We start from the raw sequence: 106736 nt of genomic DNA on the forward strand, positions 1-106736 counted from the left end.
ACCCACACTACAAAACTGAACAAACCAACTGCTCTTAATTTTTTTCAAATTTATGTTGATACCAATGTGTGTACAACGTGCAACTGTAAAGTTGCAGTTATATTGCTTACGAGTTATACCGCAGGCTATGACTCTGCCCTTTGGGGAGAGCTCCATGTATATGTGCTTACAGACATGCACATATCTCCTTCCCCTGGCAGCTTTTGTTTTTAATATTAGGAGAATGGATAAGGCAGTGTCTAGCTTCTCCCAACATCAAAAGACTCAATGCTGGTTGTAAAGTACCTAGGAAACCCAATGAGTTTACAAGCCTGAGAATTTCTAAAACTTGGTTTCACACCTGACTGGAATTAAACTGGTGCAAAGCAGCCTCCTTGGCTTTCATGGGTTCAGGAGTCAAATCAGGACCTGAATCCCATATTATATCTTCCACTTGAGTCAATACACACAAGAATCACTTTGCATTGATGCAAAAGTAGCATTACAACAGTAGCCTAAGAAAAAGTTACTCCAAAGAACAATTTAAATTTCCTCACCCTTTTATAAAAAATAGTACAGACAATGGGGGGAAAAAAGCACATTATTTGTAAGATGTACAAGAAAAATTTTTGCTGGCAAGCTATTTTCTTGTGGAGAATTTACTGTAGAAATCACCTGATATAGACAAATTGGATTCTCAAATTATCTTGTAAAATTTCTTGTTGCAATTTACAAATATAATCAAGACAATATTATGTTAATTAAAATGCAAACTATTTCTTTGCCTCTGCATTTTTGTCACTAGCCAAGACAGTTAACTGCAAATTGCATACTTTAAACCAAAACACTGAAACGGATTCATATGCATTTCTTTTAATCATTTTACCTAATTTTTTTAAATACAAGATTTCCCAATAAACCACAGATCAGTACTAATTTGCTTTCATTCACTGTGTAGTGTAACATAGGAACCTCTCCAGGCAAATAATATAAATAATTTGAATTAAATAGCACTCTATTTACGTTATATTTTATATCAGAAACCAGTGTGTGACACACACAAATATTTTTAACAGATCCAGATGTAAATTCAGGTTATACTGTCAACTTGTTATGTACAGCATTGTCAACATACGGAAATAACGGGCAGGAAAAGACCAGCTGAACATTCAAGCCCATCCCATACGGTCATGCTGCAATTAAGCATTATGACCATCAATACTCCCACCCAACAGCAGCCATGTAATCTCGAGAGGGACAAAAAAAAGGAATAAAACCACAGGTCAATTCTGAGAAAAATTCCTCTCCAACCCCAAAGATGATCAAAAAAATTCCAGGAGACTACAGTGACCATAAGGCACATCACCCAACATCCCACCTAACGTCTGTATGCAGTGATATCAGTTTCAGCTAGGAACTTGTCCAGCTTCCTTCTGTAGTGAATCCGCACTAACTACACAAGTCAGCAACTTGTTCCAGAGGTTGATAAACCTCTGGGAAAAGAAAAACCTCTTGATATCTAATCTAGTTCTATGATTAGGTATCTTATACGCATGTCACCTGGTTCTCCCTACCCTATCTAATTCAAATAGTCTATCCACAGAGTCTCATCCCTTCATTATTATAAAGACCTGAACCAAATCTCCCTGGAGTAAAAAGACCCAGCTCTCTAAGTCTATTGTGATAACTAAGGATTAGTAAACTAGCTAGTGGCACTCCTCTGAACTTTTTCCAAGGCCGCTATATCTCCCACCAAATGAAGGTGCAAAACTGGACACAGTATTCTAGATGAGGCCTAATCAAGGTCTTATACAAGGACATTATAGTGTTTTTCATTTTATATTGGATACAGCCCAATGCGCTATTTGCTTTCGCTATAGCCTCACGGCACTGGCCAATAACCTTTAGAAATTCATGTACTATAATACCGTGGTCTTTTCAACAGTCTTTATTTCGGAACCCTGCAAGGTATACACATGCTTGGTATTAGCCCCATCCACGTGCATGACATTATCTTTACCTATATTAAATGCTATCTGCGGGCCTATTTCCCCATTACATCTAGATCTGATTGTAGTCTTATCATCCGAGGTTCGCTCAGACTCCGAAGAGAAAGTGCTACAATTGAGCCATGGCTGACACCTATGTTCTAATTTGCTTGCAGTTAATTTTGTTTTGGTCAGCCAGGTGTCTGATATACACAGAACCTCATCACCATGCTTAAATGTCTCCAAACTCTGTTCAAGAAGGGTGAGAAGGATATACCAGGTAACTACAGGCCAGTTAGTTTAACATCCATTATGGGAAAACTTTTAGAATCCAGAATTTAAGATCAAATTAGAGATGCATAGGATAATTGAGCATGCATTGTTAAAGGTAATTCATGTATGACAAATTTTTTTTTTTGAAGACGTGACGATGTAGTGTACATGGATTTTCAGAAAGCATGTGATGAGTAGTAGCTGAGGCAACAATTACTGCATCTTTTAAGGGAAGAGTAGATAAACATTTGAACAGGATTGTGGGGAGAGAACAGAGTGATGGGATTAATTTTGAATTACTCTAGGAATTAATTGGTATAGACAAGACTGGTCAAATGGCCTTTTGTGTTACAAACTATGAGTCTGTGGTTCAAACTAAACTCCTAAGTAATCCACACTGTTTGCCTGGCACTTTCTCCCCATAGGAACATCAACTCTCTGGGATTAGGTAAGTTGAGTAAGTGTCAGTTGGCAATAGCCAAGGCTAAAGAAACCCCAAATGTACACAGGGGTATTGCTAAAATGTAACTAGCTAAAGCCACGTAGATTACCAACACAGAGCACTTGTAAGCTTATCGTTGTTAGTCCAGCCACTACCTTACCTGTTTGAGTATTGGCTTGTACAGTTACCTGGAGCTGATTACCACAAAACACAATCCCAGTAATGGGTCAGCTCTTCCAGCTTCGATTAATAAGCCAGGCTGATCAATCAGTAATAGTGACCTGGAGTATTGCAAATCTGCCTGGATCAGGTCTTGGATTTCCAAATCTGCCATGAAGAGTTGACTTAGATCCAACCTTCCATCAGCAGACCCATCATCAAGAGGGGCCAGAATTCCCACTCCTGATCATTATTCAGTGGTACTTCCTGGAAGTATACATGTGTGGGGATTTAATAGACATGGGCTTGGTATTGCTGCCACCATTATGGTCTCATTATCAATATTCACACATGGAGAATGACCATGTTAGCGATAGAGGTGGGTGACAAGCACCTTCCCACAGGTTTCTCTCTTCCCCTTTCAGGAGGGGTGGGGAGAAAATCTGCAGAAAAACAAAGGAGAAAAAATTTAAAGGGTCTGTATTACCTGTCTGTTTTTATAAATAAGTCCACATTAATTGAAATAGTTATGCTTATGACATTATCAGGACAAAGTGTTTGATCTATTTCATAATAATTCACCGCTGATTTCACTGATGTATTCCACAAATTTCTATAGCCCTGGTCATCATTCCCTCTCTTCAGGTGCAGAACTTAGCCACTGTGAACAAAGCAAAAATGATCACTGTTCACCAATCAGCTAAGCTCTGCACCTCGCCAGAAAGGTCACAGTCGATGGATGGATTAATCCGTAGGCAGACATTTTGATGAAGATACACTTCTTCCTTTGTTTGCAAACAACCACCTTTAGGACCCATCAGTTGTTAGCTCATGTTTCATACACTTACTGTGATTTCCACAACAGTAGTCAAGGCAGTGACTATGTGGTAATCCCTGGCAATGTGATTTTTATCTCATGTCACAAATCAGTATGCCAGGAACCCACTCAGCCACAACATGAAAGGAGATTTGCAGGTATTCTCAATCTTTCCCCCCGCCAAGTGTATTATGCATGAACAAAGGAAAACTATTGTTATAAAAAGTTTCATGCTTTTGGAAACCTTGTACTTTAAATCATATTGTATGTTTTTGGAAAAGGTCTACAAAACTACCTCACAATGCACTAATGTCTTCCTGCACATTAACAAGCATATACATGTATGTCAATTAAACCAACAGTATTTATTGCCTTGAACTTATTTTTAAACACAGAAATAAACTAATTATTACATTTACTGAAATATCAATATTTACACATGAAATATTATTCCAAATTATTTTAATGTACAAAAGATATATATATTCACATTGTTGCATCTTCATGGAAAATAAATTTTGGTTAGCCATCATTGGTTAGGAAATGATACAAAATGATACATAGGAAATGAACATGCAATTCAATCTGTAAAGTGTTTAATTCTGGGAAGAGACATTCACAAAACAAATGCTTACAGTTAATAATATTCTGCTAAAAATATTACTATAGGTAAGAATAATTGTACAAATAAGTAATTTATTATAATTGCAATTACATCTTGGACTCACATTTTAAACTAGAAAAGAAACCTGTTTTTTGAATTATTTCAAAGATTAAGATTTAAGGCATAAATTTGAAGTTCAGAAAACATTTCAAGCTTACAAAAAAAGTTGATTTAAAACTTATATTCTCTGTTTCAAAGGTTTACAAATCCAAAAAATTCATACTCCCATAAAAATATATTGTAGAAAACCTTCAAATAACTAATTTCCATTTACTGCTCTTTCAACTTACAGCAAAGCAATCTAAAGTCAGATTCAGCCAACCGCTTCAGACAATGAATCAATTGTACTAAACGGACATGACTTTCTGCAAATTTGAGCACAACGGATCCACGCCCTCTCACCATCTTAAAATGGCAGTTTTGGAACAGAAATAACAGTACATTTCAACTTTATTTTATTGCAATCCAAAAAGTAACGGTTTTCTAAAAAAAAATTCATGTTATTGAGTCCAAATAGTATCACTGATATTATGTCTACATCTATAATGAAACTTTTCTTTAATGCAGCATTATACCTTAATTACAATTGCTGAGCCACAAGAAATTTATTGGGCAGCTACACCCCAAATCTATTCCAGACTACATTGTCTTAGCTCCTAATCTGTCAATATATTTTTTAGGGTTGCTCTTTATTTTTTGAATTTCTTGGTAGGAATTTTATTTGTTGAGGCTCTCGCCCTTGTGGCAGCAAGTAAAGTTTTGGATTCTAGGCCTCCACTAGAATGAAGATCCTAATCTGGAAGTGAAACATTTTAATCAAATGATATTGAGTAGAAAGAAAAGCAAAGTAGGGTTACCATAGCATTAGGTAAAAAGGAAACTTCACAGGACAAAAGGTGGCAGGACAAGTTGAAAAAGCTGTTAAAAAAATACAGGATCCTTAGCTTTATAAATAGAGACATAGAGCACAAAAGTAAGGAAGTAATGCTAAACCTTCATAAATCACTTATTAGGCCTCAGGTGGAGTATTGTGTCCAATTCTGGGCACCACACTGTAGGAAGGGTGTCAAGGCCTTAGAGAGGGTGCAGAGATTTATCAGAAAGATACTAGGGATGAGGGACTTCAGTTTATGTGGAGAGACTAGAGAAGCTGGGATTGTTCTCCTTAGGGTAGAGACGATTAAAACAGATTTAAGATGGCGGGTCGGGTGGGAAAGTTGTTATTTTTGACCGCGGGTCAAGAACCCGCTGTCACCTCGCTCCCACGCACCTTTCCCCCAGGCCTGTGTCAGTGGCGGGGGACCCAATTGAGATGATTATCATGTAGTTTATAGGCACTTAAGAGCCTTTTTACATTTACTTTTTAAATTTCCCTGCATGGCCACGGGATTCACGCAGCTCGGGAACCACGTCTGTCAACCTGAGGTGGAGTTCCATGGCCATTGCTCCAGTTGATTACTTGACAGCATGAAATGCACAGTGAAAGCTCCCACCTGACAGATGATCACTTTCCTCAGGCAGAAGCTGTTGCTCAGTCCATGTCCAGCACAGATTCTGCAGGCTGCAAGTGTTTCCAGCAAAGTCTCCATCCAGTGTCACCTCACTGGAAGAACTCTCTCACCATTGACAGAATGCTTCTGTCATCTGTACTTCACCTGCCATCTATTCCATCAGCATGGGTGCCATTTATACTCTCTCACCTTGGTCCTCAGAATCAGACCACAATGAGCCCCAACACCAGCAGCACCAGGCACACCAGCATTCTCCACAATCACCTGATGCTGCACAGGACAGAGGGCACCTGACCACATTGCTGCCCGGGAGGCCAGGGATCGCCTCATCATGGCCAGATTTACTTAACTTTAGGCGGAGGTTGACACCACCCCACATCAACACCATAAAGCATCCCTGCAATGACCAAACCATTCCTTTCACACTCATCACCAGTGCGGGGGTACCGTTATGTCTCACCATTCACTGCAACTCACTAAGCCACTTCCAAAGGTGCACACAAATCTGTCCAAGACAGGAAAGTGTTCAAAATAAAGATTTTTATGTTTGACACCACGTTAACAGAAACATTGGATAAAACACCCAAATGGTTTGTGTGTTGTTAGTTGGTATGATTGCACTAGGATGAGGGTGAGTGTGAGGGATGGCTAGTGAGACAGTGATGTGATAATGTAGATAGAGAGGGATGGGTGGAGGTGCAAGGTATGTTGGTGTGAATAAAGATGTGCAGGGGTAGGGAAGGCAGAGTGATGGGGATGTGATGAGAGGCACAGCAGGATGAAGGTGAGTGTGGCTTTGTACTAACATTTCCTGATCTAATGAGATAATTGAAACGTTTGTGGCACTGCACCCAGGTCCTCCTGACCACATCCCTGCTTGTGACCTCCTCTGCAATCTGCAGCCAGGCTGTCTTGGTGTCTTGGGGAGGTCTCTTCCACCCATTGGAAGAGAAGAGGACCTCCTTGCGTGCTCTGACTCCCTCCATAAGCATATCGGTGGAGTCATCAGAGAACCTTGCAGCAGCCCTCTGCCTCTGTACAGTCATTGTTTGCAGCATTTCAATGCTGTAGTGCACTGACAGCACTATGTTAGATGAAACTTCAAATGTAATGTGGCCGTGGTCCCTTTAAAGATCCCGGCTGAAAACACGTCATGAATGTCGTCACCAGACCTGCTCCACCTCATCGGGCCGGGTAATGCGCTGGGCTGGCTTAATAAGCCCCATTAAGGTAAGTTAATTTTCAATAGCGGGATGGAGCCAACAGCGGGGTCGGGACTCGATATGTCCACTGCCCGCACCGGATCCGCCAAGGTAAAGAAAATTCCGGCCAGTTTCTCCCTATGTACTCTCTCAAAAGTCCTCATAATTCTGAACTCTATTAAACCTCCCCTTAACCTTCTCTGCTCTAAAGAGTACAATCTTAGCTTCTCTAATCTCTCCACATAATAAAATTATATATATATACTTGTATTTTTTTCTAAAAGCAATGTTGAGCGCGTGCAAAGACACTCAACCACAAGGGACTCAACTTTTATAAGGTAAATGCAAAAACTTTGGCAACTTCAGGCAAATATCAAATGTCACATGATCAAACATCCAGAAACACATTCAACCAGAGTTGACAACCCTAGCTGGAGGAGATTGCAGAGATAGAGTGGTACAAGGGCATGGAGGGATTTAAAGATGTGGATAAGGATTTTGAATTTAATTCTTGAGACAAGGAGCCATTGTAGGTCACCAATGATGGTGGGGGGGGGGGGGGGGGAGCTAATGGGCTAGCAGGAGAGGATATGTGCAGCAGAGTTTTGGGCAAGTTGGAATTCATGGAGGATGGGAAGCCAACAAAGAAACCATTGTAGTAGTTGAATCTGGAGATAATAAAACCATGTAAAAACGTTTCAGCAGCATAGGGGCTGAAGTAGATGTGGAGGCAGGTAATGTTGTGAAGGTGCAAGGAAACAATTTTAGCGATGGGTATGATATAGAGTTTAAAGCTCAGCTCAAGGTCAAAGAGAGTGCCAAGATTACAAATTGTTCTGTTCAGCCTGAGTATGTGGCTTTGGCCTTTCTGATGTTGAGCTTGAGGAAACTGTGATTCATCAAAGACTTTATGTTGGACAAGCAGATGTCAACCTTACAGATGCAAAACAATTTTAAAATGTTGGATGCTTCTGAACTGCTGTCTGAAACAGATGTGTACATTCTAACTGGAAAAGCTCCGGGCAAACATCGATTAAATTCCTAGTGACCTCAGGCCGCATTTATTTATAGCAATGAGTCTTTTTGGTCTTAAAGGGACAGGTATATTTAAATACAGCACTAATTTAGCTGCAGAATAATACCTTGTGCATTAAATGGCATGATGTGCCTGTCATTATAAAATAATGTATCATCTGACTTACTGTGAGCAACACCGTGAGAAATCTAATTGTAACTATAAAGCTTTTTAAAACATTACTTGTGTGCTAATATTTGAAACATTACTAGTGTGATAATATTCTAATCTGAATGATCATGAACATTTCCAAACAACCACCAACCTTCTATCAGATTATTGCTGGTATTTTTTTGTTAGTGTACAACCTCTTTATTAAAGTTTTATTTCTCTCTCCTTACAGGATCAGAATCCACACATCAACTGTGGAAGACAAGATGAGTTGGATCACCTACTTCCAAGGCTTCTGCAATTGTGTACTTTGGCCCACCGCTGTGCAGGAGCAGCCAAGCAGCAATTCACCAGATGACTTTCTCTGCCCATTGCACAGCTGAAATCAGAAACAGCATGGTGGAAATATCAAACCTGCATCTCCCTTTTATGTGACACTTTAGGCATTTTTACATTGTGTTCGTGCCACTGATATACAGCTTCCACTTAGGGATACTGAAGGAGGTAAAAAATACCTGGTTTGGTTAGTCTCACGGCAACAATGATGCCGTTTTTGCTCAATCTTCATATTTGTCACCGGTTCTCAGAGTTACTGATCCTGACAAATAAATGTGCTGAGTTGGATTCAGCACATTTAACATTAGACACTAAGGACATCACAGTGCCAATACTTCTCACACATGCAATTATCAAAATGAGACAACCTTGTCATGCATGTGCATGTGGTTTCCAATTCTAGGGCCACCAACCAGAGACTGAATAAACTGAAGCCATCTAACCATGAGAGAGCAGGGCATGTAGGTCACTCTCCCAAAACTTCAAGCCTAAGGAATGTACAAGCATTTTTTGAGATGGTGTTTCAATACATTGTCCTTTTTGTTGTTATGCTGCCCTATAATTTTATGTTAAAAAGTTACCCATTCACAGCAATTCAACATAGCATTCATTACAAATATAATGAAACTCTTAAGCAACATTTACACTCTAACTGTAGTGTTGCTTCAAAGATAAGAAACTGTAGTGTAAATCTGGAGTCAGGACCGATCCAGACATTGGAGAGAAGCAGAGCATCACTGTGCTTCGGAGGCAAGTCAGGCCCCAATCCTGATTTACACTACAGCTTTAGCATTAGTGTGAACTAAAACCACTTTACACCAACACTACAGATGTAGTACAAGTGTAGCACTGAGTATCAAGTCTTTGGAAATTCCAATCACTCACAACACTCGCAAAATCCGGCCCATTGTGTTTAAGAATGAGGGTGAGGCTAATAGCACTCACCATTATAACGGGGTAAATCGGACAGCAACTTCTGGCATCCACACATGCACAGTTAAACGCGCAAATCCATAAGTTGCTGTCAGAGATAACCTGCTGATGGCCATCAGGTTACCCGCTAATAACCTGATGGCCTACATTGCAGGGTTCTAAAAGAGGTGGCTGCAGAGATAGTGGTGGCATTGGTTGTGATCTTCCAAAATTCCCTAGATTCTAGAATGGTCCCAGTGGATTGGAAGGTAGCAAATGTAACACTGCTATTCAAGAAAGAAGGGAGAGAGAAAACAGGGAACTACAGGCCAGTTAGCCTGACATCAGTCATCGGGAAAAGTGCTGGAATCCATTATTAAGGAAGTGGTAACAGGGCATTTAGAGGCAGAGTCAACATGGTTTCATGAAAGGGAAATTATGTTTAACAAATTTATAAAAAAATTTTGAGGATGTAACTAGTCGGGTAGATAAAAGGGAACCAGTGGATGTAGTATATTTGGATTTCCAAAAGGCATTCGATAAGGTGCCACATAAAAGGTTGCTACGCAAGATAAGGGCTCATGGGATTGGGGGTAATATATTTGCATGGATAAAGGATTGGTTAACGAACAGAAAACAGAAAGTAGGGATAAACGGATCATTTTCAGGTTGGCAGGCTGTAACTAGTGGGGTGCAGTAAGGATCAGTGCTTGGGCCTCAGCTATTTACATGCTATATTAATGACTTAGATGAAAGGACCGAGTGCAATGTATCCAAATTTGCTGACAATACAAAGCTAGGTTGGAAAGTAAGCTGCGAGGAGGACACAAAGAACCTGCAAAGGGATATAGACAGGTTAAGTGAGTGGGCAATAAGGTGGCAAATGGAGTATAAAGTGGGGAAATGTGAGGTAGGAAGAATAGAAAAACAGATTTTTAAATGGTGAGAAATTATTCATTGTTAATGTTCAGAGAGATTTAGGTGTCCGCGTACAGGAAACACAGAAAGCTAGCGTGCAGGTACGGCAAGCAATTGGGAAGGCAAATGGCATGTTGGCCTTTACTGCAAGAGGGTTGGAGTACAGGATTAAGGAAGTCTTACTACAATTGTACAGGGCTTTGGTGAGACCACACCTGGAGTACTATGCACAGGTTTGGTCTCCTTATCTGAGAAATTATATACATGCCTTAGAGGCGGTGCAATGAAGGTTCACTAGATTGATCCCTGGGATGAGAGGGTTGTCCTATGAGGAGAGATTCAGTAGATTGGGCCTATACTCTCTGGAGTTCATTGAAACATACAAGATTCTGAGGGGGAGTGACAGGGTAGATGCTGAGAGGTTGTTTCCCCAGCTGGAGTCTAGAACTAGTATAAGGGGTCGGCCATTTAAGACTGAAATGAGGAGGAATTTCTTTAATCAGAGGGTTGTGAATCTTTGGAATTCTCTACCTGAAAGGGCTGTGGATGCTGAGTCATTGAGTATATTCAAGACTGAGATAGATTGATTTTTGGGATCTAGGGGAATCAAGGGATATGGGGATCAGGCGGCAAAGTGGAGTTGAGGTCGAAGATCAGCCATGATCTTAGTGAATGGTGGAGCAGGCTTGAAGGGCCTATGGCCTACTCCTGCTCCTAATTCTTATGCTCCTCCACAGGATGCGCTTTTGCAATCCTTATCGATAGATGCGGCACTGAAATGAATGTGATGGCGTGGACTTCGGGTATTTGCCCACTAGTTCCGCACTAAAGACAGCAGGAAAAGTTAGGGCTGGTGTATTCAGGAGTAAGTATGATTTTAATGCCGTGATAAGTGATAATTACTGCCAAACAACTTTAAAAGTGCGGAATCTCATTCCCTCCAAAGATAATTAGAGTTGGAGGTTTTTTGTTAATCAATTTTTTTTAAACCTTTTCTGTCTCTTTTATCTGTCTTTGTTAATCCCATCTGTATATCCCAATCTTTAGTTTGCTTTCTGTACATGATTTAAATCTGATTTATACTTCCTGCTTTATACTTCCTGGTTTAGACTCTGCAGGCTGGATTTTGATACTGGAGGCATGATGGAGGCGGGACTACAACTTTCGGGGTTGTAGTCCCGCCTCCATCGAGTTGTGGCCAACCCACGCGATTTTCACTTGATTGACTTGCTGAGCTCGTCCAGCGGGCTCAGCAGGCCAATTAAGGGCCACTCAGCAGCATGTGACATCAAAGAATGATATTTCATCTGTCAAGAGCTTTTGACAGATGAAATATCAGCGTTTGACAGCTCTTTGAATCTGTCAAACACTGACAATCTGTACTCCAAGTTAATTCCTTCCTCTCAGGCTGATTTAGAGATCTCTCCAGAACAGAAAGCTGCAACTTTTGACAGCTCACGGCCATTCTGCTTTCTGTGCTGGTCAGATGAGGGACTCCAGAGACCTGAAGGAAGGAAGGCTGTAAAGGTAAGTAAAACTTCTTTAAACACTTTACACACACCAAACACACTTACCTCTGCACTCATGCACCCATCACTCACCTGAACACCGGACATCTCGAACCCTCCAAGCCCTTCGGCCCGCCTCGCTAACTTGGCATGATTTGGAGCTGTCAGGAATCCCACACTTCAGGAATAAAAATAGGGATTAGGCTAAAAACTGCCTGTTAACTACCTGTTAACAGGCAGTTAATTGGCACTAATCACCTTCCCGCCTCGGGGAGACGGGTACCAGCACAGGTCGGGTATCCACCTCCTTGAACCTAGCATGGAGGCGGGTTGGGGGGCGGGATGGGATCGTGCCCCCCGATTTCGAGATTTTAACCCCCCACACGCTTCCAATCCCGCCTCCACGGCCCAATGAAAATCCTGCCCTGCTTGTCTGAGGATTCTTCAATCTGATTGGTTGAAGAGCCTCGCTGTTTCTTGTCCTGCTCACAGATGCCCTGTAGAGGGTGCCACGCTGGATCAGACACTGGATTAGAGCAAGTCTGCGCTCTAATGCCTGCAAAAAGTTTGTGGCCAGCTGTCAGCGAGGTGAACGGCAAGCGCCGTTCCTTCACCACTAACCACAAAATCCGGGCCACTGATGCTGAAACAAGCCATTCAACTTAGCTAAAGTTGAAGCTCATGGAATTGAAGACAAATTATTGACCTGGTTAGGAAATTGGCTGAGCAGCAGGAGACAGAGAGTAGGGATAATGGGCAAGTACACTAATTGTCAGGATGTGACTAGTGGTATCCCACAAGGATCTGTGTTGGGGCCTCAACTGTTCATCATATTTATCAATGACTTAGATGATGGTTTAGAGAGCCACATATCCAAGTTTGCCAATGACACAAAGATAGACGGCATAGTAAGCAGTGTAGCTGCAAGCATAAAATTACAAAGAAATATTAATAGATTAAGTGAATGGGCAAAACTGTGGCAAACGGATTTAAATGTAGGCAAGTGTGATGTCATCCACTTTGGACCTAAAAAGGATAGATCACAGTACTTTCTAAATGGTGAAAAGTTAAAAACACTGGAGGTCCTAACAGACTTAGGGATCCATGTACATAGATCATTAAAATGACATGGACAGGTACAGAAAATAATCAACAAGGCTAATGGAATGCTGGGCTTTATATCTAGAGGACTAAAACACAAGAGCGTAGAAGTTATGCTACAGCTATACAAAGCCCTGGTTAGACCACACCTGGAGTACTGTGAGCAGTTCTGGGCACTACACCTTAGGAAGGATATATTGGCCTTGGAGGGAGAGCAGCATAAACTTACCAGTATGATACCTGGACACCAAGTGTTAAATTACGAGGAGAGATTACATGACTGGGGTTGTAGTCCCTGGAATTTAAAAGGTTATGGGGTGATTTGATCGAAGTTTTGAAGATATTAAGGAGAACTGATAGGGTAGAGAGAGAGAAAGTATTTCCGCTGATTTGGGAATCTAGGACTAGGGCTAGAAAATTAGAGTCAGGTCATTCAGGAGTGAAGTTAGGAAACACTTACGTGGTGGTAAAAGTTTGAAACTCTCTTCCACAAACGGCAGTTGATGCTAGGTCAATTGTTAATTTTAAATCTGAGACTGATAGATTTTTGTTAACCAAAGGTATTGAGGGATATGGGACAAAGGCTACCCTCAGTAAAGCATTGGAATCTCTATGTATTGAACAATAAAGCTCAAACATCAGGAAGAAAAATGGAAAGGACACAGTATTGTGTGTCTGGAACTCCTTATATCTAAACAAAATCAGTGTTTCCTGCTACCTCTCTTTGTATTATATTGCAGTAATTCATAATCACTGGCCACCATTCTTTGCTAGGCTTAAGATCCAATTTTCCCTGCCTGCAGAAAAATAGCCCTACCAATTGCATAAGGTCATTCATTTAGCAACCCAGCATCACTTTCAACTTTCCAGCTACAGGACTTGCCAGAATCTACTGTCATGTTGTTATGATCTATATTTTAATTTATAAAACAAAAACTAGTCAACATATAGAGTGGATTCAAAAAGTTGTATAAGCAATCGGATAAAAAGAACAGCAACACATTTATCATATACCAAATTTAGGTCCAAAGTAAAACATTGTAAAATGTAAAATTTATTGGACGAAATACTTTAGCTACAGAGCACAAATTAGGTTATATTCAAACACTTCAACATTCAATAAGGTAAGTTTGTTTTGCGTACTACTGAACAATCCAGAACATTTGAGCTTTGCATTTTCACCAGTAGTCTGCCTTCTCTAAATTGGTACTGGGCTATAAACAAAACAGTGGCAATATGTGGATACTGTCCATCCTGCATAATGTATTACTAAAATTGATTTGTGTAGTCGGACATTTCAAAACTATGACTATAATGAATCTGTATTTATATATTAGTTTTAAATGTATACAAAGACAATGATGTACATCAGAATGCAGTCTAAAAGCAGAGTCTTCAAATAAAACTCACGAGGGGAAAATAAATGAAGACCTTCTCGCATTGACAGCTGTAAAGGCTTACAATAGAAGGGTGTTCTCGCAGTAGTAGTTGCCAGTAGATTGTTCTGACACCAATTTTCAGTTCTGCACAGACCTGCTTGAAAGCATGAAGAACAGAGCGATTAACTGGCTGTATTCACATCACAGGAAGTTAGACTAGCCTTTGAAGGTCAAAGGTAAAGGATCATTTTTGGCACTGAGTCACAAATAGATCACTCACTACATCTGGGTAATCAGTACCATTTCAATTAAGGGTTTTATGTCATATGGTAATTTATCCAAAGGCTACATTCAACTTCAGAGGTAAATTTTAATTTTTCTCCATTTCTTTCCATAAAGGGATCAAAAAAGTACGGCCGAACTTATCCTTTAAAAAAGTGCTAAGAGCTCAAGTTTTACATACCGAGTGCCTGCCTCAGCCTGCTTTACCTGCCCAAATTAGTAATTAGGAGACTACAGGACTGGGTCGCACAATGTGTTTGCACATGCTGCTTTCATCTCTGGAATTTGGATCTAGCCCAGACCCTTGTAATGAACCTCTTCTCTCAACTGGCTGTAAGGATGTTACATTAAATTAATTTGGGCAGTTTAATTGTGTGCACAGCACAAAACTAACATGGCATATTGTCACACTGGTGTTATAGGGTACAGGGTTAAGGCACATTGTTGGGGAAGAATAGTATATCTTTCAAACTATACGATGTGCTGTTAGGGAAATTAAGCTGGTGGCTTCAGGGAAATTTAATAAGACTGTGGAGGTTGGTGAATCACAGAGTTAAAAATACGATTGTGTAGCCCCCGTTGTTTGGGCACAACGGTTGCTGTTTTGGGTCAGAAATGGCAACCGAGCAGCGCGTGTATACTTCTGGTGCAGGCCGCGCTGGACACTATTTTAGTGACTGCGTTAGCTCAGCACTGGAAGCGAGCGCCGAGAGTATGCAGATCATGATGTCAATCAGCATCTAATACCGATTTGACGACAGCGTTGCCATTTTCAACCTCAATGCTGGAGCCAACGTCCTCTCTTAACCTCCCACAGCTGAACATACGTTCAGCAGCAGGAAGGACCCCTCCCACCAATGCTATTTAAAGGGATCATCATCTACTTAGAAGTTAGTTGCTGATTGATAGCTACTAGCTGTTGCTGAGTTTGTAGAAGTGTTTGGTGCTTTCTAGACAGTTTTTTTTTTTTTAAAGTTGCCTAAAGTCTACAAGGAGTAGTGTGGTACATGCTTAAGGACTTGGTACTGACTTGCAAGGGGTCTGCTCAGACCAGTTGCTCCCAGACATGGGTGCAGTAGCTTGTATCCCCTTGACCGCAACATGACAGGGAGAATGAGCAGAGGCAATACAGAGCAGGATAAATTGCTAGAAGAGGCAGGTAGAGGAGGGGGAAGAGGGCTCTCAGCAGGAAACAATATCCACACAGGGTCATCAGGGAGCAATTCTCCTTCCTCAACTTCAGCAGCAAACAGTGTGTGTGAATTCTCCATTTTATTAAGGAGGTGCACACAGAAATCTGCCATCTGCTGCAGGCAAACTTGCAGCCTCACTCCAGGACAAGGACGACATTGCCAGTGGCTATAAAGGTGAGCATGGTCTTGAACGTTTTTGCGTCGGGCTCCTTCCAAACTGGAGCAGGCGACAGCTGTAACATTTCCCAGTTTGCTGTCCACTCCTGTATAAGGGAGGTGAAAGAGGCTCTGTATGCAAAGAGAGCTGAATACATTTCATTCTCTCTTGCCAGAGAGAAGCAGGTGAAGCGATCACACGGCTTCGCCAAAGGGTGGCTATTGGGCGACAAGGTCTATCCGCTGACCACCTGGCTCATGACTCCGTTGTGCAACCCACGCTCATGTGGGCAGCATGCATACAATGAAAGCCATGCTGCCACACGGAATCTGATAGAGCAGACCATTGGGATCCTTAAACCATTAGGATCCTTAAACAACGCTTACGTTGCCTGAACTGCTCTGGAGGAGCCCTGCAGTACTCGCCAGAGCGCATCTCAAGATTCAGCATGGTCTGCTGTACACTCCACAACCTCGTCATCATGAAGGCACAGTCCTTGCCACCAGGCAGATGGTGACCAGCTGAGAAGGAGGAGGAAGAGGGAGGAGGAGGAAGCGGAAGAGGAGGAAGTAAAAGAGGCAACCCAGACAGCCCCTTTCTGCTCGGGCTGTCCGTGATCGACTCATCCGACTGCAATACCAGTGAACGCAACCCCAATTCCCCATACCAAATGAACCTACACCTTACCTTCCCCTCTGTTACTGACCATCACCGTGTCCTCTTGGCCACAATGCTACAATAAAAGCCACTACAAAACAAACATTCCAAATCAATTTTATGAATCAAACCATTACAACATTTCATTCAAAAGTCAAGTAATCACCCTTGTGCATTCCCTTAGTGCCTGTCTTCCATGTGCCTTTGCCTGTCCTAGTGCTCATACGCAGTGCTACCCCAGTGGCTGCAGTATGGTTGGTGGAAGGCAGCTGATTTTCAGTGGAGAAGACGGCAGATGGTCTTGCAGACGACCTCGAGCAGCTCTGGGCCTAGTAGGCCCGGTTTCAGGCTGCACCACCTCAGCATGGGTGGCAGCAGTCTGGGCTGGCTGACAGGCAACATCAATGGCACTGGCAAAGTGGTAGTGGTGGGAATATGATGCTATCATCCTGAGAGAGGACAGAAGATTCGTCCTTCACGGAGCCACTGCCATTCCCCCGGAGCGGCACCTAAGCAATTCTAGTAATTTGCTGGACGACAGATTGCTGGACTGCTGTGACACCCTGCAAGCCCCTTTCAACACTGCTAACCGCAGCCATGATGGCAACAGTCTATGCTTGTGTGGCAGCAAGCTGAGATTACATAACTTCAGTCTGAGCTTCCATTGTAGCATGCAGACATTGGGTGGCTTCTGCTTGTGCTGCAATGGAAGCTGAGACATCGGCCATCTTTCGCTGCATGATGGTTGAGTCCACAAGTGCGCTAATGGATCTGCCCACCACTTCCATGCTGGAAAGGATGGGCTCCAAGCTCTGCACAAAGCCCTGTGCAAGGTTGGTGCTGGACCCTTCCATGCTCCTTGACATTGCATTCAGGCTTTCTGGAAGGCCTGCCAATGCACCAAGCATTTTGTTCTGCATAACCATCAGCTTTGTTCTGTAGACCTCCCCATCGAAATCCTAATCGGAGTCCTCTGCAGCAGAACTCATGTGCGACCTCGCCACCAGGGAGCTGGCACCTGCACTACCTTTTCCCCCTGCTCTGACTGCAGTCCACTCGTGCCCGGTTACTCACCATGTGCTGATCCCGCCTCTAAGCTACCCTCTAAAATCCGCGCAGTGCCAGTATCTGAACTGGTGGCTGCGAGTGTCAGGTCGGGTGATGGTGTTTCTTCTAAATCATCACTCTCTTCTTCCACCACTGCCTGGCCAGGTTGGACTTTTTGGATCTCTGAAATGAGAAAGGCACAAGGGTAGGGTTGTGGTGAGGGAAGGGGGGAGGGAAAGCAAGAGGTGCATGCTTACACCAACTGCAGCTCGCAAGTCAGAAGAGATTGTGGGATGACCGGGAAGTGGGATGTGAGAAGGTGGATTAGGTATGAGGATAACATCATGTTCAATGGTTTTAGCGCCGTCGCTGGTCACAGCCACTCCAATTATGCCAAGCACCATCTCCTCGAGTGGAGTCAGGATATGAGGCGCACCTGTTCCCCGCTGGTTAGCTGCCGCTGCCTATGGTTGTGCAACACTTTGTCCTGCAAGAGAGAGGGAAGTGTGTCAGTGAGTGTGGTTCAATGTGTTTGGTTGATGTGGCTGTCATGCTTGAATAGTTGGCAGTGTGTAAAAACTGTGGGAGACTTGCAGCAGTGGTAAGTGTGTGAGGGTGAGATGGAGCATATGAATGTGATGTATGAGTCGTGATTGATGAGTAATGGGGGTGTGGTGAATCAAGCAGTGTGTGAGGCTAGTGGTGCAGTTTGTGGGATATGGCATTTGAAGATGCATTCACTGACCTTGACCACTCGTGTGAGGTCATTGAACTGCTTCCGGCATTGCATTTCGGTCCATGGGGCACTGTGGCTATCTGGTCCCACTGCCTTTGCAGTGTCTGTCTGGATGACTTCCTGGCCCCCTGTGGAAACAGGACCTCGCTCCTCCTCTCCACCTCCTGTGCTAAGGCCTCCAGTGCTGCGACTGAGAAACCTTGGAGCCCTCTCTCTGGCCTGTTGTGCCGTTGCTGCATGTTTCCCAGTTGAAACTGCCTTCTGAAATGACTTCGAGCACCTGGCCTCGTCAAACTGCACCTCTGCACAGCATTCTAGCTTTAACTGGTGCTAGCCTCACACAAACTGGGGCCCCCTGCTGAGCGTGCAGCCACTCAGCAGAGCGTTTAGCGCTGAGCTGCACGCCACTATCATTTAAATTAGCAGGCAACACCAAGTTTGCGTGCTGCCTGCATTACTTTGAATGGGTGCGGGTTAATCGTGCAGCGCGATCCCTGTGCCCGTTTTCGGGTCTGTCATATTTTTTAGCCCACAATGTTTTATTTAAACTGTTATCACATTTTCTGTTCCATGTTATAATATTTTTAAGACTGACAACTAGCCACTGTGATTAAATTTTAAGGACTTCTTTAACTATAATTAAATGAAAAAATTTAATAATAAGGTATTTTTGATGAGTAAAACAGGCAAAAAAATGATAGAAGTCTTCTCATTATTTGAGGATGAAGTCCTGATAATGGAGCGGACTTAGACCCAATCACCACGGCTGGAATTTTCCCTACCTGGACGGGTCTGGTCGGACGATGGCCATGGTGGATCGCGAATCCGTTGCTGGCTCCATCCCGCTACACAAAATGACTTTATGTCAATAGGGCCTATTAAGCCTGCCCTGTGCGTTGCCCTGCCCAATTAAATGGCATGTGTCTGCTGAGGTCATCCATGATGCATTTTCAGCCAGGATGTGGTCAGGAGGACCTGGATGCAGTGCTACAAACGTTTCAATGATCTCATTAGATCAGGAAACGTGAGTGCAAAGCCACACTCAACTTCATCCTGCTGTACCTCTCATCACATCCACATCATTCTGCTTTCCCAACCCTACTCCTGCACATTCTTATTCACACCAACATATCTTGCACATCCACCCATCCCTCTCTCTATCTACATTATCACATCTCTATCTGACTAACCACCCCTCACACTCACCCTTATCCTAGTGCAATCATACCAACTAACAACACACAAGGAGGCCACTTGCATTGGCACCCCACTCCATCATAGTTTCCCTCTAAAGATCTAACCCATCCATTCCTTACACTCATTCCATCACTCAACCTTCTTTCCCTCCTTGCAGGAAAAGAGAACCCAAACGAAGAGGGAGAGGACCGGCGGTGGCCCTCCATCATCTGCAAACTTTACAACAGCAGAGGTGGCTGCTTTAGAAATATCTGGAGTCGCCGAGCAACTAGAGGTAGGAGACGGAGAGAGGGGGGCATTTCAGCAACCTGGTGACAGAATTACATATCATACAGCTACATGGCATACATCAGTCACTCATATGAGGTCTGATGTCAGCAGCCACAGAATGGTCATCATGTGCATAATGGTATCTTTACCCATTCTTCATATGACATATCTAACTCATCTCTTTACTCTCCCACAGGTCCATCAAGAGCCCTCCCCTGCACCCTCCGCCCCCACCCGCCAACTGTCGAGGAGGAAGAGGACTCCTCAGGATGAGCCTCCAGTCTCTGAGGGCGCATCGTCACCAGACATAAGTGCACCCAGCAACAGCACAGATACGCACACCTGGGTGGGTCCCACGCGAAATAGAGTAGTGTTGTCACCTGGTGTTTCACAACTCACAAGCGAGCAAGAGCAGATGGTGGAGACAGGGACAGCAGGAGAGACCTCGCTGGAGGGCGCAGGACGATCCTAGCTATGCTCAGCTGCATGCAGACACTGAGCCTCAGGGGCTATCCAGAAAGAGCGTGGTCCTGGAGGTGCAGGAAGAAGTGCAGTGGGCTCTGACAGGTTTTGCAAGCGCAATGTCTGCAAATGTCCATCTCCAACATAAGCACCACCATGTTGCAGGCGATGGCGACTGTAGGCTCCTCCATGGAGCAGTTAATGTGCCATTCACAGGAGAACATGGTCTCTATGTAGAATAGATGGCTATCTGTGGAAGATAGATGGCAGAGGCGCATTGACCACCTCTCTAGATGGGATATCAACTAGACGTGGGTCCTCATGGTCCCACTGATGTGCAGCAAGGTGCTCGACAGCTCCTTGGCAGCAGGGAAGTGAGCAGGCTGCCTCTACCCTGCTGAAGCCACAGGGCTAGCACCTCGTAGAAGCACACAGAAGAGAAAGATGACACACAAGTAGATTCACAAGGGTAGCAACTTGGGTGTTTTATCCAATGTTGATGTAAAGTTTCCATTAATGGGCTGTCAAGCACAAAACCTCTATCCATGTTAATATATCACCCCCAACCCCATGAACCCTTATCTTGCGTAACAACCGTTAATGTGGCACCTTATCGAATGCCTTTTGGAAATCCAAATATACTACATCCACTGATTCCCCTTTATGTACCCTGCTAGTTACAGCCTCAAAAAACTCTAATAGATTTGCTCAACACGATTTCCCTTTCATAAAACCATGCTGACTCTGCCTAATCATTTCTAAATGCCTTGTTACCAATTCTTAAGAATGGATTCCAGCATTTTCCAGACAACTGATGTCATGCTAACTGGCCTGTAGTTCCATTTTCTCTCTCCCTCCTTTCTTAAATAGTGGGGTTACATTTGCTACCTTCCAATCCGCTGGGACCATTCTAGAATCTAAGGAATTTTGGAAGATCACAACCAATACATCCACTATCTCTGCCGCAACCTCTTTCAGAACCCTAGGGTGTAAGGCCATCAGGTCCAGGGGATTTGTCATTAGTTTCTCAAGAACATTTTCTCCACTGATATTAATTACTTAAAGTTCCTCATTCTCATTAGCTCCTTGGTTCCCCAGTATTTTGGTATGCTTTTTGTGTCTTCTACTTGAAGTCACATACAAAATATTTGTTTAAAGTCTCTGCCATTTTCTTATTCCCCATTCTGATTTCTCCTGCCTCAGCCTCTAACGGACCAGTGCTTATTTTTGCTACTCTCTTCCTTTTTACATACTTGCAGAAGCTCTCCTATTCTATTTTCTCCCTTTTTATCAATTTTTTGGTCATCCTTTGCTGGTTTCTAAAGCTCTCCCAAATCTCAGGCTTACTACATTTCTTTGCAACATTATAAGCCTCTTCTTTTATTCTAATATTATCCTTAACTTCTTTAGTTAGCCACAGATGGATCACTTTTCCCTGTGGAGTTTTTATTTCTCAATGGAATGTATATCCATTGAGAATTTTGTAATATTTCTTAAAATGTTTCCCACTGCTTATCTACTGTCATACCTTTTAATCTAATTTCCAAATCTACCTTAGCCAACTTGCCCCTCATACCTATGTAATTCAATTTATTTAAGTTAAAGACTCTCGTTTTGGACTTAAGTATTTCACTCTCAAACCCAATGTGAAATTCTATCATATTATGATCACTCTTCCCCAAAGGATCCGTTACCATGAGATTATTAATTAACCCTGTCTCATTACACAATACAAGATATAAAATAGCCTGTTTCCTGGTCTATTCCACAACATATTGTTCTAGGAAACTGTCTCGAATACATTCCATAAACTCGTCCTTCGGACTACCTTTGCCAATTTGATTTGCCCAGTGTATATGAAGATTAAAGTTCCCCACAATTATTGCATTACCTTTGTTATAAGCTCCTACTATTTGTTGATTAATACTCTGTCCAATGATATAGCTACTGTTAGGGGGCCTATAAACTACTCCCACAAGTGTTTTACATAGAAGATAGGAGCAGGAGTAGACCATTCGGCCCCTCGTGCCTGCTCCGCCATTCAATGAGATCATGGCTGATCATCCAAATTCAGTACCCTGTCCCTGCTTTCTCCCCATATCCCTTGATCCCCTTAGCCTTAAGAAATATATCTAACTCCTTCTTGAATATATTTAATGAATTGGCCTCAACTGTCTTCTGTGGTAGAGAATTCCACAGGTTCACCACTCTCTGGGTGAAGAAATTCCTCCTCATCTCTGTCCTAAATGGCTTACCCCTTATCCTTAGACTGTGACCCCTGGTTCTGGACTCCCCCGCCATTGGGAACATCCTTCCTGCATCTAGTCCTGTTAGAATTTTATACATTTCAATGAGATCCCCTCTCATTCTTCTAAACTCTAGCGACTATAAACCTAATCGACCCAATCTCTCTTCATACGTCATTCCTGCCATCCTGGGTATCAGTCTGGTGAATCTTCACTGCACTCCCTCCAAGGCAAGAACATCCTTCCTCAGATAAGGCAACCAAAACTTCACACAATACTCAAGGTGTGGTCTCACAAAGGTCCTGTACAACTGCAGCAAGACAACGTTGCTCCTGTACTCGAATCCTCTTGCTATGAAGGCCAACATACCATTTGCCTTCTTAACCGCCTGCTTCCCCTCATGCTTACCTTCAGCGACTGGTGCACAAGGACACCCAGGTCTCGTTGCACTTCCCCTTTTCCCAATCTATTACCGTTCAGATAATAATCTGCCTTCCTGTTTTTGCCACCAAAGTGGATAACCTCGCATTTATCCACATTATACTGCATCTGCCCAATCTGTCCAAATCGTACTGGAGTTTCTCTGCATCCTCCTCACAGCACACACGCCCACCCAGCTTTGTGTCGTCTGCAAACTTGGAGATATTACATCTAGTTCCCTCGTCTAGATCATTAATATATATTGTGAATAACTGGGGTGCTAGCACCGATCCCTGTAGTACCCCACTAGTCACTAGCTTCCACTCGGAAAAAGACCCGTTTATTCCAACTCTTTGCTTCCTGTCTGCCAACCAGTTTTCTATCCAAGTCAGTACCTTACCCACAATCCCATGTGCTTTAACTTTGCACGCTAGTCTCTTATGCGGGAACTTATCGAAAGCCTTCTGAAAGTCCAAATACACCACATCCACTGGTTCTCCCTCATCTATTCTACCAGTTACATGCTCAAAAAATTCCAGTAGATTAGTCAAGCATGATTTACCTTTTGTAAATCCATGTTGACTTTGTCCGATCCTGTCACTGATTTCCAAGTGCTCTGCTAGTACATCTTTTATAATGGACTCTAGCATTTTCCCCACTACCGATGTCAGGCTTAACGGTCTATAATTCCCTGTTTTTTCTCTACCACCTTTTTTAAATAGTGGGGTTACATTAGCCACCCTCCAATCCATGGGAACTGTTCCAGAGTCTATAGAATTTTGGAAGATGACCAGCAATGCATCGACTATTTCTAGGGCCACTTCCTTAAATATCCTAGGATGTAGATTATCAGGCCCTGGGGATTTATCGGCCTTCAATGCCATCAATTTCCCTAACACCATTTCCCTACAAATACTGATTTCATTCAGTTCCTCCCTCTCATTAGACCCCGACATCTCTGGGAGGTTATTTGTGTCCTCCTTTGTGAAGACAGAACCAAATTATGTATTTAATTGGTCAGCCATTTCTTTGTTCCCCATTATAAATTCCCCTGATTCTGACTGCAAGGGACCTATGCTTGACTTTACCAATCTTTTTCTCTTCACATATCTATAGAAGCTTTTACAGTCAGTCAGTTTTTATGTTCCCTGCAAGCTTACTCTCATACTCTTTTCTCCCTCTTAATTAATCCCTTTGTCCTCCTTTGCTGAATACTAAACTGCTCCCAATCCTCAGGTTTGCTGCTTTTTCTGGCCAATTTATATGTCCTCTCCTTGGATCTTATGCTATCCCTAATTTCCCTTGTTAGCCAATGTTGAGTCACCTTTTTTGTTTTATTTTTATGCCAAACAGGGATGAACAAATTCTGTAGTTCATCCATGCGATCTTTAAATGTTTGCCATTGCCTATTCACCGTCAACCGTTTAAGTAACATTCCCCAATCCATCCTAGCCAACTCGTGCCTCATACCATCGTAGTTTCCTTTATTTAATTTCAGTACCCAAGTTTCTGAATCAACTACTTCACTCTCCATCTTAATGAAGAATTCTATCATATTATGATCACTTCTCCCCAAGGGGCCTCGCACAACAAGATTGCTAATTAATCCTTTCTCATTACATAATACCCAGTCTAAGATGGCCTGATCTCTAGTTGGTTCCTCGACATATTGGTCCAGGAAACCATCCCATATACACTCTAGGAATTCCTCTTCCACAGTATTGTTACTAATTTGGTTAGATCAATCTATATGTAGATTAAAGTCACCCATGATAACTGCTGTGCCCTTATTGCACGCATCTCTAATTTCCCGTTTAATGCCATCCCCAACCTCAGCATTACTGTTTGGGGGTCTGTATACAACTCCCACTAATGTTTTCTGCCCCTTGATATTTCTCAGCTCTACCCATACAGATTCCACATCATCAGAGCTAATATCCTTCCTTACTATTGTGTTAATCTCCTCTTTAACCAACAATGCTACCCCACTGCCTTTACCTTTTTGCCTGTCCTTCCTGAATATTGAATACCCCTGGATGTTGAATTCCCAGCCTTGATCACCCTGGAACCATGTCTCCGTAATCCCAATTATATCATATCCGTTTACATCTATTTGCGCAGCTAATTCATCCACCTTATTACGAATGCTCATCGCATTAAGACACAAAGCCTTCAGGCTTGTTTTCTTAACACTCTTAGAATTATTGTTTACTGCGGCCATGTTTGAGTTACTCCCTTGATTTCTCTGACTTCCACTTTTGCTTTTCTCCTTCCTGTCTTTTGCTTCTATCCTTGCTTCCCTTTCCTCTGTCTCCCTGCACAGGTTCCCAACCCCCTGCCATTTTAATTTAAACCCTGCCCAACAGCACTAGCAAACACTCCCTCCTAGGACATCAGTCCCAGTCCTGCCCAGGTGCAAACCATCCAGTTTGTACTGGTCCCACCTCCCCCAGAACCGGTTCCAATGTCCCAGGAATTTGAATCCCTCCCCCTTGCACCATTTTTCTAGCCACGTATTCATCTGAAATATCCTTCTATTTCTACTCTGACTAGCACGTGGCACTGGTAGCAATCCTGAGATTACTACCTTTGAGGTCCTATTTTTTAAACTTACCTCCTAGCTCCCTATATTCAGCTTTTAAGACCTCATCCCATTTTTTACCTATATCGTTGGTACCTATATGCACCACGACAACTGGCTGTTCACCCTCCCCCTCCGGAATGCCTTGCAGCTGCCCCTTGTTATTTCTTATCTCCACCCATACTGATTCTACTTCTTGATCTTCTGAGCCAAGATCCTTTCTCACTACTGTCCTTATGTCATCCTTTATCATCAGGTTGTCCGGGATTGTGATGTTCTCCACAAACTCCCACATGCTGCATTTGTGGCACACTACCTGCACTGCCATTCCTATATAACCTTGTTTTATTTAATTAATTAAAGTTTATGTATTTAATTACTTAGCTTATAGTTTAGTTTTAAACTAATTACTAGATCTAATTAAGTTATAGGTAGATTAAATTAAATATTTACCTGTAACACAAAGCACTACAAGTATTGGAAACAAAAAGCAGCATCTGTTGCCCCCTCTGCTCCGAAATCCCACTCTCAGTTGGTAGCACTTGCCTCTGAGTCAGCAGGATTTAAGCACCTAATGTAGGCTGATACTTCAGTGCCGTACTGAGGAAGGTCTGCATTGTCATACAGTGCTAGCTTTCAAATGAAATCTTTAACCAAGGGCTCTTCTGCCTACTGAGGTAGACTTAGAAGATTTAGTGGCACTATTTGAAGCACACTGGGGGAGAAATTCGGTATCGCCCCTTTTGGGGCGTAATTATCGGCCGGGCGCAAAGTTTAGCGCCTGCCGCTAATTATCGCCTCCAACTGCAAACTTGGCCTCTATCACCCCTGGAGGTGATTTGAGCGCTAAATCAGGCGGTACACACACCTCTCTTAAGGCGCTAATGCCGAGGAGCGAGGCACTACCTCAGAGCGCTGGCGAAGCTCAAGTGATGTCAGTTAGCAATGGAACACAGACAAACTGGCGCCGGACAGTTCTTAAAGGAGGGTCGATCTTGCTCTCCAGCCACACCCTGCTCATTGCAGCCTTGAAACTCGGCCTGGAGAGACCTGTACATCAATTCTGCTGGAAAGAACAATGGAGGCGCCCAGGGAAAGAGCTGAGTACAGCCCCCATAGTCTCTTCTAAATCGATGCAAGGAAGGTCAAATCAAAATGAACCTGCCAAGTTCTGCTCAGTACCCAAAACTCCTTCACACAGCGTTGAATCGCTCCAGAAGTCAGTCTCTCTCTGATTGCGTGGTGCAAAAATATCGGCGACAAAAAAAGGCAGGAAGAGGCCGCCTTTAAATAGCGCTTCCCCAGTCCCTTCCCGACTGCAAAACGTTCCCCTCTACTTGTCGTTGCTAGCGGCAGGTGGAAAGGCAGGGGGCGCCACTCAATATCCGGTCCGGGGCGCTACACGCTCGACTGATGTCACGATCTACGGGCACAGGAGATCGTGGCGGTAGTGTTTAGCGCCGCCGCAAAATGTCTGGTCAATTTCACGAGCGGCGTAAACATCGCCGCGCCCGGACACTCGTAGCTTTGTGCCCCGTTAGCGCCCTCTTAGGGCGCTAACGGGAGGCGGTAATCAACCGAATTTTTCTGCCACTGTTTTCTCAAGGTGCCCTGCCAACATTTCTCTCTCCACCATTGCCACCAAACATATATTAAGTGATCATTAATCTTGTTGTTTGTAGGACCTTACCATGTGCAAAATAACTGCCACACTCTGCTACATAGAAACTGTAACTAAACTTTAAATTAATTGATTGTACATAAAGCGCTTTGAGATGACCTGAGAAACTTACCTTTCTTTTGTCTTTTCTTTCTCTCTCTACTGCCCACAACTTATTTTGCAAAAGGCAATTTTTTTTGCTTCTTAATCTTTCCAGCTAAAAAATAATGTACGTGTGTGTTCAACTTATTGAGTACAGGTCAGTTAGTACCATTGGAAAGATTCCCCAAGCATCACTTGGGGAATCTTTCTACTCTTGTGTAAGTAGTGACAGTGGGGAGATCTTTCAAAGACTAGTGACATTCTTTGGTATTTAGGGTTGGGTGTCAGGTTGATCAGTCTATAGTGTAGTTGACTGCTGAACTACAAAGCATGATGTTTCCCATCAATCAGTAACATCTGACAATGGGACATTCAGTATAAGCTTCATCCTACCATTCACAAAGTTACTGTGGAGTCGCTTGTTCCCAAGAACACATGATGAACAGATTATGCTTTCCGTATCAGTGGGTCACCTTGCTTGACTTAAATAATTAATTGCAAGTTATCACAGGCCATATAATGATTATTAAATATACAGGTCTTTAAAATGATAAAGGGATTCAATAGGTTAGATACAGAGAAACTATTTCCTCTCGTCGGGGAATTCTGAACAAGGGGGAATAATCTTAAAATTAGAGCTAGGCCATTGAGGAGTGAAATCAGGAAGCAGATTTTCACACACAGAGTAGTGGAAATCTAGAATTCTCTCTCTGAAAGGCTGTGGATGTTGGGACAATTGGAATTCTCAAGACTGAGATTGGTAGATTTTTTTTTAGGTAAGCGTATCAAGGGATATGGAGCAAAGATGGGTAAATGGAGTTGAGGAACTTATGGTCTAAATGAATGGCAGAGCAGGCGTGAGGGGCTGTTCTATGTTCCTATTAATATATATTATACCTCCTTCTGCAATCAGAAACTTCAGATCGGAATATAGCATCATTTTATTGAAGCCATTATGTTTGCCGCATATAAATTAGAGCACTCCATTTCAAAATATCTTTTTATTCCTATATTTTAAACTTAAGCATCTATTTTGTTATATTTGCTTTAAATTTACACTTCTCTAGCCAAGATTTGAAATCGTAAAGAAAAAGCAATCAATTTCCATCTTACAATTTGATAAAACGTATGTAAACAAAAGTGCTCCATTTGCCGTATGCAAAAATACAGTGCGAAGATAACATAAATTCAAGAAACAGGAGCTTACTGTATCGGTGCAAAAATACCCCCGGCCCCCTCCCAAATCAAAACAAAACAAAATGTGTGCAGTGTTTTATGTAGGGGTCTCTCTGTTCAGAAATAAATCCTGTTATAGGAGGAGATTCACAAGTCACAATACATCAACCACAGTAATGAAGCAGTAAGCTATTTAACATTTCTTAACCAAATATTTACATTGGGCCAGAAATTCGTGAACGGGGCTTGCCGCGCGTGCAAGCCCCGTATATGCACTTACCCGACGCTCCTGCCGATCACCTCCAGGGACGCCTGGAATTGGTGTTTCAAAAAGAAGAATCCCGGGCAGCGTATGGCGTCACGCCGCCCAGGAGTGCAGCCAGCGCGAAGCCTGGAGCGTGCAGTGCAAGTGAGACACGCCCCTTAAGGTCTCATTGTAGTAGGACACGCCCCCAATCTCTCCAAGCAGCTGCAGAGGACTTTGTAGTTACACAGCTGCAGGGAAAGTAAGTTATCTGCTATTTTATGAATGTTTTGTGAACTTTTATAAAATTTTTAAAACGTTGACATTATTTTGAAGAATCTGAAGTAGTTTTAAACAGAATTAAAGCAATTTAAAGACTTTTAAAAGCCCTAAAAGAATTTTTTTAATTCCATGTATTTATTTAGCAATATCGTCGTCATACGTGTCTTCACACTGTTCCCTTTGGGGAACTGTATGAAGTGGTGGAAGGATTTATGGCCATGATTAACGCTCATTCCGTGGCCGTAACCATCTTTGAACCAGCCATTAGGGCGGTTAGTCCTATGGCGGGAGGGTTTTACGGGCTCCCACAAGCTATACAAGGAGGGGGGGCCACCCACACCCACGGACGCAAATATCCCACTGGATGTCAACCCAGAATTTAGAGCCGGAGCTCCGGCTCCACTTGCCGGGACTGTCTGGAGCGGGGTTCGAAACCCTACCCTGATCTGGCCCAGCGGCGGGGATCCTACCGCTATGCCAAAGGCCCAATCCGATTAGCAACGTGAAATGGCTGGAATGAGCACAATTCACGGCATTAAAAGAACTCACAATTGAACTGATGATGACCTCAGTAATCTCCTCAAGGAGGTGGAGGCGCAGCGCCTGCTCATCATTGGTAATGAGAAGTCAAAGGCGCCGCAAAAAGGGCAGATGATAGCTTGGTCTTTCAAGTGGCAGCATAGGGTTCCAGTCACGGGGAGGGAAAAGGCGCAGGAAACGTATGGGTGTCACCTTTTGTGCGGAGTGGGCCTTTTGCGTAGCAGTAAGCATCCCCGCCGCTGGGCCAGAAGGAGTAGGGTTTCGAACCCCACTCCAGACAGTCCCGGCAAGTGGAGTCGGAGCTCAAACTATAAATTCTGGGTGGACATCCAGCGGGATACTTGCGTCCGTGGGTGTGGGTGGCCCCCACCCCCTCAGATGGGTTGTGGGAGCCCGTAAAACCCTCACGCCATAGGATTAACCACCCTAATGGCTGGTTCAAAGATGGTTACGGTCACGGAACGAGCGTTAATCACGGCCATAAATCCTTCCACCACTTCATACAGTTCCCGAAAGGGAACAGTGTGAGGATATGTACGATGATGACCTCTTGCGCAATGCACCTCCTTGGACCCTCAGTCGCAGATGCGAGGGGGCAAATCGTGCAATTGTTAAATTTTTCATTTTTTTTACATGTAAAATGTTGGCCCAGTAATTCCCTTCCAAATGTGCGAGTACGGTCGGGGTACTTACGCGTCTGGCCGGAGGAAATGCCGGTTTTCAGCATGCACAGCGCATGCGGGGAAAACCGGCATTTCCTGTCCTCTGAACGAAGGGGTTCAGAGGCAAAACGCGTGCGCAGTCAAATTCGCCGCTTTCATTCATGATTTCAGTGAGGTCAAGTCCTTACAACTTACACATGAAAAAAGCACGGGTACAGTTGCTCCAGAGGCTGCGGAGGAAGATATTTCTTATCGTGGAGCTTCTGAAAGTATGTATGTCTGTATATATTCCTTTGCGTGTTATGTATATATTCCTTTACTTATGTGTATGAATGTATTATTTAATTATGACTTTCAGAGAAAGTAACTTATTGGAAAATCATAATTAAAAACATACATTCATACACATTAGTAAAGGAATATAAAACATACATACATATACGTAAAGGAATATATGCGGACATACATACATACATAATTACTTATTACTGATGAAAAGTTTCTTTCTTAAAAGTGCTGGAAATGTTACATTACTCATTTTAGAACACTCATTTTCACATTCCATTCACACAGCCACAATTGCTCCTTCTACCTACCGTTCTGAAAACCCGTTTAAAAAAAAAATTTAAACTTTAAAACTTACTTAAAATTTCTTAAAATAACTTCCCTCCCTTTCCCAAACAAAAATATTGCCTTTCAGAAGCTCCACGATAAAATATATCTTCCTCCGCAGCCTTGGAACAACTTTACACCTGCTTTTTTCAAGTGTAACTTGTAAGGACTTACCCTCACTGAATCCATGAATGAAATCTACGAAGTTCACTGCGCAAGCGCTGCCTGTGCAGTCGCACGCGCTGTGCCTATGAACCCCTTCGTTCCGAGGTCTGGAAATGCCGGCGTTCCCCGCATGCACTGTTCATGCTGAACGCCGGCATTTCCAACGGCCAGATGCGTGAGTACCCCGACCGTACTCACGCCTTTGGTCACGAATTTCTGGCCCATTAAATCACAGTGAGTGGTTGCAAATCTCAATGAAACTCTTACAAAGGTACCTTTCAGACAGTAACCCACTGACCTTTCTAAAAAAAAATGCACAACACAACAAAATATTATTTCTTGTCTCTTAAACGACTGAAATTTAAAATCAGCTGAATTCAGCAGCTGATCAGCAAAGAGAGCACGGATAAATGCAGTCTAACTGAAAATTAGGTAAATGGCCCACACATTGGGAAGTGCAGTGTATTGGGGCATCAATGTGGAGCAGCATGGAATGATGGAATAAAGGTTAGATCTCTTTTCTGCTGAGCTCGGAATCTGAGCCACATCACTATTCAATTCAATTCAATTTTATTTGCCATATGTAAGTAGTACAATGGAATGCTTACTCCCCGTAAGGACACGTCAGCTATTCTTACAGCGCCGTGTTCAGAAAGTCAATTCTTTGGCATCCAGTGGCAGTGGGAGCACGATGTCCCTCAGCCGCTCCGTCCTCCTCGTCACCGCGGCCTCCTCCACGTGTGGTGGCCTGCTTCTCCCGCTCACCCTCTGGCCACCATTCCCGGCTCCCCTCCTCCCAGTCGGACTGCGAGTCGTCGTGGCTGCTGCTGCTGCTCGATGCGCTGCGCTGCCTCCGCCCGACTCGCCGAACACATCCTCCGGTCGCCGCAGCCTCCACCTCACTATGGGAGGCATCAAGAGAGGACCATGCAAGTGTGCACAAGAAGGAAGAAGTAATTCCCAATCACTACAGCCCATCACCTAGATAGTCAGAAGGGCATTAATGGAGGCCTGAGAGCAGTTTGTTCTTTTACCTTTTTGGCTATAGATGGTACAAGACAGATGGGAAATCAGTACTGAAAAATGAGAAAAGAATTATAGGGCAAACACCTTGAAAAAGTTCAAGAACTGGCACAATCTATGAATGGATTTAAAAAGTACTTCAGTAATGTATACTCTGGTGTGTTTTATACTAAGATAGAGATGATAAACATTAAGGGGGAAAAATTTGGTTGATTTGCGCCTCCAGGGCGCAAAGCAACTAGCGCTGAGCGCAGCGATGTTTGCGCCGCTCGCGAAATTGACCAGACATTTTGCGGCAGCATTAAACACTACCACCACAATCTCCTGCGCCCGCAGATCATTGTCAGTCGAGCGTGCAACGCCCCGGTAGCGCCCCGTACCGGATATTGAGTCGCGCCCCCTGCCTTAGCGCCTGCCGCTAGGAACGACAGGTAGAGGGGAACGTTTTCAAGTCGGGAAGGGGCTGGGGGAGCGCTATTTAAAGGCGGGCGCTTCCTGCCTTTTCCTGTCGTCAAACTTTTTGGTGTTAACACTGTCCTAAGGAGTATTGGCCCTCAGCAACACTTTTGAGGCTCCTAAGCGCCGAGGTCTTTCCCTGGGCCTATCCATTAGTGCTTCCACACAATTGCTTTTGAGGTCACTCCAGGCCGAGATTCATAGCTGCAATGAGCAGGGTGTGGCTGGCCAGCAAGATGGTCCCTCCCTTTTAAGAACTGGATGGCACCTGTGTGACTGGCTTCCATGGTAATTGGCATCGCCTGAACTTCGGTAGCGTTCTGAGGTAGTGCTTCACTCCCTGACGCTTGCGCCTTAAGAGAGGTGTGTAGCGCCTGATTTAGCACTCAAATCACCTCCAGGGGCGATAGAGGCGAATTTTGCAGTCGGAGGCGATAATTAGCACCAGGCGCTAAACTTTGCTCCCAGCCGATATTAGCGCCCCAAAATGGGCGATACCCAATTTCTCCCCCTAAAGCTCTGTTCCTATTCCAGTACAAAACATTCCATGATTTTCAAACAACAACATTAGAAAAACATCTGAAATATGCTGCACTAGAATGCCTCATACTAAGCCTAATTAATTATTTACAAAAAGCAAAATACTGGAGCTGCTGGAAATCTGAAATAAAAATAGAAAATGCTGTAAACACTCGACAAGTCAGCAGTATCTGTGGAGAGAACTAAACCTGCTTTTTTCTTCATTCAGGCTCTTGGACTGTTGGTGCTAGCTCTGCTTTGCCAGTTTTTCTTGCTTCCCTTTCTACCTGCTTTTCTTGCTTCCCTTTCTACCTGCTTCTGTCTTAAACCTCTACCACTAATATCTGCATATTCTCACCTCGCAAGCTCCCCTTCATCCTCTCTGGCATCTGGGCCCCCTTATATATTTGCTGCCTCAAGTCTCCACCAATGCTTTTCCAGCCTACCCTCAGGCTTCAACCACTGCACTTCCTATCTCCACTACAAAACTGGGAAACAGGTAGTTTAGCTTTAAGCTCTCGTTGCACTTACAATGTATCTGCTGCCTGCACAATTGTCAAATACATTGTAAGGGCACAACAAGCGCTTTAAAAACTAGACTGCCTGTTGTCAAGCTCACTACTGGAAAACCAGTGAAGAGGAAGTAGCAGGTCCAGGGATGGGGAAGACGAGAATAATGATGGCAGAAGACTTTGGGGTGAAAGTGAGGGTGATGGCAGAGGGGAAGAGGATGTAGAAATTGAAAAGGTGCAGAGAGAGGGAAGAGGGATAAGGAAAGAGAGGAGAAGGATAGGAAAGCGCCAGAAAAAAGACGAAGAGAAAGAACCAAAACAGCACACAGACAAATAGAAGAGAAAGAGACAGAGAACACCAAAAAGGAGGGGGAGAATAGACAGGGAGAAAAAAAAACCCAGAAACATACAGAACCAGAAAGACCACCTGGTCCATCTGGCTAGTCCCAGTGTCTAGGATACATCATATAATAGCAAAATACTGCGGATGCTGGAAATCTGAAATAACAACAGAAAGAGACTTTCCAGCTTTTTCCAGTTCTGATAAAGGGTCCCAGACCTGAACCGTTAACTCTGTTTCTCTCTCTCTCCACGGATGCTGCCTGGCCTGCTGAGTATTTCCAGCATTTTCTGTTGTTATTCTAGGATACATCATATCCCACGATACCTGTCAAAGCCTCTTGATCAGTAAACTCAAGAGAGTTGGATAAGTACCTGAAGAAAATATTGATGATCAATCCCCATTGCCTCCCTTGGCAGTCCATTCAAAATATTTACCACCCTCTGCGTAAATTTATCATGTTTATTATTAAGATCTTCAATAAATCACCCCTTGTGTAAACATTCCCAGCTTCGGCAACCTTTTCTCACACTTCAATTGCTGAACTTCTGCTATTAAACTAGGTACCCATCGCTGCACCCTCTTCAATATTTGGATGTCTTTCTCATATGTTGACCAGAAAGGTACACCTTAAAGCAAAATACTGTGGATGCTGGAAATCTGAAATAAAAACAGAAAATGCTAGAAATACTCAGCAGGTCAGGCAGCATCTGTGGAGAGAGAAGCAGAGTTAACATTTCAGGTCGATGACCCTTCGTCAGAACTGGAAAAAGCTGGAGGATGTAACAGATTTTAAGCAAGTGTAGGGGAAGGGGGAGGGGAGGAAAGAACAAAAGAGAAGGTCTGTGATAGGATGGAAGTCAGGAGAGATTAAGTGACATTAAGAGATGGTGCAAGGCAAAAGGAGATGGTAATGGGACAAGTTAAGAAACAAAAGATGGCTCTAGAGAAGTGTAAATGGCACTGGCAGAATGAAAGACAGCTGCCATGTGGAAGAGAGAAGAAAAAGGGGTAGGGGCAGAGGTTATCGTCTGAAATTGTTCAACTCTATGTTGAGTCCAGAAGGCTGTAAAGTGCCTAATCGAAAGATGAGGTGCTGTTCCTCGAGCTTACATTGAGTTTCATTGGAATGGTGTAAGAGGCCGAGGACAGTGAAGTCTGAGTAGGAGTGGAGCGGAGAATTAAAGTGACAGGCGACTGGAAGCTCGGGGTCACCCTTACTGACTGAACGGAGGTGTTCCGCAAGGCGGTCACCCAATCTGCGTTTGGTCTCCCCAATGTAGAGGAGACACATTGTGAGCAGCGAATACAGTATACTAGATTGCAAGAAGTACAAGTAAAACACTGTTTCACCTGGAAGGGGTGTTTGGGGCCCTGGACAGTGGGAAGGGTGGAGGTAAAAGGGCATGTGTTGCATCTCCTGTGCTTGCACGGGAAGGTGCCGGGCAAAGGGGAAGGGGTGTTGGGGGTGATAGAGAAGTGGGTCAGGGTGTTGCGGAGGGAGCGGTCCCTTCAGAATGCTGAAAGGGGAGGCGAGGGCAAGATGTGTTTGGTGGTGGGATCACGCTGGAGGTGGCGGAAGATGATCTGTTGAATGTGGAGGCTGGTGGGGTGAAAGGTGAGGACAAGGGGAACCCTATCGTGGTTCCGGGAGGGAGGGGAAGGGGTGACAGCAGAAGTGCGGGAAATAGAACTGACATGGTCAAGGGCCGTGTCAACCACGGTAGAGGGGAATCCTCGGTTGAGGAAAAAGGAAGACATGTTGGAAGCACTAGCATGGAAGGTGGCATCGTCAGAGCAGATGCAGCGGAGACGGAGAAACTGGGAGAATGGAATAGAGTCCTTACAGGAAGCGGGGTGGGAAGAAGTGTAGTCCAGGTAGCTGTGGGAGTCAGTGGGCTTGTAGTGAATGTTTGTCAATAGCCTATCCCCAGAGATGGAGACAGAGAAGGGAAGAGTTGGAGATGGACCATGTGAAGGTGAGGGAAGGGTGGAAATTTGAAGCAAAGTGAATGAAATTTTCTAGTTCAAGGAGAGAGCAGCAAACAGCACCGATACAGTCATCAATGTACCGGAATAAGAGGTAAGGGAGGGTGTTGTGTATGTGCCTTTAAGGGAATAACTGGTCTTGGACTGCAGTACTGGCAGTGACCGCCCCTGTATAAAAGGCCCTAGCAGGCTTCTGTAGATTCAGTTTCAAGCTGCCTCTTGTTCAGTAAAGTACCTGTTAAACTGTTCTCCCGAAGTCCGTGTATGATTGAGGCGCGGACTTTACAGTGGCGACGAGTAAGTTCGAACTCACCTGCAGTGTGGCATCATCTCACGGGGATCTCGCCTGAAAGGAAGGTCCTGGAAGGTCGTAGTCTGAGCAACGGGCGTCGACCGAGGGCTACCGCCCAAAGAATCCATCGGTGTTTGTAGAATTGCGGGAGAGACTGTGGTTCCAGCGAATCGTGCTGGTAGCAGGTAGCGCGCTGACCCTTCCGGACTGCAGCAGGCTCAAGCTCGATCGAGCGGCTCTACAAATCGGGCCGCGCAGCGTCGCCGGGAAAAGAGAACAAGAGAGAGAGGGTGGAGCGCACAGGGCGCGGTCGGTGCTCGAGAACAGGACAGCGGAGAGAAACTAAACGGGGGGGAAGGAAAGCGAGACGCGCCGAAGCTGCGGGTCGCCGCCATTACCCCGTGGAACGCTAGGAGCAGCGTGGCAGTAAGGGGAAGAAGCAAAAGCGCGGGAGGCGCCATTTTATCCCGTTGGGGAAGAAGCAAAAGCGCAGGAGGCGCCATTTTATTCCATTGGGGAAGAAGCAAAAGCGCGGGAGGCGCCATTTTAAATCGCCCAAGATGCCGAAAAGAGGCAGTATCACTGCTTTCGACAACGAGGTAGAAGACTGGACCACGTATGTGGAAAGAATTGAAGTGTACTGCAAGGCAAATGAGGTGGCTGATGGAAAGGGGGCGTCGGTCTTATTAAATCTGATGGGTGCAAGTACGTATGGCCTATTGCGGAATTTAATTACCCCAGCTAAACCAATGGAGAAAAGTTTTGAGGAGATTGTTCATATCTTACAGGAACATCTAAGCCCTACACCACTGCTGATAGCAGAAAGATTCAAGTTCCATAAAAGAAACCAGCACAAAGATGAGAGCAATGCTGACTATCTTACGGAACTATGCAAGTTATCGAAGCACTGCCAGTTCGGAGCAGGACTGGCAGACACCTTACGGGATAAGTTTGTCTGCGGGCTCCAGAGTGAAGGAACCCAGAAACGACTACTTTCAAAAAAGGACCTGACGCTAGAACAGACTTTCAGTGTGGCAGTATCCTACGAATCAGCAGCACGGGGAGCTGCGGAAATACAACAGAAACCACAAGAATACAGCGCTAACGAAATGGCGTATGGAGCCGAAAAGTGCTATCGCTGCGGCAGAACAACCCATGAACAGAAGGACTGCTGGTTTAAAGACAAAATATGCAGGCAATGCGGGAAAATGGGACATATAGCAAGAGCCTGCAGGTCGGGAAAGACGACCAACACGACAAGAACTACTAAGGAACAGTACAGGAAAGTAAAGAAACTGACAGATAGTAGTTCAGAAGATCAGGAGAGTGATAAGGACTCCGGGAGCAGGCGACTAAGTTGTTTAAAGTTACACAACGTGATCGCAAAAGAAGATCACCGAACCATTTGGGTCACCCTCATGGTAGCAGGGTCCCCAGTGAAGATGGAATTGGACACAGGATCAGCCCTAACTGTCATGAATCGACAAGACTATGATTAGCTATTCTCACACATACCCTTAAAGGACACGTCCATTGTATTGAAGACATACACGGGGCAAAAGGTGAATGAAGAGGAAAAATAAGGGTGCCAGTTGAATATAACGGAAAGGAAACACAGAAACTATACATGTATATACTACAAGATGGAGGATCACCATTATTGGGACGTGAATGGATCCGAAGACTACAATTGGATTGGCATTCCATTCTGGCACTAACTGTGACTGACAAAAAAGATGATGACGTCGCACCTGGACGTCTGTCACAAATTCTATCTGACGCGGAAGAGGTGTTCCAACAAGGACTTGGGACTCTAAAAGGAGTAAAGGCAACCATAAAGATTGAGGATAGCGCAACCCCAACATTTTTCAAGGCCAGACCGGTGCCATACGCGATACGCCCAGCTGTGGAAGCTGAACTGGAGAGTCTGGAGCGTTCGGGGGTGCTGTCTAAGGTGGACTGGAGCGAGTGGGCCACACCCATCGTTCCTGTAATGAAGAAAGCATTGAGCAGCACGCCTGGGGAGCCAAGGAAGGTTCGCATCTGTGGGGACTTCAAGGTGACTGTGAACCCAGTCCTGCACACAGTACAGTATCCGCTTCCGCGGATAGAAGATATTTTCGCCTCACTATCTGGAGGGAAACGTTTTACAAAGATTGACCTGGCTCAAGCGTATCTACAAATGGAGGTGGAAGAAGCATCTAGGAAATACCTCACGATAAACACTCACAAAGGCCTTTACCAGTACAATCGACTGGTATTTGGGGTAGCATCGGCCCCGGCTATGTGGCGGAGGGCAATGGAACAAGTCCTGCAAGGGATCCCGGGGACCCAGTGTTATTTGGACGACATCCTGGTTACGGGCGAAAATGACAATGAACACCTTGCCAACCTGGAACAGGTGCTCACGAGATTGCAGGAATATGGGCTACGAGCCAACCGTCCCAAATGCGAGTTCTTCAGGAGACAAATCTCGTATTGTGGCCACATGATTGATGAGGAAGGGTTCCATAAGTCGCCGGACAAGATTGAGGCTGCAGTCAAGGCTCCAGCACCACAAAATGTGTTGCAACTGAGGTCGTTCCTCGGGTTGGTGAACTACTACCATAAGTTCTTGCCGAATTTATCTACAATTCTGCACCCACTGAACGCCCTCCTTCAAACTGGTGTAACATGGAACTGGAGTGATGAGTGTAAGCGTGCCTTTCAGGAATGTAAATGCCAAATCACTTCAAAAGAAGTATTGGCCCACTACAACCCAACACTACCGATTCGGTTGGCATGTGATGCGTCACCTTACGACATTGGAGCGGTGCTGTCACACAAATTCCGTGACGGTTCAGAGAAGCCAATAGCCTTTGCATCGTGCTCGCTAACCTCAGCCGAGCGTAACTACGCCCAGATTGACAGGGAGGCCCTCAGCCTGGTGTGGGGGGTGAAGAAGTTCAATCTCTATCTGCACGGGCAGAAATTCACCCTACTGACTGATCATCAACCCCTGGTCTCAATTTTTGACCCAAAGAAGGGCGTTCCGGTGATGACGGCGCAACGGCTGCAAAGATGGTCACTTTTTCTAGGGGCACATCAGTATGACATAGAGTACAAAGGTATGAAACAACATGGAAACGCTGATGGGCTGTCGCGCCTACCGTTGCCTACGGCGGAAGAAGCACCTGCAGTGGACCCGGTGGAGATATTCCATGCGACCATAGTTGAATGTTTGCCTGTTACAAACGCAAGTATTGAGAAGGAAACCCGAAATGACCCGACACTCTCTCGGGTCTATGATTTGACGGTGAAGGGATGGCCAGCATATGGCGACTCACTGTTGCCAGCATTCTCGCCAAGGAGGGAACAGCTGTCAGTGTGCCGGGGAACCTTGATGTGTGGATCCCGAGTGGTAATTCCACCCAAGTTGAGAGATAGAGCACTCAATGAGCTTCATGAGGGTCATCTGGGAGGGGTAAAAATGAAGAGCCTAGCCAGGGCGTTTGTGTGGTGGCCGGGAATCGATCAAAAAATCAAGGATATGACCAAGAGATGCACAGGATGCCAGAAGGTCCAAAACGCTCCACCACAGGCCCCGCTACATCCATGGGAGTGGCCCTCATCTCCATGGCAACGGGTACACATTGATTTCGCTGGTCCATTTATGGACTCAATGTTTCTATTCGCTGTGGACGCCCATTCGAAATGGCCAGAGGTCATTAAAATGTCCTCCACCACCACAGAGAAAACAATTGCAGTCCTAAGGACCATCTTCGCCAGGAATGGGTTGCCAGAACAGATCTGTTCTGACAATGACCCACAGTTTGTGTCTGAGGATTTCCGGAGGTTCCTGAAGAATAATGGGGTGAAACATTACATATCTGCCCCATATCATCCAGCCACAAATGGATTGGCTGAGAGGTTTGTTCAGACCTTTAAAAAGGCCATAAAGGCAATGTATAATGACGACATACCACTGCAACACAAGGTGGATAACTTCCTGTTTGCTTACCGGAATGTGACACATGCAGTAACCAACCAAACTCCAGCCGTACTGTTTTTCAACCGGAGACTAAGATGTCGCTTGGATTTGCTCAAACCAAACATAAGACGAGATGTTGAGGATAAGCAGTTCCAGCACATAAATGAGAAGCCAACCAGGAACTTCAAGATAGGGCAACCAGTCTTGGCCTGCGACTACCGAACAGAAAAATGGCAGCCAGGCACGATATGCACACAGCAGGGACCACTAATGTACACAGTGGACGTTGGAGAGAGCATCGTGAGACGCCATGCTGACCAGATTCTAGAGTCACAGGAACAAGCCAAACCTGTACCGCAAGCATGTGCACCTGGTAATGAGCCCAAAGTACAGATTGCGTCTACCTCAGAAGCAGGGGTATTGGAAGCTGACGAACCAACCAATGACAATGAGCCAGAATTGACTCCACCGCCAGAACAGGATACTCGAGAAAGGCGCTATCCAGTCCGGATCAGGAAGCCTCCTCAAAGACTGAACTTATAAATGACTATTTCAGTTGATGTATATATTACTGAGAAAATTGTAATTGTAATTAGTTATTATTTAGTTGTTAAATGAATGTTATGTACTGTTTATCTAAAAGGGGAGGAATTGTTGTGTATGTACCTTTAAGGGAATAACTGGTCTTAGACTGCAGTACCGGCAGTGACCACCCCTGTATAAAAGGCCCTAGCAGGCTTCTGTAGTTTCAGTTTCAAGCTGCCTCTTGTTCAGTAAAGTACCTGTTAAACTGTTCTCCCGAAGTCCGTGTATGATTGAGGCGCGGACTTTACAGAGGGGACCCGAGTATGACTGGAACAAAGAATGTTCCACATATCCCACGAAAAGGCAGGCATAGCTGGGACCCATGCGGGTTCCCATAGCAACACTTGGATGAAGTGGGTGGAGTCAAAGGAGAAGTTGTTCAATATGAGAACAAGTTCAGCCAGGCAGCTGTCTTTCATTCTGCCAATGCCATTTACACTTCTCTAGAGCCATCTTTTGTTTCTTAACTTGTCCCATTACCATCTCCTTTCACCTTGCACCATCATCCCTTTGTCTCTTAATCTCTCCTGCCTTCCATCCTATCACAGACCTTCCCTTTTGTTCTTTCCTCCCCTCTTCCCTTGCCCCTACACTTGTAAACAACTCCAGCTTTTTCCAGTTCTGACAAAGGGTCATCGACCTGAAACGTTAACTCTGCAGATGCTGCCTGACTTGCTGAGTATTTCCAGCATTTTCTGTTTTTATTACACCGTAGACTAGTTTGGCAACATCTGTAATCTAGTAGAGTTTTGTTCCTGGTCCCACTCAAATTCGTTTATGTACATTGTAAACAGGAATGGCTCCAGCACTAATCCCTGAGGCACCTAACTAGTTAGCTCCTTCCATGCAGATCCAGCTCCATGCACATCCACCCTGTCCTTCCTCTACTTCAGACAATTTCCAGTCCATTTCAGAAGCACTCCACCTGTACCATGCCTTTAAATTTGTGGACCATTTTCTCTGTGGCACTGCATCAAAAGCTTTGCTAAAACCTACATAAGCAACTTTCACGGAGTTCCCCTTATCCATAAGGTTTCTTAGTTCTTCAAAGAACTCCAAGAAGTTTATCAGTCATGATCTCCTTCCATAAAGCCACACTACTTCCCTCTTCCATATTTCTCCAGGTGTTTCATTAATCATTCCTCTAGGAGTACTTTCCTCACAGTGGATGTCAGGCTGACCAGCCTGCAGCACCCCGGTTTAGTTCTTTGCCCATTTTTGGATCAGTGACAAAACATCATTTGAGACAGTGTGTCCTGACACCACACCACCGGAAACCCAGTAGGAAATTATTTAAAAGTCTTGCACCTAATGTCACACATTTCCATGCAAAACTCTTCTTAATTACAGGCAAATTTATTCTACCACATCTGATAAGGTCATTGATCCCATATTATGGACATCCCCAGCATCGAAGCTTTGACCACACTCGATCAGCTCCGATGGACGGGTCACATTGTCCGCATGCCCAATACGAGACTCCCAAAACAAGCGCTCTACTCGGAGCTCCGACACGGCAAGAGAGCCCCAGGTGGGCAGAGGAAACGCTTCAAGGACACCCTTGAAAAAGTGTAACATCCCCACGACACCTGGGAATCCCTGGCCCAAGACCGCGTAAAGTGGAGGAGAAGCATCCGGGAAGTCGCCGAACACCTTGAGTCTCTTCACAGGGAGCAAGCGGAAGTCAAGCGCAGGCAGCGCACGTCAACCCAAGCACCCCACCCACCCACCCCTTCAACCACCGTCTGCCCCACCTGTGACACAGACTGTAGGTCCCGCATTGGACTAATCAGTCACCTGCAAACTAATTTTTAATGTGGAAGCAATTCATCCTCGGTTCCGAGGGACTGCCTAAGAAGGAGAGGAGCTTATGGACTCTCAACACTATCATTTTTCAACTGCTGCAGCAGACCACAGCCAAGCAAGTTAAAACAAACGTAAAACAACTGAACAGCTCTGAGCTAGGTGTAAATGTAGGAAACTTCGAAAACTTTTTAAACAATGATTCTCGCAATTAGAGTAATTTACTTTTTTTTTACCTACTGGCAGTTTGTCCTTTGTCATGCAAATGCAAAGTAATCTGTTCACAGGCTGGTTCCACACTATCTCCCACTTTATAATTGATCCATCAATCAAACACAGGGTTCTCATGTCAACCTGACCCTTAAGAGCACCCACAATTCATTTCATGAATGTAGAGCAATTACACCTTCTAACCGTAAAAGGCATGCACACCTTAAGAAATAAGGGCCTAGAAATTCAGTAAGGCCCCGCCAGCTCGCTTGCACCTAAAAGTTAGCGCTGCGCGCGGAGCCAGTTGCGACCGTCAGAAATACAGTTTTTGCGCCCCAAGTCGGAACCGGGCGCTTTTCCAGGGTGTGCCCGCCCCCGCTTGGGGCGCTGAAACTGAATTTCAGCGCTGTAGGTGCCGCTGCGCCACCCGCTGTGGAGCGGCAGGCTGCGGTACTGCAGGCCTCCTCCTTCTCTTAAGGGGGAGGTGCCTGCAACGGGGAGATCGCCGCTTGATAGTGCCGGCAAATGAGCCCGGCACCACGGAGAAGTGCTGGGCTCGCGGAAAGCAGCCGGCAATGCCACCGGGGGGGGGGGGGGGGGGGGGGGGGGGTGGGGGGGGTGGAGGAGGCCGGGGAAGGAGGTGCGGGCAGGCGGCTGGCCGCACCTCCGCCTTAACTAGCGCCACTAAGGCTGCAGGACGGCCACGGTTGCAGAACGTTGTTTGCGGCCGCTGCTGAAGAGGCGGCCGCAACTAAATATGGGGGTCGGGCCGGTATCGGGGCACTGCGCACACCGATGACGTAATCGGTGCCGGCGCAGCGCTACCGGCTACCGCCGCCATTACCGCTGCGCTGAATATCAGCGCAAACTCCTCTATTGGCGCAGAAGCCCTCTTTGGGCGGTAACTGGGCGCAAAGCTGGCGGGGCCTTACTGAATTTCTAGCCCAAGAACTTGCATTTACTGTATAGAGCACCCTTCACGAACTCAAAATGTCCCACAGCACTTTACAGCCAATGAAGTAGTATTGAAGTGTAGACACTGTTGTAAAGTAAGAAACATGGCAACCAATTTGTGCACAGTAAGGTCCCACAAACAGAAATGAGATGAACAGATAATGGGGAATAAATTGTGTCGCGCCCCCTTTGTAGCGCCCCGAAAAAATTAGGGTGCTAACGGGAGGCGCAAAGCAACTGAGTTTTTCCAATGTACATTTAAGTGGGTTGAGGACACTGGGACAATCTCCCTGCTGTTCTTCAAATAACGCCACGGGATCTTTTATGTCCACCGGAAGACGGACCTACATTCTAGTTTACATGGCATAATTCTTCTATCCTTAGGAATAAAACCGGACAGCCCACCCAGCATCGACCTCAGCACTGGCTTCGGACATGACAACGGCACACCCAGCCCAGTCAACCCTGCACCTCCTCACTAACATCTGGGGACTTGTGCCATCTGGGAGAGCTGTCCCACAGACTGGACAAGCAAAAGCCTGACATAGTCATACTCACAGTCATACCTGTCAGCCAATGTCCCAGATTCCTCCATCACCATCCCAGGGTATGTCCTGTTCCACCGGCAGGACAGACCCATCAGAGGCGGCGGCATAGTGGTATACAGTCGGGAGGGTGTGGCCTTGGGAGTCCTCAACAGTGACTCCGGACCCCATGAAGTCTCATGACTTTAGGTCAAGCATGGGCAAGGAAGCCTCCTGCTGATTACCACCTACCGCCCTCCCTCAGCTGATGAATCAGTACTCCTCCATATTAAACACCATGTGGAAGAAGCAGTGAGGGTAGCAAGGGCACAGAATGTACTCTCAATGTCCATCACCAAGAGTAGCTCGGTAGCACCACTACTGACCGAGCTGGCCGAGTCCTGAAGGACTTAGCTGTCAGACTAGGACTGCTGCAGGTGGTGAGAGAACCAACACGAGGGGGAAAAACCTACTTGACCTCGTCCTCACCAATCTATCTGTCGCAGGTGCATCTGTGCATGACAGCATTGGTAGCAGTGACCACCGCAGTCCTTGTGGAGATGAAATCCCGTCTTCACACGGAGGACACCCTCCATTGTGTTGTGTGGCACTACCACCATGCTAAATGGGATAGATACAGATCAGATATACCAGCTCAAAACTGGGTATCCATGAGGCACTGTGGGCCATCAGCAGCAGCAGAATTGTATTCCACCACAATCTGTAACCTCATGGCCTGGCATATCCCTCATTCTACCATTACCATCAACAATCTGGTTTTTGAGTGTGCTGTCCAGAGATATTGAAATCTGGTTTTTGAGTGTGCTGTCCAGAGATATTAAAGTCTGTTTCTCCCCCCCCCCCCCCCACTTATTTGTGTTTAATAACATGGTGGCATTAGTTATTAAGGTCTTCAATTAATTTTCATCAGCAGCAAAGAAAATATTAGAACTCAAGCTATTATCCCACCCCCTGCACAGCCTCTATGCTACCCCATCTGGTTTTGGACTCAGTGAAAGGTGACACCACAAACTGAAATGGCGTGGTTCAACTAATACGCTTTTTTAAGAATACATTTCTGACTGAATAGTTCTTTAGTTTGTTGAAGTACAGTTTGCTCATTTTCAATCTACAGGAAACTCTCGATTTACCGGCACCTAAATAACCGGAAAAATTCAGGAGTAGGTTCAGGTAAGTTTTACTTCATATTAGTGGCCGTTCCTGGATCTGTGGCTGTGTAACTGGGGTTCCTGCACCTGTTGCTAAGCAACAGGGACGCCTGGATCTTGTGGCCGGGGTTCCTGCACCTGTTGCTAAGCAACAGGGAAGCCTGGATTTGTTGCTGTGTACGGAGCTCTCATACCTTTTACTATACCTCTCTGTAATCCGAACTTTTTGATAAACTGGAACCACACCGGTCCCATCGGTGCCGGATAAAAAAGAGTTTCCTGTATTACATATTCATAGTAACATGTATACATAACGTTATACTAATTTATTCTGGTTGGAAAAAAAACATTGAAATAACAAACCCTACCAATTCAAGTCCAGAATGGATTACAGTAAACTGACAAATTATTTATCCCAAAATCAGTACAACAGAACAACCAGCATATTTCCTTCACCTTTAAATCTCTCCAACCCAAGGTATGCTTTTAGAATATGTCTTTGTGGAATTACCTCTTTGGTTCTCACTTGGCTAGAATATCATTTCAGCTACCACCTTCTGCAAGGATGGATCCATCTCTTCCTGAAGCATGGCGAAGCACCTGTGAACCAGCTGCTGCTGTCTAGCATCTTCATTAACCATCAACTCCCCGTAGAGGTAGACTCCCATTGCCTAGGAGAAATGATACATTAGCTCTACAAAAATAATCTCCTTACTACATGTGCAATTTGGCAAAAGTTAAATTTTAAAGCTCTGTCGCTGGAAAAAATTCTCTTTTGCTTGCAATTTAATCACACTGTTTCTTTTAAACTTAGCAGCGGTTAGCTGTGCTCTCTGTGTAATTACTGATTTAGTACAGTGCTGGACATGTTTGAACTCTTGCACTGCAAGTCTATGTTTTCCTTTTGATGCTCAGTATGATTAAAATTTTATTGCACAACCCTTTCAAGAGCTTTTGATCTGCTACAGAACACTGACATGGTTTCAGTGCCATTCCCTTCACTCTTTGCTGATTAAACCTTTAGGAATGCAGTGGTATGTTTTCCTTTTTGGCAATGTCCCTACACTGTATTTTAAAACTGTCAAAAACCAACGCATAAAATAAACTCTTGAATGTTTTGTGACTTTTTTTTGCAAATTCAGATTTGACAAAATGAAACTTACAAAAAAGGTCTACAGTTGCTTACACTTTCAACCTTTAAACCCAGGTCACATTGAACTAATTAAACTAGATGAAATAAATATATAGCTATCTATACAACATATATACTTGCGTCTGTGTGCACTTCCTGTTATTTAACACATTTCTGGCAGTACTGTTTCCGTCAGTCACAGTGCTTTAATATTTTTTCTGTCATTCTTTTCTACCTTATTTTTCTATTGATTGTACTTATCTCTGATTAAGTCCTGCATACTTCATCTCCAACACAAGTGGTGTTGTAGCTACCTATGTATCTTGTAGACCTCACAGGTCTGTCTCCAGCCTGGGTGCCTCTGTGGCAACCTACTTCAGACAAGCTTCAATTCTTATTTTAATATTTTTTTGGTACGGGTTTACATAACCCTCCTGCAGTATGCACCCATATATGGGTCTCCCCTGCCCCTCCCCCACCATCAGTTCCAACAAACTCCACTGTTTCCAATCATTTCCTAACCATTCCAAGCCTCCCTCTCCCGTGATAGGGCCTTTACCTTCTATGCCTCACAAATGCACCCACCATCCAATGTGTTCTGCTGCAAAACTGGCTCTTTTTATTAAGAGGAGTCGCCGGATGGGGCATGGGGAGGAGGGAGCATGTCCCATCTAGTACCCCAAAAAAGAATCCAATAATCCCAGCTGGGTGTGACAAGAATCAAGCATTTTTGTTTGTGCTGCTATATTGGATTTTTTTTTTTTTGCTGATCATAGCACAAAATTGATAATGGTTTCTGCAAGCTACACAAATATATGTTATGGTTTGGTGGACTAAAGATTTTAATTTACATCTGAGATTTAGTTCCTGTTGTGGCGATAGGTGATATATTCCAATATAAGCCAAATACAATGTCCAGTGTTTTCTGTTAGTTCCACGGGAATCACTATGTTTACCTAAATAGTGGGCAGAAACTCACAGGTAATGACAGCGAAATGGAAGAAATATTAAATAATTACTTTGCCTCAGTATTTACCAGGGAGACGAACATGGTGGACATGACATTAGAATAAAAGATCAAAAAAGATATAAATACATTCAAGATAGAAAAGCGGAGAAAATTGATACACCAATCAAACAAAGAGGATAAAACCCCTGCTCCGGATGGATTGCATCCACACATATTAAAAGTAGTTAGGGAAGAGATAGCAGAGTGTGGTAAACCACTGTTTGTATTCCACTGTGTACATGCCTGGACATGCCTCGGCTGACTCCTCCCACAAGTCCTAGTATAAAGGTGACTGCTCCCCAGCCCTTTGTATTTCTGGACCGGTCGACCACTCGAGGCAGACCTTCATTCTTTTGTTAATAACAGCCTTTAGTTACTCTCTTAACTCTCAGTCTTTTACGAGTAATTGATAGCGCATCACTTTTATTAACAAAATTTTTATAATGGAGGAGAAGGTCCTCACACCAGCATGCCTGGACTTAGATCATCGGGAGGCAGACTCATCCACCAAGTTTACTCACTGGCTTAAGTGTTTCGAAAAATTCCTGACCGCCTCCGCAGCAATCAAATCGGACGAGGACAAACTGGATGTCCTGACCTCCAAAGTGAACCACCGAGTGTACTCGGTCATCCAAGACGCGACCTCGTACGCGGACGCTATCAAGCTCCTCAAGGACCAGTACACGCGCCCAGTGAACGAAGTGTACGCCAGGCACCTTCTGGGGAGTCGTAAACAACAACCTGGGGAATCGACCGTGGAATACCTTCAGGCACTGTCTGTGCTTGGCCGGGCCTGTGGTTGTAAGGATGTAAAGGCCGCCGTGTACACAGAGGAACTTATCCGGGACGCTTTTGTAGCGGGCCACAGATCCAATTACACACGACAGCGACTGTTGGAGCAGAGTGACCTCGACCTCAACAAGGCCTCTGAACTCGCACTATTATTGGATGCAGCCTACCGGGGCATGGATGCCTACTCCTCTGCACCGTGGACGCCGCGGGGAATGACAGCCTGGGACACGGTAGGACCGCCTCATAGCGCCGTGCCACCCCAGCCACAGCCCAACTACCGCAGCAGTGTCCCAAGGCCAGACAGCAGTGCCCCAAGGCCAGAAATGCTACTTCTGTGGCCAGGCAAAACACCCCAGAGCGCGCTGCCCGGCGAAAAACGCGATCTGCTCGGGCTGCGGGAAGAAGGGACACTACGCTAATGTCTGCAGGGCCAAAGCCACCCCGAACCCCAGCAGCGCCGCGTGTGGGCCATGCGGGCCGCCATCTTGGGCCTCCCCGGCCGTGTGCGAACCACCGGTACAGCAGCCATTTTGGACGCCTCCAGCCACATGGGGATCATGGACGCCGCCATCTTGGACGACAGCCGGAACGCAGCAGGCCCCCAACACCGCCTCATCTGATACCTGCAACGACACACCGACCCCTACGCTGGCATCCGTTACACTGGACCAAGCGAGACCGCACCAGCTGGCCAGTTCCACAATGGACATTAAGGTAAATGGCCACGATACAATCTGCCTTTTTGACTCTGGGAGCACGGAGAGCTTCATCCACCCCGACACGGTGCGGCGTTGCTCTCTCCCAGTCCTGCCTGCGCACCAGCGGATTTCTATGGCCTCCGAGTCCCAGTCGGCGGACATCGGCGGCTACTGCGTAGTGACACTCGTAGTAGACGGGACCGTGTACGATCATTTTAAACTTCTGGTCCTGCCCGACCTCTGCGCTGCCGTCCTGCTGGGGTTAGATTTTCAGTGCCACCTTAAAAGTGTTACGATGGCGTACGGTGGACCCCACCCCCACTCACAGTCCGCAGCCAGCAGCTCCCAAATTGCCAGCCGCGCACCAGGTGCAACCTCTCCACACTCAGAGTCACCCCCCCCCCACTGTTTGCTAACCTCACCCCCGACTGTAAGCCCATCGCCACAAAGAGCAGGCGATACAGTGCCAGGGACAGGGTTTTCATTAAAACCGAAGTGGAGCGGCTCCTGAAGGAAGGGATTATTGAGGGCAGCACCAGCCCCTGGCGAGCCCAGGTTGTGGTCGTTAAGACCGGCGAGAAGCAGCGCCTAGTCATCGACTACAGCCAGACAATAAATCGCTACACCCTGCTGGACGCCTACCCACTCCCCCGCATAGCTGATATGGCCAACCAGATCGCGCAGTACCGCGTCTTCTCGACCATTGACCTGAAATCAGCGTACCACCAGCTCCCTATCCGCCCTGAGGACCGCCAGTATACTGCCTTTGAGGCAAACGGCCGCCTCTACCACTTCCTTAGGGTTCCCTTTGGCGTCACCAACGGGGTCTCCGTCTTCCAAAGGGAGATGGACCGGATGGTAGGTCAAAATGCGTTGCAGGCCACTTTCCCATATCTGGACAATCTGCGGCCGTGACTTGCAGGACCATGACGCAAACCTCGAAAAATTCCTCCGCACCGCCCAACTCCTGAACCTGACATATAACAAGGAGAAGTGCATATTCCGCACAAACCGCCTCGCCATCCTTGGCTGTGTTGTGGAACACGGAGTCATCGGCCCCGACCCCGACCGGATGCGTCCCCTTATGGAACTCCCACTGCCTCAAGGCCCTGAAGAGGTGCCTAGGGTTTTTCTCCTATTATGCCCAGTGGGTCCCCTACTATGCGGACAAGGCCCATCCGCTGATCAAGTCCACCTCTTTTCCCTTGACGGCAGAGGCCCGCTTAGCCTTCCACCGTATCAAGAAAGACATTGCCAAAGCCACCATGCACGCAGTGGACGAATCCATCCCCTTCCAGGTGGAAAGCGACGCGTCCGACTTTGCCCTGGCCGCTACCCTCAATCAGGCGGGGAGACCCGTGGCCTTCTTTTCACGAACCCTCCAAGGCCCGGAGACCAGACACTCCGCTGTTGAGAAGGAGGCCCAGGCGATTGTGGAGGCTGTGCGTCATTGGAGGCACTACCTGGCCGGAAAACGATTTACCCTGCTCACTGACCAACGTTCAGTTGCTTTCATGTTTAACAAGCAGAGGGGCAAAATCAAAAATGACAAGATCTTGAGGTGGAGAATTGAACTTTCCACCTACAATTACGAGATCTTGTACCGGCCCGGGAAGCTCAATGAACCCCCGGATGCGCTATCGCGTGGCACCTGCGCCAGCGCGCAGATCGATAGACTGCGGGCCCTCCACAATGACCTCTGCCACCCGGGGGTCACCAGGTTCTTCCACTTCATCAAGGCCCGCAACCTGCCTTACTCTATTGAGGAGGTCAGGACCATGACCAGGAACTGCCAAGTCTGCGCTGAGTGCAAACCGCACTTTTATAGACCAGACAGGGCCCACCTGATAAAAGCCACTTGCCCCTTCGAGCGCCTGAGCGTTGATTTTAAAGGGCCTCTCCCCTCCTCCGACCGCAATGTGTACTTCCTCAATATTATTGATGAGTACTCCCGTGTCCCGTTCGCCATCCCCTGCCCGGACATGACCAGTGCCACGGTCATTAAATGTCTGAATGACCTCTTCACCCTGTTCGGTTTCCCCAGCTATATCCATAGCGACCGGGGCTCATCGTTTATGAGCGACGAACTCCGTCAGTACCTGCTAACTAGGGGTATTGCCACAAGCAGGACCACCAGTTACAACCCCCGGGGGAACGGACAGGTGGAAAGAGAAAATGCGACAGTTTGGAAGGCCGCCCTGCAAGCCTTAAAGTCTAGGGGCCTTCCAACCTCCCGCTGGCAGGATGTGCTCCCCGATGCGCTCCACTCTATTCGGTCACTGCTCTGCACTGCCACTAACGCCACCCCTCATGAGAAAATGTTTGTCTTCCCAAGGAAGTCCACATCGGGGACATCGCTACCGCCATGGCTGACGTCCCCAGGGCCGGTCCTACTGAGAAGGCACGTGAGGACCCATAAAACGGACCCCCTGGTCGAGAGGGTCGACCTCCTCCACGCCAACCCCCAGTATGCTTACATTGCATACCCGGACGGGCGGGAGGACACAGTCTCCATAAGAGACCTTGCACCCTCGGGGGCCGCAGTAACCCACTACTCACTACCACCCCCCCCACGATCCGATATCCAGCCCCAGCAGACGGCAGGCCTGGGCCCCGCGACCCGCTCGACATCTACGAGGACGACACGCCTGTGCCACAGCCCACGCAGGACTCGACGCCGGAAGCTCCACTACCCCTGCCGTCGCCACGCCGATCACAGCGGCAGACAAGACCTCCGGAGAGACTCCAATACACTAACTTTTAATACACTTCACCCCGCCGGACTCAATTTTAAACAAGGGGTGAATGTGGTAAACCACTGTTTGTATTCCACTGTGTACATGCCTGGACATGCCTCGGCTGACTCCTCCCACAAGTTCTAGTATAAAGGTGACTGCTCCCCAGCCCTTTGTATTTCTGGACCGGTCGACCACTCGAGGCAGACCTTCATTCTTTTGTTAATAACAGCCTTTAGTTACTCTCTTAACTCTCAGTCTTTTACGAGTAATTGATAGCGCATCACAGAGGCACTATTACACATATATATATATACTAGCTGGGGGAGCCCGGCTTTGCCAGGGCTGTTTTGGGCCGGGCGGTTTAAATCGAGTCCCAGGCTTTGGGGCCTCTCTGTGTCCCTCTGTGAATCTGCTGCCGGGCAACATTTTAAATCGAGTCCCAGGCTTTTGGGTCCTGTCTCTGTGTCCCTCTCACAATCTGCTGCCGGGCAACATTTCTACCTTTTAATACCTTGAAAGATGAAAGTGAAAGTACTTATAAAATGTTTTTGGTAAATCTTATGTTATTTTTAAAAAGTGAAACTAACTTTTTCGAAGCTGGATTAGCAGATTTTGAGCTGGAAGTAAATGGGGTTTTTGGCTTGAGGCAATGGCTGCCAGATCCCTGAGATGAAAACGATTAGTCCCGCCCACAGGCGCAGCGATTGGCCAACCATCAGGCGACTGAACTGTAGGATTGGTCAATCGTGCCGGCACAGGATTGGTCGACCTTGACGTCAGTCAATCAATGCTACTTAGCAGATAATGAGTTTAATTTTGAAGGTTTTTTGCATAACGCGCGAACGATTTTTGTCCGGCTGAAACGTAAATACGCTTAGGACGGTTCTGGAATCGTCAGCTTTCTTTCGACGTAACGCACGTGCAGGTACGCTCTATAACTTTCGAGTTAATTCAAGACAGACAGACGGAATGACAGACAGAAGTAAGAAGTCTGTAGTGTCGCGACAGAAGCTGGGGGTTCCCTGTACGATGGGTTTCAGGATGCCCTCAACGTATCGAGAGAGGTTCTCACACAGGGTTCACACACAAACTCAGCACCCACGGACCAATTGAACCAGGAACACTCCTCGCCACGATGGACGTCTCGGCACTCTACACCAGTATCCCCCACGATGACGGCATCGCTGCGACAGCCTCAGTACTCAACACCAACAACAGCCAATCTCCAGACGCCATTCTACAACTCATCCGCTTCATCCTTGACCACAATGTCTTCACCTTCGACAACCAGTTCTTCACCCAAATACACGGAACAGCCATGGGGACCAAATTCGCACCCCAATACGCCAACATCTTCATGCACAAGTTCGAGCAAGACTTCTTTGCTGCACAGGACCTCCAACCAACGCTATACACCAGATACATCGATGACATTTTCTTCCTATGGACCCACGGCGAAGAATCACTGAAAAGACTACACGATAACATCAACAAGTTCCATCCCACCATCAAACTCACTATGGACTACTCCTCAGAATCGGTTTCATTCTTGGACACACGAATCTCCATCAAAGACGGACACCTCAGCACTTCACTCTACTGCAAGCCCACGGACAACCTCACGATGCTCCACTTCTCCAGCTTCCACCCTAACCACGTTAAAGAAGCCATCCCCTATGGACAAGCCCTGCGAATACACAGGATCTGCTCAGACGAGGAGGAACGCGATGGACACCTACAGACGCTGAAAGACGCCCTCGTAAGAACGGGAAATGACGCTCGACTCATCGATCAACAGTTCCGACGGGCCACAGCAAAAAATCGCATAGACCTCCTCAGAAGACAAACACGGGACACAACCAGCAGAGTACCCTTCGTCGTCCAGTACTTCCCCGGAGCGGAGAAACTACACCATCTTCTTCGCAGCCTTCAGCATGTAATTGATGACGACGAACACCTCGCTAAGGCCATCCCCACGCCTCCACTACTCGCCTTCAAACAGCCGCCTAACCTCAAACAGACCATCGTTCGCAGCAAATGACCCAGCTTTCAGGAGAACAGCGACCACGACACCACACAACCCTGCCACGGCAACCTCTGCAAGACATGCCAGATCATCAACACAGATACCGTCATCACACGTGAGGACACCACCCACCAGGTACATGTGACTCGGGCCAACGTTGTCTACCTCATACGTTGCAGGAAAGGATGCCCCGGAGCATGGTACATCGGCGAGACCATGCAGACACTGCGACAACGGATGAACGGACACCGCGCAACAATCACCAGGCAGGAGTGTTCCCTCCCAGTCGGGGAACACTTCAGCAGTCAAGGACATTCAGCCTCCGATCTTCGGGTAAGCATTCTCCAAGGCGGCCTTCGAGACACACGACAACGCAAAATCGTCGAGCAGAAACTGATAGCCAAGTTCCGCACTCATGAGAACGGCCTCAACCGCGATCTTGGGTTCATGTCACGCGACATGTAACCCCACCTGACGTAGGGTCACCCAGACTCGAGTCGTCGTTGGCTTGTTCTCTCTACACAGATGCGGCCGGACCTGCTGTGATTTCCAGCAAAAAAAAATGTTTTTTTGTCTGTTTTTTGTTTTTCATACAGACCCCAGCATCTGCAACATTTGACCCCTTGTGACCCCACCTCATTGTTCTTTGATGTAATGTTTTCCTGACTAACCTGTTTGGACACCATTCACACCTTTGATTGCTGTGATTATCTCTCTGCCGAGGTGTGATAAATGGCAGTTAGAAAGCGTTAGATCCGTGATTCTGAGAGCATGATGTTTTTCAATAACCACACGGATGCTGTAACTTAATCAACAGGTATTTACTGGAGTAGGGTAATCTCAAGACTGGGGTACAGAGGCATGCTCAAGGCTTATATACAGGTGTAGTCACTGCCGGTACTACAGTATACAGGAGCTGTAAAAGTAGTTCTCTCTTAAAGGTACATGCACGACAATTCCTCCTCTTTTAGATTAGTAGTACCCATAATGTTCAAATAACAATTAACACTTTAACATGCACATTAAACAACAATAGTCCATTTATAGATTCAGTCTTTGGGGCGGCTTCCTGCTCCTTTCGGGATAGCGCCTTTCCTGAGGTTCCTGTTCTTGGTGCGGAGGCGATTCTGGCCCCTTTTCATCGGTTAGTTCATCGGGTTCCACTGCTACTGGTTCGGAGGTAGATGCTACCGGTATGTCGGGTTCATCCCCAGGTACGCAAGACATGGGGTTGACTGGTTCCTGTGACGCTAAGATCTGATCGATGTGGCGTCTCACAATGTTCTCCCCGACATCCACTGTGTACATTAATGGCCCCTGCCTTGTGCATATCGTTCCGGGTTGCCATTTCTCTGTTCGGTAGTCACGGGCCAAGACTGGTTGTCCTACGTTGAAGCTCCTTGTTGGCTTCTCATTGATGTGCTGGAATTGTTTATCCTCAACATTTCTTCGCACATTTGGTCTGAGCAAGTCCAGACGAGATCTCAACCTTCGGTTAAAGAACATCATGGCCGGGGTCTGGTTGGTAACTGCATGTGTTGCGTTTCGGTAGGCTAATAAGAAATTGTCCACCTTATGCTGTAGTGGAATTTCATCGTCGCACATGGCCTTTATCGCCTTCTTAAAGGTTTGTACGAACCTCTCAGCCAATCCATTTGTGGCTGGATGATACGGGGCGGATGTGTAATGCCTTACCCCATTCCTTCTCATAAATTTTCGAGCTCTTCGGACACAAACTGTGGCCCATTATCTTGTGTACCTTTTTGTACTTCTCCTGTGGAGATTTCTTACTGTTGGTTTTCTTCCCAGACCTGCAGACTCTTGCTATGTGTCCTGCTTTTCCACACTGTCTGCACACTTGGTCCTTGAACCAACAATCCTTCTGGTCGTGTGTTGTTCTGCCGCAGCGATAGCACTTCCCTGTTCCATAGGACATTTCATTGGTGCCATATTCTTGCGGTCTCCGTTGTATCTCTGCAGCGCCCCTTGCGGCTGCTTCGTGTGATACTGCCATACTGAAAGCCTTGTTCAGCGTAAGATCCTTTTCTGATAGAAGCCGTTTCTGGGTTCCTTCACTTTGCAGCCCACACACAAACTTGTCCCTTAACGTATCTGCTAGTCCCACTCCAAACTGGCAGCGTTTCGATAGCTTGCGCAGTTCCGTTAAGTACTCAGCATTGCTTTCGTCTTTGTGTTGGTTCCTTTTATGGAACTTAAATCGTTCTGCTATCAGCAGCGGTGTGGGGTTTAAGTGGTCCTGTAGGATTTCTACTATGCTTTCAAAATTCTTATCCACTGGCTTCTCTGGGGTTATTAGGTTTCGCAGTAACCCATAAGTTTTTGCACCCATGGAATTTAACAAAACCAGTGCTTTCCTAGCATCTGGCACTTCATTCGCCCTGCAGTACACCTCAATACGTTCCACATATGTCGCCCAATCTTCGACTTCATTGTCGAACGTAGAGATACTGCCACTCGTCGGCATCCCTGGGTGTGATTTAACTGTCAAAAATGGCGTCTCCCACGCTTCCCCTTCTTCTCCGCTGGCACAAAATGGCGTCTCCCGCGCTTTCCTTCCTTCCCGCGCTCGCCCTTCTTCTCCGCTGCGGCTTCTAAAAATGGCGTCTCCCGCGCTCTTCCTTCTTCTCCGCGGCTCAATGGCGTCTCCCGTGCTCTCCCTTCTTCTCCCCGCGGACACTGTTCAGCCCTTGAGCCCTGGCTGTGCTCTGCATGTTTTTTTTTTGTGCGCCTTTCCTGTTTCCACCGCTCGGTCCCGAACCCGGCTGCTGCTTTACCCTCTCTCTCTCCCCGTTTTGTTTTTCCTCGACGCCGCTCGGTTTTCAACCCCCGGCTGCGCCCTGTGCGCTTCACCCTCTGTCTTACCCCGTCGACGCTGCTCGGTTTTTTCTCCGCCGTCGGTCGGCTCCAGCCGCCGCTGTCTGGGAAGGGTCTGCGCTGTACCTGTCGTCAGTCTGTTGCTGATCGTCGTGGCTGGGGAACCAAGCCCGGCTCTCCACAGCTTCCCCTGTGATGTTCACTCTCTGCCGGACGACTGGGCGGTTGCTCGTGGTCGACGCCCGTGCTTCTGGCCTCGACTTTCTTCCACCGCCCTCCAGGAGCGAATCCTCGAAGGGAAATGCAGAGTTGCAGGTAGATTCGAATCGACACTCGTCGCCACTGTTAGATCCGTGATTCTGAGAGTATGATGTTTTTCAGTAACCACACGGATGCTGTAACTTAATCAACAGGTATTTACTGGAGTAGGGTAATCTCAAGACTGGGGTACAGAGGCATGCTCAAGGCTTATATACAGGTGTGGTCACTAAAAGTAGTTCTCTCTTAAAGGTACATACACTACAGAAAGATTACCTGTAATCATCTGGCATTATTCTCTGACTATATAAGCTGTGTCTTTATGCATCTCTCCACTTCACCTGACGAAGGAGCAGCGCTCCGAAAGCTTGTGATTTCAAATAAAACTGTTGGACTATAACCTGGTGTTGTGTGACTTCTTACATTTGTCCACCCCAGTCCAACTCCGGCATCTCCACACCGTTGCATATGTTGAGCATCAAATCTACTAACACCCCAAGTCTGTTTCATATTCATCTTTAGCTATTTCAACACCATTTATAGATTACATGCTGTCCAGTTTTCCGCCATCTGTGCAACACTTTATATTAAATGAAGTCAAATTCCTTCTGCCATTGTTATGCCCCCTTATATATTTAGTCCATCTCAATTTGTATTTGGTGAGCTGCCTGGTCCTCCTAGATTGGTAGCATCTGCAAATTTGAGAAATTTGCATTAAGTTTCTGAACCCAAGTTCAGAATCCAGGTTAGAAATTAAAGTAGTCCCTGGGGTACCGTTGCTCAGCAAATTGGCCCCTTTCCCCACCTCCAGCATAACTACTCTAGGAATTGCTTTCTCTTCAGCAAATATCTTACTCATTCCCAAAATTTACCTGAAACCACCTCGTCCACAGGGAGAATGAGGAGAGGTGACAGAGCAGGACAAGCTCCAGGAAAAGGGAGGAGGGGGACAAGGGCTCTCAGCAGGAGGCCATATCAGCCCAGGGTGTTCAGGAAGCAATACTCCTACCTGAACCTCAGCGAGGAGCAGTGTGTTAGACGTCTGCGCTTCACCAAGGACATCCTCACTGATATCCGCCACCGGCTGCAGAGCAGGGTGAGGACCGCATTGTCAGTGGCTGTGAAGGTCACGGTGGCCATGAACTTTTATGCGTCGGGCTCCTTCAAGGCTGGAGCAGGAGAGATTTGCAACATCTCCCAGTTGCACTGTTGCATAAAGGAGATAACTGAGGCTCTGTATTCCAAGAGAGCTGAATATATTTCCTTCTCTCTGACCAGAAAGCAACAGGTAGAATGAGCACACGGCTTTGCGATTATTGTAGGCTTCCCCATGGAGTAGTGTGCCATTGACTGCATGCACGTCGTTTTGCGGGCGCCACATGTCAACTCTGAGATGTGCCGCAACCAAATGGGATTCCACTCCTCAATGTCCAGCTCTTGTGCGACCATACTCAGCGAACCATGGAGGTGAATGCCCGGTATCCTGGCAACAGACATGAAGCCTTCATTCCGCGGCAGTCTGCTGTGGCATCTGTATTTGAGCTACCACGACAAACCAGAGGGTGGCTACTGGGCGATGAGGGCTATCCGTTAACAACATGACTCATGACACCAGTGCGCAACCCATGCACACATGGGAAGCATTCATACAACGAAAGCCATGCTGTCACACGAAATATCATTGAGCTGACCATTGCCGTGCAGAAGAAACGCTTCTGCTGCTTAGACCGCTCTGGAGGAGCCCTGCAGTACTCGGCAGAGCGGGTGTTGAGATTCGTGGTGGTCTGCTGCATGCTGCACAATCTCACCATCATGAGGGCACAGCCCTTGCCAACAGCCATACGGCTACCAGCTGAGGAGCAGGAGGAAGAGGAGGAGGAGGAGGCGGAGGCGGAGGAGGAGGAGGAAGAGGAGGAGGAGGAGGAGGAGGAGGAGTTTAGAAGAATGAGAGAGGATCTCATTGAAACGTATAGAATTCGGACAGGGCTAGACAGACTGGATGCAGGGAAGATGTTTCCCCTGGCTGGGGGGGTCTAGAACGAGGGGTCACAGTCTCAGGATATGGGGCAGGACATTGACGACTGAGATGAGGAGAGATTTCTTCACTCAGAGGGTGGTGAACTTGTGGAAATCTCTACCACAGAAGGATGTAGAGGCCAAGTCACTGAATATATTTAAGAAGGAGATAGATAGATTTCTAGACACAAAAGGCATCAAGGGGTATGGGGAGAGAGCGGGAATATGATATTGAGATAGAGGATCAGCCATGATCATATTGAATGGGCGGAGCAGGCTCGAAGGGCCGAATGGCCTACTTCTGCTCCCATTTTTCTATGTTTCTAGGAGGAGGCGGAAGAGGAAGAAGAGGAAGAGGCGGATGAGGAAGAGGCAATCAAGACAGCCCCTTCCTGGCCAAGCTGTCCGTGACTGACTAATCCGGTTATGATACCAGTAAACATAACCCCAATTCCACATTCACCAACAGTCCCTTACCTTACGTTCCCCTCTGTTACTGACCATCACAGTGCCTGCTTGGCCAAAATTCAAACATAAAAGCTAACACAAAACAAATATTCCAAACCAACTTTATAAATTAAATCATGCCATATGAGGGGGGAGGGTGAACAGCCAGAGATCGTGGTCCATATTGGTACCAACAACATAGTTAAAAAGAGGGATGAGGTCCTGCAGGCAGATTTTAGGGAGCTAGGAAAGAGATTGAAAAGCAGGACCTCAAAAAGGTAATCATCACCGGATTACTCTCGGTGCCACGCACGAGTGAGTATAGAAAAAGGTGATAGAGCAGATGAATGCGTGGCTGGAAAGATGGTGCAGGAGGGAGGGCTTCAGATTTCTGAGGCATTGGGGCCGGTTCTGGGTGAGGTGGAACCTGTACATGTGGGACAGGTTGCACCTCAACAGAGTCGGTACCAATACCCTCGCGGGGAGGTTTGCTAGTGCTGTTGGGGAGGGTTTAAACTAAGTTGGCAGGGGGGTGGGCACCAGGATGTAGCATTAGAAAGGAGAAACAAAGGGCACAAAGGATTGGGCGAGACGGATAGCACTGAAGCAAGAAATAGTAAGGTATTAGGTGGGGTCAGACTAAAGAGAGAACACAGGACGGTCTAAGGTAGGTTTACAGTGTATGTATGTGAACGCACGAAGCATAATAAACAAGGTTGGTGAGCTGCAGGCGCAAATAGCCACATGGGAATATGATGTTGTGGCAATAACGGAGACCTGGCTCAAAAAAGGGCAGGATTGGGTACTAAATATTCCTGAATATAGGGTGTTCAGGAAAGATAGGAGGTGGTGTGGCAGTATTGGTTAAGGAGAATGTTACAGTGCTGGAGAGAGAGGGTGTCCTGGTGGGGTCAAGGACAGAATCTATTTGGTTAGAGTTAAGAAATAATAGAGGTGCCATTACACTACTAAGTGTATTCAATAGGCCACCAACTAGTGGGAAAGATATGGAGAAGCAAATCTGCAGAGAAATTACAGAGAGATGCAAGAACTATAGTGTAATGATAATGGGGGACTTCAACTATCCTAATATAGACTGGGATAGTAATAGCATAAAGGGCAGAGAGGGGGAAGAATTTCTGAAGTGTATTCAGGAGAACTTTCTTGATCAGTATGTTTCCGGCCCAATGAGGAAGGAGGCATTGCTGGATCTGGTTCTGGGGAATGAGGTGGGGCAAGTGTCAGTAAGGGAACATTGATCATAGTATCATAAGGTTTCGATTAGCTATGGAAAAGGACACGGAACAATTTAGATTAAAAATACTTAATTGGAGGAAGGCAAATATCAGTGGGATTAGAACAGATCTGGCCCGGGTAAATTGGAATCAAAGATTGGCAGGCAAAACTGTAGTGGAACAATAGGCTGCCTTTAAAGAGGAAATAGTTCGGGTACAGTCGAGGTACATTCCCACTAGGAGGAAAGGTAGGGAAACTAAAGTCAGAGCTCCCTGGATGATGAAAGAGATAAAGAGTAAGATGAAGTAAAAAAAGAACGCGGACGACAGATGTCAGGACAAGAATACATCTGAGAATCAGGCTAAATATAGAAAGTTCAGAGCAGAAGTGAAAAAGAAAATAAGAGGGGCAAAGAGAAGGTATGAGAATAGAATGGAAGCGAACATAAAAGGTAACCCAAAAGTCTTCTATAGGCATACAAATAGTAAACGGGTAGTAAGAGGAGGGGAGGGGCCGATTAGAGACCAAAAAGGAGACCTACACGTGGAGGCAGAGGGTGTGGCTGAGGTACTAAATTAGTATTTTGCATCTACCTTCACCAAGGAAGATGCTGCCATAGACATAATGAAGGAGGAGGTAGAGGAGATACTGGATGGGATAAGAATTGATAAAGATGAGATACTTGAAAGGCTGGCTGTACTTAAAGTAGATAAGTCACCAGGAATGCAATGGGATGCATCCTAGGACGCTGAGGGAAGTGAAGGAAGAAATCGCAGAGATACTGGCCATAATCTTTCAATCGCCTTAGAAACGGGGGTGGTGCCAGAGGGCGGGAGAATTGCAAATGTTACACCCTTGTTCAAAAAAGGGTGTAAAGATAAACCCAGCAACTATAGGCTGGCCAGTTTAACCTTGGTAGTGGGGAAGCTTTTAGAAACAATAATCAGGGAAAAAATTAACAGTCACTTGGACAAGTGTGGATTAATTAAGGAAAGCCAGCACAGATGTTAAAGGCAAATCGTGTTTAACCAACTTGATCGAGTTTTTTGATGAACTAACGGAGGGTTGATGAGGGCAATGCGGTTGACGTTGTATCCATGGATTTTCAAAAGGCATTCAACAAAGTGCCACATAATAGGCTTGCCAGCAAAGTTGAAGCCCATGTAATAAAAGGGACAGTGGCAGCATGGATACGAAATTGGCTAAGTGACAGGAAGCAGATTAGTGGTGAACGGTTGGTTTTCAGACTGGAGGAAGGTATATAGTGGTGTTCCCCAGGGGTCAGTTCTAGGACCACTGTTTTTCTTGATATATATTAATGACTTGGATGTGGGTGTGTACAGGGCACAATTTCAAAATTTGCAGATGACACAAAACTTGGAGTATAGTGAATAGTGAGGCGGATAGTGATAGACTTCAAGAGGACATAGGCTGGTGGGATGGGCGGACACATGGCAGATGAAATTTAACGCAGAAAAGTGCAAAGTGATACATTTTGGTAGAAAGAATGAGGAGAGGAAATATAAACTAAATGGTACAATCCTAAAGCGGGTGCATGAACAGAGGGACCACCTAGAGGTATATGTGCACAAATCGTTGCAGGTGGCAGGGCAGGTTCAGAAAGCAGTTAAAAAAGCTTATGGGATTCCATGGCAAATGGAATATAATGTGGAAAAATGTGAAGTTATCCACTTCGGTAGGAAAAATAGAAAAGCAGAGTATTTTTTAAATGGTGAGAGATTGGGAAATGTTAGTGTTCAGAGGGACCTGGGTATCCTTGTACACGGATCACTGAAAGGTACAGCAAGCAATTAGGAAAGCAAATGGCCTTTATTACAAGAGGATTTGAGTATAAGAGTAAAGACGTCTTACTGCAATTATATAGGGCCCTGGTGAGACCACACCTGGAGTATTGTGTACAGTTTTGGTCACCTTACCTAAGGAAGGATATACTTGCCATAGAGGGAATGCAACGAAGGTTCACCAGACTGGTTCCTGGGATGGGGGGATTGTCCTATGAGCACAGATTGAGTAGACTAGGCCTATATTCTCTAGAGTTTAGAAGAATGAGAGGTGATCTCATTGAAACATACAAAATTCTTGCAGGGCTTGACAGGGTAGATGCAAGGAGGATGTTTCCCCTGGCTGGGGAGTCTAGAACCAGGGGTCACAGTCTCAGAATAAGGGGGCGGCCATTTAGGACTAAGATGAGGATAAATTTCTTCACTCAGAGGGTGGTGAATCTTTGGAATTCTCTACCCCAGAGGGCTGTGGAGGCTCAGTCGTTGAGTATATTCAAGACAGAGATCGATAGATATTTGAATATTAAGGGAATCAAGGTATATGGGGATAGTTCAGGAAAGTGGAGATGAGGTAGATGATCAGCCATGATCTTATTGAATGGTGGAGCAGGCTCGAGGGGCCAAATGGCCTACTCCTGCTCCTATTTCTTATGCTGGGCTTCATGAATAAAGGTATAGAGTACAAAAGCGTGGAAATTATGATGAGCCTGTATAAAACTCTGGTTTGGCCTCAACTAGAGTATTGTGTCCAATTCTAGCACCGCACTTTAAGAAGGATGTGAAGGCCTTAGAGATGGTGCAGAAAAGATTTACGAGAATGAATACAGGAATGAGGGACTTCAGTTACACGGATAGACTGGAGAAGCTGGGGTTGTTCTCCTTGGATTAGAGAAGATTGAGAGGAGATTTGATAGAGGCGTTCAAAATCATGAGGGGTCTGGGTAGAGTGGATAGAGAGAAACTGTTCCCATTAGCAGAAGGGTCGAGAACCAGAGGACACAGATTGAAGGTGATTAGCAAAAGAACCAAAAGGCGACATTAAAAAAAAATTGTTTTATGCAGCGAGTGGTTAGGATCTGGAATGCACTGCCTGAAAGGGTGGTGGAGGCAGACTCAATCACGGCTTTCAAAAGGGAGTTGGATTAGTACCTGAAAGAAAAAAAATTGCAGGACTACGGGCTAAGGGCGGGGGAGTGGGACTAGCTGAGGTGCTCTTGTAAGGAGCTGGCATGGGCTCGACAGGCCAAATGGCCTTCTTCCGTGCTGTAACCATTCTATGAATCTATATTGCAATAAAAACATAAACCAATCACCCTATGTGCATTCCCTTAGTACCTGTCTTCCATGTGTCTTTGCGTGTCCCAGTGCTCCTATGCAGTGCTACCCCTTAGCTGCAGCATGGCTGGTGGAAGGCTGCTGACTTTCAGTGGAGGAGACTGCAGATGGCCTTGGAGGATGACTTCGAGCAGCTCTGGGTCTAAAAGGCCTGGCTTCAGACTGCACCATCTCGGTATGGGCAGCTGCAGTCTGGGCTGGCTGGCGGACAGGCAACAGCAAGGGCACTGGCTGAATGGCAGGGGTGGGAGTGCGAATGCTGTCATCCTGAGAGAGGACAGCAGGTTTGTGCTCCACAAAGCCACTGCCACTCCCCCGGGACGGCGCCTTAGCAATTCTATGTTAGAGGACAGATTGCTGGACTGCTGTGACACCCTGCAAACCCCTTTGAACACTAGTAAACGCATCCATGATGGCAGCAAGCTGAGCTTCCACTGCAGCACCCAGGTGTTGGTGGCAGCAAGCTGAGCTTCCACTGCAGCACCCAGGTGTTGGTGGAAGTTGCTTGTGTGGCAATGGAAGTTGAGACATTAGCCATCAGACGCTGCATCCTGGTTGGGTCCGCAAGTGTGCTACTGGAGTTGGCCATCACTTCCACGCTAAAAAGGATGGGCTACAAACTCTGAGCAGAGCCCTGTGCCAAGTTGGTGCTGGACTCCTCCATGCTCCCTGACATTGCACGCAGGCTTTCTGGCTGGCCTGCCAATGTGCCAATCATTTGATTGTGCATACCCACCAGCCTTCTTCTGGAGCCTGCCCCATCAAAATGCTCACGTGTGTCCTCTGCAGCAGAACTCATGTGCGGCCTCGCCCTCTGGGGAGCTGCCTCCTGCCCTGGCTGTAGGCCACTCGTGCCCAGTGTCTCACCACGTGCAGATCCCACACCTAAGCTATCCTCTAAAGTATGCAATGTCAGTATCTGAGCTGGTGGCTGCGAGTGTGACATCGAGTGACGGTGCTGTGTATTCATCATCAATGCCTACTTGCTCTTCCACCAGTGCCTGGCCAGTTGCAGTTCTTGGGTATCTCAAAAGAGAAAGGCACAAGGGTAGGATTGCGGCACAGGGAGGGTGAAAAGTAAGAGGTGCATGCTTACACCATCTTTTAAATCAAAATACATTGTGGGATGAGGGGGAAGTAGGATGCGAGAAGGAGGATTAGGTATGAGGATACCGTCATCTTCGATGGATTCAGCCCCACCGCTGGCTTCAGGCTCAGCGATGGTTGCCACCATCTCCTCCATCGGGGTGAGAATATGCAAGGTGCCTGTCCCCAATGAGTGTGGTGCAATGTGTTTGGGTGATTTACCTGTCCTGGTTGAATGGTAGGCAGTGTGTGCAAGCTGTGAGATGTGCGCGTGAGACTTGCAGCAGTGGTTAGTGTGCGAGGGTGAGGTGAAGCTCTGAATGTGAGGCACGAGTCATGTTTGATAGAGATTGGTGGTAGGTGAGTGATGGGGGTGTGGTGCATTGAACAGTGTGTGAGGCTAGTGGTGCAATGGTGGGAGATGGCATTTGAAGATGAATTCACTGACCTTGACCACTCGTGTGAGGTCATTGAACTTTTTGTGGCACTACATCCAGGTCCTCGGGGCTTGACTTCTGGCATTGAACGCCACGGCTACCTGCTCCCACTGCCCTCGCTGAGTTTATCTAGTAGACCTCCTGTGGATAGAGGATCTTTCTCCTTCAGTCCATCTCCTCAACGAAGGCCTCCAGGGCAGCGCCTTTGAACCTTGGAGTGCGCTCTCTCCCCTGTTGCGCCATTAGTCACAGTTCTTGCAGATCAGACTCTCTTCCCCAGCCACTTCCAGCGCCTGCTCCAGTCAGAATGCACCTCCCCTTTAAGAGTTGCAGGCTGGCATTAATTGGTGCTAGTCTCGAATGACCTTGCGCCCCCTGCTGAGGCGTTCAGCCACTCAACAACGTGTTTAGTGCTGCCTCAATACTGCAATCATTTAAATCAGCAAGCGGCATGAAGTTTGCGTGCTGCCTGCAACAAAAGTAACTGGCGCGGCTTAATCTCGCATTGCAAACCCTACGCCTGTTTTCCGGGGCTATCGAATTTAGCCCCCTATGATTCCAGATAAATACACAGGTTTACGCCCGATAATTAATTTGCTTTACATGGTATTGAAGAAAGAAATTGTTCTGCAGTTGCCGGCATCTACATCATCATCTTTTTTGAATCTGAGCACAGTAGCCTGTTTCAACTCTACTTGCATTGCCCCATTATTCATCAACATTCAGTTCACTGGCTTTTAATCACAGTTTATCTGTGTAGCAAACGTGGAGGTACGGTAGCATAGTGGTTCTGTTACTGGACTAGTAATGCAGAGGCCTGGGCTAATATACATTTGATTAAATAATTCCGGAATAAAAATCTAGTATCAGTAACGGTGACCATGAAACAACCGGATTGTCGTAAAAATTCTGGTTCACTAATATCCTTTAGAGGAAGGAAATCTGCCATCCTTACCCGGTCTGGCCTATATGTGACTCCAGAGCAATGCGGCTGACTCTTAAGTGCCCTCTGAAATGGCCGAGCAAGCCGCTCAGTTGTATCAAACCGCTACGAATAAAACCGGAAGGACCACCCAGCATTGACCTCGGCACCGAATTCAAACATGACAAAGACACATCAAACCCAGTCAACCCTGCAAAGTCCTCCTCAATAACATCTGGGGACTTGTGCCAAAATTGGGAGAGCTGTCCCACAGACTAGTCAAGCCTGGCATGGTCATACTCACAGAATCATACCTTTCGGTAGCACCGGCAAGACAGACCCACCAGAGGTAGCGGCACATTGGTATATAGTTGGGAGGGAATGGCCCTGGGAGTCCTCAACATTGACTCCGGAGTACAGACCCCATGAAGTCTCATGGCATCAGGTCAAAAGTGGGCAAGGAAATCTCCTGCTGATTACCACTTAGCGCCCTCCCTCAGCTGATAAAACGGTACTCCTCCATGTTGAACACCACTTGGAAATAGAACTGAGGGTAGCAAGGGCACAGAATTCACTTTGGGTGGGGGACATCTATGTCCATCACCAGAAGTAGTTCGGTAGCACCACTACTGACCAAGTCCTGAAGGACACAGCTGCCAGACTGGGCCTGCAGCAGGTGGTGAGAGAACACAAGGGAAAAACCTACTTGACCTTGTCCTCACCAATCTACCTGTCGCAGCTGCACGTGTCCATAACAGTATTGGTAGGGGTGACCACTGCACAGTCCTTGCGGAGACAAAGTCTCGTCTTCATCGTGTTGTGTGGCACTATCACTGTGTTAAATGGGAGATGTTCAGAACAGATCTAGCAGCTCAAAACTGAATCCATGAGGCACTGTGGGCCATCAACAGCAGCAGAATTGTATTCCACCACAATCTGTAACCTCATGGCCTGGCATGTTCCTCACTCGACCATTCCCATCAAGCCAGAGGACCAACCCTGGTTCAATGAGGAGTGTAGAAGAGCATGCCAGGAACAGAAGCAGGCATACCTAAAAATGAGGTGCCAACCTGGTGAAGTTACAACACAGGACTACATGCATGCTAAACAGCAGAAGCAGCAAGCTTTAGACAGAGCCAAGCGATCCCACAACCAACAGATCGGATCAAAGCTCTGCAGTCCTGCCACATCCAGTGTTGGACAATAAACAACTAACGGGAGGAGGAGGCTCCATGAACATCTCCGTCCTCAATGATGCTGGAGCCCAACATGCAAGTGCAAAAGACAAGGCTGAAGCATTTGCAAACATCTTCAGCCAGAATTGCGGAGTGGATGATCCATCTCAGCCTCCACCCAAGATCCCTCCATCATACAAGCCAGTTTTCACCCAAATTGTTTCACTCCACGTGACATTAAGAAACATCTGAGCGCACTGGATACAGCAAAGGCTCTGAGCCCCAACAACATCCCGACTGTAGTGCTGAAGACCTGTGTTCCAGAACTAGCCGCGCCTCTAGCCAAGCTGTTCCAGTACAGTTACAACACTGGCATCTACCCAACAAAGTGGAAAGCTGCCCAGGTATGTCCTGTCCGCAAAAAGCAGGACAAATCCAATCTGGCCAATTACTGCCCCATCAGGCTACTCTCAATCATCAGCAAAGTGATGGAAGGTGTCGTCAACAGTGCTATCAAGCGGCACTTACTCACCAATAACCTGCTCACTGATGCTCAGTTTGGGTTCCGCCAAGACCACTCAGCGCCTGACCTCATGGACAAAAGAGCTGAATTCAGAGAATGACTGCCACTGACATCAAGGCAGCATTTGACCGAGTGTGGCATCAAGGAGCCCTAGTAAAATTGAAGTCAATGGGAATCGGGGATAACTGTCCACTGGCTGGAGTCATACCTAGCACAAAGGAAGATGGTTGTGGTTGTCAATCATCTCAGCCCCAGAAACATCGCTGCAGGAGTTCCTCAGGGCAGTGTTTTCGGCCCAACCATCTTCAGCTGCTTCATCAATGACCTTTCCTCCATCATCAGGTCAGAAGTGGGGATGTTCACTGATGATTGCATAATGTTCAGTTCCATTTGCAACTCCGCAGACAATAAAGCAGTCTGTACCCACAAGCAGCAAGATCTCAACAACATTCAGGCTTGGGCTGACAAGTGGCAAGTAACAATCGCGCCACACAATTGCCAGGCAATGACCATAGCCAACAAGAGAGAGTCTAACCACCTTCCCTTGACATTCAATGGCTTTTCCATCACCAAATCCCCCACCATCAACATCCTGGGGGTCACCATTGACCAGAAACTTAACTGAACCAGACACATAAATACTGTGTCTACAAGAGCAGGTCAGAGGTTGGGTGTTCTGCAACAAGTGACTCACCTCCTGACTCGTGGGGAAATCTAGAACTCGGGGGCATAGTTTCAGAATAAAAGGTCGCCCTTTTAGAACCGAGATAAGGAAGAATTTCTTCTCTCAAGAGGGTCGTAAATCTTTGGAATTTTCTGCCCCAGAGAGCCGTGGAGGCTGGGTCATTAAATACATTTAAGGTGGAGATAGACAGATTTTTACAAGATAAGGGAGTAAAGGGTTATGGGGAGCGGGCAGGAAAGTGGCTTTGAGCCCAAGATCAGCCATGATCTTATTGAATAGCGGAGCAAGCTCGAGTGGCGAAGTGGCCTATTCCTGCTCCTATTTCTTATGTTTTTATGACTCCCCAAAGCCATTCCACCATCTACAAGGCACAATTCAGACGTGTGATGGAATACTTTCCATTTGCCTGGATGAGTGCAGCACCAACAACACTCAAGAAGCTCGACACCATCCAGAGGCTTGACTGGCACCCCATTCATCACCTTAAACATTCACTTCCTCCCCTACCGGCGCACCGTGGCTGCAACATGTACCATTTACCAGAGGCACTGCAGCAACTCGCCAAGGCTTCTTCGACAGCACCTCCCAAACCTGCAACCTATACCACCTAGAAGGACAAGGGCAGCAGGCGCATGGGAACACCACCACCTGAAAGTTCCCCTCCAAGTCACATACTATCCTGACTTGGAAATATATCGCTGTTCCTTCATCGTCGCTGGGTCAAAATCCTGGAACTCCCTACCTATCAGCACCTTCACCACACAGACTGCAGCGGTTCAAGAAGGTGACTCACCACCACCTTCTCGAGGGCAATTAGGGATGGGCAATAAATGCTGGCCTTGCCAGCGATTCCCACATCCCGTGAATACAAAAAAAGTAGCTGAAACAGCCTGTAAAATGATCAAAAAACTGATTGTAGAGTATAAATACTCACAATATCGCACCCCTTATTACCACAGCCAATTTCTGTGTTCTGCACATCCATATCTGCCAAGTGATGGAATACTGTAGTTCTGTTTTGCAAGGTGCAGGAAAAATTTATCTCTGGATCCTAAACTCAGTACAGTGCAACCTAGATAGACCAGTGAAGTGAATGAAGATGGCTTATTCTATGCTAGTGTCTACCCTTTTCAGTATCAAAACAGACGTGAACAAAAAGTAAAATACTGCAGATGCTGGAAATCTGAAACAAAAACCAGAAAATGCTGGAAACACTCAGCTGGTCATAAAGCATCTGTGGAGAGACAATAGATCAGTTACTATTTCGGTAGCATACCCTCTTTGAAAAAGGGTCTGCATCCGAAACACTAACTTGTCTATTCTCCCCACAGATGCTGCATGACCTGCTGCGTGTTTCCAGCATTTTCTGTTTTTGCTATCAAAGAGATGTGGTCATAAAGGAAATTAACAGATTTCAAAAAAGTGATTCATTATTTGGCACTGTGGTTAAAGATAAAATAGTTTATTCAGTGTGCCCCTCAGCCCTTAAAGGTAAAATGCATATGAAATGATCAAAGATATGTGCCATAATTTTTTGCCACCATGTGGTCTCCAGACTCACTGTGAAATGTGGGAAATGAGATTCCTATTGTGGCATTTTAAAATGTGTTTTAATAACAGCAACAACTTGCATTTATATAGTGCCTTTAAAGTAACAAAACAGTCCAAGACCCTTCACAGGAGCATTATCAAACAAAATTTGACACCGAGCCAAATAAGGAGATATTAGGACAAGAGACCAAAAACTTGATCAGAGGTAGGTTTTAAGGAGCGTCTCAAAGGAGGAGAAAGAGAGCTAGATAGGTGGAGAGGTTTAGGGAGGGAATTGCAGAGCTTATGGCCTAGGCAGATGAAGGCACGGCCGCCAATGATGCAGCGAGTAAAATCGGAGATGCGCAAGAGGCCTGAATTGGAGGAATGCTGAGATCTCGTAGCGTTGTAGAGCTGGAGCAAGTTGCAGAGATAGGGAGGGATTTGAAAGCAAGGATGAGAATTTTAAAATTGAGGCATTGTCAGCCAATGTAGGTCAGCGAGACGGGGGTTTTGGGTGAATGGGACTTGGTGCGAGTTAGAATACGTGCAGTAGAGTTTTGGATGAACTCAAGTTTATGGAGAGTGGAAAATGGGAGGCCGTTGTAAATAAATATTCAAATGCAATTAAACAAACGTTAGAATTCAGTAATTTTGGAATTATTTTTAATGTTTTTTTTTCTGAAGGCAGTTGAGCTCTAAGGGCTAAAGGGTGCCTACTTTTCAATGATTTTTATTTTTTTCCATTTTAGAAGGCAGTTCCCCTTTAAAGGGATCACACTGCTTTCTAAAATAACAGGCTAGCTTTAAGAGAGCGCTGCCTCACTCCAGGGACGCTACAGCCACGCTACATTGGGCCTCCTGCTGCGCTAATGTAAATCAGCAGGCAGCACCAATATACCAGTGCTGCCTGCATTCTGTTTGCGGACGGCCGTTAACTTCGGCCCGCGATGGCACCGGCAGGTTTCTGGCCTACTCGAATTTCTAGGCCTATAACCGGCAACTTTCAAATTGATGTTAATGCAAATGTCTAACGGTTATCTCCTTTTGGCCAATATAAGTGACTGTCCATTTTAAACATACACGTTTGATGTGGTGGGGACTGTAGTATCAAACATGTTACCTCATCCACTAACTCAAAATACATTACTTGAGAATTACAGTAAATTTGTTGGGTATGACTTACAGTTTGCGAATCCATGCTGGCTTAGCATTATTGCCTTTACTTTCACTAAATAATGCTAAATTGCTTTCTTGATAATTTAATTGATTTTCCACACTTAGAAACAAAATACTAAGTGGTGTTATATTTCCAGGACTGCATGTCTGATCTGAGGATTTCAATATTCTGCATCACCTCTTTACTTGAAGGACTTTGAAATGTTTATATTAGTACACTTGTCATTTATGCCTGATGATTTATTCATCTTTTGGTTCTCCAATTTCTTATTACTTTTGTCTACCACAAAATTAACAGCAATCCCCATCACAGAATCTGTATACCCGCAAGTATTGTAAAGCAAGAAAAATCAATGTATTGACTTCTAACAATCTACAGAGTTATCTCATCATGATGCAATCAGATTGCCAAGTCCTACAGTGGAGGTAAGTCATCCCACATTGCCTTGATTGAGCATGTAAAAACTTTTCAAAGATAAACCAAATCACATCATATATACCATGTTAACCTTTTGAGTTCCGGCACTCAATAAGCTAAAAGAAAAGCCTTATGAACATTCTTCCAGAAATTATTTTTTTAACAATGGTACTGACTAGTTAAAATAGGGTACATTAATTAGTTATAAGTAAAAGTATAGTTACAATAATAAAAACAGAAGAGATACAATATGGGAACGAAAATAAGGGGGACAGAAAATGGAGAGGGAGATAGAAGGAGAGAACAGGATGAAAAGAGTTAACATATTTTAATTTATTGATTCTTTTATAAATGTATTATAACATCAGGTTACTATTACAGTAATAAAGATAGCCCTGACATCTCATTAGCTTTGGTGCTGTATTATTAGTGTTTGCTTCAATATCACAGTATGTGAGCTGGAAACGCTTTTAAAACAAAATCCTAGAGGGAGGGTTATTTCCTTGAAAATGCTGGCTGCTTTTTAAAATTTATAATTCAGCAAGATATTTTTCTTCTGTAAGATTTATTTTTGTATGATTTCTTATTTGAAGATATATTTAAACAGGGTACCTGATCCTGCTCCAGAAAATTTATCAAGTCCCCGTATGCCACCGTGTGTTGATGTTTAATGACCAGCTCACACCAGCGATGGCGCACCTGTAAAATAAGCAAAGATTTTATATAAGCTAGGTGAGACTAATCAAAGATTTATCAGAAAACATACACAATTACAACTTTACAAAACATGAGTTTACAATTAATTTCAGCTGCTAAAAGCAATGACTTTACAGCACTTGATTATAGGATGCTCATTTCACCCTCAAGATTAATTCTCATTTGCTAAAATTCTGAACAAGTTGTAATGATGAACAAAAGAGAACTGCCGCGGGATTGCATTTCTATTATTCAGCATTGTTACTTATTTCATACTGTATTGCACATAAAGACATCTAGCAGCAGTTAATGGATACTGCATTAGCTCCTATGGGGGAAAAAACTTTCAAAGCAGGATGTTCACTGCCAAATAAAAAGTTAAATAACTACACCAAAGCAGCAGCTGGAAACTGATTGTTAAAGACCTCACTGAAGATTCTGTTCATTCACTAATTTAACAAATTGTTGCAACGTGTTATGGTCAGCAAACAATTTGTTTCCGCTCTCCTACAACAGTCCACTCACTGATTTTGACTTTAGCTTAGAAGTGTTCTTATAAGCTTATTTTAGCTACTATATAATTGGATTATAGTCAATGGGAATAATTTTATAAATGGAAAATTGCAGAGCAGAAGCCTAATATTTAGTGTAATTTTTCCAAGATTATCTTTTTAAACAGTCTAAAATAATTTGATCACAAAAGGAGAATACTGCAAATGCTGGAAATCTGAAAGAAAAAGAGAAAATGCTGGAAACACTCAGCAGGTCAGGTAGCATCGGTGGCGAGAGAAACAAAGTTAAGGTTTGCAGGTCGGTGACCTTTCATCAGAACTGGAAAAAGTTAAGAGATGTAACAGGTTTTAAGCAAGTACAGAGGAAGGTAAATGGGGGAGGGGGAGGCAAGAACAAAAAGGAAGGTCTGTGGTAGGGTAGAAGGCAGGAAAGATTAAACGGCAAAACGATGATGACGCAAAACAAAAGGGGAGGGTAATGGGGCAAGTAAAGAAATAAAAGATGGGTCTAGAGGAGGTGTAAATGGAAATAGCAGAATTGTTATCACCCTCACCTCCAACAACAAGTGCAAGGAGCTCATGGATTTCTTTGTCACTGAAATCAAGACCATCCATTCAACTGCCTCCGTCGCTCCTCTCCCTACCCCTAGCCCACCGGGCCAAACTTCCCCCGAGTATCTCCCCCTGCACTAGCCTTGAATGCATATCTTTCTCTAGTTTCTCTCCTACCTCCCCTCATGCCATCTCCGAGCTCATCTTGTCCATGAGACTCACCTCCTGCTCCCTCGACCCTATTCCCACCAAACTGCTGACCACCCAACTTCCCTTCCTGGCCCCCATGTTAACAGTTCCCTCTCCTCAGGTACTGTCCCCTCCCCTTCAAATCGGCCATCATCACCCCTCTCCTCAAAAGTCCCCCCTTGACCCCTCTGTTCTTGCAAACTACCGCCCCATCTCCAACCTCTCTTTCCTCTCCAAAATCCTTGAACATGTTGTCACCTCCCAAATCAGTACCCATCTTTCCCGCAACTCCATGCTTGAATCCTTCCAATCAGGTGTGTGGCTCTGCCACAGTACTGAAACAGCCCTCATCAAATTCACAAATGACATCCTATGTTACTGTAACCGTGGTAAACTATCCCTCCTCATCCTCTAGACTTGACAATTCCAATGCTCTCCTGGCCAGCCTCACATCTTACACCCTACATAAACTTGAGCTTATCCAAAACTCTACTGCCCATATCCTAACTTTTACCAAGTCCCGTTCACCCATCACCCCTGTGCTCCCTTAGCTATATTGGGTCCTGGTCCAGCAAAGCCTCAATTTTAAAATTGTCATCCTCATTTTCAAATTCCTCCATGGCCTCATCCCTCCCCATATCTCTGTAACCTCCTTCATCCCTGCAACCCTCCAAGATATCTGCGCTCTTCCAATTCTGGCCTTTTGCGTATCTCCAATTTTAATCACTCCATCATTAGCAGCTGTGCTTTCAGCTGCCTAGGCCCTAGGCTCTGGAATTCCCTCCCTAAACCTCTCCACCTCTCTATAGCTCTCTCGCCTCCTTTAAGGTGCTCCTTAAAACCTACTTCTTTGATCAAGTTTTGAGTCATCTGTCCTAATATCTTACGTGGCTCGGTGTCAAATTTTGTTTGATAATGCTCCTGTGAAGCACCTTATGACATTTTGCTACCTTACAAGTGTAAGTTGTTGTTAATTGTACAAGTTGTCTGAGATTAAGAAGATGAGAGTGGTTTCATCTGAAGCAGATAATTCAAGTGGAATAGATAATCCCACCACCGATGGGGCTCATCAACTCGATGTTCCAATAGCTAACATCACCATGCTGCTGGAGGAAGATAATCAACCCAACCACGCCACTCATAAGGACAAAGTTGTATAAGCTCTTGAAAAGCTGTACCCACCAGTACATAGACTTTAATCTGTTCAAAGACTGGGTATCCAAATGCTGTTAACTTATCAGCTAACTAAGAGTTTACTTGTAGAGTAGTCTCACCAATTTGCAGTAATCTCAGACACTGATCTCAACTATAATTTAATATTCAGCAAACCAGTTAATGCTGAATTGCAGTGATACACTGAACTGCCTCTACAACCTATGTTATTCAGTTTGTAAATAACTGTTTATTAATCACTTGTTATTCAAACTGCTAAGTGGCCATGTCCATAGCTATTTATATTTATTAATAGTTTGTATACTCCATGTTTAAGTTTAAGTAGAGATAATTATAATAGTCATGAGTCCATGGCTTTTCGTCTGACATTTTCTTTGATAATCTGGCAAGGAAGGTTTAATTAATTCACTCAGGACCTTGTGGCTATCCTAATTGAGGGTTGGTGAGGTAAATCCATATTCAATCTGAACTGAGTGATGCAAGATAGTTCGGCGAGCCAAACTTAGGCATCAGTCACTTCGAGACACAAACTGGGCGGTAATCCCAGGTAGTTCCTTAGTGAGGACATTAAGAATTGGTGTGGCTCTTCGGCATAGAATTGTTGGGATATCTTACAGCATAGACCTATGGGGTCAAGCATCATATTATCAGCCCAGTTGTTAATTAAGGCTTTCAAAAAGCTTTTGACAAAATTCTAGGTGTAAGACTTTAAATGAAGCTAAAAGCCACAGAAATCTAGTGTATAACATGGGGCTGGTTAAGAAATTAACTAAAAATAGGAAAAACAGAGTGTGCACGTGAAAGATGTCAGACTAGAAGTGGAGTTGTTGTTAAGTGGAGTTCCACAGGATCAGTGCCTCGTGATTTCTAAACGACATTAATGAGCTGCATACTGAAACCAATTATAAACTGTCCATATTTGCTGCAGGAGAGTCAGGGGAAGCAGCAAACTATTTCCAGGAGTATTTGGATTCATTATGCAGTTGGGCAAACGAATTTAACACTGACAAATGCAATGTATTACACAGGTCAAAAAATGTCAAGACACTTTCAATGTCCATTCAATTTGATGAATCAATTTAAAAAGCTAATAGAATGATAATGCTAGAATATAACCGTCAAAAGGCAGAGTTTTGACCACACTTAGAATACCGTATTCAGTTTTGGTCACTATACCATAAAAAAGATCCTCTAATTTCTCTTTATTTGCCAACACCTTACATTTATAAAGCAGCTTAACATGGAAAAGAGCAACAGGACTGATTCCAAGTGTAAAATGGATAAGCTCTGATAAAAGAAGAGCGCTTAAACTGTCTAAAAGAAGACGGTTAAGGGGAAACCTCCTTGAAGTATATAAAATATGAAATAGTATCAATAAGGTAAATACAGATTATTACTTCAAAGTATGCCAAGAAAGTAGAAGAAGAGGACATATATGCAAATTAGTAAAAAGAAACTTTAAAACACATCAGAAAAACTGAAATGTTTGGAAGAGTCTACCAAAGAAGGCAACAGATCCAAATATATTGTGTTTATTTAAAATATAATTAGATGTTATGATGGGAAAGCTAAAGTACGAGAAGGATGAGCTTTCATGACAGAATGGCCTTCCCTTTTCTCTAACTTTCGTGTAGCATCTTCAAAGTTTACGAACACCAAATCGCCATGCACTAACTGTTATCAACCAGAGCAGCAATGATATTTCATAAGATAAAAAGAAAAAACCTAGCCAATGCTGCAAATCAGAAATAAAGAAACTGCAAACACACAACAGGCTGTTAAGCACCAGAATGATTTTTGAAAATTTATTTTCTCCCCTCCTTTTTTCTTATTAATTTTACTCTCTTACCAGAATCTACACTGTGAGCAACCGGAAATATACCACATCTGGAGAAGTATGTAAAAAAACAAAATTACCACAGCATTTGCTCGAACTTTTCCAATACATCCATGTGCAAGCTGCTGGCACTCAGCGTGCACACGGGGTGTTTGTGAAAAACTCATCAGATTGAGTGAACCAGACGGTTGATCAAAAGGATTAACTTCAGAATTTTGGAGGAAAGGGAATACTACAAGAATGAACAATTGGGGGCCACCGGTGGGGAAATCGTTGAAAAAAGGATGCAAGGGGCAGGCACAACACATGAAGCAAAATGGAAATTAATGATGATAAACATGCTTACTGCATGAATGGTGTTGAAATAGCTACATATGAAGCTAAAACAGACCTAGGATTCTTACTACTCAATGCTAAACATGCACTGTGTTATGTCCGTGTATCTTAATGTTGTGTCCTTCAATACCTGCAGCACGGTGGCATAGTGGTTAGCACTGTTGCCTCACAGCGCCAGAGACCCGGGTTCGAATCCGGCCTCGGGTGACTGTCTGTGTGGAGTTTGCACATTCTCCCCGTGTTTGCGTGGGTTTTCTCCGGGTGCTCCGGTTTCCTCCCACAGTCCAAAGATGTGCGGGTTAGGTTGATTGGCTATGATAAATTGACCCTTAGTGTTAGGGGGATTAAATACGTGGGGTTACAGGGATAGGGTGGGATATGTGTTGGTGTAGGGGTTACGGGGATCGGGTGGGATATGTGTCGGTGCAGGCTTGATGGGCCGAAATGGCCTCTATCTGCACTGTGGGGTTTCTGTGATTTCTGTGAATAATCAGACAACAGGCTGCAGGGAACGATTCAACAGGTGTTTACTGAATGAGGGTTACTCTAGAACTAATAGTACAGATCACTACTCAGGGTTTATATACAGGTGTGGTCACTGCCGGTACTACAGTATACAGGAGCTGTAAAAAGTAGTTCTCTCCCTTAAGGTATATATACACATTACATACATTACAATTCCTCCCCTTTTAGATTAACAGTACCATAATACTCATTTAACAATTAACATTTTTAATATACAATGTTATATGAAAATAGTCCATTCATATATTCAGTCTCTGGGGAGGCTTCCTGATTCTTTCTGGATAGCGCCTTTCCCGAGTGTCTCGCTCTTGGTGCGGAGGCGATTCTAGCACCCTGTCGTCAGTTGATTCATCAGCTTCCAATGCTATTGTTTCTGTTCGGTAGTCGCGGGCCAAGACTGGTTGTCCTGCATTCAAGCTCCTTGTCGGCTTCTCATTGATGTGCTGGAATTGCTTACTCTCAACATCTCTTCGTATATTTGGTCTGAGCAAATCCAGACGAGATCTCAACCTTCGGTTAAAGAACATCATGGCCGGGGCCTGGTTGGTGACTGCATGTGTCGCATTTCTGTAGGCTAACAGGATATTGTCCACCTTATGCTGCAGTGGAATGTCGTCATCGCACATGGCCTTTACTGCTTTTTTAAAGGTTTGTACGAACCTCTCAGCCAATCCATTTCTGGCTGGATGATACGGGGCGGATGTGAAATGCCTTACCCCATTCCTTTGCATAAATCTTCGAAACTCTTCGGACACAAACTGTGGTCCGTTATCAGAGCAAATCTGCACTGGCAAGCCGTTCCTGGCAAAAATGGTCCGTAGGACTGCAATCGTTTTCTCCGTGGTGGTGGAGGACATTTTGATCACCTCAGGCCATTTCGAGTGCGCATCCACGGCTATTAAAAACATTGAGTCCATGAATGGACCAGCAAAATCAATATGCACCCGTTGCCATGGAGATGAAGGCCACTCCCATGGGTGTAGAGGGGCATGTGGTGGTGCATTTTGGACCTTCTGGCATCCTGAGCAGCTCTTTGTCAGGTCCTCGATTTGCTGATCGATCCCCGGCCACCACACATAAGCCCTAGCAAGGCTTTTCATTTTCACCCCTCCCAGATGGCCTTCGTGAAGCTCATTGAGCACTCTCTCCCTTAACTTGGGTGGAATTACCACTCGGGATCCACACATCAAGGTCCCCTGGCATACTGACAGCTGTTCTCTTCTGGATGAGAATGCTGGCAACAGTGAGTCGCCATGTGCTGGCCATCCCTTCACCGTCAAATCATACACCCGAGACAGTGTCGGGTCATTTCGGGTCTCCTTCTCTATACCAGCATTAGTTACTGGCAAGCATTCAATTATAGTCGAATGAAATATTTCGACAGGATCCACTGCTGGTGCTTCCTCCGCAGTAGGCAGTGGCAGGCGTGATAGCCCATCAGCGTTTCCATGCTGTTTCGTGCCCTTATACTCGATTTCATATTGGTGCGCCCCTAGCAAAAGGGACCATCTTTGTAGCCGTTGCGCAGTCATCACCGGAACGCCCTTCTTTGGATTAAAGATGGAAACAAGTGGTTGGTGGTCAGTCAGCAAGGTGAACTTCTGCCCGTGCAGATAGTGGTTGAACTTTTTCACTCCCCACACTAGGCTGAGGGCCTCCCTGTCAATCTGGGCGTAGTTACGCTCGGCTGAGGTTAGTGGCCGAGACGCAAAGGCTACTGGCCTCTCCGAGCCGTCCGGGAATTTGTGCGACAGCACCGCTCCAATGCCATAGGGTGATGCCAACCGAATTGGTAGTGCTGGGTTGAAATGAGCCAACACCTCTTTTGATGTGATCAATTCTTTGCTCTTCTGGAAAGCTCGTTTACATTCGTCACTCCACTTCCATGGTACCCCCGTTTGCAGTAGGGTGTTCAGTGGGTGTAGTACGGTAGACAAATTCGGCAAGAACCTATGGTAGTAGTTCACCAACTCGAGGAACTACCTCAGTTGTGACACATTTTCCGGTGCTGGAGCCTTGACTACTGCCTCAATCTTTTCAGGGGACTTATGCAACCCCTCTTTATCAATAACGTGGCCACAATGCGAGATCTGCTTCTGGAAAAACTCGCATTTGTGGCGATTAGCTCGGAGCCCATATTCCTTCAATCTAGTGAGCACCTGCTCCAGGTTGGCGAGGTGATCACTGTCATTTTCGCCCGTGACCAGGATGTCGTCCAAATAACACTGGGTCCCTGGAATCCCTTGCAGGACTTGTTCCATTGCCCTTTGCCAAATAGCCGGAGCTGATGCTACCCCGAACACCAGCCGGTTGTATTGGTAGAGGCCTTTATGAGTGTTGATCGTGAGGTAGTGTTTCGAGGCTTCTTCTACCTCCATTTGCAGGTACGCCTGGGCCAGATCAATCTTAGTGAAGAGTTTCCCTCCAGATAGCGAGGCGAAAATATCTTCAATCCGTGGAAGCGGATATTGTACAGTGTGAAGGACTGGGTTCACTGTCACCTTAAAGTCCCCACAGATGCCAACCTTCTTTGGTTCCCCAGGCGTATTACTCAACGACCTCTTCATTACAGGAACGATGGGTGTAGCCCACTCGCTCCAGTCCACTTTGGACAGTACTCCTGAACGTTCCAAACCTTCCAGCTCTGCTTCGACGGCTGGGCGGATCACATAAGGTACCGGTCTGGCCTTAAAAAACTTTGGGCTTGCATTTTCCTCTATTTTGATCGTCGCTGTTATGCCTTTTAGTGTTCCGAGTCCCTGCTGCAACACTCCTTGTGCGTCAGTTAGCATTTTTGACAGTCGTCCAGGTGTGACGTTGTCATCCTTTTTGGCATCTACAGTCAGTGCTTGTATGGAATGCCAATCTAGCTGTATCTTCCGGATCCATTCACGTCCTAGTAGTGGTGGTCCTCCATCTGCCAATACATATAGGTCCATTTTTGGTGTTTCCTTGCCGTTATATATAACGTTCACCCTTATTTTTCCTTTGGGGTAGACTTTTTGCCCAGTGTATGTCTTCAAGACAATCTTTGTATCTCTCAAGGGTATATGTGAGAATAGCCGCTTGTAGTCCCTTCGGTTTATGACTGTTAGGGCTGATCCTGTGTCCAATTCCATTTTCACTTGGACTCCTGCTATCTTGAGCGTGATCCTCCGTTTTGATCACATTATGTAGTTTCAGACAACCCAGCTCCTTGCTTCCGGAGTCTGTATCACTCTTCTGTTCGTCTGAACTACTCTCCGTCACCTTATGTACCTTCTTGTACTTCTCCTGTGGAGATTTCTTGCTGCTGGTTTTCTTTCCCGACCTGCAGACTCTTGCTATGTATGTGTCCTACTTTTCCACACTGTCTGCACACTTTGTCCTTGAACCAGCAATCATTATGGTCATGTGTTGTTCTGCCGCAGCTATCCATATGACATTTCATTTGTGCCATATTCTTGCGGTCTCCGTTGTATCTCTGCAGCGCCCCGTGCTGCTGCTTCGTGTGATACTGCAATGCGGAAAGCCTTGTCCAGCGTAAGATCCTTTTCTGATAGAAGCCGTTTCTGGGTTCCTTCACTTTGAAGCCCACACACAAACTTGTCCCTTAAAGTATCTGCTAGTCCCGTTCCAAACTGGCAGTGTTTCGATAGCTTGCGCAGTTCCGTTAAATACTCAGCATTACTTTCATCTTTATGCTGGTTCCTTTTGTGAAACTTAAATCTTTCTGCTATCAGCAGCGGTGTGGGGTCTAAGTGGTCCTGTAGGATTGACACTATGTTTTCAAAATCCTTTTCTACTGGCTTCTCTGGGGTTACTAGGTTTCGTAGTAAGCCATATGCTTTTGCACCCATTGAATTCAACAATACCAGCGCTTTCTTGTCATCTGGCACTTCATTCGCCTTGCAGTATACTTCTATGCATTCGACATATGTCGTCCAATCTTCGACTTCATTGTCGAACGCTGTGATACTGCCACTCTTCGGCATTTTTGGGTGTGGTTAGATTGGCTTAAAATGGTGTCTCCCGCGCTTTCCTTTCTTCCCCGCTGCTGCCAACGCCGCTCTCAGCGGTCCTCGTGGCAAATGGCGACGCCCTGTGGGTTTCGTGCGCTGCTCCTGCGCTGCTCTCTGCGGTCCTCGTGGCAATGGCAGCGCCTCGCGTTTTCCTGCGCGCCTCTCTCCACCGTTGACGTTGCTCGGCCCTTGAACACCGGCTGCGCTCTGCTCTCTCTCGCCTCTCTCCCCCGTTGACGCCGCTCGGTCCTGAACACCGGCTGCGCCCTGTGCGCTCTGCTCTCTCTCTCTCCCCCGTCGACGCCGCTCGGTCGGGCTCTAGCCCGTCGCTGTCCGGGAAGGGTCTGCACAGTACCTGTTGCCAGCCCGTTTCGCTGGACCACCGTGACTGGAAAGCCAAGCCTGGCTCTCGACAGCCTCCCCTGCGATGCTCAAATCTCCGCTGGATGACTGGGCAGTTGCCCGTGGTCGACGCCCGTGCTTCTGGACTCGACCTTCTTCCACTGTTCTCCAGGAGCGAATCCCTGGGAGGTGATGCAGAGTTGCAGGTAGGTTCGAACTTCCTCGTCGCCACTGTTATGCCCGTGTATCTTAATGTTGTGTCCTTCAATAATCAGACAACAGACTGCAGGGAACGATTCAACAGGTGTTTACTGAATGAGGGTTACTCTAGAACTAACTATACAGATCACTACTCAGGGTTTATAGACAGGTGTGGTCACTGCCGGTACTACAGTATACAGGAGCTGTAAAAAGTAGTTCTCTCCCTTACATGACATACATCACACACTGCAGCAATCAACAAAGCCAAAAGGATGTGGAACTACATAGGCAGGCACAGTATGTCGATGCAGAAGATCTTCAAGAAGCTGAATTTGTTATGAAATATGTTATGAAATTTATACAAATTTAACTGATTCATATACTCAATCAGAAGCTTTTTTTTTTACAAAGGGTACATGATCCATTCTAGGTTTTTTCAGTGCATTTACATTTATAAATGTCCTTATTATTTACTGATTTTTGTATTTAATATTACTATTTAATTTAATTATAGTCTGAAAACCTCTGGTCTTTGATACAGTATTTCGAAGTTTGGTAACATGCACAGATTACATTAAATTCAGTAAAATTACTGCAAGTAGGATTTTTTTTAATCCTTCAGGTATACACCTTTGTGAGGATAGGACAAACCTTGGAAAAAGTATGCCTTCTGGAATGTATGCAGGTATGGTCCGCTTATGGGAAACATTAAATGAAAATATTCTATAAAAATCCAGACTTGTGCAAAATATTTTGGGACTTATCTTACAAATGTATGTTTTGGTGCTCTGTTGGGAGTTCATAGTTGGAAATCGCAGATAGGATCAATGGATAGAAAATCATGGAAAATGTGCCATGATTTCCCAGTATGTGCTATGGTCTCACAACTGCAAAATAATAAACTTATCATGCTCTCCTGTGATATTATGCCACAATAACAGCATTGTAATAGCACCATTTTTAACTGTCATTAGCACTATTTTTTATTTTAAAACAGTGAGCACAAGCAGAACCATTGGGACTGTGGTGAATAAGGAAGATGTGCAACCTCAGCCTTTTTATAACATAGATTTTGCTCCCTCTCTGTCAAAATAATAACAAGATATTGCTCCTGCCCCCAAGACTTCTGAATCCTGCCGATTCCAAATGATCCAGATTGCTCAACTGGCTTAAGTGTGAAAAGAATTGCGCTTGATGTCCTCACTTCATAATGTCATTATTCTTGGGTGCACCTCTATCAGAGACATTCGATAAGTAACAGGAATACTGTAGTGTATGTAACCTGTACTACCTTAAGAGGATACCTTAAGGTGAAGGACTACTTTTTAACAGCTCCTGTACATTGTAGTACCGGTAGTGACCACACCGGTATATAAACCCTGTGGAGTAATATGTATCTCAGTTCCCGCTCTGACCCTCAATCACTAAAGACCTGTTTAGTTACTCTCTGTTGTCTGTGTCGTGTTATTCATAATAACTGCACTTGTAAACACAGACTCAACAGTGGCGACGAGTCTGATCGAGCCTAGCAGCAGTTTTGCATCACCTCCCCCAGTACTGAATCTGGGGTACATTGGAAGGAGGCTACGTCCTGGAACGCGGGCGCCGACCAAGGGCATCCGCCCTCAGCATCCTGCAGAGCGGTGCATCGCAAGGGAGGCCATCGAGAACCGGGCTTAGTTTCCTGGCCACGAAGTCCAGCATAAGGGCTGGCTACAGGTAGTGCGCAATCCTTCTAAGGCAGCGGCGGGTAAGCCCGATCGAGCGGCGCGGGGGAAGACGGCCGAGCTTGTCGGAGGGGGAAAGGGGAGGAAAGCATAGAGGGCGGAGAACAAGACCGCAGCCGGTGTCAGGGGCCGGACTGCAATCGCGGGGCAGAGACGCGCAGCAGCCAGAAAGGCGCTCCATTGCCACGAGGACCGCAGAAAGCGGCGTGGCAACAACAACAACAACAGCAGCTCAAGGAAGCGCACATACAGGGAAAAACAAGTGCAGGAAGGACCACTGTGAGGCGTGGGCAGCAGCAGCGCGGGAAAAGACGCCATCTTGAGCCAGCGGAGAAGACGACGAGCGCGGGAGCCGCCATCTTAAATTTAAAAAAATAAAATAAATTAAAAAATAATATCCGAAGGGAAAGAAGAAACTCAGCTAGGATGCCGAAAACAGGCAACATTACTGCATTCGACAACGATGTGGAACATTGGTCCACTTATGTGGAACGCATCGAAGTTTATTGTAGAGCGAATGAAGTGCCGGATGATAAGAAAGCACTACCCCTATTAAACTTGATGGGTGCGAAGACGTACGGGTTATTGAGGAACCTGATAACCCCAGATAAACCGGTAGAAAAAAGTTTCACGGATATTGTTGCTATCCTGCAGGAGCACCTAAACCCTACACCGCTGCTGATAGCAGAACGATTTAAATTCTACAAGAGGAATCAGCATAAAGATGAGAGTAATGCTGGTTACCTTATGGAATTACGCAAGCTATCAAAGCACTGGCAGATCGGAGCAGGACTGGCAGATTCCCTACGGGACAAATTCGTCTGCGGTCTCCTGAGCGAAGGAACCCAGAAAAGGCTACTCTCAGAGAAAGAGTTGACACTGGACAAGGCTTTCAGCGTGGCCGTATCGTACGAAGCAGCAGCACGGGGAGCTGCGGAAATACAGCAAAAGCCACCTGAATTCAGCACCAATGAAATGGCATTGGGTGCAGTAAAGTGCTATCGTTGCGGTAGGACAACGCATGACCAGAACCAGTGCTGGTTCAAAGACAAAGAATGCAGGCAATGTGGCAAACTTGGTCGCATAGCGAGAGTCTGCCGGTCAGGAAAGAAGACCAACAGCAAAAAGTCACCGCAGGAGAAGTACAAAAAAGTACATAGTGACAGAGAACAGTTCGGATGAACAGAAGACTGATTCAGACTCCAGCAGCAAGGAACTGGGTTGTCTGAAGATACATAATGTGGGCAACACAGCAGACCACCAAACTATCTGGGTCATGCTCAAGATAGCAGGAGTCCAAGTGAAGATGGAATTGGACACAGGATCGGCCTTAACGGTCATAAATAAGCGAGACTACAAAAGGTTATTCTCGCACATTCCCCTGAGGGATACGAAGATTGTATTGAAAACATACACAGGGCAAAAAGTATACCCCAAAGGAAAAATAAAAGTAAACGTGGTCTACAATGGTAAAGAAAGTCAGAAAATGGACTTATATGTGTTACCTGAGGGAGGTCTGCCACTACTAGGACGTGAATGGATCCGGAAAATACAACTGGATTGGCATTCCATACGAGCACTGACTGTGGATGCCAGTAAGGAGGACGACGTCAAACCTAGACGATTGTCCAAAATCTTAGACGATGCTAAGGCGGTGTTCCAACAGGGACTTGGGACACTGAAAGGAATTACTGCAACCATCAAGGTTGAAGAAAATGCAAGCCCAAAATTTTTCAAAGCCAGACCGGTGCCTTATGCGATACGACCTGCTGTGGAAGCAGAGCTGGAAGGGTTAGAACGTTCAGGAGTACTGTGCAAAGTGGACTGGAGCGAGTGGGCTACACCCATTGTTCCTGTCATGAAGCGATCGTTGAGCAACACGCCTGGTGAACCAAAGAAGGTTCGCATCTGTGGTGATTTCAAAGTCACTGTTAATCCAGTTCTTCGCACAGTGCAATATCCGCTTCCGCGGATTGAAGATATCTTCGCTTCTCTATCTGGCGGCAAGCACTTCAAGATAGACCTGGCGCAGGCGTACCTGCAGATGGAAGTTGAAGTGTCGAGACAGTATCTCATGATCAACACGCATAAGGGCTTATATCAGTAGAATAGGCTGGTTTTTGGAGTGGCATCGGCTCCGGCTATTTGGCAACGGGCCATGGAACAGGTCTTGCAGGGAATTCCAGGGACACAGTGTTACTTGGATGACATCCTGGTTACAGGAGATAACGATAGTGATCACCTCATCAGATTGAAAGAATATGGGCTAAGAGCTAATCGCCAGAAATGCGAGTTTTTTCAGAAGCAAATTTCGTACTGCAGCCACGTTATTGACAAGGAGGGGTTACATAAGTCCCCTGACAAGATTGAGGCAGTAGTCAAGGCTCCAGCACCGGAAAATGTGTCACAGTTGAGGTCGTTCCTCGGGCTGGTTAACTACTACCACAAGTTTTTACCAAATTTATCTACGGTGTTACACCCACTAAACACCCTCTTGCAAACGGGAATACCATGGAAGTGGAGCGATGACTGTAAGCGGGCTTTTCGGAAGAGCAAGGCGTTGATCACGTCTAAGGAAGTGTTGGCTCACTTTAACCCAACGCTACTTATTCGGTTGGCTTGTGATGCATCTCCCTATGGTATCGGGGCGGTGCTCTCACATAAGTTTCCAGATGGCTCGGAAAGGCCAGTCGCTTTTGCATCCAGATCATTGACCTCCGCTGAGCGCAACTATGCTCAGATAGATAGGGAGGCCCTCAGCCTCGTGTGGGGAGTGAAGAAATTTAACCACTACCTGCACGGACAACAGTTTACACTGCTGACAGATCATCAACCATTGGTTTCCATATTCAATCCTAAGAAGGGTGTTCCGGTAATGACGGCGCAGAGGCTTCAGAGATGGTCCCTTTTCCTAGGGGCACATCAATACGATATTGAGTTCAAAGGTACAAAGCAACATGGTAATGCTGATGGGCTGTCGCGCCTGCCACTACCTACAGCGGAAGAGGCACCGGCAGTTGATCCTGTCGAGATATTCCACTCGACCATCATCGAATGCTTGCCAGTCACCAATGCGGGTATTGAGAGAGAGACCCGAAATGACCCGACACTGTCTCGGGTCTACGATTTGACGGTGAAGGGATGGCCAGCACATGGCGAACCACTGTTACCAGTATTCTCAGCCAGACGAGAACAGCTGTCCGTATGTCAAGGAACACTGATGTATGGAACAAGGGTGGTTATTCCTCCTAAATTACGGGAGAGAGCCGTAAAAGAATTGCATGAAGGTCATCTGGGGGGAGTCAAGATGAAAAGCCTTGCTAGGGCTTATGTGTGGTGGCCAGGTATAGACAAACAAATAGAGGACCTGACAAAAAGCTGCTCAGGGTGTCAAAAAGTTCAGAATGCACCTCCAATTGCACCGCTGCATCCGTGGGAATGGCCTTCAGCTCCATGGCAACGCGTGCATATTGACTTTGTAGGTCCATTCATGGATTCCATGTTTTTGATAACAGTAGACGCACACTCTAAATGGCCAGAAGTGATCAAGGTGTCGACCACTACCACTAAGAAGACGATTGCAGTCTTGAGAACCATATTTGCGAGGAATGGATTGCCCGAGCAAATTCGTTCAGACAACGGACCACAGTTCGTGTCAGAAGAATTCCAGAAATTCATGAAAAAGAATGGGGTGAAACACTATACATCTGCCCCATACCATCCGGCTACAAATGGGTTGGCCGAGAGATTTGTACAAACATTCAAAAAGGCAATAAAGGTGGGCAATTTCCTAATGGCATATCGAAACGCCACGCATGCAGTGACAAATCAAAGCCCTGTCATCATGTTCTATAACAGAAGGTTGCGGTCCCGGTTGGATTTGTTAAAACCCAATGTGAGACGGGAAGTTGAACACAAGCAATTCCAACACATAAATGAAAAGGCCACTTGGAGTTTTGAAATAGGACAACCAGTGTTGGCCAGGGACTATAGAAATGATAAATGGCAACCTGGAACAATTTGTGCACAGCAGGGGCCTTTGATGTACACGGTAGACACTGGGGAGAACGTAATACGACGTCATGCTGACCAACTTGTGGGATCAAGAACAAGGGTCAACCCCATGTCTCCGGCAGAGACACCAGTTGAAGAATTTATTGAGCCTGTAGCATCTACCTCGGACTCGGTTGTATTAGATGATGTTGAATCCATAGAAGATAAATTGAATGAGTCACCCCAGCAACGGGAACAAGAGATCCCTGAAAGGCGTTATCTGGTACGGATCCGGAAGCCTCCTCAGAGGCTGAACCTTTGAATATTCATTGTGTGTAAATTGTATATGTATATATATTCATGTACTGTATTAATGGGGTGTCCGCTGTTAAGCTAAAAGGGGAGGAATTGTAGTGTATGTAACCTGTACTACCTTAAGAGGATACCTTAAGGTGAAGGACTACTTTTTAACAGCTCCTGTACATTGTAGTACCGGTAGTGACCACACCGGTATATAAACCCTGTGGAGTAATATGTATCTCAGTTCCCGCTCTGACCCTCAATCACTAAAGACCTGTTTAGTTACTCTCTGTTGTCTGTGTCGTGTTATTCATAATAACTGCACTTGTAAACACAGACTCAACAAATACCATTTACAACCTTGGCAACTAACAGATAGTTGAGACATAGGAACAGGAGTAGGCCATTCAGCTCCTTCCACCATTCAATTAAATCATAAGAACTAGGAGTAGGTCCTACGGCCCATCGAGCCTGCTCCACCATTCAAGAAGATCATGGCTGATCTTCAACTTTAACTCCACTTTCCTGTCCTATCCCCATATCCCTTAATTCCTCTGGAGTCCAAACATCTATCTATCTCAGTCTTGAATATATTCAACGACTGAGCATCCACAGCTCCTTGAGAGAGAATTCCAAAGATTCACAACCCTCTGAGTAAAGAAATCCCTCCTCATCTCAGTCTTAAAAGGCTGACCCCTTATCCTGAGACTATGCCCCCTAGTTCTAGACTCTCCAGCCAGGGGAAACAATCTCTCAGCATCTATCCTGTCAATCCCCCTCAGAATCGTATATGTTTCAATGAGATCACCTCTCATTCTTCTAAACTCCAGAGAGTAGAGGCCCAATCTACTCAATCTCTCCTCATAGGACAACCCTCTCATCTCAGGAATCAATGTAGTGAACCTTCGTTGCACCCCTTCTAAGGCAAGTATATCCTTCCTTGGATAAGGAGACCAAAACAATGCACAGTACTCCAGGTGTGGTCTCACCAAAGTCATAGCTGATCTGTACCTCAACTCCATCTACCCGCCGTTGATCCATATCCCTCGATACCATTACCTAATAAAATCCGTTGATCTCAGTCTTGAAAAATTCAATTGACCCAGTATCTACAGCCTTTGGGAGAGAGTTTTCTACATTTCCACTACTCAGTGTAAAAAAAGTGCTTCCTGATTTCACTCCTGAATGGTCTGTCTCTAATTTTAAGATTGTGTCCCTTGTTCCGGATTCCCCATGAGAGGAAACAGCTTCTAGGGGTGTGGGGAAGGAGGGAAATCCTCTTGGAGAAGTAAACACGAGACCTGGGCTTCATTTAATAGTGCAGTACCCATACTTTAGTGTATTTTCTACACCCAAAAGGGTACGGTAGCAGCATTGCTAAGTCTCGCGAAGACGTCATTTCGGAGTGAAATAAAGCTTCACTCGCAATGGAAAGCCTAAATCTCGCAATTTTTTTGTGAATAAATACGCCCATTTGCGTATGCATGAATGGCGTGTATTTTTCACGCATGCGCAAATTGGTGTTTATCCCGGGATTTAGGCGTTTCTGAAGGTTGTTTGACTCTAATAGTTAGCAGCAGTGTTGAAGTACAACATGGCCAGATTGTTACATAGAAACACTGGTACTTCACCACATATGATCAAATGTCTTGTCCTGCTCCTCAGTGAGACTGAAGCAGTAACCTGTACTGTAGAGTGAAGGTCAAGTACAGGTACAATTTTGAGAGTGGATAATGGAGAGACTGTGATGTGAAGAGCTGCTAAGAGGGAGAAATGGTGGGTGAAATAATGGTTGAATATTAGACTGTGGTCCACTGAGGCCTTCATCAAAATGCAATTAAAAAGGGAATATGCTCTTTGTGTAAAGTTGCATTACTAATTTACATAGAATGAATGGAAAGCTTTGACCGTTTGTGATGCACGCCTTTACTACTTTAACCTAAACCTATTTTTATAAAACAGAGGCTACTGACGGAGATTAGAGGATGCATTTGAGTGCTTCACGCATGGAGCCATACCCAATGGGAGCCCTGTGATATTGTAAACTTTTTCATGCCTTGCACGAGGTGATTGTAAACTGGCAAATTTCCTGTCAAATAGAGCAGACAAGATGTGGTGGAAAGATATGGCAAAAATGAAAGAAATTCGGGTCATGCAGGGTTAAAGCGTTTTCCAAATTTCTAATTGCAACACTTAAAAAAAAAAAGTCAACAAACATCATGTTAATTCTGTCTCGCCCCGCTTCCAACAAAGCAAAACTAGGTATTTTCCAGCAAAGCATAAAATCAAGATTTCAAAATACTAAATTTACCAAAATATAATTGATTAAGTGTTAAATACCCTTGCTGCTGTATAAATGTTTTTCTGCATCAATTGTTGAGAAAGACAAGTTTATGCAACAATTGAATCATCCTTTCCTTTAACGCTTAGTATATTATCTAGAAAAAAATATAATTATTGCATTCATAGTGAAAGATTTTTTCGCAAAATTATGTAATTACTCAGCTCTGTTCTGTAAAAAGTAATGGTTAAAAGCAGAGTGAGGCTGGCCTGCGAGTGACGCGACACCTACTCCTGCTCCTATTTCTTATGTTCTTATGTCAGTAATCGGTTAGTGTCGACTGAATGCGCTTCCTGCCTGGGAGCAAAGGTCACGGAATGTGCTTCCTGTCTGGGAGCAAGGGTCAGGTCGGGGGAAAAATAGCAACTCATGAATTCTATACCAAATCTCATGGTTTTTTCAGAGTTTGTCTCCTGATTTGTGAGGCGGTGGAGTTGGCAATCCTGCAGTAGTGTAGTGGTTGTTACTGGACCAGTAATCCAGAGGCCTGGACTAATAATGCAGAGAATATAGCCGAGATTTTGCAGGCGGGATGGGTGAGAAAATGTTTTTTTTTTTTTTTTGACAGCGGGTCGGGAACCCGCTGTCAACCCACCTTTCCCAATGTCGGGTCGGTCAACACAACTCACTTAGCCACTCCCAAAGGTGCACACAAATATGCTCAAGAAAGGAAAGTGTTGAAAATAAAGATTTTTATGTTTGACACCACATTAACAGAAACTTTACATGAACATTGGATAAAACACCCAAGTGGCTACCCTTGTGTGTTGTTACTTGTTATGACTGCACTAGGATGAGGGTAAGTGTGAGGGGTGGCTAGTAAGATGGGGATGTAATAATGTAGATAGAGAGGGATAGGTGGAGGTGCAAGGTAAGTTGGTGTGAGTAAGGATGTGCAGGAGTAGGGTAGGGAAGACAGAGTGATGGGTGTGTGATGAGAGGCACAGCAGGATGAAGGTGAGTGTGGCTTTGTACTAATGTTTCGTGAGCTAATGAGATCATTGAAACGTTTGTGCCACTGCACCCAGGTCCTCCTGACCACATCCCTACTTGTGACCTCCTCTGCAATGTGCAACCATTGGTCTCCTGGGAAGGTCTCTTCCGCCCATGGAAAGGGAAGAGGACCTCCCTGCGTGCTGTGACTCCCTTCATAAGCATAAAGAGGGAGTCATCGGAGAACCTGGGTGCAGCCCTGCACCTCTGTGCTGTGATTGTCAGTGTTTGCAGCACTCCAATGCTGTAGAACACTGATAGCACAAATGTCAAAAGGTGGCCATGGTTCCTTTAAGGAAACTGGCTCAAGACGAGTCATGAATGCCGTCGCCAGATCCGCTCCTTCTCATTCGGCAGGGAAACGCGCTGGGCGGGCTTAACAAACCCCATTAAGGTAAGTTCATTTTCCAGAACGGGATGGAGCCAGCAGTAGGGCCACGACCCGCCACCGACATCGGCCGCACCGGACCCGCCGAGGTGAACAAAATCTCGGCCTATGAGTTCAAATCCCACCATGCCAGTTTGAGAATTTGAATTCAGTTTTTTTTAAATCTGGAAATGAAAAGCTGGTAAAAAGTGAAGCTGTCAGATTATCGTAAAACCACAACTGGTGCATTAACATCCTTTAGGGAAGGAAACCTGCCGTACTTACCCAGTCTGGCCAATATGTGATTCCAGTCCCACACCAATGTGGTTGACTCTTAACTACCCTCAGAAGTGGTTTAGCAGCCACTCAGTTGTATCAAACAGGCAATAAATGCCAGCCTTGCCAACAACACCCACATCCCAAGAACAAAAAAAAATCACTATCTTTCAAAACTAGCTTCCTGCTAAATTTGCTGATGGTATCAAGTTACAATGTCTGATATTGTATATATTGGCAGTTTGTTCTGCCTGAAATGTCTTCCGGGCAGTCTGTTCCACATTTACCACCCTGTGTGTGAAGTTTCTAAACTTTAAATTTAAAATTTAAATCTAAACTTTCTGTTCATTTTTCCTATTAGACCTTGAATCAGTGCCCTGGTTACAGAATTTGTGGTTGTGTCAAACAGTTTATCTATAACTCTTAGAATATTGAGAACTTCAATAAAGTATCCTTTTAGTCTACTATTCTCGAGCGTAAACATTCCCAGTTTTGTTCCTCCCTTTGTAGCTCTAGTGCCTATTCCCCAGAACAGTTTAATATGCACCATGAATTGGACACAGAACTCCAGGTTTGCTGAACTAGCACTATAGACAAGCTCCCTATTACCCTTTGTAACTTGTGTTCAATACCTCTAGTTGGTCAGCCTAAAATCTTGTTTGCCTTCTTGCCCCACTCTTAGTACTTGAGCACATAACCTAGGCTTGATAGTTCAGTGCAAGACTGAGTGAATTCTCATTGTCGGAGGTGTTGTCTTCACATTGAGCAATTAAACTTGCATCTACCTAATCAGGTGAACGTAAAAGATCCCATGGCACTAGTTCGAAAAGGAACTGGGAGTTCTTCCCTCAGCCAACACCACCAAACCTATATGTTCATTTACCTCATTTGCTGTATGTGGGACCATGTGGTGTGCAAATTAGCTGCCATGTTTGCTTACAAAACAACAATGATTTACACTTCAAAAATAATTAATTGGCTGGTAAGTGGTAAATACTTCGGCATATCCTGAGGACATAAAAGGTCCGATATAAATGCAAGTTCCTTCTTTTTTTAAACAGAGAATTAGTCGAAATACAGAAGGATTTGGATAGATTGGGGATTGATGAATAGTAAACATTTAATGTTTCAATTGCAAGGTGTTGAGAGTGGGAAAGGGGCATAAGCAGTGGAAATATGAGATGAACAGTGGTGGGCTTATGGAGACAGCACAGGAGACGGATATGTGGTACTGATGGATAGATTGCTGAAACTAAGTGTAATGTGTGATAACAAGAAAGAACTTGTATTTATATAGCACCTTTCATGACCTCAGGATGACCCAAAACACTTTGCAGCCAATGAAGCACTTTTGAAGTGTATGTTTAAAACATTTATTAAGCGATACATTAAACTGATTTTATTTTTGAAAAAATTAGTTTTATTTCCACAAATGGAAGATAACACAGTGAGCTATCTGCAGTACTGAAAACAAACAATGTTGCTGCATTAACATTTTGTGACACTTTTTAAGTGGAATATAACTCATGAGAAACATCAAGATTTTGAACTATGTCACATAAAGCTTTTGTACAAGTCAGATAGAAATTGATTTCCTCCCTGCCAAAAAAAATTACAGGACTCCAAAAATCTTTCTTCCCCATTAGTTTTAAAAACATGGGAGCTGATTACTTAGAATATGTTGACTATCCTGGCTTATATGAATATACAGCTGCTATTTTAAGCTCTGTGAACTGCATTTTTTCCCTCTGGCACAGTTTATCAAGTGTTTACAAAACAGTTCAGTGGGCCAGTAAATGTATTACCTCTGCATCCTGCTCCCTGAGGCAATAGTGCTTCTGTAACCAGTGCAGTGTTCGGGAAGATAAGGACTTCACTTCCAACAGCAACTCGAGGAGCAAAACCAGCTGGTCTGGCAAAAGCTGAAATGCAGAAAGGTACGATGAGAGAACAGTTATTGCTAAAAAAAAAGGGTAAAGTCTGTTTATATACAATGTGTAAATGTGATGTATAATTTACAAGTTATTTAAAACAAACATACCGTTTAGCCATTTATATTTCAGCAAATTTCACAATTCAAACTTACTGAGTAAACTTAAATCCAACTTAGAATTCTTTTCTGATGAGCATTTAAATGTCTATGTACTGTATATACACTGAATTTGAATGCCACTTGTCCTCATAAACTATATCTAATAGTTTAATTTCAACGAAAATGTTACTTGTCATTGCAAGATCCCTTGCCCATAAAATAAAATCATTAATCAACAACACCCTGCTGCATTGCTCAGCTTTTTGCCTTCATTCTAATTCAACTCACATTTGTTTATACTATAGTCTGAAGACAGGAGCAGGTGCCCTTGATGCGGCTACAAAGGACTAGCTTTGCACACTACTTTCAACATAATATACCCAGGAACAGGCCAACTATGAAGCAGCACGTTCTTTGTGTACCCATATACGGGGATGTAGCATCACTTATGCTAGTGTTGTTGCCAGAAGTATTATTTAGCATGACTGACACGGTTGTCCTTTTAAGGTACTTCAAAGAGGAACCACCATTCCAAAGTTAACCCGTCCTCCTATACACCAGCAGCTCACCAGTAAATCCCACACTATCTTTTTAATCCTAATGGGGAAAGGATACTTCTCAAGTTGTAACTGGATCCACTTTCGTTGCCTGCATTTTACTATGTTGGATGGCAATGAAATGCATAGACTCAACATTCCAAATTCTAAAGAATCTACATTCCAGACATTCTCACATCAGTTCACATTTAACTGCACATCATGCTGCCCCTCATGGGTTTTTCTTCCACACTGGTGGTTTAATGGGCCTTTTTCTTCCACAGTCCAGGTGTAAAAATCAATGAAGCTTTGTAAATTTGTTCGTGTGTTTTTTAAGAAAGAAGATTGCAGCCAAGGTTGATTGTGCATACTTGCACTCATCTTGCAATGAAGTTTTAAAGAGCACTAGTTTTCAGTTCCCAAGGCCTGTCAGCACTACAGCAGAAGCACAGAATTCTCACACCACCTGCACCAACTAAACTATCTTGAGGAGTTGCCCATATCTCAAGATAACTACAATAACATTAAGAGGAAGAGTGGAAATTTAATCATACATATTTTTCAAAAAAGCTGAACAAGTTCAAGGCTAATAGACAGAATTATTTGAAGTATTAGAGTGTTACCCATTTATTGTTTACATGGATTCAACACTACAACCCTAAAACAAACTAACATGTAGAAAAGATAGAAGGAGCAAGAGGTAAAGGTCATAATTTCCATTTGCACCGGGCAAACAAAAACTCCAAGCTATTATAATTTTCTCCCTGGGCATAGTGATTGACAAATACATACACAAATTTTTATTTATTATAAGTTCCACTAACTCCCCTTCAGGAGCTACTTCCTAAACCATTAACAAGAAAAATGGATAGATCTCAAAAGTAAATTTAACTCCAATTACAAGTGACTTAAAATATTTGCAAATAATTGCAGCAACAATAAATGTTTAAATTAAGAAATGTGCAGTGGAGTCCTTTTGCTTATAAAATGTTGTCAGAAACTGGCTCACAATTAAAATATCCATTTTCTTTTGTTATTTTCTTTCTTGTATTTAGTACATACAAAATAATTTCTGCAATTAAAGAAAAACTAGCACAAATACAAATATTTTCCAATGCAGTTACAGAATTTAACAGGAAGATTTAATGCTAGAACACATTATTTCCCCTCCTAAAAAGCCTTGTTCTATGCCAACACACAAGCTACAGTAGCAAGGAAAACGAGGATGACATTAGTGAAGTGGTTAAATTGTAATCAATAGATTTTACTGCGTCGTTTGGCAATGACAATGCTTTACAGGTTTCTCAGCTTAGAACCAATTATTTAAGAATTACTTTATCATGTCACTTATTTTTAGGTTACCCATGTCACTCCATTCCTCTGCAGAGGGTGGGCTGCAATAGAAACAGAATGATATCAAAGTATTGGAGAAAACAAAGGCAGAGCTCAGAAGACCAAAATATTGAGGTTAGCTTAGAGTATCACTGTGCTGAAGTATCTGTAGTCAGGAGAGCATTAAGGGGAAACCTTTCACATATTGTCCAATGGGTCATGGTTCTCGACCAACCCAGAAGTAACGCAAGGAAATAAATTCTATTGTTCTACTTGCTAATATGTTTCGCAATTTAACCGGGGGGGGGGGGGGGGGAGAGAGGGTGTTCCCACAAAAATCTGTCTGTATTTATGCTCTAACAACATAACACAAAAATAAAGTTGTCCGTACATCAGCAAAATTATACTTTCTTTCACTAGAAGAAATGCGAGGTGGCAGTTTAAATGTACGCATTGCCATTTCTTGAGATACGTAAAATTCAGATACAATTTTTTGTGGGAAAAAATAACAAATGTGGTTCTAATGCCTGTCCTATCTGAACACCAAACAAGATAAAATGGATCTATCACCAGGGTACAAATTCATTAATTCTGTCTACATCTAAGAAATTCAGAGATGCCATCAGCTGGTATCTTTTTCTCCAGGCAGCAATGCAAGTTAAATTTTAAAAAGTACTGCAAGTATAAAACAGGTAAACTTGTTTTATAATCTCACCTTTTTCGCTTATAGTAGCAACTGGAAGAAAATATACCTGGTTTGATTTAGACTGGTGAAAAACGAAACCACTCATGAATTAGGATGTTCCCCTCATTGAATCCTCTACCAATGGCAAGTAGTAAACAGAAAAGGCTGTTTACATGCACTTCCAGTAAACTAAACTATAGATCATGTTTCAGCATTTGTAGTTAATAAAAAAGGTTTAAAAAAAATAAAAAACTTTTTTCAAAATCTCCTAATATCAGCTGCGTTTCCAGTTAGAATCGTTGTATATCTAGCTCTTGCGTCTCTTTTCTTTCTAGTTTTCCGCCAATGGTTTAGTGATTAAAGGTACTATCCAATGTAAAGGTACTAGAAAGTTCCAAGTTCAATATTTGGTCGGTGCTCAGTTGGCTGATCTCAACTGGGTTGGCCTCTGTGTCTCTGGTTAGGGAAAAGAAAAGTCAAGCAAGATTCCCACTCCTGGAAAATGCATGTGTGTGGAAATCAGGTAAGAACAGGATCAGCAACAGCTGTGATGCTTCCCATGGACTGCGCATGCACGGGAAACCGGCACTTCCGTTCCCCTGAAAGAAGGGGTTCAGAGTTCGAACGCGTGCGCCGGAGAGGCTGCGCGTGCGTGTCGAACTTACTTTTTTTTATATACAGGTTTTCCCAGGAGGGTAAGTCTCCAGAAGTTACACATTTAAAAAGCAGGCGTAAGGCCTGCTTTTTCCAAGGTAAGTGGTGAATTAATTAAAATTAAAACATTTTTTCCACAGGTTTATTTTTTAAAATACTTTAAAGGTCATTTTATTTTTAGCCCCGTTAGAAAATAAAATTATTTTTTTCAAAAATTTAAATTATTGTTTAAAATAGTTATTTCACGTAATTTATAGTTTATTTAAAAAATGTGATTTAAAAAAAAAATTATTTAAAGATTTAGTGATGTTTTGGGGCCCATAGTATTTCTAAGTTTTGACAGCTCTTCCTGTCAAACTTATGAGTGGGCATGTCCCTGCTCCGATTGGCTCCCCATGGCCCACGTCATCCCAGGGGACGCATCGAACTAACTGCGCCCCTGGGATACGCAAGCACTGTGCGCCAGCAGTTGGAGCAGGCCCAGGATCGGAATTCCACGGGGGCCCACAGCTCAACGGCCGCGCGCAAGGTAAGTGCAGGTCGGAGGCTTGCACCCGCGGGAAGCCCCCGACCTGAATTTCTGGGCCATTACACCGTTAAAACCCCAGTTACACCTAATCCAACAAGCCCCAACATTTAATGGGGTATTTAACAGCGATATTACCACGAAAAAGCTCAAGTTTTCATCAGTTTCACTGATTACTCAATTGCAGTGAATGACTGACCGCAGCTTCAGGATTTCCATGTTTAGATGCGCATGCGCTATATCCTGAAGTTGCGGTCAGTTTCGAAGGGGTAGTAACAGCGAACACTGTTAGTTCGCCATTATTACCCACTGCAAATTCCAGCCCAATACTTTTAGAAAGATATTCCACCTGTCTATATAACAGAAATGAAAAACTGAAGTAAGCATCTCCTCGCATTTTCTTACTCATTTTACCTCCTATGGAGATTCACTATTTGTCCTTCATACTGGATTACACAATGAAATTGGTTTGATGGTATAGTTTGTGGAAATGCCCCAGAGTAGCACTGTAACCTAATTGTCCAACCTAGAAATTGAACTGGGAAAAAGTTGGTACCTCTCATAAAATTTACAATTTCAACTCTTTTTTGTATTTGGGAGCTTCATCATTATACTGTAATACAAATGTGTAAAAAGCAGACTTTTTTGTTTGTAACACTGGATGCTTTTAAGTTGGTATATTCGGGCAAACATCCAGCAATTTAGGTACCCACCAACAAAATATACTTAAAATACTGGCAGCTACTGAAGTACTATATACCAGAGAAGTAGCATATTTCACCTTCAAATAAGAAAATTGCACTTTCCACTTCTATTAGAAACAGACTACCTATTCCCACTCAATCTCATCCCTCACGTAAACTCTCCCACCAACATCCAAAGCCATTCCTCGACCGTGGCACCTTTTGTGGCCTCTATGCTGTTGAAATCTCAATCAAACATGAGACCATCTCTGACCACTTCCTCGGCTCCCTCACTACACACATCCGCCTGCCGCACATCCTCCTTCCCTCACCATCCCCATTTTTGCTCCCCTAAGTCCAAGGGTCACAAACTCAAATGCACCTGCCACAATGACAGATCTAGTTATTCTTCACCTAAACTGTCTTGACAACCATGCATCCTCAGCTAAATCCTCCTACTACTGCTCCAGGTACTTAGAACATAAGAACATAAGAAATAGGAGCAGGAGTAGGCCAATCAGCCCCTTGAGCCTGCTCCGCCATTCAATAAGATCATGGCTGATCTGATCCTAACCGCCAATCCACTATCAGAACCATCTCCTGAATCTAACAAAATTAGACACACGAAATAGGAGCAGGATCAGGCTACACGGCCCCTGGGCCCGCTCCGCTACCCACAGGGCCATGACCGATCCGTACCTAGACTCATGTCCAAATTCCTGCCCGCTCCCCGTAACCCTTAATTCCCTTTACTTCTAGGAAACTGTCTATTTCTGTTTTAAATTTATGTAATGATGTAGCTTCTACAGCTTTTTGGGGCAGCATATTCCATGGACCTACCACCCTCTGAGTGAAGTAGTTCCTCCTCATCTCAGTTTTGAAAGAGCAGCCCCTTATTCTAAGACTATGCCCCCTAGTTCTAGTTTCACCCATCATCGGGAACATCTTCCCCGCATCCACCCGATCCAACCCCTTCACAATCTTATATGTTTCAATAAGATCGCCTCTCATTCTTCTGAACTCCAATGAGTAGAGTCCCAATCTACTCAACCTCTCCTCATATGTCCATCCCCTCATCCCCGGGATTAACCGAGTGAACCTTCTTTGTACTGACTCGAGAGCAAGTATGTCCTTTCTTAAGTATGGACACCAAAACTGTACGCAGTATTCCAGGTGCGGCCTCACCAATACCTTGTACAACTGAAGCAATACCTCCCTATTTTTATATTCTATCCCCCTAGCAATGAAAGCCAACATTCCATTGGCCTTCTTAATCACTTGCTGCACCTGCATACTAACCTTTTGAGTTTCGTGCACCAGGACCCCCAGATCCCTTTGTACTTCAGTACTTTCCAGTTTCTTGCCATTAAGATAATAACTTGCTCTACGATTTTTCCTGCCAAAGTGCATAACCTCACACTTTCCAGTATTGTATTCCATCTGCCAAATCTCTGCCCACTTACTTAGCCTGTCGATGTCCCCTTGCAGGTTTTTTATGTCCTCCTCACTCACTACTTTCCCTCCCATCTTAGTATCATCTGCAAACTTTGATATGTTACACTCGGTCCCCTCCTCCAAATCGTTAATATAGATTGTAAAGAGTTGGGGACCCAGCACTGACCCCTGCGGAACACCACTAGTTACTGATTGCCAGTCTGAGAATGAACCATTTATCCCAACTCTCTGCCTTCTGTTAGATAGCCAATCCTCTATCCATGCCAGAATATTACCCCCAATCCCGTGATTTTTTATCTTGAGCAATAATCTTTTGTGTGGCACCTTGTCAAATGCCTTTTGGAAGTCTAAATACACTACGTCCACTGGTTCCCCTTTATCCACCCTATACGTTACTTCCTCAAAGAACTTTACCACTGAAAGATCCCAGGCTTGCTCTTTGGCTTCAGTAAGTGTAGGGTTCTTTTGAACAGACAATATACCAGCTAAAAGTGACTCTTTTCATAGAATCATAGAAAATCATGGCACAGGAGGCCATTCGGCCCATCGTGTCTGTGCCAGCCGAAAAAGTGCTATCCAGCCGTATCCCACTTTCCAGCTCTTGATCTGTAGCTTTGTAGGTTACAGCACTTCAAGTGCACATCGAAGTACTTTTTAAATGTGATTAAGCTTTCTGCTTCTACCACATTTTCAGGCAGTGAGTTCCAGACCCCACCAGTTCTCCTCAACTCCCTTCTAATACTTCTAGCAATTACTTTAAATTTATGCCCCCTGGCTATTAACCTCTCTGCAAGGGGAAATAGGTCCTTCCTATCTACTCTATCTCGGCCCCTCATAATTTTATATACCTCAATCAATTCTCCCCTCAGCCTCCTCTGTTCCAAACAACCCAAGCCTATCCAATCTTGCCTCATAGCTAAAATTCTCCAATCCTGGCAACATCCTCATAAATCTCCTCTGTACCCTCTCTAGTGCAATCACATCTTTCCTATAATGTGATCAGAGCTGTACGCAGTACTCTAGCAATGGCCTAACTAGTGTTATATTCTATGCCTCGGCTAATAAAGGAAAGTATCCCGTATGCCTTCTTAACCACCTTATCTACCTGTTAGGCTCCCTTCAGGGATCTGTGGGCATGCACTCTAAGGTCCCTCTGTTCCTCTACACTTCGCAGTATCCTTCCATTTATTGGGGCAGAAATTCGGGTCGGGGGCTTGCCGCGCGTGCAAGCCCCCGATCTGCACTTACCCGACGCGCCGGCCGTTGAGCTTCAGGGACGCCTGGAATTGCTGTTTTAAAATGTTGACTCCCGGGCAGCGTCTGACGTCACGCCGCCCAGGAGTGCAGCCAGCGCGAAGCCTGGAGCGCGCAGTGCAAGTGAGACACGCCCCTTGAGGTCTCATTTTAAAAGGACACGCCCCCAATGTTTCTCACAAGCTGCAAAGCATTTTTACATGTAGAGCAGCATTTTAAATAGGTTTTTGGTATTTTTAAGAAGCTTTTGGTAACTTTTATAAACGTTTACATTATTTTGAAGAATCTGAAGTAGTTTTAAACAGAATTAAAGCGATTTAAAGACTTTTAAAAGCCCTGAAAGCATTTTTTTCATTCCATTTATTTAATTAGCAACGTCGTCGTCGTACATGTCTTCACACTGTTCCCTTTGGGGAACTGTATGAAGTGGTGGAAGGATTTATGGCCATGATTAACGCTCCTTCCATGACCGTAACCATCTTTGTACCAGCCATTAGGGTGGTTAGTCCTATGGCGGGAGGGTTTTACGGGCTCCCACAACCTATACGAGGGGGGGGGGGGGGGGGCCACCCACACCCACAAATATCCCACTGGATGTCTACCCAGAATTTAGAGCCGGAGCTCCGACTCCAGTTGCCGGGACTGTCTGGAGCGGGGTTAGAAACCCTACGCCGTGTGGCCCAGCGGCGGGGATGCTACCGCTACGCCAAAGGCCCACTCAGATTAGCAACGTGAAATGGCTGGAATGAGCACAATTCATGGCATAAAAAGAATTCACAATTGAACTGATGATGACCTCAGCAATCTCCTCAACGAGGTGGAGGCGCAGCGCCTGCTCATCATTGGTAATGAGAAGTCAAAGGCGCCGCAAAAAGGACAGATGATAGCTTGGTCTTTCAAGTGGCAGCATAGGGCTCCAGTCACGGGGAGGGAAAAGGCGCAGGAAACGTATGGGTGTCACCTTTTGCGCGGAGTGGGCCTTTTGCGTAGCGGTAAGCATCCCCGCCGCTGGGCCAGAAGGAGTAGGGTTTCGAACCCCGCTCCAGACAGTCCCGGCAAGTGGAGTCGGAGCTCCAACTATAAATTCTGGGTGGACATCCAGCGGGATACTTGCGTCCGCGGGTGTGGGTGGCCCCCCCCCACTCAGATGGGTTGTGGGAGCCCGTAAAACCCTCACGCCATAGGACTAACCACCCTAATGGCTGGTATGAAGATGGTTATGGTCACGGAAGAAGCGTTAACGTGGCCAGAAATCCTTCCACCACTTCATACAGTTCCCGAAAGGGAACAGTGTGAGGATACGTACGACGATGACCTCTTGCGCAATGCACCTCCTTGGACCCTCAGTCGCAGATGCGAGGGGGCAAATCGTGCAATTGTTAAATTTTTCATTTTATTGACATGTAAAATGAACGGCCCAGTAATTCCGTTCCAAACGCGTGAGTACGGTCAGGGTACTTACGCGTCTGGCCGGAGGAAATGCCGGTTTTCAGCATGCACAGCGCATGCGGGGAAAACCGGCATTTCCTGTCCTCTGAACGAAGGGGTTCAGAGGCAGAACGCGTGCGACTGCACAGGCAGCGCGTGCGCAGTAAAATTCGCCGGTTTCATTCATGCTTTCAGTGAGGTGAAGTCCTTACAACTTACACATGAAAAAAGCATGAGTACAGTTGCTCCAGAGGAAGATATATTTTATCGTGGAGCTTCTGAAAGGCAATATTTTTGTTTGGGAAAGGGAGGAAAGTTATTTTAAGAAATGCTGAGGTAAGTTTTAAAGTTTATTTTTGTTTTTTAAAACGGGTTTTCAGTACTGTAGGTAGAAGGAGCAATTGTGGCTATGTGAATTGAATTTGCTGTGTTTATTAAATGTGAAAATGACTCCAACATTTTTAAGAAAGAAACTTTTCATCAGTAATATATTCTTTTAAGTAATTATGTATGTATGTCTGTATATATTCCTTTGCGTATATGTATGTATATATTCCTTTGCTTATGTGTATGAATGTATGTATTTAATTATGACTTTCAGAGAAAGTAACTTATTGGAAAATCATAATTAAATGCATACATTCATACACATAAGTAAAGGAATATATACATATACATAAAGGAATATATACGGACATACATACATAATTACTTAAAAGAATATATTACTGATGAACAGTTTCTTTCTTAAAAATGTTGGAAATGTTACATTACTCATTTTAGAACAGTCATTTTCACATTTAATAAACACAGCAAATTCAATTCACACAGCCACAATTGCTCCTTCTACCTACAGTACTGAAAACACGTTTAAAAAAAAAAAAATTTAAACTTTAAAACTTACCTCATCATTTTTTAAAATAACTTTCCTCCCTTTCCCAAACAAAAATATTGCCTTTCAGAAGCTTCACGATAAAATATATATCTTCCTCCGCAGCAACTTTACACATGCTTTTTTCATGTAAGTTGTAAGGACTTAACCTCACTGAATCCATGAATGAAATCGACGAAGTTCACTGCGCACGCGCTGCCTGTGCAGTCGCACGCGCTGTGCCTCTAAACCCCTTCGTTCAGAGGACAGGAAATGCCGTTTTTCTCCGCGTGCGCTGTGCATGCTGAAAACCGGCATTTCCTCCGGCCAGACGCGTGAGTACCCCGACCGTACTCACGCGTTTGCAATGGAATTACTGGGCCAATGTGTACTAGCTGAAGTGCCCGGCGGTGCCAAGGGATTTTTGAGGGCATGTTGTTGTTGGAAGAGAGCGAGCGACTGGGGGGGGGGGGGGGGGGGGGGGAAAAGAGAGCGAGCGACTGGGGGGGAAGAGAGAGCGCGACTGGGGGGGAAGAGAGAGCGCGACTGGGGAGAGAGAGCGCGACTGGGGAGAGAGCGCGCGACTGGGGAGAGAGAGCGAGCGACTGGGGGGGGAAGAGAGCGAGCGACTGGGGGGTAAGAGAGCGAGCGACTGGGGGGTAAGAGAGCGAGCGACTGGGGGGTAAGAGAGCGAGCGACTGGGGGGTAAGAGAGCGAGCGACTGGGGGGTAAGAGAGCGAGCGACTGGGGGGTAAGAGAGCGAGCGACTGGGGGGTAAGAGAGCGAGCGACTGGGGGGTAAGAGAGCGAGCGACTGGGGGGTAAGAGAGCGAGCGACTGGGGGGTAAGAGAGCGAGCGACTGGGGGGGGAAGAGAGCGAGCGACTGGGGGGGAAGAGAGCGAGCGACTGGGGGGGAAGAGAGCGAGCGACTGGGGGGGAAGAGAGCGAGCGACTGGGGGGGAAGAGAGCGAGCGACTGGGGGGGAAGAGAGCGAGCGACTGGGGGGGAAGAGAGCGAGCGACTGGGGGGAAGAGAGCGAGCGACTGGGGGGGAAGAGAGCGAGCGACTGGGGGGGAAGAGAGCGAGCGACTGGGGGGGAAGAGAGCGAGCGACTGGGGGGAAGAGAGCGAGCGACTGGGGGGGAAGAGAGCGAGCGACTGGGGGGGAAGAGAGCGAGCGACTGGGGGGGAAGAGAGCGAGCGACTGGGGGGGGAAGAGAGCGAGCGACTGGGGGGGGAAGAGAGCGAGCGACTGGGGGGGGAAGAGAGCGAGCGACTGGGGGGGAAGAGAGGCGAGCGACTGGGGGGGAAGAGAGCGAGCGACTGGGGGGGAAGAGAGCGAGCGACTGGGGGGGAAGAGAGCGAGCGACTGGGGGGGGAAGAGAGCGAGCGACTGGGGGGGAAGAGAGCGAGCGACTGGGGGGGAAGAGAGCGAGCGACTGGGGGGGAAGAGAGCGAGCGACTGGGGGGGAAGAGAGCGAGCGACTGGGGGGGAAGAGAGCGAGCGACTGGGGGGAAGAGAGCGAGCGACTGGGGGGGAAGAGAGCGAGCGACTGGGGGGGAAGAGAGCGAGCGACTGGGGGGGAAGAGAGCGAGCGACTGGGGGGAAGAGAGCGAGCGACTGGGGGGGAAGAGAGCGAGCGACTGGGGGGGAAGAGAGAGCGAGCGACTGGGGGGAAGAGAGCGAGCGACTGGGGGGGAAGAGAGCGAGCGACTGGGGGGGAAGAGAGCGAGCGACTGGGGGGAAGAGAGCGAGCGACTGGGGGGGAAGAGAGCGAGCGACTGGGGGGGAAGAGAGCGAGCGACTGGGGGGGAAGAGAGCGAGCGACTGGGGGGGAAGAGAGCGAGCGACTGGGGGGAAGAGAGCGAGCGACTGGGGGGGAAGAGAGCGAGCGACTGGGGGGGAAGAGAGCGAGCGACTGGGGGGGAAGAGAGCGAGCGACTGGGGGGGAAGAGAGCGAGCGACTGGGGGGGGAAGAGAGCGAGCGACTGGGGGGGAAGAGAGCGAGCGACTGGGGGGGAAGAGAGCGAGCGACTGGGGGGGAAGAGAGCGAGCGACTGGGGGGGAAGAGAGCGAGCGACTGGGGGGGAAGAGAGCGAGCGACTGGGGGGAAGAGAGCGAGCGACTGGGGGGGAAGAGAGCGAGCGACTGGGGGGGAAGAGAGCGAGCGACTGGGGGGGAAGAGAGCGAGCGACTGGGGGGGAAGAGAGCGAGCGACTGGGGGGGAAGAGAGCGAGCGACTGGGGGGGAAGAGAGCGAGCGACTGGGGGGGAAGAGAGCGAGCGACTGGGGGGGAAGAGAGCGAGCGACTGGGGGGAAGAGAGCGAGCGACTGGGGGGGAAGAGAGCGAGCGACTGGGGGGGAAGAGAGCGAGCGACTGGGGGGGAAGAGAGCGAGCGACTGGGGGGGAAGAGAGCGAGCGACTGGGGGGGAAGAGAGCGAGCGACTGGGGGGGAAGAGAGCGAGCGACTGGGGGGGAAGAGAGCGAGCGACTGGGGGGGAAGAGAGCGAGCGACTGGGGGGGAAGAGAGCGAGCGACTGGGGGGGAAGAGAGCGAGCGACTGGGGGGGAAGAGAGCGAGCGACTGGGGGGGAAGAGAGCGAGCGACTGGGGGGGAAGAGAGCGAGCGACTGGGGGGGAAGAGAGCGAGCGACTGGGGGGGAAGAGAGCGAGCGACTGGGGGGGAAGAGAGCGAGCGACTGGGGGGGAAGAGAGCGAGCGACTGGGGGGGAAGAGAGCGAGCGACTGGGGGGGAAGAGAGCGAGCGACTGGGGGGGAAGAGAGCGAGCGACTGGGGGGGAAGAGAGCGAGCGACTGGGGGGGAAGAGAGCGAGCGACTGGGGGGGAAGAGAGCGAGCGACTGGGGGGAAGAGAGCGAGCGACTGGGGGGGAAGAGAGCGAGCGACTGGGGGGGAAGAGAGCGAGCGACTGGGGGGGAAGAGAGCGAGCGACTGGGGGGAAGAGAGCGAGCGACTGGGGGGTAAGAGAGCGAGCGACTGGGGGGTAAGAGAGCGAGCGACTGGGGGGTAAGAGAGCGAGCGACTGGGGGGTAAGAGAGCGAGCGACTGGGGGGTAAGAGAGCGAGCGACTGGGGGGTAAGAGAGCGAGCGACTGGGGGGTAAGAGAGCGAGCGACTGGGGGGTAAGAGAGCGAGCGACTGGGGGGTAAGAGAGCGAGCGACTGGGGGGTAAGAGAGCGAGCGACTGGGGGGTAAGAGAGCGAGCGACT

General features: G+C 45.7%; 1 long non-coding RNA gene across 1 annotated transcript; it reads right to left on the bottom strand.

Annotated features, from left to right (window-relative positions):
• Positions 1-14032: 14032 nt before the first annotated feature.
• Positions 14033-94007, bottom strand: LOC147124322 (uncharacterized). Its single transcript, XR_015078017.1, has 4 exons — positions 93858-94007; positions 72304-72390; positions 45924-46083; positions 14033-14532 (listed from the first exon to the last, which is right to left on the bottom strand). It is a non-coding gene; the product is annotated as an uncharacterized LOC147124322 (long non-coding RNA).
• Between the last annotated feature and the right edge of the window lie 12729 nt (positions 94008-106736).

The sequence above is a fragment of the Somniosus microcephalus genome, chromosome 1, assembly GCF_052327205.1.
Source record: "Somniosus microcephalus isolate GS21.2 chromosome 1, FLI_Smic_1.0, whole genome shotgun sequence".
Taxonomy (NCBI): Eukaryota; Metazoa; Chordata; class Chondrichthyes; order Squaliformes; family Somniosidae; genus Somniosus; species Somniosus microcephalus.